Here is a 143,793-nt window from a genome sequence, read left to right as displayed (position 1 = left end):
TAAGAACCTAAAAGGTTCATTGAGTCCAGCTCCTGGATCCAAACAGGACCACCCAAAAATCAGACCGTGTGTCTGAGAGCATTGTCCAAACACTTTAACTCCATCAGGCTCGGTGCTGTGACCACTGCCCTGGGGGGCCTGTCCCAGTGCCCGACCACCCTCTGGGTGCAGAACCTTTCCCTAACCGCCAGCCTGACCCTCCCCTGTCCCAGCCCCATGCCGTTCCCTCAGGTCCTGTCGCCGTCCCCAGAGAGCAGAGCTCAGCGCCTGCCCCGCATCTTTCCCTACTCAGAGGAGTCTTTCTTGATGTTATCAAAGATGTTTCAATTGAAACAGCAGAAAAATTCTGCTACTTTTTCAGGATTCAAGTACAATATTCATTATTGCAAGACTACCTCCTTACTACACAAACCAGTAACGTATTTCTTGCAATGCTAATATTTGTGACTCTTCACCCACTTTAAGAACAGTGTGAAAAGATGGCTGGTATCCACCTAACTCATGAAAGTACTGACAAGGTCTCCTGCTGGCACTGTAACTCAAAGTAGTCTTTATGACTACAAATCCTCCATTATAGACTTGGCTGTCCATTCACTTAATTTGGCATAGCTTCCATTTCTTTCACGCTGAGTAGGTAAATTCTTGATACACTTATAATTTGGATAAATGTTCCTTGTTTCAAGGCCAGTTTATATGCAATTCCAAGGCATGAGCTGAGAAATAAGTAATATGATGTGAGCTGTATTCATCTGACATGTTCAAGCAGCGATTGTTTATAGCATATGTGAATCCAAAAGCTCATAGCTCTTACCTCCATGGCAGAATAACTGATGCAGCAGAGATCTTTGCTGGCAAAAGGGAACAGTTTTCACTATGTGCTGTTCACAAGAACAAGAAAAGGAAAACAGAATTTTTTATATAGCTCATACTTGTCCATTATCTATTCTGGTGCTGTATTTAGGAACTTGTTACCCCAGTATGAATATACTGCAAAATAATAGACTTGTAATGGCAACTATGCTTTCTTCCTTGCCAATTCATCAGGCTGTCATGTAAAATAATCGTAACAGTTACACTGTCATAAACAAAACAATGATAAAATAATCTATACAATATTTTTTATTTTTCTTAGCCGCATAAAATCTAATTTATACAGGCTAAAGATTTGACAGTTATCTGAACTGCTTGCTATCCTTTGGTTGACTTAAAGCAATTCAGTGGAAGCAATTTTTAAACTTTTTTAAGCTATTCTTAAATAGCTGCAGGATAATCTAAAAAACAAAACACGACAAAATGCAAAACCAAAAAAGAATACATATCCAGAAACAAAAGAAATCTTTTAAAGGATTTGAAAGTTTCCTGTCCCTTTATAATTTTTGCATATTTGCAGACTATGGTGGTATACCACAACAATAAGCCTCATTCACATGGGTTACCACAATGAAACTACTAGAAATAATCACATGAGGAACAGCTGCAAGAGTGAATTTGTGGATGTGGGGTAAATAAGAAAATTGTAAAACATAGTGCTAAAGTTATTATGAATAATACAGAACTGAAGTCAGACATGTTTCCAAGAAATAAAGTAAACATTTCATAATCAGTCCTGGACTATATACAGCAGGCTTTTGCATTTATAACTGGACACAACACTACATAAAACCAACATCTCCTAATCAAAATGTTTATTCACACGATTATTTAAAACCTTTCAAATGTGACCAGTGAGTGTTATGACAAAACACACATTTCTGAGAAAAGCAGTTAGAATTTGCTTAGCTGTTAAGCACAACGGTCTTGTCAGAGGAGCCCTGCGCGTGAGTCGATGCAGACCAGCTCAAGATGCCTACTGTCTGTCTCTTGTTTTTCCTATGAAACACGACGAATGGAAGTCCATGAGCATTTGTCAACCTTCCTTCGCATAGACAAAGGAAAAATGTAATTTTAGACTTGATTTCCTAGGTTTTCCTGATGTGCTGTTTAGTGTGTATTTATGTTGTTTTAAAAGTATATATACGTTCACAAAAGGAAATGAAGTTTGCATTCAGATCTGTTCTTGCTTGCTACAGTATTTATATCTCAGATTTTATACTTGTCTCTGCCAAAGACTACCAAACAGTCCTTACATTTAACAAATCCAATTTTAATTGCGTCTGCGAACAAAATAAATTCTCAAAAAACGATGAAGTTTTTGTCTGTATGCAAGCTACAGCAGGCAAGCTGCACCTTGCATAGGGTTATCTGTAGCGACTGTAACATCCAAGAGCCTTCCAGAAGCTTACTCAACAATGTGACTAACATGTTTCTTTTCTCATGGAAAAAAAGTGTGTTCGCTGAAATGTTTTGATTTTTTTCTAATAATACATATTCTATCCATTCATCCATTTATTTATTTATTTATTTTAATTTTAGACCAGAAAAATTCAAAGAAATAAGCCTTCACATCCTGTGAGACATAAATGGTATGGGGTGGGGGTGATAATTCCAGGAGGTCCTCCTCCACTTAAAGTCTTTGCTCTTCGTGGAAAAATCTCATCTGTCGGAAGACGGAATAGCCAAGCAGGGTCTTATTTTAGAGAACTTTGTCCTTAGGTTCTCTCCTAAACACAGTCACAGCTGTCTGCTAAACTGATAAATCCTCCAGAAGCTACCATGGCTTATACTCCAAATATAAAAGCAGCTGTAAGGAGATTCGGGGCCACAGATTTACTGACACATTCCAGTGGCTACAGCAGTGACAAATTGTCTGTAAACCGTATGTTTGTTATACAAACAACTGTGTAAATATGTATATCATTTTTGTATTGTACATATAAAATATGTATAAGCAAGCATACAAAGCTTTCTGTGTCATTTTTTGTGATGCAAGTTTTGCTTCCATTTCCCAGTGCAGTTTCTCAATCCTATGATAACAGGGAGTAAAATCCCACTAAATGCAAATGCTCTGGCGTTAAACAAACCTTGCATTTATTTTGCAAAGAACTTTGTAACATGTAGGGCGGTGACAAATAGGTCTTCAGTCCTTATCATCTTTCAGATCTATGTTCAAATAACTGCCAGATAGGATCAAACAAACTGTCCGCTGTCTCTGTTGCTGGCTCAGCCAGCATTCCCGTTGTGTGCTTTCTCACTTTCTCACTTTCTCAGGGTCATCTCCTTGCATCCTAATTTTAAGAAAAGGGGTCATCTGAGTTTATGGAGTACAGATCTGTTTGGGATACCATATGGTTAGCAGTATCATTCCTATAGCCGTTATTTCCCGAGCCTTCTTAAATCATACTTCCATTTCTTTCTTCAGATTTTGCATTATGCTCTAGTTATCTTCATTCATACTTTCTCATTGTCTGGATTATTATTTTAGGGGGAAAAACAGAAAAAGAAAAAAAACAACATGTATTTCTTCCAGTTGAATCCACCCATCATGTTCTTTCCTTCTCTTCCTTTAGTTTGTAAGGTCTGCTTCAACTTTGTTCCTTAGAGCAAACACTGTTTTTATTGTACTTATTACAGACTTTCCTTCTTGGATTATTGACCATGTAATTAGCCAGCCAGAAATTAATATAAAAAACTGTCTGTAACCTCTTTTAAAGATTGGGCATATCCCTAATAAATTTAAAGGAGAGAGTCTGATAACCTGGAAGGATTTAGGGAATGCTGCTCTAAGTAGATAATCCAGCATAAGGTAAAAGAAACAGACCAAAGAACAAATAACTGGAGTTTAGGATCAGGAAGAAAAAGGAAAAAAAAATCACATATATGCCAAAACAATGTATCAAAAAAAAAAAGAAAAGAAACAGTATTTAAGCCAGCCCGCTAAGTGATAGCCAGTTAGGACTAAGCATAAAAGGAATGGTGTAAAGGAAATTCTGACTTCCAGTTAACAATTCTGCTGCAGCAGTTTTGACTTCTTGTAATTGTAACCTAATAGTTTCCTGGAAACTCCTAGCACGGAAACACATTCAGCCTACTGAAAGGCAAGTTTTGCAAGCCAAACATTCTACTTGCTGCTAAAGTGAATTTAAAGTCTGAATTTAGTCCATTTTTTTAAAAGCGTATTGCACTGGGCTTTATAGAGCTACAGTGAAGCGAAGTAAATAGTTATAGTACTTGGAAATGTGAGCTTAAAAAGAAGCAAATTCACCAAACAGTGAAAAATTAGGAATATAATTTTGTTTTAGATGGGGCCTGTGAAAAAGTACTGTGTCACCTTCTCCTTCAAAAATCAGCTATGCCCTGTCCACAAGTGTGTATCAGTTTAGAGTGAGAAGAACAAATAACTCTGATTTAATGAGCAGAGTAAGTGGGTGTCCCAGAAAACCGAGACTGTGCCTTTTCACTCCAAAGCACATTTTGTTCCACCAGCCAGGGGACCTGCCGAAACGTAGCAGTCAGCTCCCTGAAGACTGCTGGTGCTGCCCTGTAACAGCGGGCGTCATACCCACCAGCTGCCCCTGGAAGCTGCAGTGCTAGCATGCCACTTCCAGCCTCCGTAGCCACTGCATGCCCCTTCAACACGGTAAGACAGCAGTACAGTCAGAGACCATTTCGGCTTTGGCAGTAGCTGGGTGGTGTATGTTAGATGACACATCCAGTATTTTGTTTACACTGAGTCCTGGAGATGTACCTCTGCAGTCTTGGGAAGCCACACATTTCCAGTAACCTTGGGTGTTGTGTGTGACTCCCACAGGTACCCCAAGGTGTACCCCAACTAAGTTGTACCCCCAGGGCCAAGGGGCAGCAACAGGAGCAACAAGAGGGCAGATTGCTTAGTCTACTTCAGCCTTAGCATGAGGTGATTGCTTCCTGGAGGGGTCTCTTTGTGACCATCAGCACTAAAGGAAGCACAGTGCAGCTAGTAGACACAGATGTCTATTTTTTAGATACCCAGCTTTCCTCCCTGCCTTTGTCCTGTGTCTCTCTCAAGTTGCAGACTGAGGGAGGGTAAAAGTACAACGCTGGAACTTCAGCAAGGATACTGATGGGATATGTTTGCACCTCACAATCAAAATTAATCTTAGACATCTTCAAAAGCAAGGTGGCTTATAATCTTTCTATGAGTTTTCAACAGTTGTGTCTCCACAATGCAAAAGAATCTGTGTGTCATTTTGCAGTTTCCTTAGCTATTGCCAAAAGGTTGACGTTTAGTTGGTCGTGGAGGTGAAGCTGTCCTCTTATCACAGAATAGTTCTGCTAGCCAGTATAGCCACGTCAGTGAGATCACTGCAACGTATGCACTCTGTGATCTTTGCAAGACAGAGGACTCTGACTTGAACTTCCCTCAATTAGCAATTTCCTTTGGCACCTTGGGATATAGTCACAGACTCATAGATCCAGTAAGGTTGGAAGAGACCTCCAAGATCATCTGGTCCAACCATCTCCCTACCACCAATGTCACCCACTAACCCATGTCCCCAAGCACCACGTCCAACCTCTCCTTGAACACCCCCAGGGACGGTGACGCCACCACCTCCCTGGACAACCCGTCCCAATGCCTGACTGCTCTTTCTGAGAAGAAATGTCTCCTCATTTCCAACCTGAACCTCCCCTGGCACAACTTGAGGCCATTCCCTCTAGTCCTATCACTAGTTACCTGTGAGAAGAGGCCGACCCCCAGCTCCCCACACCTTCCTTTCAGGTAGGTGCAGAGAGCAATAAGGTCTCCCCTGAGCCTCCTCTTCTCCAGACCAAACAACCCCAGTTCCCTCAGCCGCTCCTCACAGGACTTGTGTTCCAGGCCCTTCACCAGCTTCATTTGCCTTCTCTGGACAAGTTCCAGGGCCTCAATGTCCTTCTTGTAGTGAGGCTGAAGTTCAGGCCAAAGATGAACAAAGTACTCGAGGTGTGCTCACCAGAGTACTCACCAGAGCCCACCAGAGCAGAATACAAGGGGACGATCACCTCCCTGCTCCTGCTGGCTACACTGTTCCTGATACAAGCCAGGATGCCGTTGGCCTTCTTGACCACCTGGGCACACTGCCAGCTCATGTTCAGGCGAGCATTGATTAACATCCCCAGATCCTTTTCCTCAGCACAGCTTTCCAGCCACTCTGCCCCAAGCCTGTAGCGCTGCATGGGGTTGTTGTGGCCAAAGTGCAGGACCCAGCACTTAGCCATGTTGAACCTCATCCCATTGGCCTCTGCCCATCGACCCATCCTGTCCAGGTCTCCCTGCAGGGCCTTCCTACCATCCGGCAGATCAACACTTCCCCCCAGCTTGGTGTCATCTGCAAACTTACTGAGGGTGCACTCAATTTCCTCATCCAAGTCATCAATAAAAATATTAAAGAGAATGGAGCCACAACACTGACCCCTGGAGAACACCACTGGTAACCGGTCACCAGCTGGACTTCACTCCGTTCACCACCACTCTCTGGGCCCAGCCGTCCAGCCAGTTTTTAACCCTGAAAACAGCGTACCTGTCCAAGCCATGGGCTGCCAGCTTCTCTGGGAGAATACTGTGGGAGAATGTGTCAAAGACCTTGCTGAAGTCTAGGTAGGCTACGTCAACAGCCTTTCCCTCATCCACCAGGCAGGTCACCCGGTCATAGAAGGAGAGGAGGTTGGTCAGGCAGGACTTGCCTTTCATGAACCCATGCTGACTGGGCCTGATGCCCCAGTGGTCCCGCATACACTGCATTCAAGATGACCTGTTCCATGACTTTTCCTCGCACTGAGGTCAGGCTGACAGGCCCGTAGTTCCCTGATGTCTTTCATTACACTTTTAATTCAGAAATGCAGAATAAGATAGACCTTTTTCTGTTGTACCTAGAAGTACACATGAACAAACCACTGTCTCCATGCAGTCTTTGTTTGGGATTCCTTAGATCAGCTGTCTGTATTTCATCTACATTTAAAAAAAAAAAAAAGGAAGGAAAATTACCTATGATAGTATTTAGTATTTGCATTAATAGAATTCTTGGGATTTTTAACAGATTTTGCACAATTTAGTAATATTAGGCCCTGAAGTATATTGCACATTTAAATTATTCAACTTTTAAAATGAAACTTAGGTGTTTATGCAATACAGCTAAAGATGGCTGCAGATTAGCTCTCAATGGAATTGTAATAAAATTACTTAGCCCTATTTCTAACTAGCTCTGGTTCTAGTAAATACATCAAAGACTTAGCAGAACTTAAGCTTAAAGTGGGGGACATAATGTAAGAAACTAACCCCCTACAAGTTATTACATGAAAAAATAAAACATCATACAATATTCAAATTAATCTAGGAAATTCAGTGATTTGATTGCTATTAAAGTCTACCTTAAAAGTGTTGTCAGTTCTTGTATGTTGTCAGGAAGTACCTTGCTCCCTGAAAGGTCCTTTTGAAATAAAAATATTTGTTGGAAAATATGGTAATAATTCTAAAAAGATATACAGTTAAGGTATTGGAATTGCTAGCAGAATCAGAGTTGACTTAATAATAATTATATCTGCAAATATAAAATGAACTGTTCAAGTAGTATTTTACCTTTAGATGATGTGCTGTAGGTATCAGTCACCTAGAAACACACAATAGGCAAAAATATGATTTTTTGACTTGTTCTGGATTTTGTAAATGTGTTTTGTAAAAGAAGCTGTTTTCCACGGAAAGATTGGTTTAACTACAGTGGATGCTGACACAGAATTCGAGAGAACACCTGCTGTGATGAGAATAACTAGTGCTAGTATAGGAAAACTGTTTAAGTGTAAGCTAAGTCATGTAAAAATTCCGGTTAAGTACATGCTTAATTGTGTGAGCATAATTTCTTTCAAGCTGAGTCTTTGCTTATCCCTTTAAATCTAGTTTAAATGTTGTTTTTTTAACCTTGCCCTTCTCAGTAACATTCTTCCTTTTAAAGTGTGCATCACCCATAATATACTTTCCAGTTCTCATTGATTCAGCGGCTGTTAGGGCTGCCATAGAATGTCAGGGTTGCCATAACTGTGGCAGTTCAATTACTTTATTTTCTGCCTACCATTTCCTGTTCTCATTAAAGCTGAGTACGCAGCTTTGAGAAGGAGCTTTTGCAGCAGACTCTACGTGGTACTCAGAGGTATGAATGAAATAGCTGACAATGGCAATAGTCCCTGTGAAAGCTTTGCATTGATGCTTGAAAGACTGCAGTGGTTTCCTATTTGTCACTGTTTGTATATCAAAGTGTTGCAATTGGATCTTTAAAGTACTATGTGGTCTGGATCGTATCTATTTACAATGCCACTTCCGTCCCAGTGACAGCTGAGATAATCACATCTGCTTTGGTTTGCAGCTCAGACACCATTAGGTGACTAAAATAGTAAAAAGAGAAGGAAAAAAAAAGCCAGAAAGCCCACCTCCAGGCTCGTGTCAGGTCCTTGACTCTGTCAGCAGTCGATCCAACAGAGTCCAAGGACACGTCACAGAAATGAAAATAACCGTGTTTTAAATTCTTTGCTATCGTACTTGAGAGAGGATGAGTTTAGCCAGGGCTTCGTGGGACAAGTTGTTTTGTTTCAGGTAACAGCAGGACAGAACCTGGGACAGACCACGTCCATGTCCAGGAAAAATGTGGTCAGGAAAAAAAGTTTTGTTTTTCTCACAATAGCTCTGGCACTTTGAAAAACTCTCCATGCAGATTCCATTACTGGGGTGCACACGAGCTCACTGGCGTTGTCAGCTGAGGCTCTCACTCCCACCCTGAACATACGAGTACATAGAGCAGGCTGAATCATCACCTAGCTTCCTCTAGAGTGAAGGATCCCATACCTGCAGGAACATATGGCACGAGGAAAGAAACGAGGACTGTCAGCTTGTGTGGGTGTCGCTTCTCAAAACGTTACCATTACTTTTTCCTCCGTTAAGAAACATTTTCAGAAATGTCCTGTTCCTAGTGGTAACGCACGATTTGTCTGATGGCTTATAGCTGAGCAACAGATAGCCTATGTAATGCCTGCAAGATGTTCCCAAAACGCTGCCTTCTGACATGAAAGGCTTTGCTGAGGAGTAATGCCTGATAAGTGGGTGGGTTATCATGGATAACCTCCAAAAGTTTCCCCTTCTCTTCTTATCGGAATAGTACTGGCATATCCTTGGATGATTTTCCTTCTGTCTCTGCTGAAGACCAAAGTGAAGAGCTTTTATTTGAAGTCTTCCTTTTCTGGGATGAACTGAAGTTTGGGAAAGTAAGACAAAATGTGGGAGGGATACATATTTCATGGAACTTCATGACAGCTGGAAATGGGGATAAGCAGGACTGACTGTCTCCATGAAATACTGTGTACTCAAAACCTACCATGAGAACCTGAATCTTCTTTATCCTCCAAGGGGGTGTGAAGGTTACCAGAAAGGCGTTGAACTTAAGAGCTGACTTCTCTAGTAACATACCCCAAAAAGAAAAATCCAAAACTAGGCAAAGGAAACATGTTGCATAGGTCTGGGCTGAGTGGCATCTGTTTTATGTTCACAGCCCCCCATGATACTTTCCAAAAGATAAACCTTGACTTCCACTGAAAACTGAAAGTTCCAAAACGGGATGAAAAACTCATAATTTTCACCCCTGTGAATATACTGTCAGCCAAGCTTTATACTCAAGGATGTCACAAAGATTTTGGAGGCTCGAGGCAGTGCAGTGAGGGCTTCTGCTCTCCCTTGTTGCAAATGTAGATAGTTTACACAACATACATTGGGATCGAGTCTAGTCAATGAGTGCTGTGGGATGGAGAGCCATCCTGTGTGACCACAGTCATCTAGCTGCGGTGACTGTATGGACTGGGGTGAATGTAGTGTTGGAGGTATGGCTTGCATACAGTTTATACTTTTAGGTGCAGAGGTTGCTTACTGACAGTCCTCAAAATTAGCCAGCTGCCATGGAAATATCAGGGAAATCTACATCTTCCGTAGAACAGTGCCAGAGGTCCTCTAAAGCATACCGTGGCCTCAGCCCTGGCTGATCGGTCTCAAGCTGAGGTTGCTGTTTCTGTAGCCTCACAGTCCTTTAAAAAGGCACCTTTCTGATGGCTGGTTTTTCTGCATTCCCCTCTCTAGAGGTAATCCCGTAGCGTTTCTATTTTTGGATTCAGTCCCTAGATGCCAGTCCTCTCACCCACCCCCAGCTTTGCGGATGTGTTAACTCGCCGCGGCCGTCTGCAGCTGGTAGTGTTAAATATTTCTCTCTAGGAATCTGTGACCAGTCCTACTGGAGTGACCGAACACTTCCCTTCAGCTTGCTAGACTGACAGTTCACCTAGAGGTAGGGTGAACGGCAAAAATCAGAAGACACGCTCCTGCCTAAAAACGTTTCAGTTTTCTGCTCTCATTGCACAGACAGGGACTTTGGATGCCCTACAACCCTCGCCTGGTCCTGCCTCGTTCTCTGCCACATGACTTTCCTTAAGGAAGTTCACCTCCTTTGCTGGCAACCAGCCAAGCCAGAGTGAGAACAGATTTTCCCTTGCCGACCTTTTATTGCTGTAGATTTTCCTGAGCGTGTACCGGTGTCATTGCCTGTGGCATCACATTGTCATGCACACCTGAGAGCAGGCGCTTCATCTGTTTTCAGAACAATGCTTCATTCTTTCCTTCGTTGTTTCCCTGGGTCATTCATTCCCCCGTTGTGCTGGAGCCATTCTCTTACAAAGAATTCCTCTGAGCTGGTGGGGCTGTTGTCATTCCCTCTGAGCCTGCTGTGCACAACCTGCTACTGCTGGCAAACCCTGCCGGAGTGATGTAATCCTTTTCAGATCTTACACCACCATTCAGATGCCAGACATTGTGTCGGCTCATGTTGTTTGTTGCACTGTGTATAGCTCCTTAATTTTTTTTTTTTTTGAGGATTTGAAATTTGATCCACGCTTGTCTTTCTGCTTCTGGTCTTTTCTACTGGAGAGCTCTGAAATCTCTGCGTTGGCCTCTGAGCAAGACTATTGTCCTTCCTAATTAAGTTCCAGCTAGGCTAGGTAACTTCTTTTGTTTCACAAATTCTGGTTGTTTTCTTAACATTTAAACCAAGTCTTCCAGCTTTCCAACTCTAAATCTTATGTTCTGGATCCAAACAGTCTTGGCTCTTTCAAGTCGATTGCTAAAAACCATAAGATTGGCTACTCAGCCCCACATCAGTCAACCTTCTCCAGCATTTCACTCTCTTCATCTATCTTCTAATGAAAATTTCATTCTTATATGTTTCAATTTACTTTTACATTTTCACATTTTGTAAAACTCTTCCATAATTCATCTGCCTGGTTTCATGAAACAATATCAAAGGTATTAAATGCTTCGGCTCTGTGCCAGAAGCAAAACTATGACCTGGCTGTTTTCCATTTTGCTGTAGTTGTAGTATTGTTCTAGTCATTATGTTCCAAGTACCCAGGCAAAATGAATTTTGTAACTAGCAAAATATCTTTCATTGGCTTGTCTTTTTTAGTGGAACCTCTCTGATTTCTTTTCACAGTCAAATGTCAAGAACTTCTCTCTGTTTCCAGGGATTTTTAGCATTAGTGGAGCAAAATACTTCTTCACTGTCCTGCTCAGCCATTTCCTTAGTTTCTTTTCATGTTTCTCGGTTTCTGTTCATGACAGTGTTTGTTTGCTCAGCAGTGACTCAGAACAGAAAAGTATGAAAGAGGTCAACCTATTTCAGGTCCTCATCCTTGAAAGGGTGCAGTTATCCACCCCAACAGGAAATTCAAGACTTCTGTGTGAATGGATGCTACGGAGGTATAGAGGTTATAAAAGACACAGAGCCTTGGGCTAGCATGCATGTGAGGTGGCTTGACCTAAATTAATTAAATTAATTTAGTGGAGGTAAGACTCTTCTTTGAACTAAATGTACTGAAAAGAGAAAGGATTTACACGCTGTCCTAAGAGCAACCTGGAAAGGGTTTGCACCTCTTTCTGTACCCTAAAAGTCAGTGCATCGGTGGCCATAGCCTGGAAGGATCTCATGCATGAATCCTCTCACCAGACCCATGCTAACCTGTGACAGGTTAGAAAGGTGATTTGTTCAGACTCGAGGTGGGTAAATAGCTTCGGATGTATAGCTTATATGTTATCAAATGAGACAACATCAACCAGTCAGTTGTCGTGTTAACACCTGGGAAAAAAACAGATGTTCCAGCTGTGCTTGTAACACACCTCACACACAGGAGGTCTGAGCACTGAGGAATGCTGGGGAGATTTACTGGAATCGTCCTCTGCCATCTAAGTGGATCTGGGTGAAGCAAAGCTCGATAAAGCTGATGATGTGTGCTTTTCAGGATTTTACATCTACCCTCTGACTGCACGGTTTCAGTGATGACTCAGCCTCCTGTTTACTTCCTCTTGGATTTCCCCATCTTTCAGTTTTTTTTTTCTCTGTATATAGCAGGAATGAAATGTTACAAGCAGGAATTGAGATCCTTTTAGAAACATTGCTTTTGAGTAAAATTCTGAATTAACATGGATTTATAGCATCAGATTAATTGGTTATTAATTGTTGATATATATATATTTTGAGATTTTTTTTTTGTCTTGAGAATTGACACTGATTCTCTTATTCCTAGCTGGAAGATACACAAAATCCTGATTCTATACTATCAGCAGCCCTTTGGCAGCACTCTCTTCAGGGTCGTGCATCTTACTGTGATAATTCCCTTCTTGCAATCTGTTTTGTAATCCATTACTCTAAAGAAACAAAAATCAGATTCCTTTAACTTTCAAAGAGCAATCATGAGTCCTCACCTGTGCCACTCACTTATGAACAGAATATGGAAAACGCTATACCAAAATTTTAGTTTCAGACTCGGTCTCTTTTCTCAGGTGACAAGTGATAAGACGTCAGGAAACAGCCTCAAGTTGCACCAGGGGAGGATTAGGTTGGATATTAGCATGAATTTCTTCACGGAGAGAGTGGTTAGGCATTGGAACAGGCTGCCTGGGGGGATGGTGGAGTTCCCATCCCTGGAGGTATTTAAGAGACATGTGGATGCAGCATTAAGGGACATGGTTTAGTGGTGGGACTCCAGAGGTCAGGTTGATGGTTGGACTCGATGTTCTTGAAGGTCTTTTCCAACCTAGATGATTCTGTGATTCTGTGATTCTATACCTGTTCCATGTAACATTCCTAAGTACCTAAATCACACTTCAAGTGTTTCAGGTAACTTGTCAATTCCATTAATAAATCCTTACGTGACTCTCATTGAGTGAAGAAGAGGTAGGGTAATTTGCCTGCAGTAACACAACTCATTGGTGGAATGAGGATTACAACACAGGGTTTCCTGCCTCCCAGATCCGTTCTGGTTCTTCCAGATCAGGCCTCCTCCTGCCACCTAAGCAGGTAATTACATATATATCAGTCACACCTTTTATAATTTTCTTATCTTTATTTATAAGCTGTGATTCTACTACTTAACTCTGCTGTACTTCATGCATTAATTAGCTTTGCTTTACAAATAAAATCTGAGAAATTTTTCATTTACATGTTCACGAAGTCCACTCCAAGAAAGGTGTTAACCAACCCTTTCACAAGGCTAGACCAAAAAAAAAAAAAAACAAAAAACCTCAGTTATAATATAATTAAAGGAGTGTAGCTCTTTGCAGACCAAAAATGGCAAAGCATTTGATCGCCCACAACTATGAGGTCAAATTAGTCACAAGAAAATTATAGCTGCATATATTGTTTGTGTTCAGGCAAGAGAACTGCATGCTTAAACAAAATGAACTTCAGCACGTTTAACATAAACTCTCACAATTTGTAAATGAGATGCCTCTGCATAAGGTGTTGAGAGGAAGCTGTATCTGTGCCCAGTTGTGGAGGAAGAAGAAGCCAGATCCTCAACTGCAAAAACTTTATTTTGGTTCAAGGGAATGAATGGATGAAGTTAGATTGACTTAATCCATCTAAAGATCTGCATTAAATATTATTATAACTGTGAAACTTATAAGACTTTCAACTTTGAAAGTTATTTTGACAGGAAGAAAGAGAATGGCTGTATCAAAGGCAGTCTTCCTTACACATGGAGGAAACTGTTGGACAATTTTATTAGTTTTGTTCTACTATTTCATTTCTGTGTCGTTGGACAATTCTACCCTCCATGCTAGTCATGCAATATTTTATTATTTGGGTTTGATTTTTTTTTTGTTTAAAAATGCCTCATCCTTTTGACATTTTATCGAACCTGAAATTGCACAAGTTTCTGAAGAGATGTTGCCTCTGTCTCTGTTGGAAAAAGGGCAAACAGCAATAGGGATGTCAGCTGTGTGCACCAAGACAATGGCTAGTTAATATTCCTCAGATTATCTAGAGATATGCACATGAAGTCTGAACACGGAGTTTCTGTATGGTTTCAACTACTGTGAAAGTGTACAGGCACAATACATTTTTCAAATTAATCACTTTCTCATCTGCTGCCTCTGACCTCTTCTGATCTCCACAAAGAACAGCTGTGTTTTAAGATCACCAGGAGGCCTGTGCAAAAAGTTCAAGAAAACACAATAGGAGCGCTGCTCTATCGTTTGCGCTGCTGGTCTGGACCATTGGGCAGAGTGTATTACTAAATAAGAATAGCAACGCTGTATAATTGTTTTATTGGTACGGGTGGTTGCATAGGTGAAGTAGGGCAGAGGGTGGCCCTGCATAACACGGCTAATTCCATTTCTGAAAACATGTGAGTCAGCCTCCCCAGATAATAGGACTGGCTTATGGACATTCCTGAAGTACCTTTTATGATTTTTGGTGTTTTCTTTCTGAATCTCTGTGGCAAACTTGCATCACACTTCTCACATCTTCTTCGCAGTGTCATGGCCTCAAAACCTTTCCTTGGGAAAAAATCAAAGCAGAGAGTCTCAGGAATTCTCAGGATTTCAGTCCTTAGGTTTAAAAGGAGACCTCAAAAGATATTTAGTCTCATAACAAAATTACAGGATACTGCAGTACATCTAGGCTAATATTTCATCTTGCAGCCTCTCCAGTGCTGAGGCAGAATAAGCAAAGGCGGGTGCTGAAACAAACCCTGCTGCCAGCCTGTTTGCACATGTACTGCAGACACGTAATTCCATGCTCCAGGGCTCTAAGTCATGGTGAGCAAAATACATGTGTGTGTATACATATATATACTTATATTGTAAATTTGAATCTGAATTGGAGTTCACATGAATGTGAAAGGCGAATCAAACCTTTACATTTGCATAATTTCAGAGTGCTTGTCTACACAAAGTTGAAATTGAAAAGAAAAGAAACCGAGTCAGCACATAACCTGGTCATGTGGTTTACAGGCAAGGGAAAATTCTGGTAGTCATCTGAACTGTTGACCCGATGCACAGAAATAGCCCGTTCTGAGCTCTGCCTTCACAGGTCAGGTGCTATTTGGGTCTGCACGTGAATGGGATGAAGTAGATGAGCCTCATGGCATCTCAGGGAGGGGCACAGAGCTGATGCTCCCTAAGGGCATACTGGAGAGAAAGCGCTTTAGCCCCCTTAGTCACCTGGAGAGGTTCCCAGCTAGAGAGAGAGAATTTGATTCTCATTTGTACTCTTTTTACTGCCATTGCCTGTAAAGCTTGTTCTGAACATGTTCTTGGGATCCAAGCAGAGATACCCGGATGCCCTTTGGTTTCTTTTGGTCACTTGTGGCTGGCTAGCATCCGTGTCTTCAGGCTCCTCAGCTTGCTTTCTTTACATAATTCCTGTAAATACCAATTCTGCTAGGTAGCATCTTTCCTGGCAAGTCTCCTTGTTAGTCTTCCATTCCCCTTCATGCAGGGCATTTTTTCCTGGTGGGGTTTGTGTACTCCTTCGCTTCAAGGAAGGAACTCTTTAAAACAGTGGCCACTCTGGATCCCCTCTCTTCCGCCCCTTCTCCATCCCCTTTTTTATAATCTGGGAGAATACCAAACCCCCAGTTAATGCAACACCTCAAAATTTTTCCTAAAACAGACATTGCAAGCCAGAGAGAATCTTGATTCAGTCAGTCTTGAGTTCAGTGCTTCTGCATCCCTGTGTAAATCCTTCTCTTTTTATGAGTGGCCTATTGAGATTATAATTCCTCTGAGACTGGTCATCCACTGTTTCCAGCATCCATTCTAATTAGGATAGACGTTAAATGTCTGAAAGAACTATACATTGCTGGCTGATGAAAATGAATTATGAAAAAATTCACCAAACATGTTTTCACAAAGGAAAAGCCTGAACTAGGCAGTGGTAGAGAGCTGCTGTTTACCAAATGATAGCGTGGACACTTGCTGATGTTTTGTGTGCAAAAATTATTCCGTGTTAGATTATGCTAAACCTCCAGGCAGCTTTTCTTGCAAAATAGGAAAGTCCATTCAGAGGGCAGGTGTAAAACTGTTATTAAACTCTAATTGTGCCTCATTCCTATTGCACAAGAGTTTCTCCACAGAGCTGAGCCTTAGGAAAGGCCACTTGACATGGAAAGAGGATGGATGAGGCATTTGCCCCTGGCACTTCTGTCACACAGCATACGAGGCCACACCTCCATGTACAGCCTTTTGAACCCACATCATTTAATTAGGCTCCTCTCTTGCCATAAAGCAGTGTGACTGATTGAAAGACTAAATATCTGTGCAAAGAAATTGTGGCAGATCCATAGCAGCAGGCAGGTCCCTCATGCCTGGGAAGCAGGAATATGCAGAATGAATCAATTGAATCATGAGCACTGTCATAGCAAGGAAGAGACAAAATAATCCCTGCTGGGTCAGTAAACAGTTTGGTTGTGAAAGCAGTTCATCTGTCAGCAAGTATTCCTGGGCATAGAAATGATTTAACAGATAAACTGCCTTGTATTTTGGTCATACCATGAATAAAAAGACATCTAAGTGCTCATTTGTACACTGTGATTTAAGGGAAAAGGGTCAGTTGTCAATAAACCTTTGCAGGAGACAAGAACAGCTGTTGTTGAATCATCCCCTCAAACAGGTCAAAATCTAGAGTCCCTTTCAAACATACTTATTTTTTTTTGCTTGATTAAATTGTTATTTGTAAATATATTAAAATGTCCTTAAATGCTAGTGTCCATGAAAAAGTCAGACAGGATGCTGATAGAGGGGCCATAATTGCTGCCAAGGCAATGTTAGTACCTGGGTTTTGGTAACATTGTCAGTTGGTTTCTCACACACGCTGATTTTCCTGCTGGGTTTGAAAGGATACTGCACTTCCACCTTTATCTCTGTCCACCACGAAAAGCCTTCTGGTTTTCCCACACTCTAATTAAATTCTTGAAGGTCTTCATTCAGCAGCGAGTAATCTGCTATCCATTTGGATCTCAGTTCTCTTCTTAAAGGTCTAAAACACTCTTATCTTGAACCCAGGCCAATGCCTTATTAATTATGCCTGTGGCTGAGAAGATCATCTTGGTTGTTACTATATCAGCAAGACGAAATGAAGAAATACAATATGTGATGAAAGACACTGCTTTATAATTTTCCATCTTGGTAAGGAGTTTCTCAGGCCTCACCCTAAATTCTTACTCTAGGTGGTTACACGATTTCTTTTGAATCAAATGATCCACTTATCGATTTTCTTCCTGGAGCTTCTTTCAGAGAAGGCAGAAGAGAGGTTGCATCCTATGCGTATTTAGAAAGCATTAGCCTTTATTTGCAAAGAACTTTGCTACTTCTTTCACATTGCTATTAGCAATCGCCAAAACACTGATGAGTCATCAACTTCCAGTTCAAAGCCTACACAAATGAGCTTTGAATTATATTAGAATTTGTTCTAGCTGCACAATTAGATCTCTTCCCATTTTCTGCTTGTATCAGGTAGGGGCTCATTCCATTAGGCTGAAGCTGCTGATGTGCCTTTTCTGCACGTGTCATTACTTCTGATTACTACGGAACAGCCGTTTGATGATCAGTCCAGATGTCCATTAAGCACTTGCTACAACGCAAGCACCAATACTAGAAAAATTAATTTCCTAAAACTCTTTTTTCTTTTTGCCAGAGCAGTGCCGTGACCTCCAAACACCTCCTTGGTTTAGCTCACAGATTGTGAGTCATCAACCATGGCTTGGGAGGGTTGCAGTGATGTACGTGCACACACACAATGTTTATTGACAAACACTCCCCAATAAAAGCTACTTATCTGCATATAATTGGAGCACGTGGGCACGTGGAGTTTGGGCACGTGATGCCCACACACACACGCACAAACTTGGCAGGTCCTGTAACGCCGGGATTTTCAGACGTGCATCTTCATAACCTTTGTGGAGCACAAGGGTACTTGTGATACAGGACAGCCTAGCTAGGTAATACAGATCAGAAGAAACTTGCTTGAACTTACAGAAGAAGGGTCTAAGGATACAACATATAAGGCGGCTGGAATTCTTCAGGATAACTCACCAACTCTTCTTTCACTATTTGTTTTTACCTCATTTCCTCTTTTTTTTTTTTTTAAGTCATCATTCCGCTGTGCACACACCACCTGGGTTCGATCCCACTGGTGTTATCATTTTTGTCAACCACCTTTGCCGTGTCTCGTCCCCGGAGCTTTTTATGGGCTCTTCTTCCGTCAGTAGCACATTTAAGACCTGACAAGTTGTGTAACTCCAACTGTGCCTCTGTTTTTCCCCTCATCTCTTGCTCCACCCCGTGCTAATTCCTCGCATTCCACTCAGCCTTCTCTTATGACCACTCCCTTCTCTCTCTTTTTTTTCCTCTCGATTTAATATCTTCTTCCGTGCCATTACCATACGCGCATAACAAACACAGCCTCCCACTTCATGTTAACTATGCATCCTCCCGCTCCTGTTTCAAAACAAACCCAAAATGCTGCACAGCCCATCTGTGCCGTGAATCATCCCAACTATAACAAGCACTTTCCATCTGCCTCAGCTCAGCCTTGCACTAGCTGCAGTTTTAAAGTTCAAAGTGCACCATTCATCTCCAAACTCCACTGAAACCAACGGGACCCTTTCTGTTGAATTCAGAGGGCTTTGACTCAGGCTATAAAATGTACCAGACGCGTTGGCTTTTGCTGCATTTTTTTCCCCATTTTAAAGAGTAATTTACTGACACATCCTAAATGTTGCATAAAATGCAGGTTCTTGAGTATTAAGCCCCAAATTCCCATGGGATTTGCTCCAAATTGGTGCTTTTCCTGGACATACTGTTCATCTTTCCATGTTGTGACTCCTAGAGGTGAAAGCAGTTTACCTACAAGTAAGCACATTTTCTGGGTTTTGTATGACATCGAAGTACAGCCTAGGAAGCAAAGGCTTACTTTTTGCACACAAATCTACACGTTGTCAGCAAGAGCACTGATGCTGAGTTCAGCCCACAAGCTGCTCTTCCCGCATACACAAACACACAGGTGCTCACTCACACTGACTGGATAATAGGTTCAAATCATGTTATTGAGCCCCCACCCACGCAATTGTGGAAGGACTAAGCTGCGCTGAAGTTTGGAATCAAAGACATAGGAAAAGGACTGAAAGCACTTTCTTCTCAGTATGCTCTCACATATAAAATTAACCAAGTAAGTGTCTTGTATGGCATTCTTGAATTAAACCAGTCTTTGTACCAATACTTTCTTTTTGTCACCTATATGACATGATTTGTAAATGTATACTAACTGGTATATATAGTCATGGACCAAACATGTTCTTGCTGAAGAAATGCTGCAGCAAATGCCTGCTGTGTATCTACAAATATTGACTTTGCAGTTTTATTTTTCTTCTACTTGAGAAGCTTGCTATTTAAGTTTACAGCAGGGACTAAACAAGACAATAAACCTGAGTGTTAATATGAGCTGATTTTGTATCCGATCATGACTTCTTAGCTTGATTATGGTGCAAAAAATGCATTATTGCAAGCGGTCGTGCAGCTGTCGGATCAGCGTCCCAGCAGGTGAGCCCTCGCTCAGGCTCTGTCCCGCTCCCCAGAGCTGCCGTCCCCTCTGCTGCGAGAGCCACAACAGATGTGTGTCATCGTAGTGAAGATGAATGTTGGGTTTTGTGCTCCCTTTCAGGCGAGGCTTTCTAATTCCTCCTCCCCCTATCAATTTCCGACTGCCGTCTTTCCATTTGGTGCTGACGAGCGAGCATCTCTGAGTCACTCCTCTGGGCCCAGCCGGGAGCCGAGACGTGAAATCAAGGCTCTTCGGGCAAGGCTGCAGGCAGCTCACAAACACGTCTGGGAAGCTTCATTACCCAGACGTTTGGGGTTTTACTTCCAAAATTATGACGGCTTGAAATTTCAGCACTTGTTTCTCCGGTTTAACATCCCGCTGAATTCTTTCCTGGTGGCTTAGTGTAAAACCGCCTTTACTTTTGCGTGTGTGCACGCCTGGTAACTGGAAAATAGCATCATCTCCCCCTCGTGGTGTGGGGAGAGGCCTCGGTTGGAAGAGAAAAAGCCCAAAATGGCAGCGTGCTGGTTGCAGGCCAAGGAAATCACCGTCACGCCAGGAAAGATTGCTTGGCCCCGGCTGGTGATGTCTGCTGCAAGCGGCCTCACGAACGGAGCTCTCGGTGGTGACACCCCAGCTCGGTCTGGCTCTTGCGTTCAATTGCTCCTATATTTGGGGTTATAGCAGAGGTAATCCTGTGTCAGACATCTCACTAGCACGATGGCGTTAGTAGCAGGAAACAGAAAACACCCCACGTTGGAATAAGTATATAACATAGCAGCAAGAATAATTGTAATAAACCATATTTCTTGTGTTTCTAATAACTTTGCTGAATTTAAATTGGATTTATCAGTACACTGATTTTTCTTACAACAGTTCATCTTTCAAGAAGAACAGTTTATTTTTTTTTCTGACTATTATTATTATTATTTTTCTGATTGATTGCAATTTAAAGGCTCTAGCTGGGCAAAATTTTATACTTTTATACAATACAATTTTTTTTGCATCACACTTGTCCATTATTAACATTTTTAGAGAAAAAAGAAACTTGTGAATGTCTGTTTCCTGGAGGCATACTGACTTCTACTGTAAGTATCATGCAAGTACATTTCTGGGGTGAACATTCTTTAACTTTGTACGAGCTCTTCTAAGGGATCATTGTATTTCAGTAAAATTACATGAACACAAACTTCCTTTGCTATAGGTAATTACAGTTGTGAGAAAAAAAGAATGTACTATTTCTTCATGTGCCAGCTGGAATAAATACAGACAAAGTAATGATACTGGGGAGAAGAACTTCTTAAGGCTTTATCATTCCTTTGAATCCATTAGTAGAGTTATGCTACCAGCCTGATAACATCATGATGTGGGTGGCCACGTCTTCCCTTAAACACAGATTTGCCTCTGAGTGTAAACATGGGAGTTTAATAACCTTTACACCGTGGGGAGATACACAGAATGTGATAAGTGCATATGGATGTGGAGCAAGAGGAGGGTGTCTGGGAAATATTGATGGGTATCAGGGAGGAAAAAAGATCCATTAAATAGCCTTTTTTTTTTTTTAATCTAGTTTTCCTAACATTCAGTTTCAACACAGCCACACCAGCAGGCAGCAACGTAAGTTGTTTTATGCATATTAAAGGCTTCTATTTTTTGCTATCACTGAGAGTTAGTTGTCTTGGGTAATTTAGCATGTACTCCAGATCACAAAGGTAATATTTGACATAAATTCAATCTGATAAAGATGACTAGTGCATGATCTCTAGTGTGCATGAAAGGGTACAGACATGCAAAGTATGTTGCTATACATAATATTATTTATGCTATAGAGTGCTATACATGATAATTTGCTCTTCTAATAAATTCCTTAATTGGGTCTCCTATGCACTACACTTAAATCTCATCATTTCATTGATGCTTACTGATCTTTTCCAGTTTTCCTTGTGGTAAATTAATGCCCTTCAGCTGAATGAGCTAAAATCCAGTGACAGCTGCTCAGCCAAGGGCAGTCGGAAGAGTGTATTTGTAATACTTGCAAGAATTAAGTCTCACCTAAGTCAAGTAAAACACTAATATGGAATATTAAACAAAAGCTGAGATCAAAGTCAAAAATTAAGAAACACCAGAATCAATTTGCCTATTTTTTTTTCTAAGATGTTTGCATTAGGATCTGGTTCCTTGTTATGCTGCCATATGCTCTTGTGTTTTGCAGGATTGCAGCCTTCTTTGAAATAAGAAGCCTGGTTCCTGTGACAGGGAATGTAAGGATGACATATTTGAGGGAGTGTTTTACTGGTGTTCAAAGACAAAACTCTCTGATCAGATGCTTGGTGCTGCCACTTAACACAGAGATGCCAATACCTGTGTGTGTGAAGTTTCGGTGCTTAGGAATCGCATGACCAACTACTAAACTAAAAGTGATGGTTAAGACTTGGTGTAAAACTGTCAGTGTGTACGTTCAGCCCACAAAGATAAAATGTGAGGAAGAAAGCAAGGTTGCGCCCACAAGTCCAATTAAGCGCTTGTTCTCAAACTATTTTTCTTGTGCTTCCTGCATGCATTGCTGCAGGATGTACTGCACCACTGTTGTTTCATCCACGTTTAGAGGGCATATCATAAATCTAGAAGGGAGCAGATGCAGCACATTCCTGGTCATTTGCTGAGACAAAATAGGGATAATTGGTGGTTAAGGTGGTTAAGGCTGAGCGGGACCTAGCAATGAAGGAGACATGAAAAGGCCCTGGCTGCAGATGGAGGTGAGCAATGCAAGGAGCAGGAAGCTGTGGCTGCTGGCGGCCACCAGCTGGTGACTTGTCTCAGCTCCAGGTAAGCCAGTCGCATAAATGCTCTGTACTGTGACTGCCTCCTATTCTGGGGTTCTGGCTGAAAAACAAGATGTTGATGTTTGAATTGTGTTTGAGTTATTGAAGCAACAGTTACGCATGTATTACTATAACTAGACACTGATATGGAGCTCAGTTTTAACACTGTGTTTGAAGTTTTGTAAATCATCTTACTGAAATAACTAAATCCATAACAAGCGGAAAATATTTGAGTGCTCTTTAAATTTTTCATAATAGTGTGATGCAAAATCAATTGACAAAATCAGAGAAAAAAAATAATATTCTTGCTATTTTTTTCTACTGGATTTCTTTCCTTTACTTTGCACACTCCTCAAGAAATATCTAAAAGTTCCTTCTCTAGCCATTCCCAGTCTCTTCACACTAATTCTAAGCCTACCAACTCTACATGGAAAGAACTCATCGAGGAAATGTTCTGTATCTTCTACCTATTGTAAAACAAACAAACAAACAATAGAACAAACCAACAGTGTAATATGATGAACCCACTACAGTTCAAGAGGACAACAGATCTGCTGCACTACAAAGCACTGTTCACTTCTGAGGGAGAGAAATTTTCTAATCTTGGAAAGGCACAGGACCAATCAGTCTGATTTCAGCCCGGTGAATCTCTCTGCCTTCTGCCCTTCCTCGTCTTCTCATGCAAGCTGCTATCAGCAAGCTGTGCTGCCACACAAGTCTCCCCTACAGGTATGGTGCACAGCTTTCTTCTTTACATTCTTCTGCAGCTGAATACAAGGGTTGGAAACTGTAAGAAGAAGTTACTGAAATCATTAAGGTTAACATTAGTTTACTTCCAGGTATCTGCTAATATTTCCGGTAGTTGTAGTAGCTGCATGTGCTACTATGACTGCCACAGAAAACCGCAGACATCAAGGAGACACGGACCATCACCCATGAACCTACAGAGTCCTGATAGCACTGAGTCAAGGCAGCAAATTCCTCAGTGAGGTGTTACATTTCCATCCTGTTTTGCTCTGCTGCTATCCTTCATTCTTTATGGCAGGGGAGCATCTGACTCTTAGAGATTAATTAGTAATTAAGAGTTGGTTCAAAAACACTGCAAGTTCAGAGAAAAAAGCAAGCTAACCACATTAGAAAACAGTTAGAAATATAAATTCCAGTCTCTTGAGATTTTTTTCTTTGAGTAGGAACATTAAATAAGTTTCTTTTGAACATACCTAATTGACCCCACTAACTAAATGTAATAAACAAATGCAGATATTTAAGCTGACATTTGAGCAGTGTCAAAGCCTTCTAAGCTTGTTCTAAGTAGATTAGCAGATAAGTGCTAGCTTTCCTATTCTGGGATATGTTCCAAGGCAAACATGAAGATGGACGATTTCATTTAACTCCAGAGTGGACAACGCTTTCTGTTTAAATAATGCAAATCATTTTCATAATTCTTATGACAAGCTATCAGCTGGCACTGCTGAGGTTGGGGTAAATAGCTCTCTCCTTTAATGAAGTCTCTGGTTGCCACTGTGTCTGAAGACAAAAACTGCATTTCCTTTACTGTTCAATCAGAATGTGAAAGTGTAATTATTAGCACTGGGTATGTAGTTTTCCCAAAAACACACAGTGGATCTCATCTGATCTAATCTGAGACAAACTGACTTAATAAATCTTCTTTGAAACAGGGATATTAGATGTTAGATCTTTGGATATTTTATAGATTCAGTAATATGTTTGCAGACTTACATAAAATAGTGGCAAATAAATCCAGAGCCAGCTTCCAATATCCCAGCAGTATTGACAAATCTGCATATACATATTTTAGTATGTTGTTTGGAGAAGCTTGCCAGCTACTGCTACTCATTCAGTTTTGTTGTACCTGTCAATGATAACAAGTCCAAAGAGCTGCTTTCAAAATAGCAATTAAGTATTTGCCCAAATGCATCCTTATTCAGCAAAATACATGCTTAACTCTCTTGGATGTTCAATGGTTCTGACTTCCATCTAATACTAGTGCAGAATGTTGCAGAGAAGAATCTCTCTAATATGATTACCTTGTGGGAACATAAATCATGGGAAATCTTCAAAGCTGAGGCTCACAGCTCAGTGTGCTAAATGGGACTTTCAGGCTCCCAGTTCTGCTGAATGCACAAACATCATCCTGGTTCTTCCTGACACTCGCATCTGTGACACAAGCAGAGCAGAGCATCATCACCCTTTAGATGCCTAGTATGATTTACTTCAGTAAACTCTGATTTCTATATGGACTTGAAAATGTCACTGAAATTTAGTGCCCCAATAATTTCAGCCATATTATACCAAATTTGAATGAAATCAGAGGTGGATTTTGGCTCACCCCATCTTAAATGTTGATACCTATGTATGAGCTAGGTTTCTAACATACTGGTACAGCTAGAGGCCATCTGTTCAAGAGTTGCTGGACTCTAGGGAGCAATTCTTCTCATCCCAAAATAAACCTCATCTGAAAAGCTTGCTAGTCTCCACTGAATGTACGGACTACACCTCCATTAGCTCTAATGAGCATTTACACATGGCTCCTGTGTAGACTCTTACATTGTGGACTCTCAAAGTTGGGTGAGCCAGTTCTCCCCTCAGGTGTCATAATTTTCCAAAGGGTAAGGAGTCAGGCGTTCTCAAAGTAATTACAGATTTCAATTTTAAATCATCTTTAGAAAGATGACAGTAATTACATACTATATACCTGGACTAACATGTTTTATATCTGTATAGCTCTACCTGACCTTCCCCACGCCTGCAATGCCTGAGTGCTGGCTGTGCACTCTGACGAGACCAGTGACAAGTAGCTGCCCCTCAAGCCCCATGCAAACAGGGTGGCCTTCTGCTGCGGCCTCGAGGCGTCCCCAGCTGCAGCTTGTGGTCTGGCCTGCACACATGCCTTGTGAATCTGTCTGCTTCTGTGCCGCAGCTTGATTAAAATAATGTATTTGGCCTGGTTTGGTTACCGTACATCCCCCTTTCACAAAATGGAAGATATATAGATAAGGGGGTGAAGCTCTGGGGCTGGCAGCACAGGAAGGACATGGACCTGTTGGAGTGAGTCCAGAGGAGGGCCACGAGGATGCTCAGAGGGCTGGAGCACCTCTCCTACAAAGACAGGCTGAGGGATTTGGGGTTGTTCAGCCTGGAGAAGAAAAGGCTCTGTGGAGACCTTATAGAGGCCTCCCAGTACCTAAAGGGGGCTACAGGAAAGCTGGGGAGGGACTCTTTGTCAGGGAGTGTAGTAATAGGACAAGGGTGGTTGGCTTTAAACCGGAAAAGGGTAGGTTTAGAATAGATATAAGGAGGAAATTCTTTACACTTCTTTTAATTGGGCCCAAGAAGGACACTGAGGCACTGGAGCCTGTCCAGAGAAGGGCTACGAAGCTGGTGAAGGGCCTGGAGCACAAGTCCTGTGAGGAGCGGCTGAGGGAACTGGGGTTGTTTGGTCTGGAGAAGAGGAGGCTCAGGGGAGACCTCATTGCTCTCTGCAACTACCTGAAAGGAAGGTGTGGGGAGCTGGGGGTCAGCCTCTTCTCGCAGGTAACTAGTGATAGGACTAGAGGGAATGGCCTCAAGTTGCGCCAGGGGAGGTTCAGGTTGGAAATGAGGAGACATTTCTTCTCAGAAAGAGCAGTCAGGCACTGGGACGGGTTGCCCAGGGAGGTGGTGGCGTCACCGTCCCTCGGGGTGTTCAAGGAGAGGTTGGACGTGGTGCTTGGGGACATGGTTCAGTGGGTGACATTGGTGGTAGGGGGATGGTTGGACCAGGTGGTCTTGAAGGTCTCCTCCAACCTTAATGGTTCCGTGATTCTACTCTGAGGGCGGTGAGGCCCTGGCACAGGCTGCCCAGAGAAGCTGTGGATGCCCCATCCCTGGAGGTGTTCAAGGCCAGGCTGGATGGGGCTTTGGGCAGCCTGGTCTGGTGGGAGGTGTCCCTGCCCATGGCAGGGGGGTGGAGCTGGGTGGTCCTTAATGTCTCCTCCACCCCAGACCGTTCTGCACACCATGCCCGTGTAACAAACTAGATCAATCGCCGTCCCAGCTTCCTGTGGCCATGAGGGGCACACCCAAGCCATCTCAGTGCCCGCCTCCCGGCCGTGCAAACACCCCAGATGCCCACACACGACAGCTCCCCCGCCTCACCAGGGGACGCCTTCCCCCACCACCCCGCCTCCTCCTCCTCCTCTCCCTCCCGGCGGTCCCGACAGGGGGCGCCGGCCGCTCGCTGTCGGCGGCGTTTGTCCCCTCGCGGCCGCCTTAGCCGCGCGTCCCGGGGCCGGCCGCGGCTCCGCGGGCTCTGCCCGGCCTGCGGGGTGCCGCCGGGGCCGGGCCGGGCCGGGCCGGGCCGCCGCCATGTTCTCCAGCACCGGCTCCAACGGGCTCTGTGAGTACCGGCACGGGGGGGGCGGCGGCGCTGGCGCTGGCTCCCCGCGGAGGGACGGGGCCGGGCTGGGGCCGTGCTGCCGGGCGGGACCCCGGCGCCCCCCGGTGGCACCGGGGAAGGGGCTCGGAGGGCGCCGGGTTTTGCACATGGGTCCGGTAACGCCCCGGCTGGTTCTCAGCTTCTGATTTATTCCGATTTATTTTTCTCCCCGGTGGCAGGTACCGTGGGTACAGCCTTTTGGTGGCATGAGGCCGTGTGTCGTTCTGCGAGAAAGAGTGTGCGGGGAAAAGTATCCCTGGCTGGCTGGATGCGTGGAAAGTCGCAGTCAGTATTTAAAGATTTTTCCAGGATAGGAACATCGGAAGGATGAGTGGAAAATTGCGGTCGTAAGAAAACATCTGTGCTAGGAGAAAAGCCCGGAGGAGGTGCCATGCTGCTCGTACAAAGTAAATGGTTCACCCTCTTCTTTTTTCCCTACGGGGAAACCGGTACAGTGTACGCTCTTAATGAACTTTAAGCCAGTCAGCTCGCCTATTGACTGACTTAAAGTAATTTTGACAATAACTTGCTGGTATAGCTATACCGACAAACTCCGGTAGAGGCGTGGATTTAGGTAACAGTGACATATGCTCACCTGGTGCACAGCGGTGACGGTTCAAGACGTCCCTGTGCCCTCGGATTCTTGTTTCCGCCTTCCCAGCGCAAGTGTGTGGCTGGGAGCTGTGTCGGGATGGGTGATGAAGGTGGGTGCAAGCCCCGCTGCCTAACGTGGCACCAGGGGAGCACACGTGCGTGCGTCCTCTTCTGCCAGCTGGGTCTCGAGAGCAGTGACCTCGTGCAGAAGGGCACTGACGAACGTTTGCTGGGGCAGTGAGTAGGTGAACGAGCCTGTGTCAGAGACCCTGGATAAAATAACCAGACGCCTGAATTGACAGCGATAAGAATAATGGTGCCGGGTCAGACTGAAGGCTCCCGCAGCCCACTGTGCCACCTCTGACAGGCTTTTTAACACCTACAAAGCTTGGTTCAAGCCATATAATAATGCAGTGTAGTAAAACTTAGTAATACAAAGCTTTTTTTATAGCCATGTGTATCTTAGGTCATTTTCAAAAGTGACCTACTTGTTGATTGTATTTCTGGCAGAGTAGGGGTTTTAGCATCCTCTGACATATATGCGGAGGTAAAAATACCAGAGGTGACTATTCTTTTTGTCACCATTGTCTTGTTTTCACTCCTTCCTGCAGAGTTCCCATCTTTAGCAGTATCAAAACAAACAACAAATGACCCCAGAGCTCTACTAGGTTTTGGAAATGCAATTCCTAGTGAGCTTCTGTTGCAAAGTGTTCTAACAAGGGTGCCAGAAACAGTTTTCTAGAAGCAAGTCTGTAGTGGTTTGGCCCAATCACCTTTATAAAAAATATCACTGATTTTAAAACTTCTTATTGGAATGCAACTACTTATTTAACTCATTTGAAGTCTCTTGGTTCTTTTACATTTTTATGGTTAATTAATTCTTGAAATTGCATTTAATCCTCTCCTGAAAGAGATAGGAGAGTAACCAGTAAGTCTTAGCGACAGCAATTGCAGCTCGTTTTAAACCTTTTACTCCATCTGGTAATAATGATCTGAGGAAGGTTAATAAAATCTTGGACTAGGATGTTGTTATCCATGCTCTTTGAATTCTTTGTTTATTATTTCTTTTGCTAATTTTAGAATAAACCAAAACGAAGGGTGACTACAGCAGGTTGTGGAAACAGTGCAAAGGTTAATTTAATAGTCTGTGTTGTCATTAGAGGTCTAAATGAGAGAAATAACTCAAGAATCCTGACATTGTATTCAGTGCGCTGCATAGATCGAATTCATGATCAGTGTCCCTTGAAGCTTTTCTCCTTTTGGCTGATGCTCCATTAGACCCTTTTCTCTTTCTTGCATCCTGTCTTCCGGTGTTTCTAGGCTGCCTGTCTCATCTCTTGATGTTTGGATGAAAACAAAACTTTTCAACAATAGGGAGAGTCTGATGTGATTAAGGTATTTTGAAGCTGCTTGCTAAGAAAGAGTTTAAACTGGCCTTAGTTTTCGCTCTCGTTGTGTAGAATGATTTGATTAGAGCATCAAGTTTTGGGTGAGGAGGCATTTTTTACCATCCATTATTCCTCTTGCTGTAGAAATCAGTGGACCTTGGGTTCTTCTTACAGTTCATTCTGTCTTTTGTTACGTCCCAGGCATGGTAACTTGGGTGCTTAAGAGAAGGTAGCTTATAAATCAAATAAAAAGTTTATATGCTTGTTAGAATGAATTTATTGTTTAATATTCCAAAAGTAATATGACAAAATGTGGCAGAAGAGATGACTGAACTTTGGTAGACTGATGCTACTGAGCAGTGCACTGGTGTACGGATTGTAGGAAACATGAGGAAGACAGCGTAGCTTCCTTTTATCACAGTTTAACATTTCTGGAGGAAAATCTTTGGCTGCATGCATGGACAAGACCTTGAGTGCTAGTGAGTAAATAAAAAAACTCGAGTATTTTGATTTCATCAGTAAAAGGAATTCAGTTTTGTATCTGCATGTGCAGACTACTGAGCAGCTGCATTTCCAAATTTCTAGACCAATACTGCCAGGCTCGTTTAATCTGAATGCATTTTGGATTTTTTATCATAAGGTGGCCTGGACAGACCACTATTGACTTAACAGAGCACATTTAGTTCACCTAAGCTTTTCTGAAGTCCACGTACATGCTATAGATGTCCTGGTTATTTTGTTCCTCATTCAGGGTAAGGCAGTTGTTGCATTATTTAGAGTCTGTTGTTAAAGCTGTCCTAAAAAACATATCTAGATCTAGCCATGGATAGAGAAAATAGTTCTTTCAGTTACATGGATCTCCTCATGGTTGGTGGCCAAATTTTATTTCTGCTGAAGTACCGCTGCTGTGCTGAGTAAGCAATATTTTGCAGACTATTTCTGTATGACTTGCCTTGAGGTAACTGAGGATGGTCTCTGTACTACGGGTGCTGGCAGATGCTACGCTATGGTCAGTGGCAGTGCAGAAAAGTTCCTTTCACATCCTGGCTCCAGAGTTCAGGGAGGTGAACGATGTTGTCAGCATCCAAAGAACATTCAGAACTTGTAAGTACTTCATCACAGATTCGGATTCAGTTTCAAGCTTGACCACTTGTGATGAAATTAGGCTTTCTCGTAATAACGCTTCAGCAACTGGAGCTGTGTAGTGAAGTCCTTGACCCCGTCCGTGTGCTTTTTAAGAAAATGTCTCGTGATTTTGAGCAGTGTGGTTGAGCTCTTTTTAAAGTGTCTCTCTAGTATTTTATATCCTAGTTCAGTGCCCTTTAAAGTCACGTGTGTAGATAGAGGGGTTCTTGAAAAACGGCACAAAAGAGACCTTCCAGCAAGCAGCTGGTCCAGCCCTGGACGCAGGCGAGCCAGTTCAGACAAGTAGGTCCTTTGCTGGGGCTGATTTGCCGAATTCCTAACAGGCAGTATCGGGTACAGCAGATGACTGCGCTGGGAGCCGATAACACCTACACACACAATTTTGGTTGAGGAGTTGTAAAAATAGACATAACTGGTGCGTGCTACAGCTACGAGGGATGGAAATTGGGAAACTATGGAGAGCACCACTTAAAGGGACAAGGACTGTTTGCCCTCATTAGGGGAAACTGTTCTGGCTATCTGAAATATTGAAGGAACCGGCATGCCCTGGGAAGACAAATAACGCAACGTATGCTTTTACCTCCCTGTGAACCTCGTGGTGCAATGCTGACAGTTTGCTGAGTATCCCCAAGGCATGAACGCAATGTCATGCTCCTCTGCTTGCGTAACCTGCGGGATTGAAGTGTGTTGTGTGCAGGCATTAGGGAAATAATGCAGGGACATCAGTTGGTGCTCTGTGGTATGGCTGAAGGAAGAATGTATCGCAGAATCACAGAATCACCTAGGTCGGAAGAGACCTCCCAGGTCACCCAGTCCAACCTCTGACCTAACACTAACAAGTCCTCCACTAAACCGTATCACTAAGCTCTACATCTAAACGTCTTTTAAAGACCTCCAGGGATGGTGACTCAGCCACTTCCCTGGGCAGCCTACGTATTGAATGTATCAGGCTTGCATGCATAACAGTATTAGGCGGTACAATACTGTCTGGGAAAGCAGATGAGCTTGTAGATCAGCCTGCTACAGCGCGACGTGGTTCGAAACGCTAGCTCGAGTCCTGGGAACGGTGCAGCCACACGAGTTCAATGAGCCAGTCGCTGCACGCCGCAAAAATGTGGCTGTTCTACTTCTGGTGCACAGCTAGCTCGTGTCAAGCTCGCTTGGGGATCTCTGCAGTGTTGTGGTGTAGCCATACCTGACATTTCCGACAACATATACTAATAGTAGTATGGTAATATGCTCTGTGGGTGGGAGGAAGAGGAGGCTGCTCAACTAGATGAATGTTTTGGTTAACTTCAACCTGTTTCACTTTCTATTTTTTTCAAACGTTCCTTTTAAAAACCACAGTTTTCTTTTTTTCTTCTTTTTTTTTTCTTTTCTTAGCTGTTGTAGTTTGTGACCTAGGATACAGCCAGCAGCTACTTAAGCAGCAGATGTGTAGGTAACTGGTTTGATTACAGTCTTACCTGCATCTTGTCATAACAGATTTGTCATAATAGATTTCAACATGATCACAGTTGGTTTCTTTACTGACTTTCTTCCTGCCTAGTATGTTTCCTCTGCAAGACTGAAATCTTTTGGTTTTGGGGACCTTTAAGCCTTGGCCAGGAGTGTAGGGTAGATTTCTCTTGTTCTGTTAAGTGTATGTACTAACGGGACTCACCCCACAACCTCTGCATTAAGTTTATAAGCTTTGGATGAGAAGTCATCCCTGCAGTGACACTCTTACTGCTGTGTTCACTTGCAGGCATCAGGAAGATTGGCCACCAGAGTACGCTGTGAAGTGGCAGCCTGAACACAGCATCCCCTTCCTGTGTCTGTGCTCTGCGTCTCGACCAGGCGCAAGAGTTGCTGTCCTGACCCAGAAAAGCGTTTCATTCCGTCATGTAATACTTCCAGGCAGCAGTAACTTCAGTATTTTTGCAGGGTCCTCTGGTATTGCATTCTTTTTTCCCAAAGGATGAGGTACTGGAAAAATACTTAAACTGGATCAACCAAACTCTGAGAAACCATCACGTGGTGAAGTTCCATCCTTACAGCTGGTGTGCAGCCTTATGGCATCTCCCACATTCCTCAAACAGTATTACATGCGTTAGTGTCTCTTCTTGTCCTCCCTCCATAGCGTGCTCTGATTTGCCCTCAGCTACTGTTCAGGACTCGGTGTGTGGTTACAGTGAAGACAGGCTTTACTCCTCTGATCTGGTAAGATTGCTCCACTCTCACGAAAGCACATGGTGTCTAGGAAGGACTGAGAAAACTTGTTTTCAGATATGAGTAGTTGATGGTGGGTTTCATCAGCCATTACAATAAAGGATAAGCAAGGTTTCCATGCATTCAAAAGGAAGTGTTTATGCTGCTAATGGTATTTCTGTTTTGATGTGCTAGCAAACTTGCATCTGAAGGGAAAAAAAAAAAAACAAACAGGCAAGAGTCCTTGAAAACTCCAACCATTTTGAAGTGTCTCTTCAGGCAAGTGAACCCCCTGCAGCTTCTTGGCCAGATCTTGGAATACAATAGGTGAATATCTGCACGACAGCTGAATGAAGGAAAAACAACAGAATACAGAACCATAGAAACACAGAATGGTTTGGGTTGGAAGGGACCTTAAAGACCACCCAGTTCCAGCCCCGTGCCATGGGCAGGGACACCTCCCACCAGACCAGGCTGCCCAAAGCCCCATCCAGCCTGGCCTTGAGCACCTCCAGGGATGGGGCATCCACAGCTTCTCTGGGCAGCCTGTGCCAGTGCCCAAATTCTCTCAGTTCATTTGATTTGGGGAGTATTGTGCATTCAGGCGTTCATCAGTTATTGATTAAAGGCTGTCAGATCTCATGTATCAGCATTGAAAGATAGTTCGTGCACATTTCATGCCATTATTTTAGCCCCTAGTAGTTTATTTGTCTGTGTGAAAGCGGTGTGGCTGCTGCTACATGGCATGTTTCTTCTGCAGCCCTGAGGTATGTTCACTAGGGATCCCCAGGAAAATGTCCTGAGCTAATTTGAGCTTCTGCAGCCACTGCTCATCAGCTGGTGTTGGCAGCAAGGTCCTCTCACAAGTCAACACCTGAGTCTCAGGCCCAGAATAGCAATCCAAGGGGCGAGGTTGTTCCCCGAAAAGCCCTTGTGAAGCAGTAGCCTAGCGTTGCTGCCCCATTTGGTATTCTCCTCTGCTGCTTCTCATCACCTGTGAGTGCTGAGCAGGCAGGGAGCAGGAAGTCATGTCAAAACCTGTAGCTGTTGCTCCTACCACAGCTTGCATATTCTTCTCGTTGATGCAATGGTGGCTTCTGAAGCTGCAACAACGTTTGCAGTTGTGCCATCAGCCACCCCCCTCTGCGTGTGTCGGACGGACACATCGATTCCTTAACTCTGTCCTTTGAAAGTGGAGCTGGCAGTCAAGAAGGTTGTAGGCTGTGGAAGGAGAGAATTTGGGGGCATTGTAGTAAGTGCAGGGGTGGAAGGTGGAGCTGCAGGGGGGGGTTTCTAGGTCCTTCTCTTAGACGAGATCTCAGGATGTATGTTGCAGCAACAGCGCTATGATTGCCTGTTGCTTGGGCAAATCATCGCTTAAGAGGTGCTTTAGGACTGCAAACGTATTCCAAGGTCTTTGAAGATAACACTTGATGCATTTTAACTCTTTGGGGTCAAAATGAGTTTATCCTTTCGTTGTACGTCCTTCCCATGGCATGGAGGCACTGTGTTTTTTTTCTCCTTGTGCGCATTTGTGTTAGTGCCGCCTGTAGGCACTGGTACCCAGGTGGGTGGCAGTGCACGTCTTCATCCTGCATGGTGTTGCAGATCCATCAGACCCGAATTTTGCTTTCTAAACGTTACCTTTACATTCTAGGTAAGGCACTGGACTTGGATGTCGAAATACCTGACTGTAGGAGTGTTGCCCTCTCACTGGTGACCTCACATAGCCCTTAATAAGGATCTGTGTGCTATCGAGTGGTAAAGCAAACCACTGCCTTATACCCTGAAACACCTGGAAACAAAACATTTCAGGAGTTGCATTATTTATCCGAGAGTGTTTACTGTTCTTCATTTTAATGGACAAGAATAAACTTGTCAACCACGATGACATTTTGAGAAGCTTGAGAGTAGAAGTTTCCGTTACTCATGTGATGTTCCCTGTGGGTGACTGTCACATTAATGGCTCAGTTGCTTTTGTGGCTTTTCACTCGGTGACGTGCTTAAAAAATAAATACCTCTCCTCTATAACAAGGTTTAAAGTGTCTGAGCTGGAAGCTAAAAGGAGGATTGTATCAAAAACGGGTGTTTGCGCTTTTGGATTGGGTTCTGTTGGTGGTGTTTGAACACATTCAAATTGGAAATGAATTTGATACGCTAAAGTATTGTAAGTGTGTATTAACTGTAATGTAACAATGATCTAATGATACAGAAATTACAATGAAATCTAAATAAAAACATAAACATTGTATAGAAATATAAAGTGGAGGGAAATCTTGTGATTTGCTTCATGTCTGGTTTATTTTTTGGTAACTTGATCATTAGGTGAAAATTTTGATAGGATTAATGAGTTCTTATAAAAAATTTAAACTCATGAAATAATGTAAATATATTTAATAGTAAAACATCAAGTTTTATCAAACTTTGGTTCAGAAATGTCTGCCACTGTAACTACTCTTACTGTTCTCTTTAGGGGTTGCTTTCAAATACCTGTTGTATCCAGGTTAAAAAGCTGACCTTTTCACATTAAGAAGTATTAACTAAGTTAAATTAATTAACAGAGCATTGGTTTTCAAGCGAATGTGTTGTGTGTACAGTAACTTTCACAGCTGGAGGTAGCTCCAGCTTGTTTCCCCCCAAGTGTTCTGCAGTACTCTGATGGCTTCACACTTTTTTTAAGCATTAAACTAAATCAGGTGAATGAATAATTGGAAAAAAAAAAGACATCTAAAGACTATAGAGCTTATTTTTGAGAGCAAGAAAATGCAAAGAAAGAGGCTAAATTGAAGGATGGATAATTTTCCTGCATTACAAAAAATAACCAGGCTTGCCGCCCCCCCAATACGACTTTGAGAGAATATCTAATCCTGAAAGTAGAGCCTATGGTTAGCAGAGTAACATCAGCCCGAGTTGTTCCAAGTCTCTGCCCAATCTCTATAAAAGGACAGTAAGTCAAATACATTAATTGTTTAAATGGAGTAAGGAAGGTGAGTCTGTAAATAATAAGCCCAGATGTATGGCTGGGTCTGAAAGAGTGGTTATAAATACAGGTAGATTCTAGAGCACACATGGGAAGAGATGTTTTCTTCACGTGGTGAGTATCAGAAGACTGAAGACTTCGAGGTGGTGTGAGCTGCTAACGGCATCTGTGGCAGTTCCTGAGGTCATCAGTTAGTACTTGGATGAGGATCACGCTTAAATTACATAGTAACAACCCTATTTTTGATGGCAGCAGGATTGTGCCATGATTAAAATCTTGGCTTTGGTGCCCGTTAGGATCTTCCTTGCTAGCAGTTCACTCTTCCGACATGCAACAGATCTGAATCATTTATGATAGTTTATCTGGATACATGCTAAGTGTTTGCTGTCTTACACTTCTAATGCAGTTTTGTTCTTCCTGAGCTCCTGCTTGTAAGTAATCATATTATTCCTTTTGTTATCTAAGGGTAATGACAGCAGAGCTACGTGTTTCGTGATCATACCCTGCAAAAAAGCAGCTGCCCAAAAATCAGTAGGTTCTGTGCTGTAGCTGGGATGTTGGGGAAGGAAGGAAACGTGATTCAAGTTGCACGTATGAAAAAGGCAAAAGTCATAGAAGAAATAGTATTTCAGAGTTTTTGGATTGGCTTGAATTACCGGGGAAGACTGTTCTGTTGCAGCAGCTACACCAACAGCTGAGGATGAACTGCTGGGTGTACTTGTGGTGGATATTCCACTTGACAGATTTTAGGAAACGAGCATTGCAGGTGTCGTGTTGTCTGCATGCGTTCTTCTGAGTGTTCAAAGTCATGCTGTTAAAGGGAAAGAAATCGATTTCACAAATGTCCCGATTTTATTAATTTCTTTACTAATAATTATAGTGATTGAATGGAAGGAAGATGAATGTCACGTAAATTAACTTAAAAATGTTTTGTTGAATGGTGGATCCAATAGAAAGTAAATTTACTCAGGACATCTATTCAGGTTGTTCCTTATTCATAGGCTCTAGAGTAAAAGTGAATCCCTGATACCAAGGAAACAAAGGTATTTGTTTAAACTAGTTTTACATGCGCGTTTTGCTAGCAAAAAAGGAGATAGTTTTATTTCCTGAAACATTATTAAGCTCTAGGAGGGCTGCATAGGAGGACATCAACTCCATAGGTACAGAGAGATTTAGTTTAATTGTAGCCAGACAATGAATTTCATAAGAGAATGTTGAAGACAAAATGCCCGATCAATATTTAACTGTCATTAATGTCTCTGAAGACTTCCTTGGGTTCACGTTTTTCCTATTTATTTACAACGGAAATTGATCAGATAAACAATGAAGCGATGCACTACTGTTTTCCAATCACTTGTCTGAACATGTCACTTTTTAAATGCAAGAGATTTTTCTCTAAAATGGCTCCTTTTTGTTTGTTTTCTGTCTTTAAGATAAAGCACCCTTGTCAAAGAGCCTGTTATTAGTCCCAAGTGCCATCTCGATTCTGTTGACTCTGCTCTTCCAACATTATCAGAAGTTCTTTGCATACAACCTACAAGCTATAAAAGAGGATTTTCAGGTAAGGGTCAGTTAATTTTGTGTGGAAAGAGACTGCAAAATACTCTCTTCCGTGCCATTTTTCCCAGTCTCTTTCTCCTCTGGTTCTTTACCTTTGTTTACTGTTGTAAACCAGCTCGCTCTTAGCTTTTATAATGTCACCCCAGTAGGCCACTGTGTCTAACAGGCCATTACCTACTTTTGGTTGAAGTGAGAAAAGCTGATCTGAAACTATCAACATGGCCTTTCACTTCTCTCTTTTGTCTGGGAAATGCTTGTTTTTCTGTCATCTCTCCTTCCAGCCACTGCCAGTTGGGAAGCTTGCTGTGAATGAAGTGTGACTTAGCCTCTGTAATAATATAAGGATTTAGGTATGAATGTCAATATCTTCTTGTGCTTAGTTTTTAAGGCTATTGTATTTAGCTACTCCGGATAATATACTGTGTATGTTAACATCAGAGGCCATAACTTTCACACTGTAACTTCTGCTATAGTAAGGTATGGGAAACTAAAATTTTCCTGTTGAAGGAAGGGAACTGCTGCTTCTCATTTGGGAATCCCAAGTCAGAGAATCTGTCACGCTCCAAAGCAACCTGCTGATTTGGTTAACTGTCTTATTAGATGTTTGTAGCTTATTCCCAGTTCAAACTGGGAAACCTTATCTTTTAGGTATTACACCTTGCAAGACTTTGTTCTGAGCTTAATTAAGGAATCCTTGATACCTTAATTGGAATCCTCAATTGCTATTATGTCAGTTGTAGTTTTCAAAATAATGCATATAGAAGTGACTAGATAAAGGTTTTTTTTTTCTATTTTGTATATGGCATGCTATTGCTCAACAGGGAAGTCAGCTTCTGTAGTTATCTTTTCCCAAATGTTTTACAATCAGATAAAAAAATGTACTTAATGTCTTTGAGAATGTTGACTGTAGCCTATAAGCCTTAAGAAAATACAAGATTTATCTAGTGATTCTCCAAGTTATTGCACTCTGTCATCATTCTTGTCAGTAACAAGAGCTGTATTGTAATGATGTAGACGACAACTCTGTAAATTAATGTCTGCCTTTTAAAACTGTTACAGCCAAATGTTTGGGGAGAGGGAGGAGAAAGGCTGAGAAACTATTCACATTTTAAAAGGAAATTTTGTGGTTTGGAGTTTGTTTTTTGAAGTTTGTCTTTAGAAGAGTCTTTCCATTTATCTGAGCTGCTGAAAAACGTTAGTAGCTGTGTCTTATTCAAAGAAACCATCTTTATTGTGTCTTAAAGGGTAAACTTTTGTGAGTATCTATAGAAGCTATAATATTTTTATTGTGATGCTTTGGGGAATTTATACTGTGTAGTTTTTTCTTTCCTGAAATAACTATTTCATTTATTGTCATAGTAAGCTATTTTATATGTAATTGTGTAATGTGTAGTTGTGTCTAATATGTGTATCTCCGAGATCAGGGAGAAAATACTGCTAAACTCCTACCTGACGCTAATATTCAAGTAAGAAAGTTTGGTTTCGAATACATTCATCCACAGGTATGAGTTTAATGGAACGGGATTTTTGCAGTGGCCAGACAGGCATTCAGAGTACCACATATTAACACTTGTTAAAGCTGGTGCAGAGCATAGGAAGTAAAGCGTGCAGTTTGAGAGCGCTTTTGATTTGGAAGGCAAAGCATGTACTGTTGAAAACTAGAAGATCTTTATCTCCATAACGGAGACCCTCCAGAGCAGCGAAGAGGCTGTGTGTAAAATGGAGTTACATTAGAGCAATGTATTTTTTAGGCTAGCTGAAGTAAAGAGCAATTAGACTTAGAAGCCTTACGGTCTACGAGAGGGCAGTTCAGTTAGTGTATCACGAAATGCTGAGCTGGAGGGATACAGCCCTGCCAGTTTGGTGTTTAGGAGAGCTGCTACTCAGACTACTGGCTAGGTTTTAATGCTGGCCATCTTGACATGGGACAACTAGAACTGTGAGGTCCCACCTCTTTCTTCTTGTTCAGTCCTTTGATATAGCAGGGAGATTAGAAACAGAAGTATTTATTGGTTGAGGCTTAAAGACCTTGAGTGGAGAATGCCTAGCAGGCTGTGACTTAGGAACGGGAGTTAGGAGAGCCAAACCTGAGCTGGAAACCAGCAAGAAAGATGAAGCTTAACAAAGATGGTTTCAGTACGCACATCTGCAGCAAAAGGAAGGCCTGAGGAGACTTTTGGCCCAGTCCTCCTTGTAGCACAAGGTTGAGGTATTCAAAGAGATACTCAAGCTGAAGTATTTAATAGTTTCTACCTGTATGTTTTGCCCTCGGGCCTCCAAGGCCTCTAAGCCTCCTAGCAGAGTCTGTGGGAGTGAAGTGGTATCCATCATAGAGAAAAAGAGAGTTAGGGGTCACTTACCCAACCTGTATACTTACAAGTTAATCGGACCAGATGGGATGTCTCTGAGGGTGCCAGAGGAGCTGGAACTGTAATTGCAAGACCTTTTTCTAGCATCTGGGAAAGTTCATGGCAATTGGTGGAGGTACCTGATGACCGGAGAAAGGCAAACAAACACCCGTCTTCAGGAAGGAGTGTCCGGGTAACGTCAGGCCATTTGGCCTTACCTTGGTCCCTGGGAAGGTTGAGGAGCAAATCTTTTTAGAAGCCATTTCTGTACGCATGCAGGACACAAAGGTGACTGGGAGCAACCAGCATGTATTTACCAAAGACTGCAGTGTATCGGAGGAGATGAGAAAGAGGTTGACCAGATCTTTTCCTAGACCTATAGCTTGAAGAGCCAGAACACCCACCTGTTCCAAAGGAGGATCAGATAACCTGTGCTTATCTGATTAACTGGGTCTGATCTGGTTGGGGAATGGAGACACCCACAATGACAAAAACTGAAAGCTTGTAATGTCTCATACCAGGAGGATGGCCGCTCCTAATTTGCTCCACCTGCGGGTTTACAACTAGAGATGAGAGTCAGTGCCCCTGTAGGAAGTGAAGGGCTGAGAGGTCCATCTGGTGAAGCACACAAGCTGCCAGAGCCTCATCATGCAACAGCACCAGGAGGAAGTGGCAAGTGAAAGTATCAGAAGATTGTTGCCAGGAACAGAGGCCCCCATCTGCTGTCCTTAGTTGTGGAGGGAGGCGTGCTGCTTGCCAGGGGCTCAGATGTGGGACATTGTGAAAAGACTGTTGAGGCTTGTCAGGCTTTCAGACTACTATCCTCTGCTGCTCTTCTACATGGGCATCAATGACACTCAGCATGACTATATGGCTCTGAGGATGATGGTCAAGGACGTGGAGGTCAGTGTGCTGTTTTCCTTGATCCAGCTGATGAGGAGGAGGATCTCGAGGTGGAGAGAACAGATGCTGTGGGTCCACAATTGATTGTACAGCTGGTGTCTGCAAAAGGGGTTTGGGTTTTGTGCCCATGGCACTGTCTCTGAGGATTGTGGATTACTTGGAAGAGGTGGGATTCACCTGACCAATTCCAAGCCTCTGAGACCAGTGTGAAAGTCTAGAGCAAAAAAGACTAAAACTCAGCGGAGGAGGATCAGGCTAGGGAACATTTAAACTAATTGCACATATGCAAGTCCATGGGACCTGGTGGTGTAGTACATCCACAAGTTTTGGAGGAGTTGGCTCGTGTCATTGTAAGGCTACTCTGGATTATCTCTGAAAGGTCATTGTGATCAGGGAAGGTTCCTGAAGGCTGAAAGAAAGCAGGTGTTAATGCCTGTCTTCAGGAAAGGCAAGAAAAGAAATTTGGGAAACTACAGACCAGTCATCCTCACCAAGTTCCCTGGGAAGGTAATGAAGCAAATCCTCTTAGAAATCATTTTCAGGCACATAAAGAACAAGAAAGTGACTGGGGGTAGTCAGCACAGATTTACGAAGTGGAAAACTCATCTGATGGCTCTCTTGGTGAATGAGAGGATGCTGTTTGTCTTGACTTTTGTAAGGCTTTTGACAGTCTACCATAACATCCTCAGACAAACTCATGAAGTACAGATTAAGTAAGAGAGCAGTGAAGTGGGCTGAAACCTGACTGAACTGCTGGGCTCACAGGATTGTGATCAGTGGCCTGAAGTCCAGCCGGAGGTCAGTCACTAGTAGCGTACACCAGGGGTCAATATTGGAGACACTACCGTTTAGTGTCTTCGTTCACAGCCTGTGGGATGATGTAAAACCTGGATGAGTGTTTGGTGTACTAGGTGGTTCTGGTGCCTTTCAGAGGATCCGCAGGCTGGAGGAAAGGGTCAGTGGATCCACATGAAGTTCAGCAAAGGCAAATGCGAAGTCCTGCCCCTGGAGAGGAATAACCACGTGCACCTGCACAAGCTGCAGGCTGACCAGCTGGAAAGCAGTTTTACAGAAAAGTCCCTGAGAGTCTCAGCGGAGACCAAGATGAACATGAGACAGCAAATGCAGCACTGTGGCTAGAAGGGCTGCCAGCATCATGGGCTGTGTTAGGAAAGCCATCACAAGGAGGTCAAGTGGAGCCGTCCTTCCCTTCTGCTCAGCCCTGGTGAGACCATATCTGGAGTGCTGTCCTTTGTTTTGGGCTTGTGAGTACGAGGTAGAACTGGGTATTGTACTGGGAAGAGTCTAGTGGAAGGCCAATAATACAGTCGGGGGCTACAGCACTTGACTTACAGGGAGGTCATTTCCCACCTCTGCTGTTCCGTGTTTCTATGAAATAATGCCTGACCAAATTACTGCTTTTTTCCATGAGGTAACTGGTGCTGTGAACAGGGAGAAGTTGATGGATTTTCCATACCTAGACTTTAGTAAGACTTTTAACCCTGTCTTCCATTTTGTCTTTAAATCCACGTTGCTGAGGTACATACTGAATAACTAGATGACCAGGTGGGTGAAAAACTGTCTGGAACTCTAGATGGTATTGTGGTCATCGGTTCAAAGTCCACCCAGCAGGTAGGGATTAGGGGAGGGCCCCTCAAGGTTCACTACTGGAATCGGTACTGTTTAGTGTCTTCATATACCACCTGGCTAATGGGATGGAGAGCACTCTCAGCAAGTTAGTGGGTGACCCCAGTTGTGGGGAGTGAATCCTTCACAGGATTGCAGGGAAGTGACCGTTCCCTGCTAGCTGACAGAGTACTCCAGGTGTGGTCTCACGAGTGCCCAGTTCTGGGATCCTCAGTATAAGAAACATGAACGCACTGGAGCGTGTCCACCTAGACAGAGTGTTGGAGTATGTGACATAGAAGGAGAGACAGAGAGAACGGGGTGTGCCCAGCCTTGAGAGAAGGCGGCAAAGAGGAGACACCTTATTGCTATCTTACAAGTACTTCAACAGGTTGCCAAGAGAGGTTGTGGAACCTCAGTCTTTGAAGATGTTCAGGACTTGACTGGATGTGGCCTCAAGCAAGCTGATCTAATTAGACCTACTGAGAGAGCAGTACACTGGATTAGATGGTCTTTGGAGGTCACTTCAAAATTTTTTTCTATAATTCTACAATTTACTAGGGTTGTTTTATTTGTACATGTGAACTAGGGACAATTTGAGTTGATTTAAATTGTATATTTGTTTTAGCAGGTAGACGTCTTCCTTGAAAACATTCTATTTTTAAACAGACTTTCTGAACTCTGTAACATTCTAGTCCCTTATTTTCCTCCTTAAATGCTGTACCACATTTCTGTTATTTGACTTCAATATTATATTCACTCTGAGCACAAACTTTTTAAAGAATTTTGTGAGGAAAGAGAGATTTAACATGACAATCTTTAACCTTCTAGATTTGGAGACTTGTATGTGGGAGAGCAATATGTCTTGATCTGAAAGACACATTCTGCAGCAGTCTGCTCATTTACAACTTTAGAATTTTTGAAAGAAGATACGGCAGCAGAAAATTTTCAGTAAGTTCCAGTTTTGTTTTGTTTTTTAACAGAAATTGTTTTCTGCACTGTTCAGAATCTTGTTGTATTGGATTAATATTGCAATTTTTATTAGTAATATTCCATATGGAAATATATGCAAAAAGGTTTTAAAGTGAATTGGGTTTCCTTAAGTCAAAATTTATATTTGTAACATGTTAAGATCAGTGGTTCATTCTAAGTAAAGTTTGCATCTGTATCAGTTGAAAGTTATCAGACCCATAGAATTTGATTTTGGAACCAAACTTTTTTATTCTTCAGTGCCTAAACATATAGATCTGGAAATACGCTTTGCTAAAGATTATGTTTGTATTGATAGAACTAGTATAGTGCTTTTCTTATTTATTAAGAGATATATTAAATTCTTATTTTTAAATTGTTGATTTAATTAAATTCAAACTTTTTCTTTCCAGTCCTTTTTACTGGGTGCTTGGATGCTCTCAGCTTTGTTTGATCTTCTCCTGGTAGAAATTACTCAGTATGTATTTGGCATCACCATCAGCAGCTTGCCTTCTGGTTTGTAAGTAACTCCTAATGAGCTGGTAATTTTAGGCATGGTTTTAAGGGAATATTTGATGCACATTTTAATTAAAAAACTTTCTTCGTGTAACCTAAATGTAGTCCTCTTTTCAACTACAGTTTAAATGTTTGTGGTATAACTACTACATTTTCCAGCATTCGTTTTGTAGTTGTGATCTGGGGTTAACTTGTTCAAAATACCTGATGATGTATCCATTCTGTTAGGCCCAGATCTACAGTCAGCATGATTGGAAAGTGGCTTACAATGCACAAATTATTGCCATAGTTATTTTTGTTTTGTTCAGGAAACCTGAAAACTGAAGTCAGTTTGGTGCTGATTTCTTTCTTAAATAAAAAAAATAACTCTAATTCGTATCTTTATGTTAAGTTTTAACTGCATGTACAATTATATGCATTTCATATGTGTCTTTCAAAAACTTGAGTGCTAGAGCACATGATTTCATTTACTGTTTGCATCTGAAGTTCTTAAAGCTTTAAGGTATTTAGCGGTTGAGTTTTGTGTAACCTATATTTGACATTTCTGCAGTTAATAATAGGAGCTGTATGTGCTATGGTAGAACTGTAGAGTTTGCAGAGCCTTTGTGGTTAAGTTTCTGACAGGCAAGATGAGCCTGCCTCATAAGACTTGAGTTCCCATGTGTTGCAAACTCTGAGGTAGTAATAAAAGCTCATGGGACAAGATTTTTAATACCAAACACTATACTAGATTTTCTGATCTTTACTTTTTCAGTGTGACTCTTGACAGTAGCTAAAGGCTGATTTAATGAGGAAGAAAAAACATATGTTTGGTATTAGAAAAATACATTTCTTGTAGTATGTGAGTATTCAGAAGGAGTCTAAAGCTTGAGTAGTACTGCAGTTATTCACTGTATTTGCTACTTCGATGGTTTTTAGCTGGGATGTAAGCTGCTAGTATGTCTAGACAAATTCAATATTTTCATCTGTGTAAAAAGATACTTTGTGCAAGAGCAGAGTGTAATAAATGTGCACATCACACCCGCAGGGAACTAATGAACAGTTCAACTACCGTACTTTTTGATGGTGCTTTTACCTGTGACTGCCAGAGCTGCTGTCGGTTACCAGAAATCTGTGTCAAAGAAAATTTTAGGTGAAAGAAATATAAATGTTTCCTACGTGTTCATTCTCTTTTAATCATACTGACGTATTGATCTTGACAGAATAAAGCTGATTTTAGGAGTGTGGGATATGCAATAGTTCTGTCATTTTTTGGCTGTGCAAATATAACAATTAATTTGGGATACATTGTATCACAGTTTTTCAGTGTTGTCTGTGTTTCATTACATTAATAGTCACTTTCTGTTGTGTGGCAATATTCACAATTTTTTGGGATGACAAAAGTGGTGGACAGTTTCACACAGCTACTAGGTTTTAATTCATTTCAGATTTACAGAAGCTGTTGAGCAAATATGAAGAGGTGCCATTATAATTCTGCTTCTCTCATAGTTACAGTGCCACAAACATCTGTTATTTCTGGCTGTAGAACATTTTTCAGTGTAGCCAAAATGCTAGAATTTGGAAAAAGAATCACTTGTATACATTACAAAATTCCCCCAGTTTTTCTCTTCTTATATCATTTCGCTGTTCACGTTACTGAGTGACCTTACACTTGCAGTTCGAAAACTCTTCCTGCGCACGCTTCGAAGGTAATTGCGATAAAGGATTACACTGATGACTCTAGCCTGGAACTGTTTAGAAACAATATAGTACAGTATAACGTCCAAGCATGTACTGAGATTCATGAGGAAGGTGGTGAAGGCTGCCCAGGGATTGTAAGTTGTATCTTCATTCTGCAACATCATGAAGGCGAAGCAAACGTGGAAGGGTACAAAGCAGATGAGTACTTGAGCAATCAGAGTAACTATGATTCGTATGGATCTCTCCTTGGCCTTAGGCTTCAGTTTGGAAGTCTTGCCACGGATAAAATTGTAAATAATGACGAGGTAGCACCCCATCATGATAACCAAGGGAATCAAAAAGAAAAATATCAATCGAGAAAAGTTCAACATATTTATTTCCCTTAAATGGATGATATCAAGCATTTTCAGGCAGGTGGTAGAATTCGAGGCTTTGTCTGGATCAGAATGTAGAAACAGCAGTGGGGAAGTTGTTGCAAGGGTCATTATCCAGATTCCAGTGCAAGCCAGCAGAGCTTTTTTTGTATTTTTCAGTTCCTTGACGTGCTTGGGCTGGACAATAGCCATAAATCTGTCTACGCTTATAAAAGCAAGCAACCACAGAGCAATGGCTGGATAAAATACAGTCAAAGCGCTGATGAACCGACAGAATGCATCTCCAAAAGGCCATGTTTCTTTCCCATGGTAGACTATCCGAAAAGGCAAGGAAAATATAAAAATTATGTCAAGCAGTGCCACGTTGATCATATATACAGTTATAGTTGTTCTCTTCTTGGTAGTGCAGCTGAAAACCCATAGTGCAGTGGCATTCACTAACAATCCCACTGCGAATATAAAGCTGTAGAAGACCAGTGATGCAATCCTGTATTCTTCAGGGTGGTGATTTCCAGGCATCATGTTGTAATTGAATTTAGGAATAGTTGTTGCACCCCATAAGAACCCTGAAAATAGATGAAGTAGGAAAAATTATTCTCAGACAAGTAAAAACTGTCTTTAAAAACAAATGAGGATTTTCGTAGGATGGGGTTTAATAATGAGTACAGATCCATACCATGCCATGAAGAAAGTTTGTGTACTGTCAGGTTTGTGAGGAATAGTATGGATAAGCTAGTTTTAATTAAATATGTTGAATTACTTCAGAGGAATGAGAAAGTCAGGATTGCCCAACTATTTTGAATGTGCTTCAGTAGCTGATAATTAGATAGAAACAGCTGTAATTGAAGTAAGAGAGCTATTTTCTAAAGAGAATATTTTTTCAAGTTGTCACTGTTGAAAAAGTAATGACTAGTTATGAGAAGAAGTAAGTGATCATGGCATGTAGTGACATTTGGATATGCAAAATGAAATATTTACTTTGCATTTTATTTGTGTAGGAACTACTTAGATCCCAAAAGAATAGGTGCATGCTGTTGCTCATGAAAGCCATTAAAAAGCTATCTCAATAGCTCTGTAGGTTCGAATAAAGGATTTAATCCCAGGGCTTCAGAGTGAATCATCTGACATATGAAAGAGATGAATAGGTTTATAGTCTTCCTATTTAAAACAAAATAAAAAGATGGGAAGCAGCACAGTCTCCAACCAGAGCCTGTGCGAACAGCACTTTTGGGGAAAAGTTGTTTGCTGACCTAGCTATTAGCCAGCTGCCCCAGAGCGCAGCAGCGTTGCTTCCTTCAGCTAGGAGTTTGAAATCTGAAATTTCATTATGCAAGCTCAACTTCTGAGGGCAGAAGGAGATTGTCCCCTGGTTTACTCTCGAGCTATTTGAGGATGCCAGAACGTACTTGGTGGTTGCATGGGTGCTGTTGTTAACCCACCCTTCCTCCATTTTCCTGTCTCTCGGTTTTATCACCATTCTGTGAATTTGCATGGGAGGGTTTGTCCTGTTTGACCCTTTAACCAACCCTGCGGCGACTTTTTGAAGAGGAGAAGGAAAGAGTGAGTTTGTTGTTTGTCCGATCTTCCTACCTGTGACAAACAGCTACGTAACTCCTACAGCAGCACGTAGGCACCAAAACTTCATCAAGAGAAGAATGATGCATGGTTCCTGTGTGCTTTACCCCCCAGAGTGGAGAATTCATTAAAACAGAAGCTCATTTTTACAGCTCCAGTATTCTACGCTTTCACTGTAATGCCTACCAGGTGCTTTATACAGTGGTATAGGAACTTCTACAGTGGTTTGAACCAGAGCCTGCTTGGGGTAGGTTGCATATGCTTGAAAGAAAATTTTTGTAGCACATGCTTGTAGCACTGTTGAAATATTATCTGTCATACCATCCCACTTTTATTGCTGTTACATAAAATTGTCCACATATTGCTAGGAAAAATCCCACGCATTTTAAGAGTTTGGCATCGTTGGAAATGCTTGAGAAATCTTATTTCAAAACAGCATGGCCCCAACTATTTCAGCAAGGCTTTGTGATGGCATGTAGTATACTTTTGGTAATGTTTAATGTGAAAAAAAATCTTAAATATGCCTAGTTAAAGTCCTCATAAACTTAAAAACAACAACAACAGCAAATCCTCAGAATCCTCTTTTTCTCCTTGTGATTTCTCTTGCTAATAGTTGCTTATGACATTGTGCATTACTACCTATATCAAGATCCTGACTTAGGAGGTAAACTAAGTACTGATGTACAGGATAGGCAGAAGAATTTACTTTTTATAGATGAATGTTAATAAGTAACATGGGTTTGGGTTTTGGTTTTGGTTTTGCTCTTCTCCCCTTTGGACTTGCAGTGACTGTAGTCATTTCTAGTCAGGTCCTGTTCCTGAAATAACCTGCAGGTTGATGTTGATGGGAAGAGGGGAAGCTGAATCTGACTCAAGCTTGTAACAGGAAAACCTGTGGCTTATTTGCAGGTTATTTCAAGGTTGTGCCAGTTTTGAGATATATCAAAGAATGGACATATTGTAACAGCAAGATTTTTTAATTTTATTCAATTCTTGAAGTTAGTGTTTCCAAACATTGTGGGTTTAAGTGCATATCAGCATTGTCAATATGTTTTTATGCAAAATTTACTTTTTAAGAATATAAAAATAAACACGTAGGTAAGAAACAATGACGTTTGAAAAAAAAAAAAGGTGTATACTTAGCTATCTGCATTTATATACAAATGCAACTAGTTGGGTTTGGGTTTTGTTTTTTTCCTCCGTTAGTACTTGTTTGCATGGATTGCAGGTTGATGTCTCACAGATCAGCCCAAGTAGATCTTCAGGTGCCTCTGGTTGGAAAGTTCTGCTCTAGATGTTGTATTTCATAATGGGAACACTTACTTCTATTGATAAAAGCACTTGCTGAAGTCCCTGGAATCGCTGGTTTCCAGGTGTCTGTCTGTGGTAGTTTTGAATGATTGACCTGACATCTGTCTGTACGGTTTGTCAACCTGTTCTAATTTTTTAATTATGGCTGAGGTCCTTAATGACTAACACGAATTGTAAAGCCCGTATGGGTGCTATGTACAAGAACACAAACTTTCAGGACAAAATCAGAATTAATTCTTTTCCTCTAGATTTTTACTACGAGTTAGGGAACAGTGATTCTGTTTAAAGGATCGTCTGTGTACCTCTTTGTCCAAACCTCCCAACCCCTTTTATTTTCTCTGTCTATCCCTTACACTTTCTCGCATTTCCATGAGGAGGACGTGGCCTTCAGTGAATCACAGAGAGGCCAAGCAACAAGATTATAGTTTAATAAATGATTATTTTTAGTTTAATGAAAACAAATATTTATTTACTGATAATATACTTATTAATGCTTTTAGTTATTAAATATTTTTAATCTATTGTAAAAATCCTGAACAACAGTGTTTATAGGACTGTTTCTGCAAATGCATTCATTTTGCTTTAAATGTTATTTATAGAATGCTGCTGATAATTCAGAGGTGTTAAGTGCATTAACAACTTACATTTCTATTCATTAGTCCTAGAATTTATGCCTGTGTTCAGCCTCTGAAGAAAAGTCTATCTTAGCACCATACAGAAACATCCGAGTTACTTTACTGGTATAATATAATGGTTTGTTACTTACCTTTTGTGCACTACAAAGTTTCTTCAGAGATGCTCGTTTCATAGCCCCGAATCTGTAGAAGGTTTAGACTTCCTCTTCTGTGCTCAGCTTCACTATGCTAAAATAGCTCTTTGCAGGCAGGAAGCAGTGACGCAGTCTAGCCAGTTGTGAGCTTTTTTATTGGTCATACATTAATGTTGCTTGTGAATATTTCATATACATACATATGAACTTGCAGTATTTGTGAACTAATAGTTCTGGTACCTTTTATAGTATTTCCAGTGTAGTCAGATTAGACATTTGTACTACATACCCTTTTAAAATATTTTTTAATTATTTGTGGTTAATGAAAGCATTTTTGGGTTGATGCTTACACACAAAGGCAACTGCAAGAATATACATCTTGGTAATGTAAAAATTTCTAATACGCACAACGTTAAAGTATTCTCTGCAGGCTGCAGTCCGCTTTGTGGAAATCCCCATTTTATTTATATTGCCTTGAACAGCAGTCAGCCTGAAAGTGACAGTAACTCCCTACTTCTGAAATGAGAAGTTTGATTCACTTGAATACATAGCTTGGTTTATATCTGTACTGACCGTGTTTTACCAACATAACAGCAGTGTTTCTATATTTTATTTGCTCTCTGAAATAAGAACATGCCTATTAAACAGCTTTGCATAAAAATGCCATATTAAGAGGTTTTTTAGTTGTTATTAAAATAGAATAAGATCAATAAACTATGTCACTGCAATAGACATTTGTGATGGGATGGGAATATTCACAATGGCGAATAGCTAAGGAGGACTGATTTCCTATGTTTTCTCTCTGTCCACTCAAAAAAAGACCCAACCTTTTAAACAACCATTCAGAGAAGGAGATATTCCAGGCTTTTTGTAGAGTGCTCAGTAGCAGCAAGTCTCTGTTAGTCTTTAGGACATTGAAGCACGCTATACTGAGCTTGTTACCTCTGGTTGCCTCCATTTTCCCCCACAGATGAAGTGAAAAGAGGTGTGTGTTGAGAAAGGGGGCAGTAATGTTTCAGTTTCCCCCTGACATGCAGTCAAGAATTTTCTAGGATGTGCACGTGGTGCCAGAAGTAACCAAGTCCAGCAGCTCAGATGTAGCCAGAATCAGGCTTGTTTGTGGGGGCATCCTCTTCACTGACTGTAAAGTGATGTAGGCAGATGATCCTCACCTAGTGCTAAAAGTAACTTTTGTGAAAAATACCTTCTGTCTTGGAGTCATGTAACTTATCTCTGTTGGATGGGCTTGTGGTAGTGCACTGATATTTGCACAGATCATTGTGACAGCTGAACTAGCCACAGGGTGGGATTTGGTATAGTTTTCGCTGTGTAGATTAGTGATATCTTTAAACATTGGACTTTGCTTTTCAGGTGAACTGATACTTTACTTTTCACATGAACTCTGGTGAGGCCGCACCTCGAGTGCTGTGCTCAGTTTTGGGCCCCTCACTACAAGAAGGACATCGAGACCCTGGAGCATGTCCAGAGAAGGGCTACGAAGCTGGTGAAGGGCCTGGAGCACAAGTCCTGTGAGGAGCAGCTGAGGGAACTGGGGTTGTTTAGTCTGGAGAAGAGGAGGCTCAGGGGAGACCTCATTGCTCTCTGCAACTACCTGAAAGGAAGGTGTGGGGAGCTGGGGGTCGGCTTCTTCTCACAGGTAACTAGTGATAGGACTAGAGGGAATGGCCTCAAGTTGCGCCAGGGGAGGTTCAGGTTGGAAATGAGGAGACATTTCTTCTCAGAAAGAGCAGTCAGGCACTGGGACGGGTTGCCCAGGGAGGTGGTGGCGTCACCATCCCTGGGGGTGTTCAAGGAAAGGTTGGACGTGGTGCTTGGGGACATGGTTTGGTGGGTGACACTGGTGGTAGGGGGATGGTTGGACCAGATGAGCTTGGAGGTCTTTTCCAACCCTTACGATTTTATGATTCTATACCAAACTTTATTGTTGTGTTCATTTCAAAGACCTCTCAACGAGCACCTGGCTGGGCAATCCTGCCCAGTCCATCCTATAGAAATATAAATAATTCAGTATTGCTTGATATTTTAGGATTAAGGAGTATCTTAAAAAGCTATATTTGACAGAGAACATCTGAAGGTCTAAACAGTGTTGAAAACTGTTAAGTGGCTTTATCATTAGCATAACGACTGTGGAGCATGCTCCAGAAGGATGAGTCACTCATACTGTTTTCAAGATTAGTGAAAGTTCATTGAAATTCAGTGACACAGATATTTTTAAAAGGTTTAAAAAAGAGTGTGTAGCTTCTGAAAGAAAATAACTAGGCTTTTAAACTCTTGCAGACAAGAGCATTTTATTTTTTGATAACTAATCTGCAGAACTCCTAACGTCCCTTCAACCTGAGCTGCACCAGGAATGTACCTGAACAAGCAAATGGAGAGACAGCAGCCCCCAGAGCTAAAGAGGGAGTACCAAGTTAATTCCGGGTTTGGATCAAACTAGCCAGATGTTGAGGCTGGGATTGGAAAAACTGTATGTAGTAAAGTCCCTCTTGGCTTGCTCTTTTCTTGGGGGAGGGTTGAAAGGAGGACATTTTACAGCTGTGTCTAATTTCATCTGAAGAGCGTTGCCTGACTTCTGACTTCTTAGCTCCCTGCAGTGGAGGCAGTGCCTTGTGAAGGCACCTGGATGTAACATGGCAGTTTCCACAGGTGACTACCAATAGCCACACTGAGTTTACTAGCACTTCAGCCACCCGGATGATAGGCCATAGCGTGTGAACTACAGCCTGAGCTTTCACTCAGGCTTTTCACAGCCTGAGTACTGACAGCCTTGAGGTCCTTCCCATTGGGCAGGGAAGGGCAGCTCTGCTGGGCACGGTTTGCTCGCGGCACCAGCAAGTGCGTGCTGGTCCTCGCCTAGGTGCTCCGGGTGGCTGCAGCTGCAGGGGGGTAAACACTGGGACAGGAACACATGACTGAAAAGTTGCACTGACGGTGGTTTGAGGGAGGTAGCTGGCCCCTCTGCTGCATTATGTTCCCCTGGTGCCTTGGTGTCTGTTGTAGGAAGCACCTGCTGCTGTTTTTGTTTTCTGCTCATTCTGTTCTGTTTTGTCAGCTAGAGATGAGTGTCTTGCACCGGTTTCCCTCAGCAGGGTGAGTACTTCCACTGCTCCGGTTTTTACTGAAGTAAATGCTCAGTTCCATCCAGGGTTGTTGGGTTTGGTTTTTTTTGTTGTTGTTGTTTTGTTTTGTTTTGTTCTGAAGTTCAGGGAGAAAAGCCAAGCCAACGTATTTCATGTCTGAGGATAAGGCAGGGTGCACGTGTGGTCTGCTACCCTGACTTCACTAACAGGTAGTAAGCTGTAAAAGAAATCAACTTCATCACTTGCAATGATGTGAAAGTGCAACGCTGAAGGCATTGTCTTTATGCTGTTGCTTTTACAAGAGTGATGTAGTGCTTGTTTTTCTTTCTTGGTGCTTTACTCGTGGTATAGCAGAGTGTGTGTTGCCTGTCCATTTACCACGTAATGTAAGCTTTATCTGTCTGATACAGAAAAGTTCTGTACCTGAAGGGGCAGAAAAAATCCTCTCTTTTTCAGCCTGGTGTAAAGAGCAGGCTTAAGCTTCTGTTCACCTTTTCCTTCTGAACTTTGCACCCTTTGGACCCATTGAAAAGAAAGAACTGAAGCTTCTTGCACAGCCAGTGGTACAGGAAGGAGCTCTCTCCCATGTGCCAGTTTGTTCATTTACCAGCTTGATGTTGTGGGTGAGCTCACAAATGCAATTTTGGGTTACTGTTCTCTACCTTGATGAAGTTGTGCCTCGCTTTTAATTCCTGTATTGTCTTGTACCATGGTTGTACCAAAGGAATAGGCTACTGGTTAAAAGTTGTAGTGGCTCTAAATGCATATATTTGTTGGAAGTGTTTCAGATTTGCCATATGCATGTGACTTTGAGGCTGGTTCGTGGCGTAGCTATCCCTCCTCATTCATTCAGCAACTTGTGAGTGAGTATAAATGCTGTGTGCAGCATTGCTGATGGGGATGGGCAGCTGAAACAGAGCGGCTGAACAGGGCTGCAGCCTGGTTAGCTCTACCTGACATAATCTGGTTACTGTTGCATATTGCTTTTTCATCTGTATTTAGTTGGAGTTCCTGATTTTTTCCTTTAAAAAATCTATAAATTGTCTCTCCATATTTCTCCTAAGGTTTTTGATTTTTTTTTTCTTTTCCTTTTTTCATAGAGCCAGGACACATCCCCTGTCTCTAAATACCCTAAAATTACACAGTGCATCAGACCTGCAGTTCCTCCATTCAGCAATGTCAACCTCTGAAAGAAGCAGTGCTTCCAAAATGTATTGAAATGAAAGTTTGCGTCTCTTAGATGTCTGATGGTAGAGTAGTAGACCAGACTAGTAGTAGACTAGCAGTTTGTTACACAGCAGCAATCTTACCAGGTATGTAGTCACATATTACCTCATGGCAAATACCAAAGCAGCTCCAAGCTTGTTGATGAATTCATATTGCTGTTGGCAAATTTCTTAAAATGTTGTCTTGTGTTCTGCTTTCCACTAATGTTCTGTTCCAATGGTAAGCAGCTTTTTTTTTCTTTCCAAATTTTACAGATTTCTCATGACAAATATTTCGTAGTTATTTAAAATCTGCCTGAATATTCAGCTTTTCAGAAAATCTGTATGTATTGTCAGGAGCTCTGCAGTAAGTTAGTTCTTCCTGTTCAGAACTGTCTATAAGACCATTTTCAAATATTCTTTCTGGATTAAGTATATGGGGTGTGATATTTTTACTCTTAAACTGCCCTTAAAAGTCTCAGATGCGTAGAAATACTGTGTTGAAACTTGATATGCCTCCCAGGCATAGAGTTAATGCTTCAAGAGAAATTTCTTTGTGGAGAGCTGCTTGTGCTCAGACTTTTTATGGAGGCTGGTGCAGAAGTAGGGAAAATCGTTTTGACTCCTCCGGAGTTCAGGAGCTCAGACAGCCTCTGCTCAGTTACTACCCTGAGTATGTATAATTGTAAATTAAATAATTTAAAAGTGCTACATATGGTTTAGCATGTCAGTGAAGCATTTAATCCAGGGTACCAGAAGTCAGAGTGAGCTGCACGAGTTACTGAATTAGGGTGAGCACTGTCCTTTAAATTCAAGGGCACCTTGCTCCGTAAGGCATTCCCGTCCACGGTGCCCAGCCCTGGCAGGTAGCTTGCTTTCATGAAGTGACAGTCTGCTGTCACTTCTGTCTTCCTCTGTCAGTGCCACCTGTCTCTGGCACAGATTAATGAGCACAGTAACGCATTGAGGTTTTGGAGCTTGGTGTGCTGCTGTGGGTGGGTTGGAGCTGACGTGAGAGGAGGTGTTCAAGAGGGTGAAGGGGCTGGTGCTGATAGTCCAGACAGGGCAAAACAGCTCAATTCCTGCCACATAGCAGTGGGGCTCCACGAAGCAGGTTTGTGCAGCGTTGTTCTTGGAGGGAAATGGAGGAAAAGGTGAGTGTGAACATGCTCAGAACAGGACCTGGACACTGGGACAGATCCAATTGATGCTGGGAGCTGGCAAAGGAAGACAGCAGAGCTGGCTGCTAGCAGATGATTTCCAAGAAGTCGCTGACTTTGCACCTGACTTGCAGACCTGCCGTTCCGTCATATCATTTTGTTCGTGTGTTAATACTGTGTGAAAAATACCAGTGGAGGTGTGCTACACAAATACACGGTGAAGGCTGATTACCAGCGTGCCATTATTTTCTGCTCTTTTAAATGCATTTATCTTTAGGCTTGGATAACATCTGTCATATCCCAAGTATGTACAGAGCCAGGTCCTGTCAGAGGACTCTGTAATTTCTTACTAACTACCGTTCAACTGCAAATCTCTCTCACAGGAAGGTGCTGGAACTCCTGAGATTTATCCCAACAAGAAGCCTAGCAGAATAAGGCTGGACATGGGTTTGAAATTCAATAATGTAAGCATTCAGTTAATTGTTAAAGATGACATTAAGACAGGAAGAGCCAGTAAAGCTAAGCCTGGACTTGTGTAGCTGTTATTTTCTGAATCCTTCCATCCTATATGTCCAAATCATACTGGGTGTGATGCATTTTATTTTTGTCCTAGAACATCTGGTAAATTGTTAAGTAGGAGATCCTGAGTTGTGTCCAGTTCTGAGTACGAGAGAGACCTAGACATACTGGGAAGAGTCCAACGGAGGGCTACCAAGGGGATGAAGGGACTGGAGCATCTTCCTATGAGGAGAGGCTGAGAGAGCTGGGACTGCTCAGCCTGGAGAAGAGGAGGCTCAGGGGGGATCTCGTCAATGTCTGTAAATACCTGAAGGGAGGGTGAAATGAGGATGGAGCCAGGCTCTTTTCAGGGGTGCCCAGTGCCAGGACCAGAGGCACTGGGCACCAACTGGCACCCAGGAGGCTCCCTCTGAGCACCAGGCAGCACTTCTGTGCTGTGCGGGTGTCAGAGCACTGGCACAGGTTGTCCTGAGAGGCTGTGGGGTCTCCTCCTTGGAGATCTTCAAAAGCTGCGTGGACATGGGACTGGGCAGCCTGCGCTGGGTGGCCCTGCTGGAGCAGGGTTGGACCAGATGGCCTCCACAGGTGCCTTCCAGCCTCAACTATTCTTAGATTCTAGGTTTGTTTTCATTTGCCTGTAATTAAGCTCTGTACTGTGTGTGGTGTTGCACTGCAGCAGGAACAGGAGTGCAAGGTTCTTTTGGACGAGGTGCACTAGAGGAAGGAAGGGCAGTAAAGGCAGAGGGGTGGGGGACAACTCTGTATGCCTTCTTTCTACTTTGACAGCGTGTGTAGGTAACCATAAGAAATATAGCAGCTGCCCATAGCTCACAGTGCTCATTACTGTCTAGATGATGTAGTTCATTTCCAAGATGAAAGGGTTTAAAGCATCATGATTACTGTGTGAGCACTTGGCACGGTACCTTCTGGTAGTGATGTCAAATCTGGCTTTTCTTTACTGCCAGGGAGTTCATGACCTGATTCTTATATTGCCTGGTGCTGAGATCTCTGGCATTTGGCAATGGGGTTTAGCCTCCTGTAAGAAATAGTTATGTGAAATGCATTTTGACCGATATGGTGAAGTTTAATTACTGCATCAATGCTGCCATCTATGGATCTTCGGCTAGTGTAGCAACAGATCTTTAGAACAGCAGAAAACAGGTATAACTAAGTAATTCCTTTATAATTCCTTTATACGCCTCCAGTACTTAGCCAATTGTACAGGAAAACCAGTTATGAAGATTGAAAACCATTTTGACCCTCCCATGGAAGGGAGTTACTTTGTGGTATATAAGCTTAGATCATTCCTGTAGCTGTGGAACTGCAAATTCTGGTATTGTTCAAAGAGTTACATTTTGCATCCTGCAACAGGTCTCCTTGCATTTCTTTTTTTTGGACAATAAAATACAATTCTGAGAATGAATTGGTGAATATGTCCTTACTGGGCATTGTCTGAATTTATTGTGGAAAAGTGGAGAATCAGAAGACACCTAGTGGAGGAAGAAGAAATTGAAACATATCTGTCATTCTTCTGGAGCTACTATATAACATAAGGATAAATATTTAAAAATGAAACAACCTTGTGCTTTTAAAGCCAGCAACTCCCTGGGTTTATTTTATTTTGTTTGTCTGGTATGTCTCTATCAAAATTGGATGCAATAGCAACAACTTTCTTACTGCAGCACTTTTGTTTTTCTGGAAGAGTGGGTGTTTTTGTTCTAAAAGTTTAAATTATTTTGTGAAAATGAATGATACCTTCTTTCTTGCTGGTGGGAGTAGAAGGCCTCCTTTTTAGCTTAACAGAGACCCTTGAAGGTTATTTATAGAGTGCCTGGGGATGGTCAGCTCTAAGAAAATCATCTCTTCTCTCTGTCCTTACTGGAATGGATTTTGTTTGTTTGTTTTTTGTTTTTTTTTTTTTTTTTTGTTTGTTTTTGTTGGTTTGGTTTTAGGGGGGTTGGTCTTCTTTTTATTTTTTATTTATTTATTTATTTATTTTACCCCTTCCTCTTCCAGGAAGTAGCAGCACCTTGTTTGTTCCTCATGTTCAACCCCAGAAAAGGAAGACAGGAAAGTGGAAGTCCCCTTGGAATTCAGAAGGAAATCCTGCAGCTAATTGTAGATGTCTGTGCCAAACAATTCTGAACAAATGATGATTTTGGCTATTGTTTGTGACATGGCTTACTAATGGTAGTGCCCCATGTTACTTGATCTGAAGGAAAACAGAGTCTTGAAGTAGTCATTACATCCTAAAAATATCAGTTGTATGATATTCATAGAAGTTCTGCTATGAGCATGGATTGATTGCTGAAACTTTTTTTTTTTAGGGATCTGGTATCCTATAATAAAGCAGGTAGAATATCCCTCACCGTCACAGAATGAACTGCCATCTTTCTAATGAGGGTCTATGAATCTTCTTCCCTCTCCTCAGATCTGTAGGGTAATCGTTTTTTGTTTGGGGTAGGGGGCAAAAAGGAAGGAAGAAGGACGGACAAATACACAAATGTAGTTGGAGTTGTTATTCATATGAGGAGATACTGTGTCTGTTGGGTGTTTTTGTAAAATAGAGTATATCATTTTTGTCTTAGGACAGACAGGGTGATTGAGTAACTTCACAAAGGAGGCCTTGCAGTTACAGATAGTTTAAAGAAAATCTTAATGGTTTGCTAAAGAAATGGACAAAAGTTGATTCACTAAGTTCAGTGATTTTCTGAGAAGGCACAATTACACGATTGAGTCTTTAAAAACCAATAGGCATGAGACAAGACAATGTACATAGATATAGTTAGAAAACTACTGTGTTTGCTTCACTAAAGTATTAAGAAATTAGAATGTGTTTTTTTTTTCAGAGTTAAAGGACTTTGCAGACTATGTATAAATAACAGTTTTTGGTGTGACTTCGTTTTAAAATTTCCTCTTTGCTTTTGTTTTATGCTTACTGAATATACCCATTTTGTTTAGTCATCACTTTGCTTCAGTCACCTTGGTCTGTAGTTGGAAAAAAAAAAGGTTGTTTGGTGGTCTTAATGGGGAAGTATTTTTGCAAAGAAATCACTTCTTTGCTGCAGCTTTTCTATTTTGTTTCTGTTTTGTCATGAACAAGCTAAACAGTTTCCTGCCTTGGGCCTTGGAATATCTATAGAGTTGTTGTTGGGGAAAAAAAGAAAAGATGAGCTAAAGCCAGGGATCAAAACAAGGTGTGACAGATGTCCTATCATCCTCCACCAAATAAAGTGTGGGAAACAAGTATTTTCAAGTATTGTGAAGCAAGCCAAACTTTGTGAATAAGATGAACATTAAAAACTCTTTTTGCTAGTCCTTAGCCTTTGAAGGTGTTACGATGTCCATTACAATGTACTGAATATAATGTAGTAAGTTATGTGATGTGCTGGGTGTATGGGATCAGGTATCAGGAGCTGGTAGGGAAGGACGAAGTTCTCATTTGCCTGTGGTGCCTTACCTTTCCCTCCCAAGCTCACCCAGCTGTCAAGCTTATCCCTGCAAATAGTTTTGGGAGGCTGATGCAACCCCTAGGCCTCTCTCTGCTGTTCCTTTACAGCAGAAAAAGAAGGGAGCTTTGTACAAGTAGGACTTGCATACTTTTAAAAAAAGAAAAGCGAAGAAATCACTGCAGATGAAACTAAGAGAAGTCATTACTCTTTGAATTCAGGTACTTAACATAGGGTTCTGGATTACTATTGATTAAAATGCATTTCCTCTAAGACAAAAGTCTGCAGGATGAAATCATAGAATCACTGAATATCCTGAGTTGGAAGGAACCCACAAGGATCATCGAGTGCAACTCCTGTGTCAACGTGGGACCACCTAAAATAAAACCATATGTCCAAAACAACATATGGTCCAAAAGTATGTCATAAATGTATACATTAGATACAGAGATAAAAGCCGATCCCCATTATAAGTTGGACTGTTCCCCGTGTAAGGTTGCACTTCTAAGGTTATATGCTTCTCAAGGGCCTCTTGAAGTAGCTGTCTATCGTAAACGAAGAAAAGTTGTCCACTCTTCTTGGTTCAGTAGAGTGGCTCATGAAGGTCATCTTACCAAAATAAACATCAAGGTCTTCATCAACTTCTAGACTGGGCTCTGTTCTTTAGATTCATAATTCATTTTCATTCTACACAGAACGTATCCCAAATTCCTGTATCAATTGTCAGAAAATCTTGATGTTTCTTGTATATTTCCTCAGTTTGATATTTCATCTAAACTACTGTATTTCACAGCACCACAGGATGACTGAGGTTGGCAGGGACCTCTGGAGGCCATCTGGTCCAAGCCCTGCTCCAGCAGGGCCAACAGAGCAGGCTGCCCAGGGCCATGTCCAGGCGGCTTTTGAAGGCCTCCAAGGAGGAGACCCCACAGCCTCTCAGGGCAACCTGTGCCAGGGCTCCTCACCCGCACAGCACAGAAGTGCTGCCTGGTGCTCAGAGGGAGCCTCCTGGGTGCCAGTTGGTGCCCAGTGCCTCTGGTCCTGGCACTGGGCACCCCTGAAAAGAGCCTGGCTCCATCCTCACTTCACCCTCCCTTCAGGTATTTACAGACATTGACGAGATCCCCCCTGAGCCTCCTCTTCTCCAGGCTGAGCAGTCCCAGCTCTCTCAGCCTCTCCTCATAGGAGAGCTGCTCCTGGTCTCTTGATCAATTTGGTTGGACTCTTCCCAGTATGTCTAGATCTCTCTTGTACTGGGGTGCCCAGAGCTGGACAGACGGTCATAGTGAGCAGCAGACCATGAGAAGACAAGGTGTCTAGGAGTAAGCACCAGACACGAGTCTCAGTGTCCTCTGTGGAGTCATTAAGGAATGTTTCCATGCCAGAAATAAAAACTGGAGTTTTATTTGCACCTTAGTGTACATAAAAGTCCTGAGACAGTAGCTGCAGGCCTGAGGCAATAGGTGCTCTGCTCTCTTGTGCTGGGAAGTCCATGTTCCTTCTGCAAGTAACTTCTTTGGGCTGTGGCTAAGAGAGGTGAGCGTTTGCACTAATCCCAGTGAATGTTCATGTAAATATTCATTCAAAGGAAAGGAAGGACTACTTGCTAATGTCTCTGTGCGTACTTCCATCCATCTTCTCATCTGTTTCACAACCCCTTGTTTGTGCTGGAAGTGTGAGATGGGTAAATGGGAAAGACAAGATGTGCCTCACTCCTTCCACGCTATGTTCAACCAGCAACAGGAAAAGACAGTCACCTTGCTTTTTTAAGCTTTTTAGCTTAAAAAGGAATCCACTTTGCTGGTATTCTTAAGCTAAAAATCTTTGTCCTTAAGAGCTTAAGTTATGTGCTTCCAGACTATGAATGATTTATCACATCCCCCCCAAAATCTTGGGTCTGCAATCTGTACCAACAAACTCCATCAAAGTGATTTCTGGTCAGTACAGTAGTAATAGTGAAAAGAAATTGGAGTCAGGGGACAGGATCAGAAAATGAGACCTAGCATATTTACAGTCTTGTGAGAACTGTGAAGACCTTAATACATGGGGCAGAAGGGACAGAGTAATGGTTTAAAAAAATATAGTTATAAATGCAAAGTGATATGTTATCAGTGTAAGGGAACTTGAGCCACCCAGACTCTGAACTGAGGGCTATGACTTGCGTTTGGCTAACGGAAAAAGCTGTGTTAGTTCAAAACGCAAATACCATTTCCCTATCTGTATTCTCCACCCCTCTACCAGAGCCTTCTAAAGGAATGGGCAAGAAAACACTTGTGGCTTTGCTTCACCTGCTGAAGGTGCAGTTTTAATGCACGGGTGAGCTGCTTCACGTGTACGCCGCTGCTTACGGAGCAAGCCCTTAGCCTCAGCCTATACTCTCCTATCTACCACTTGCAGCACAAGTCATCTGACTTCCTACAGGCAGTGGTTATAGGGAGATAAAATAATGTTAAAAGAAAAACTCAGAAAAAAGTGTATTTCTAAATTTTTGTAGGGATCGTTTTGCACAGGCTGAAGTTTCTGAGCCTTTCCCTTTCTGGGTGGATGAATGCCAGCACCAGGGCATGGAAAGCAATGGGAACGTGTAGCTGGAAAGCAGAAGAGGGACTTCTCCCTCCATGACTCTGTACCACAAGGTTCAAGGGTGACTGCTAGGATGCTTGTGGTTAAAGCATGGGTTCCTGTAGAGGCAGTAACCTTTGCCAGAGGAGGGTGGCAGAACACTATAACCTATCCAACAGGCTTCTATGTCACTACAAGCCCTGTATTTAATAAGTGTGAGAAGAGACCAAAAAGCCATTATCAGCCAAAATCTCTGCCCTATACAAAGCTGTGCCATCTGAGATGTTAGACCTATCTCTGTGCTGCAGCTGGGAATGTGAGGTCCTGTCTGATATGCTCTTCTCAGATTGATGCATGTGGATGCACACAAAATACACAGTTCTATAACATCACTTAAGAGAAAGGAAGCCATATGAGGTAGTTTGACAAAAAGTATTGCAAATTGTTGAATGTATCTGGTATTAAGGTGGTAACACTTCTGAAAGGGCTTCCCTGAGATGAGCTGCCCCTTCAAATTCATAGAATCATCTAGGTCAGAAAAGACCTTCAAGATCATCCCTACCTATGGCAGGGGGGTTGGAGTTAGATGATCTTTAAGGTCCCTTCCAACCCGAGCCATTCTATCATCATCAGGTCCTACCGTCAACCTGACCTACAGAGTCCCACCACTAAACCATGTCCCTCAGTGCCACGTCCATGCGTCTCTTAAATACCTCCAGGGATGGGGACTCCACCCCTTCCCTGGGCAGCCTTTTCCAATGCCTAACCAGCCTTTTTGAAAAGAAGTTCTTCCAAATATCCAATCTAACCCTTCCCTGGCACAACTTGAGGCTGGTTCCTCGTGTCCTATCACTTCTCACCTAAGAAAGGTGACCGACAGTCTTCTCAGTGCAGCCTCCTTTCAGGTGGTTTTAGAGAGCCATGAGGTCTCCCCTCGGCCTCCTCTTCTCCAGACTAAGCAGCCCCAGTTCTCTCGGTCACTTACCACAAGCCCTGTTCTCTAGTCCCCTCACCAGCTCGTCTCTCTTCTCTGCTCATGCTTGAGCAGCTCGCTGCCTTCCTGTAGTGAGGGGCCCAAACCTGAACACAGCGCTCGAGGTCTGGCCTCACCAGTGCTGCTTACAAGGGGACGATCACTTCCCTAGTCCTGCTGGCCACCCTGTTTCTGATGCAGGCAACGCTTTCCCTGATGCGGGCAGATAGATGCAAGAGTGACGTTTGTAACTGCAAGCTGACACAGAAGTGAATGTCACCACTTCCACGCTTAGTTTCGTGTTACTTTTCTCAGTGGAAGGTGCCAACCATGCCGTTGTTAGAGCTCTGTGACGTAAGTGTAATTGTTCAGATTGGAAATGCGTTGTTTTTAAGGGAAGAGAAACTGGCCTGCCCCGCCGCAGGATTAATCTCCGCAGTCAGTATTCTGTAAGCAGCTTATGGAGTAAACGTTACGTGGGGCTTGGCCAGCTGGCTTAAGCATTGCCTGCTCTCTTAACCCTTTCTAAAGATAAACGAGTTGTAATTGGATTTGTGTACTGGGTGGTTTCAAAGAGGAGCCGATATCTGTGACAAAGGACCCGTGCACCAGGCATGTTGCTGAGAGACGGCTTGCATCTCTGAAAGATTTATTACTCGTCTGTCACAGTCGGGGTGGCAGATTAGAGAGGAATGTGTTTTGGTGTGGCAATTCCCTTTATTCTTACGATGTGTGAGGAAACAGAAATGGTAATACGGTTTGATTTGTGTTTCTTTTTTTTGCTTTGTGTGGGAAGGCTGCTGCTGCAGAGGGTTTCTTTGTACCAACACTTCGAACTTTTTAAAGTGAGATTGAGAGAAGAGGAAAGATAAATTGATGATTATTATCTGTTATATAAAACTTTGTGAAGTAAAAACAGGCAATATTTCAGTCTGCGATTATATACTTTTTAAACACTAAATTAATTTAAAAATTCCATCAGAAATTGTTTTTCCATGTAGCCAGTTTCTCTAGAAGGGAGGTAGATATTAAGAGTGGAAAACTTGTTCTTTTCAATAGGATTTTGAGCACTCAGTTGATAATCCTCACTCATGCCTGTTGCAAAATATTTAAAAAGTTAAAATTGAAGCCAACTGGGGAGAGCAAATGTTGATGTCGCCCACAGTATTTCATTTACTCAGTACTGTTACCAAAGGCCAGGTGTTGTGGGGAAGCACAGATGAGAATATTCAAAAAGTAAGATCTATATTTTTATATTAAGGGATATTTTTATTACACCAGTTTGTTTTCGACAGATAAATTTATTAGCTTCTGAGGCATCTGTGGCTTTGTTAACACTGGTATTTAAGCTTTTATGTATTGAGCACAGGAGTCACTAAAAACGTTTAGCCATTTTTCCCAAGTTCGTGTAGTGTTAAGTGGTTGCTATATTTTTTGTGTATGTTGACCATCCTTATCACCCTAAAAAACGGGAGTATTTTTTTTAAATTCATATTTTATTTTATTTTTTTGTTTTCTTACAAGCACTGCTTCCTTCGAGTTTCTCTCAGAGGTAGCACTGCTTGAATCTCTGTTACAAATTTTTGTGTAGCTCAGAATCACAGAACCATTAGGGTTGGAAAAGCCCTCCAAGCTCATCTGGTCCAACCATCCGCCTACCACCAATGTCACCCACTGAACCATGTCCCCAAGCACCACGTCCAACCTTTCCTTAAACACCCCCAGGGACGGTGACTCCACCACCTCCCTGGACAACCCGTCCCAGTGCCTGACTGCTCTTTCTGAGAAGAAATGTCTCCTCATTTCCAGCCTGAACCTCCCTTGTCCACTCTGATTCTACTCACAACAAAAATTTACTCATTTAAATTTTTAACCTTGTCCCTTTGGTCTCTCTGATTTGAAAGAATACCTTTTCTGTTTAGAGAGAAGGATTTGCAACTCAGCTCTTGTCCTACTGGTGTTGCGGTTAGAAAAGCAATAAATGCAATACAGGGTGTTTTTGCACTGAGGAGAGGCTGGTTCTTTCTGGGTCCTTATAAGAAAGGCACAAACACTTAAAAGGCAGGTAACGATTTACTCCTAGCCCAGAAAAGCTGTTAGCGAGTTGTGAAACCTTTTGTCTCTTCTGATGCTGGGAACCTTGAGCTGATAGAGCCTGAGGCTGACCTCTGGTCAGGGCACAGCACGTGGCGCAGATCCTGTCTGTGGTGAGGTTCACCAGCTCTGAGCTCACAGGTATTTCCACAGGGTCTTTCTCACGGCACAGATTCGTCTGTCACTGACGACGGTGAAGCCTTGAGCGAGGACTTCGCTTGTCACATTCCCTTGGACAAAATGCTCAGTTATTCTTGTCTCATTGATAAAGCTATGGTCCTAGAGCAAATTGTGTATGGTATTTCATGTGTTACTATACACTTATGATTATAAATATTATGCACTTGCGATTAAATATGCATCGACTACACATACATTGACTAAATATGCATTCAGTACACATACATTGATTAATTACACTATTGATCAGATACACCTAGATTAAGTAGCCTCTGTGTGAGGCAGACACTGGATTGGTGGTTGTGTGGTTCACTAATTTTTTATAAAAACAGTCATCCACTGCTGGATACTGCAATAGGTAAACAAGTCATTATTGGTAAGGATACTTCTGCAGTTTGATTCAAGATGCTGCTCATTTTCTGGTACCTTACAGATCAGAGAAGCGTTGCTGTTCTAAGCGAAGGTCACTTAAGACCTTAACTTTTACTTTTTGGGTGCTCTGCAATTTTTGGTGCATCTTGCTGATACATCCTGGTATTTCTCCTCACCCCCTCCTTGCAACTGCTGTCATCATCCTCTGCGTGAGATAGTCCTGTTCTGAGTAGTTGGATTAGATGGAGCGTAAATCATAGTTCTTATTTACGTAGACCTTTTTTTTTTTTTTTTAGATACTAACAAAGTTGGATAAAACTGTGAAGAGAGAGTAGCAAAAACTTCTTCCACCAAGCGTGTCTGTGGCCATTGAGGCACACTTGTTTCCTGTTTTTGTTTGTAACTAGAAAGTGACACCTTGTGAAAGAGCATTACAAACAGATTTCTGAGAAGTAATTTTAGAGTTCGAGTCCATCATTTTGCCCTGCTTATCATACCTATTTTGACAGAGGATATAAATTAGCTAGTAAAAGTTGCTCTGTCTTGGAAGACTGATTAAAATTTTAAATATAAATTCCTCTCCTCTCCTCTTTCTTTTTTTTTCCTTTTTTTTTCTTTTTTTTCTTTTTTTTTTTCTTTTTTTCTTTTCAAGTTGTGAAGCCCTTGTCTTAGGCTATATGGTGAAGAGGCTTCATCTGTATTTAAAATCAAAACAATTTGGGTCAGAAGAGACCTTAAAGACTATCCAGTCCCAACCCCCTGCCATGGGCAGGGACACCTCCCACCAGACCAGGTTGCCCAAAGCCCCATCCAGCCTGGCCTTGAGCACCTCCAGGGATGGGGCATCCACAGCTTCTCTGGGTACCCTGTGCCAGTGCAAAATACATGATGGTACTAACTCTTTATTGATACCTGTTCCAAAAATACTAGAATCATTAGTCATTCAATTTCAGTAGCAATTTCCAAGCAGCAGCACAAGAAGCACTGCAAAGGAATACATGATGGTGGTGGTGCTTGGCTGCCTCAGTAGAGATGCTGAGCTGCACGGTAAGTGCCTCCTCCTCATCAGCAACCGCTTTACTAGGAATGCAGGGCTGTAGCCAGGGGAATCAGTTTCTCCAAATTCAGCTTACACATGCAGCAGAAGACCGGAGGCAGCATATAGAGGCCTTTTATCGAGGCAGTAAAATCAGTCTGGACACCAGGAGACATTTCCCTGACCTTAGGCTTTCCATCTGTGGTTGTCTGTGTGGTGGTCTGTCTAGCAGCGGAGGTTTGCCTAGCTGTGGGCAGCCCTCCTGGCGCTCCTTTGTAGCAGAGACTGCTCATGGCCAAGGGCATGGTGAGGGTACTAGCTGAATGGCTGCAACGGTGCAGCAGAAAAGCAAGGCAGGAGGGTGAAGAGATGGCCTGGCTGTGCCCAGAATTGAAAGCTGCCCATTTTGCAGCCATTCCTGGCATTTGTGGTCACAAGTTCAGCTTGCCAGTGGCAGTATCGAAACTTCCGCTCTAGCTTGTGGGTTAAGGAGGAGTTAAAGATGAAAGATCCTTCATTTAATGAAATTAATGCTAACATCATCAGTTATACCAGAAACTCAGATGGCATGTTGTTTGTTTTTTTTTCTCCATAGAACTGAGATACTTTCTTCTAGGCCGTGTTTTTGTTAGTGACATACAATGTATTGTGTTCTTACGGATCTCTTGCTAGATATCCTGTCTGATAATTCACGTTGTTTGTTCTCTAGAACAAAGCCAAGAGGAGAGATAATGAGATGTCAGGTATCAGAGATACAGAAGCATAGTCATTTAGGTTGGGAAAGACCCTTAATATCTTCAAGTCCACCATCCACCTAACTACCAAGGCCACCACTTAACCGTGTCCCTAAGCACCATCTCCTTAGTGTGTAAACATAACAACAGAGAAGTACTTCAAAAAAGCGTATATATTTATAAGAACAAAGAGCAGAGGCTTATAAAAATGATTATAGATGGAAAGGCAGAAAGCAAGCTTTCTGTTTGTTTTACCAGAAAACACTGCTAAAACAAATGTTATCACTTCAGGCTTTAACTGGATTTACAACTTAGAGCTCTTGTGAAGTTAAAGTGATAGTTTCTTAATACAGCAGGAAAAAAAAATAATAAAAAAATGGCAACATCCTGTAGATTATCTAGATTATTATGAACCTGAAACTTTGCCCTGTATCCCTCTTTTAGCATAACTAACACTACTATGTATTTCTCTTATTAGCTAGCCCGGACACATTTAAACTAGCTGGTTTGTGCTCAGCTGAGTGAAGGAATAAGATTTTGATGAGCATTTTGGTTATTTCAAATAGCTTCCACTGTACTTTTTTTTTTTTTCAGGACAAAAAAGAACCAACAGAACTTGTCCTACAGTTGCCTCTGCAGTCTGATGAATTGCCAGGAGTTTTCATTTCAATGTCTTTCTGTTAAAAATGCCTCATGCGTGCAGTTGGCAAGTCTGCCTCCTCTCTTCCTGTCCAACTGGACACTGTGATCTATGTTATTGTTACATCTAGACAGAATTACTGTAGCTTTCCATAGTTAGAAATTGCAGTATGAAGGTTTCATCAGGTTCTTAACTGCTTAGTAGCAGCAGCTGCTGCTAAAACATTATCTGGCTGATTTGTAGGCTGGCAAGTTAAGAACAATCAATTTTCAGCATCTCTATATTTAAAGTAGGCTGCATCAGAGTGCCTTCTGCTTACTAACCACAACTTCCCTCGAAAGTTACATGCCACAGGAAGGATGAAACTGCTACGTCTAGCTTATTAGAGTGAGGAACATAATTCTCCCTGTGCATGCTATAAGAGTATGTATATTTTTCTGGAGAGGATAGGATAACCACAAATGTTGTTGCCTTCAGAACAGGTGCAAAGCTTGCTTTTTTAGTTTAGCCCTTTCCACAACATCTGTCACAACTGAGGAAAAGAAAAGAGGAAGAGGAGAAACTCTTATTTTTGCACTGAGAAAAAAATGAATGTAGCTTTTGGGAAAGAAATCTAGGCCATGTCTTGACCTTTCTGTATTACAGAAGAAAGCCAGAAACAGCATAAAAGCGTAGAGTACAATACTAGACAAATTTTTAGGTTATATTGTTTGTTAATTTTACCACAAAGGCAGTGAGTTTCATGCTGCTTTCTTCCATGACTTAATCAAAGTTTTGACCAAATTTACTACAGTCATAGAAGGATGCAAATTGGAGTTTCAGGAGATAGTCTTGTCCAACCTTGGGAGTAGAAATTTAAGTCAGGACTGCGTCCAGTCAGGTGTTGAATATCTGTTAAAGACAGAAATTGCACAGCCTTTCTGTGCAACCTTTCATGACCAACGTCATGGTGAAGAAATGCTTCTTACTGTTTAATGGTTCCTTGCTGCAACTTGTGCCCATTGATGTGTGTCTCCATCTTTGCTGTACCCTCATTAGGCAGCTGAAGATGCCTACTGGGCATCTGCTCTCAGTCTTCCCTCTCCACACAGACCAAACTTGGCTCTCTCATCCTCTTCTCAAGTATCACACGCTGCAGCCCCCAATGGTTTTTGGTGGCCCTCTGCTGGACTTGTTCCAGCATGTCAGTGTCCTTCTACAGAGGAGCCTAAAATTGGACGCTGGACTCCAAGTATGGTCTCATGAGTACTGCATAGAGGGGAAGGGTCACTTCCCTTGACATTCTTTCTAACACAATCCAGTACATGTTTGGCCAGCAGGTCACTCTACTGGCTCCTCTTGAACTTAGTGTCCGCTAAGACCCCAGACCTTTTCTGCCAAGCTGCTCTCTATCCGGTCAGTGCCCAGCCTGCACTGTAGCCTGGTGTTAGTCCCTCTCAGATGCAGGACTATGCATTTGACTTTGCTGATCTACATGAGATTGCTTTGAGCCTATTTTTATGGCCACTCGAGGTCTTATTTTTCTTTATTTAATGCATTTGAGCAAAGTGATCCAAATTTGGCAGTCATGAGGTAGGATCCGAGTACTGAAACTCACCTGCGTGCTACTGTGTTAAGTAAAGTAGGTCAGCGCGCTGTCGATCTCCCCGTGTGTAGAGATACCCTGTTCTCTTCTGCCACCCAGCTCTGACACAGCTGAATTTGCCTTCTTCCTGTGTGCTTGCCTTCTTTCCTTCTCTCTGTAATTTGGATGACATGACCAACAGCTTTGGGCTGCCAGTTCATAGGAGAAGAGATTAGATGACTTGAAGGAAGGGGATTTGATGCACGTCTGTGAAATCATGTGCGATGTGGACAGGGTAAATCAGGAGGCAATGTGTTCAATTATTTCCAGCACAGCAAGCAGGGGACTTCAAATGAAACTAGCAGGTGTCGCAAACGAAAGGAAATGGCTCTAGACACCATGTAGAGTTAAATTGTGGAGCTTCTTGCTGCAAGGTGCTGCAGACATTAATGTTTTATTTGAGTTGAAAACAGGACCAGACAGACTGAGGGAAGAAAACTGGATTGTGGATTGTTGCATGCAAAGATAAGGCATCTACTTCAGGAAGTCCAAAGTCAGACCTTGCAGGAAGCCAAGACAGTATTTGGGGTGTTGGGGGGGTAAGGGTTTGGGTGCGGGGAGGAGAAAGAGGAACTGTGAGCATTTACTACACAAACAGCAATTCCTTGGTTTTTCTTTAGAGAACGGTTGCGTCTTGACTATGTTCATTTTGCAGCACAGCCTTAGCCTGCAGGCTACTGCTTCACCAAGATGATACCAAGAATCAGGTGATTTGGCGTCCATTCACCTCGTGTGTATCGAAACAGCATAGAAATAGACTGCTAAGACACAAACTGTTGAGCTTTGTCTTGAGTTCTTCTGCTCTGTACCACATGCATGGAGGTTGACGAGAGAGGCAGTGGTGCCTGGAGCAATACCTGTTCTCTTCTTCTGGGACTGCAAGCCACAGGAGATTGTGTTCTTTATCTCCAGACTTTCAGTTAGGCTTCTATATCCTCTAGCCCAAGGTGGCTGGGAGAACCTGAGTATTTGCAGAAGTAGTAGCTTTGCCTTCTTAGCTAAAGAAAAGGTAATTTAACAAACTTAATGTTCTTGTGCTGAAAGTGCATGTCTGCTTCATGATTTTTCATGTGATGAACCTTCACTTGGTCATGTATGCTTCTTCAGTGTGCAACAGTAGATGTCTGGACAGCTTTCTTTTTCAGGCTTAGACAGAGGCAGTTAAGATGTACCCTTCGACCCCCACCATCATTCGTCGTTTTTATTTCTGTGTCTGTCACATTCTCTACCAAATAAAATGTGAGAGAGGTTTCAGCAGTGGAGATACCTCAGGCCCGCCTCCCAGCTATCTCCCCTTAAGGGCAGGATGTTGGTGGCACCCATACAGATGAAATTTCCAACCCTTTTCAAAAATTCAGGGCCACTTTTTGTTACCTGTGTCCCAGACTTCTCTTACAGTAGGAGAAACACTTGGACCCTCTGCAGTTTGGTACAGGCTCAGCTACACTCCTGTAAGTCCTTCCCACTCCAAACAACAAAAACCCTTCATGACAGTAGGCATTGAGCTAAGCGTGCATGCCTTCCCACTTGGGTGCCGTAGTCTGAGGGAGCCGGGCAATATTTTCAAAAGATTGCCAAGAGTTTTACTGTATGACTTCCTGTAGTAATCTACTGCACTTCCTCAGTTTGTCGTCTTGCTGGGGAGACGGTCAAATCTCTCTCATCCACAACAGTCCATGACTTCTGTTACTTGCCTGTAGTTAAACAATCCAGTGCTGAGAGTGCTACCTCCCAGCCCTTGAAACCCTTCTGTTGTTCTGGACCCACCTCCTGAGAATCTGCTTTTGGCTCAGAGATCTGCTAGATTTGGAGGCCAATCCCGAGGACCTGAAGGGAGAAAGACTTCACAGCTACTGCATTTAACTTTAAAATGGGTCTTGAGACTTTTCCTTTAGAATTAAAAAGTTGAGTAATCTCTAAAACAAAACTAAACCACGTTTCTTACTTCTACTTCACAGTCATGAATACCTTTTGTTCACTGTGGGTAACGACTATTAAAAGTTTAAGGTTTTGCCTATTAATTCTTAGCGTTAGTAATGTTTGCAGAGGCCTTAGGCTTGACAGTAGAGCACCTCTAATTTGGCAGTGGGCTCTTAGAAATACCTTTTCTTTTTTTTCTTTTTTTTTTTTTTTCATAGATATATCTGATAGCTTGTAGGGTCCTGATTTCTTCAGGCTTTAAGGTAAGTATGTACATAAATGGTCCCCACTCAATGCCTGAAACTTACACAGGCTCTACAGCAGCCAGGGGTCTTTTCTCTCAGGACCACTTCCATGCTCCCATTAACCTTATTGCATCTGTGTAAGTTGGTCATTGTCTACCGGTGAAAAGTCTCCTGCTCTGCACTGTGCAGATGGCAGCGTGCACCTCTTCTGCCAGACTCAGGGTGAGGGTTTTGCAGGTTTAGCTCCATTTTATTCACAAACCAGATGTTAATTCTGGGCAGGTGATAGTGAGTGACTAGTTTTGAATCGCTTTTTCACTCCCCCCCCCCCATCTATTAAACTCTGTCTCAGTTCATGACTCTTTTTGCTTGAGGCAGTTTTTCCCCAGATTCATAACCAAATCCATGAGTTGGTGGAAGTGGTGTTCAGAAGGAGTGTGAACATGGAGGATAATTTCAGCTGTGTCCCTGCTTGGTTAGTGAGCACGTGAACTAGCCCTCTGGACACCGAGTATGGATTATGTATTAATGTCCTGGAGCAGAACTTCCAGGTAGACCTATGCGATAGACTGATACTAGCCAGCAGCTCAACACCCACGCTTCCGCTTGCTCACTCCTTCCTCCCCAGCTGGATGGTGAAGAGACTAGGAAGAGTAAAAGCGAGAAAACTCATGGGTGGAGATGAAGACAGTTTAATGGGTGAGAAAAAAAAAAGTGCAATGCAAAAGCAGTTGCTCACCACCTCCTCCAAGCAGACTGATATCCAGCCAGTCTCTGAGCAATGGACACCTCTGAGCAATGGACACCCTACCCCTTCCTTCCCCTGCTTTTTCAGTTTAATCACTACACGTAGATTTTTGCAGACCATACTATTACCGTGTTGTATATCAACAAACTGCATAATGTGAGATCGTCCCAGTCCTACAAGGAAGCAGTACCCATTTGAAGATAACTGTGTCTCTTCTGTCAGCTTTCTAGGAGCTTTGAATACACCAACAGAAAGGCTTGGCTTGGCTTTGGTGGGTTTGGTTTCACAACCTGACGAATCTCTGTGTTTGGAAACCCAGAATGCTCCTCTGCTTTCTGTTAGGACTGCTGATCTTCACCTGAATCTAAAATGTTTTCCCTTCACTGCCTGGATTTCAGATGTCCCAGGAAATCATATCTTTCCAGTAAGAAACAGCAAAGAGGACTCTACCTGGTCTAACTTAGTGAAGAGGCTTGTAAAATGGTGATTTCTTTGAAGTTGTTTTCCCCATCATGAACTCTTCTATTTACCCTTGGTTATCTACTGGAAATAAAGAAATGTGGCCTTTCACATAGTCTCATCAGAGTCTTCTTAGCAGCAGCCCTAGCCATACACTCCTCAGTCTTGAATTGAAAGGTATTCTATCATTGTTCTATCATGTTCTATCATGAACAGTTTTTAAGATCCTGACTGGACTTCACCCTCCAAATAATGAGTACTCATAATGAGTAAGCCACATGAACCTACTTGTCAGCTGCTTGCTTTATCTGTGAAAAGGGTGAGCGAGATCCAGATCTGTACGGCCCAGCCTGTCACACGGAAAAGGTCATCAAAAGTTTTTACCAATGATGGATTCTGATTTTCCCTTGCAAAGCTCATGCTGCTTCAGCCACGTGTTGCATGGCATGGCATGCCCTTGTCTTGTCAGACCTACAGAATCAGGTCTTTCCACCCTCTTCATGGGAAGTACAAAGATCCAAGGGATGCTCAGTCTTTTAACAATGTCTTGCACTTAGATATCTGACTCATTAATAAAGAACTTTAATTTACTTTAAGACGTTGTTCCATGAGACCTCAAACAAGGGACTTAGAAGTAGCTTGAAGTACCTACTCAGAGAGGAGCAGCGGCAGACAGTATTTCTTGGGTATCTACGTGGTCACACTTACTGAATGTTGCATGCTTACCAAAAAGATGTTACCTTTGGAAGAGCTGCCTGGCAATCCTCATTAAATTTCTGAGGGTCCTGCTCCAGGAATTTACCGGTGTGAATGTCTTCAGTTTTAATGACTAATATTCTTTCAAAGGAGAAAGCCAGGAAACTTAATCCTTATTTTAACAGATTCTGTTTATGTGTTTTGCCTACTGCTTCCTCAGCATATGTTATATACTCAGTGTTAGAGAGGAGAAGAGATACCAGATACGTCTTTACCCCCTTTATTCTTGCGTGTGTGGCATGCAGTAGGAGAGGGACTTGAGGTGTGCCACCGTGGGTAACTCCTGTCGTAAAAATATTCAAAACAAACAGTGCTGGGGGAAGAATGCCTGCAGAACGAATGGAAAAAGGCATCTTGAACAAAACTGGTTTGGGAAGAGCTCTAGGTTTCCAGTATTACTGGCCTCCCCTGTTCCCATGCAGCAGGTTGTTACCACCTCTCTGGTGATGGCTACCAGCCCCACAGCACAACTGGGAGAAGAGCTAAGACAGATGCTCTCTAAGCTATTTTTAAGCAGTGTCCCAGGCCAGCTGAAACCACCACCACTACTTTTGGCAGTTTCAGATAAGCACGCATAAAAGAGTCTCCTCACTGATAGGAGTTTGCACAAGCTGCGAGCGCTGGCAAGCAGCGAGGGGAAGCAGTGGCATCAGCTGCCACAGCTATAAATCGTCACTGTCTTTGTCTTTAGGACTCTGGTCAGGAAGCTGAGCTTATCATAGCTTTTAAAGATCTTTATTTTATTGTTTTGTTCAGTATCTGAGAAATAATAGAATAAGGAGAAAAAAGCTTTTTTTTTCAAACTGGGAGCTAACTGGACCAAAACACTTCAGCAAAAGCAGTAGTTTGATTTGAAGTTAGCTGTTTGTTTTCAAAATCACATCAACGTTCTCAAAGTCTAGACGTGAAAATAACAGAATGACTAACATAAGAAAACAGGGACAGGGAAACTCAAGTTAAGATTTTCAGCATAGACCTTCACTTCATTTCCACCTAAAAGTGAATAAATACTTGCATTATGGGGTGGTGTGATATATGTATTTCAGTTATATTTTACATACAAAAATTAAAAAAATAACTTCTTGCCTTTAAAGTTTTATAATCACAGATGAAATGTAGACCAAAAGTAAAACAAAAACAAAAACAAAAACACAACAAAACAAAACATTAATAAACTAAAAAGAGCTTGTAATGGTGTGGTGTTAATAATACATACATTTTATTTCTACAACTTCTAGGCAGTCATGAGTGGTCTTCCTGTGGTTTTATCAGGTTATCATTTATTTACTCCTATAGCAACAAATTCTTAAATAATATTTTCAAATAGTTTATTAAAAAAGCCAACAAGAACAGAACTGCTATAGCATACAGAATTAAGCAGAACTTATGTTGAAAACAAATTTTCTTACTCCACTTTCCTGTGGCTGCATAGTGTCTTTTGTAACTAGAAACTCAATTTTGACAATGTAAGTGGTATGAAATACAGGGTCTTTTGCACTTTCTCTCCCATTATAATGTAATTATTAATAACATTTCCATACTGCTGTTCAGATTCGACCCTTCCATGTTTGCAGGTAGGTGGAGGTCAACACCTAAGGAAGGAAGGAATTTCAGAGATGACAAATGTAACATACTTTGATGACTTTCCAGTACAATCTCAATGCTGGAGAGATACAGCTGCAATAAATATCATTTATTCTGACATCTGGCATAGCTTTTACCAGTAATTATCGGGCATTTTTTATTTTTCCTTTTTCATCACATGGTGCAATTACCAAGTTGTGTTGGTATATTAATAAGACAGAAGACAAAAGAAAAGACGTGTGGGCCAGGAATAAAGCAGGGAAGGAAACTGTCACATTACGGAAGGGCATGACAGCAGGAACCCAAAACCTGCATCCTGGATGTATATTGGTAGTCAGCCAATTCCAGTAGGACGTGTTTAACTCATTTGGTCTTTTCTTTGGCACCATTTCAGTGTGCCCAAATGGATTCCGGACGTGCTCTGTGAAGGCATGGTGGGAAAGCTCATCCCTTCCCAGCCATTCCTGCTGTTACCATTTATTGATCTCAGGTTAACAGTTTGTCTTGTGTCCGTGTCTGTCTTCAGCAGAAGTTTTGAAGAACCGTGTATCAATGTTCTTTTAACCGAAACACTGTAGTTTTCATATTTTAGTCTCTAGCATCAACTTCTTTCTTGTGTGTTTATAAATAATTAATATACAACTTTGAAACTCTGTAATACACACCGGAAAGGAAAGTTTTCCTTCAGGAAAAGGGTTTGAGAGATAATGCACCTTGAAAAGATGAGTGATTTAACATATGGGAGATATCTAATATTGGGAAGAACCAAAGAGTTCATTAACTTTTCATCTATTATATTTGACAATAGTATCTCTGTGAATTTTCCATTAAGGCATACATGCTCCAAGTACTACAAAATACAGTTTTACCTCCAAAGGACTATGAACTAAGCACTAGAGATAGTCAAACTGTACAGAAGTTGTCCGTTTTATCTACAAGTTTGATTCCTTTGCTTGTGTGACTGAGATAACAAAACCATTGCTCTAATTGGAGCTCAGCTAGGAGTCTTGCAATTTCCAGATGTGCTAGTTGTAGTCACTCTAAATTGTAAGCTATTTTTGGTTTGATCCTTTCTCAGACATACAGTTAAACTGACTCAAGTCTTTGCTTGATTTAATAGCATCCAGGAGTACGTATGTGCAGTATGGAATTTGGACATTCACAATGGTGTGCGTTTCCTGGAAAAAGTAATGAGATCAGTCAAGAGGACGTAGCTAGGAAATTGTAGCTTTGAGTTTTCCTGCTGTCCTATGATCATTCTTTTTCAGTCTAACACCATTCCTTGATTTCCTGACAGTCTGAGAAACGGAGTATTCTTTAAGCTGCTGTACAGGGAACACAGAGATTTTTATGTGAACCCAGGATTTTTAAGCCTGCTTCACTGCAGTGTACTACAGACTTTATTTTTCAGGTAACTTCCCATTGGCAGATTTTGCAAGTACCATCATTTGTGTTTCTCCCACATCCCGTGAGCTTTCTTCATGGTGTGACCTGACAGCGCTTGAAATTGATACGCTCACTTGTCGTCTGAGTATTTTCAATACAGTTCTTTTGTATCCTTTGCATGCAAAGAAATAGATGAAAGGGTCTAGGCAGCAATTAAAATTCATCAGAAACACAGTATAATGGAGTGACTTCTGGAAAATTTGCTCTTCGCTGCACAAGGGTGGGTTCTGAAGCTTCTTAATCATGTGTTGTATGATTGCAACATGATAAGGGGTAAAGCAGATGACGAACACTATAATTACAAATATGATGGTGTTGATGGCTTTTTTGTTTATCCCTGATTTTTCAGTCAGTGGATTTTCCTTGGCTGTTTGAAAAAGCTTGCAGCTAATTTGAGAGTAACAAAATAGTATAATTCCAAGGGGAATAAGGTATCCTACTAAACAGGCAGCAAGAAGTATAAATGGTAGATGGGCTATTTTTTCAAAGTTTGGGTATTCCATACATGTAGTCCTTTCATTTTCTTCATGTGTCATGGGTTGTATAAGTAACGGGAAAGTCTGACTGAATACAAGAAACCAGATAAACACACAAATACCCTTGGCGTATTTAATCCTTCTGATCTTGTATCGGAAGGGATGGACGACAGCAAAAAACCTGTCAATGCTCAGAAACGTCATGAAGTTTACACCTGCATAAGTGTTGATGTAAAACAAGAGAGCAGTTATTCGACATAATGCTTCTCCAAAAGGCCAGTGGAAACCCAGGGCGTAGTAGGCTATCCTTGTAGGCAAGGCGATACAAAACAATAGGTCTGAGAAGACGAGATTTGTTGAATAGAGAGTGGTAGAATTGATCTTCTTTCTGTTCTTGAAAATGACTGTGAGGGCGATTGTGTTTCCAAGCACTCCGAAAATTAAGATGAGGCTGTAGAAGACCGACAGGAGTATCCTTGCTGTATCTTTATGTTCATATAAGTCACAGGTAGAACCGTTTGTCTGAGAAGTTGTGGAAGTGTCCATTTCTGCAACCGCTGTTTCTGCAGGAAGCTCAGTAGACCTAACATGAAAAAACAAAAGGGGACATTTTGTAATATGTGTAGATAAACTTCTTCTGCAAAACAACGGTCAACCTACATTGCAAAAAGCAAGATTGTAAAAAACTGAAATGAAACTTCATTGTGGTGAAAGACTTTCAAGCCTCTTTCCAAAAACAAACAAACAAACAGATGGCTCTATCTGGCTTTTCTATTTCCATCTCAATGCCTTCTCTCCTGAAAAAAATGAGACAACGGGCAAAGTAATAAACCAGGGATGCCATATACTTAGAAAGTGAAGCTTACAGGCAGATGGGCAGGAGGTGGGCGGCTGTTCATAGCAATCCGAGAGGAAAAGGGTGTCTGAAGATACCACATGATAAATGAGCATATGAAGTCCCCAAGGGTCAGTCAAGCAGACAAAATCTTTGAAATGTATTGCTGATAATTTTTAGGTAGTTTTTATTTCTAAGGATTCACTTTGTGATGGTTTAACTTGTTTGGAGAAAATATTTTTTTTTCAGCATTCCTGCTTACCATACTGACATAATAATTCAGCCTGTTTAATGCTATTGCAAAGAATTGGCTTTTGCAGTCTAATTCAAATATTGTTTATATATATAAATTGATAAGACTACTACTTCAGTCTCTTATTAATCATGCTGCAAAAGAGAGAAATCGCAGCAAAAGTATTTCACGTGTTATGATTTAGTGCATTTTGGAAATTGTTTAACCTGAATGGTCAAAAATGACATGGAAGAAATGCAAAGTGGCAGTGGTTTGGGGGACTTAAAATAAAAAAATGAGTTAGCAGAATTTTAGAAATGGAAAGGACCCTGTCCTGCTGATGTTGCTTCCAGTGCAGAATATTTTCAGTCGTGTTGTTACACCTAACAGTTTCACACCCTAGGCATAAATGGCAGAAAGGATGGGGCATCTAATGGTACTCCTTAAGCAGCTGTTCTGCAAAATAGTCCCTAAAGTCTGAAGAATTTAGCTAACAAATCACAGAGAGAACTCTCTATTATAGATTAGTACCATCCTTAAAGTATCTGTCATTTTTATGGTTTTCCTTCTTAGCTGTTCCTCATTGAAACTGTTCCTTAAGTATTTGATCACCGTGAGTTCGTAAAGAAAAGGCATTTTGCATTGGGTTTACATGGCAAGGTTTTGGTAGCAGGGGGCTGCAGGAGTGGCCTGTGTGAGAAGAATTCAGAAGCTGCCCCTTGTCAGATCAGACCAGTTTCAGCCAGCTCCAAAGGGACCCGGCACTGCCCAGAGCTGAGCCAATAAGCGATGTTGTTTGCACCTCTGTGAGAGCAGATTTAAGAAAGGAAAAAAAAAAAAAAAAGTGCTGCACAACAGCAGTTGGGAGAGCAAGGAGTGAGACGCAGCCCTGCAGCCCCGCAGGTCAGTGCAGCAGGAGGGCAGGAGGTGCTCCAGGCAGGCAGCAGCAGTTCCCCTGCGGCCTGTGGAGAGGCCCCTGGTGGAGCAGGCTGTCCCCCTGCAGCCCACGGGTCCCACACGGAGCAGATCTCCACGCTGCAGCCCGTGGAGGAGCCCCCGGTGGAGCAGGTGGATGTGGCCTGGAGGAGGCTGCGGCCCATGGAGAGCCCCCGCAGGAGCAGGCCCCGGGCCGGAGCTGCAGCCCGTGGAGAGGAGCCCACGCAGGAGCAGGGGTCTGGGGGGAGCTGCCGCCCGTGGGGGACCCGTGCTGGAGCAGTTTGCTCCTGGGGGATGGACCCCGTGGTACGGAGCCGTGTGGGAGCAGTGCTTGAAGAGCTGCTGCCTGTGGGCAGCCCCCGCAGGCTCAGTTCGGGAAGGACGGCATCCCGTGGGGGGGACCCCGCGTGGAGCAGGGGCAGAGAGGGACTGTGAAGGAGTGGTGGGGATAAAGCATTAGGAACTGACCGCATCCCCCATTGCCTGTTCCCCTGCGCCACTTGGGGGGAGGAGGAAGGAGAGGGTGGATGGTGAGGAAGGTGTTTGTAGTTTTGCTTTGTTGTTTCTCACCTGTCTGGCTGGTTAGTAATAGGTCATAAATTACATTAATCTCCCTATGCTGAGTGTGTTTTGTCCATGACGATAATTGTTGAGTGATCTCTCTGTTCTTATCTCTCCCGTTGAGCCCTGTTCATCGTCTTTTCTCCTCCTTTCCCTTTGAGGAGGGGGAGTTGGAGAGCGGTTGTGGTAGATAGAGCTCAGCTGCCCAGCTGAGTAAAACCACCACGTGTTTCCCACTCTTTTGACTGTGAAGAGCGGTTGTATCTTTCAGTTCTTGCTGGAGAGACTGCATGTGAAAAGAAGTGAGATGATTTTATTCCCTGCGCTCTCCAGAAAACCTGTAGGAAAATTTCCAATGGCCAACCAGGCACATTGCAGTCACAGACTGTGTATGTGTTCATACACTCTTGAAAGAAGGTGATCACCAGGAGAATATTCTTGTGAAAGTCTTTCAACATCACTGCTGCAAGCACCATCACTTCGTAATTATACAGTGCTCTATTTATGCAGTTACATATATTAAAAAAAAAAAAGAACAGAAGAAATTATTCTTATGTACAGTCTGGGATGCTCTCAGCAATCACTCTAATTGGTCCTTTTCAAAATCTTCAGGCCGCTTGTGTCTTTATGACTGTGATGTGTCTATATTTCTGCAGATATTAAATATTAGTGCTAGTTTTGGTATCAGACATCTTTGCCATCTGGATGACTCATACAAACTGTCAGCCTGTGTATCTGCACTTATATGGATTAAAGTAGCAGTCAAAACAAGATTGCTTCTGCTTTAATGCAGAATATCTGGAGATAAAAGCTGTTGTAAACTGATTTTTACATCCATCTGATATCTTTAATTAAAGCATCTAGGTTATTTCCGAGGATCTGCCTTTCAATGCACAATATTTGCAAACAACTGCAACCTGCTGTACCTTAAAGAAGTCTTTATAGAAAATACTTTCCATTTTACATGTTTTAAACTATACCTTTTATAAAGTATTAATTATCTTTTAGTTAACTTGTGGAGGCATTGAAAGGTTAGTATCTTCTTTCATGTTTTGATGAGGTTGTCCTATTTATTTCAGGTTGTTCACAATTAATTTACCTGCAACACGTATTATAATCCAGTTTGATCAGACTTCTGCCTAGGTTAGCAGGGGTATGTAAGGTTCCTTGTAAACACTAAACCTGCAGATAATGGATGATGGATCTCAAATTCCTGATTTTTACCTAACTGTAGACTCCATATATGAAGATACATGAGTAAGTTATATTACATGTGATTAAGGAAGAAATTTAGCATCCGAATACTATATCAAGTCTATACACTAGCTATCAAGTCAATATCAAGTCTTGTACAGGCTGTAGGAAAGACAGGTGAGTGATTTCCGACTGATAAATGTACAGTGTTGTGATTCTTAAAGATACCAGGGAAGCACGTAGCATGTGTCAAGATGTGAAGACTGCATTCGGGGTTGGAAGTTAAATCTGATCTGGGAGCACTGTGGCTTGAATACAGGAATTGAATTGGTAAAAATCAGCTCTGTAGCCGTTGCACAGATTTAAGAATGTCTGGAATGTCTAAGAATGTGTCTTCCGTATAGAAGCACGTAGCATGGTTCATTTTACTTAAGTGTAACAGGCTGCTTTTTGCAGAAAATGTGGGGTTTTGTAGGCATCTGGATAAGAGTTGGTGAGGTATTTTGGTTTGTTCTCTCTCTTATTTGTATGTTTCTGACTTCAGACTCGCAGCATGAGATCTATCTTCTACCCATGTCTTCCTTGAAATTTAGGTAAAATCATTTCTTAAACATATGCAAAGAAAAATTATCTAAGATTTATGATAAACAGTTCCATAGCAGTGACTACCTACAGTATATTCATGGCATAATTTTATTTTCTGTTCACTGTAATGTGATAGTTTTTGTTCATAAATAATATGTAAGGTTGTCACATACATTCATTTGTCTATCAATGTTCATAAAATGTAGAATATCTACTATTTGAACACATTTACGTATGACTTAGGAAAATATCTATAATTTCACTGACTTTTTTTCTGACATCAGTAGAATTTCATAAAATGTCATCTACTTTGTGCTGTAAAATAGAATCTTCTACTTTATCGTAATACAGTCATCTAGAAATTGTTGTTACTCAAAATAGGATGTTCACCCTCGTGTAAAAACATAGCTATATTGAAAAGGAGTCCAGCCAGGAGAGAGCGTGTGTCTATCCATGGTGCTAGCATGGACATACGTCGGGAGTGGCTAATTTGAGCAGCTCTTTCCCTTTTCCCATCCTTCCCCACTCTATCACAAGGCAAGCACAGGTGCGTTCCTGGTTCCTAAAGAAGTTCTCTAGTTGCACGGTGGAACAAACTGGCCACAAACAGATGAGAAGAAAGCCAGAGAACCGCAGCTCGTGCACTTCCAGGTCAGCGTGCACGTCGTTGCTCCTTGGAAGAGGGTGTCAGCAGGCTCATCGTCTTGCCGTGGGAGTCAGCCCCGGGCAGGGATTCCCTTTGATCCTCTGCTATCCCCAAAATATTTTGCCTGCTAACATAGGGCAGACGTTTTACAATACTCTAGATTAGTATTAGTGTTCAGTTTGTATATAGCTATGTGTGGGCATTTTCAAGCAGTCACTGTGATGTCTAGCTGCTACGTTTCCTGAATATATTTCGTATTTTTAAAAAAACAGTTGAGATGCTCTATCTGTCTTGGGTCTCAAACAGACGATAAAGTTGCTGCCATATCACAATTTAATGTACATCAGCTGAGCTATGGTAACTTCTTTGTACTTCTGAGCTCCTGTTGTTGTTGGATGAACTCCGTTTCACCTCAGCAGGCGTTTCAGCTTTTCTTGTCAATCTTGAACCAGGCTGCTTTTAAAATAGTAATTTCTTCCTGAAAGGGCATCTAGACTATTGAGTAAAACAAGATAGTTTTCGAGCCCTATTCCTTGTGTCAGGTTGCTATTTATTTCTTGGCAGCAAGCCTTAGTGATCGGTCTACTATACATACACAGCATATGCCATACTCCACAGAACGTATCTGAAAAAACAACAGCAGCCCTAATTTGTGTGCCCTAGAACCTTATGAGGACATGGCCGTGCACCGTCACGAATGCAGACACACCGCTGAAACTAACCTTGGGAGTCACTACCAGAGCGTTTGCTCTTCTCTGTTGACGGATTAAATACCCCTCTCCAGTGGCCTATGGGGCTTATTAATGATATTATTTTGAAGTATGTATTTGGAGGGAAAAAAATAAATTGTTAATTTACTTTACCGATTTAGTAATTTTAGAAAACATTGCCACAGTTTTCTGGCAGAGGTATGTAAGAAATTTTAAGGCATGAAGTTTTTAAAATTCCTGTCTTGAGTATTGTAAAGAAGGTTATTTAGGTTTTTACTTTTTTCTGAGTTTGCAGACATGCAGTCCTCGATGACACTGATAAAGTTCTAGTGCAGAGAGACCACTTACTCATTTAATGAGGCCTCCCATGTAATCAAGGTTACGTATTTTAGTTGTTTGTGTATGGATTCCACTGTCTTGATTCACAGCATATTTTCCACAAGGGTATTTGGTCTTGACTTGGAGAACTTGAGAGGGAGAATTAGCCCTTTGTATTGGAGTATTGTTTAGTCAACCTCCCTGTCAAAAATGTGGGTGTCTGTTATTTTTCTCCAAAATCAATTTGCAGATGCTGTTTTTGTTGAGCCTTTCTTCTTAGAATAAAGACTGCTTTAGCAAATAGTCCGTCTGCCCACAGAGGTGTTTATGCGGTCTTGTTGTTTTGGCAATTCAAGGTGAGCATCTCAGATGTCTCACCGTAAGGCAAAATAATCTGTGACTTCTGCTCTAACTCCAGTTCAGTCCGCTACGGGAGATGGGATTCCAGGTGCTGGCATGCTTGAAGGTGTCCTCACCACCGTGTCCCTGTTTTTTCTGCTCTGTGGGTTAGGAATCAGACGGAGGTGGATAGCATTGCACTGGGAGCTTGTGATGTTAGCTCACTGTGATCCCGGAGTGCTTCCCCAAATCACTGTGTCCTAGGGTATCTCCAGTCTGTGGGCATGGCCACGGTTCTCTGCTTCTTCCTGGGAGGACCTTACGCCTGGGAGAGTCTAAAGTTAATATTATGCCCAGCTTACAACCAGTGTGGCTTGTGCCTTATTGTTCTGTCTCTTGCCATTTTGAAGTTTTAGCATTGTATTTGCTTTTTGATCGTTGATGAAATACGTTGACATACACCCACTCAGTAATGTTTTTTTTTTCTTTAACCAATTACTTGATGAGGTTTGTTAGCTAGCTGGCTTTTAATCTGTTCTCTGTGGTTGCCTGATGTTTTACAGCCATAATATCTACTCAGAAAAAAATCACAGTACCAGGTCAAGCTGCTTATAAAATCTAAAATGTGTTAAATCTGTGCAGGTGCCTTTGTCAGCCAGTTTTGTAATCTCATCAAAGAAGGAAATTTAGTTCTTTTAGGAATTTGGTTTTCTGTGAAAACGTTTGACTGGCATTAGTTATTTGTTTTACATCTGTAGCACAGTACACAAGAGCCCAGCTCAGGGTAGACTTCCCACTGTGAAGGGTATTGGATGAATGGAAATGGTGGCTCCAGTTTGGAAGTATGTAATCCAAAGCCCGGGTTCTCTGAGCTGTGTCTGTATGATGGCCTTTACACGTAGGATACCGGTGTTGCATGTATTCAACTATTAAAGTGCATAAACCTAAGCTATGAGCCAGCAATTGTAGCGTTACAAACTTAGATTATGTGGTTTAAATAATAAATTTAAATTGTAAATTTGTGTATGAATATCTGAGGGGAGGGTGTCAAGAGGATGGAGCCGGTCTCTTTTCAGTGGTGCCCAGCGACAGGACGAGAGGCAACGGGCACAAACTGAAGCACAGGAAGTTCATTCTGGTTATGAGAGGGCGCTTCTTTACTGTGAGGGTGACAGAGCACTGGCACAGGTTGCCCAGAGAGGTTGTGGAGTCTCCTTCTCTGGAGATATTCAAAACCTTCCTCGATGCCATACTGCGCAATGTGCTCTAGGTGATCCTGCTCGGCAGGGGGGGAGGACTAGATAATCATCACAGGTCGCTGCCAACCTCGGCCTTTTGCACTTCTGTGATTCTGTGAAATTATGTGCAAGCAGTGATACAAAGCTGTCTCTCTGTAAACTAAATGAGTTTTCCTCCTGTTATCATCTCCTACTTTCGGTATAGGAACACCATCTGTTTTTTGTTTGTTTTTGTTTGTTTTTAGCAGGAGAGAGAATATATAAAATACTTCAACTGCATATTGTAATCTAATGTGTGATTCGTCTGTCTCTCTCTTTGTAATTTTTTCTCTTTTTTTGTGATGAGTCCCTGGTTCATCTGTCCAGCAGCTAATTTAAGAGGGATACCAATTAAATTCTCGGGAAGGCATGGCAAGTCGTTAGAAAGCTCTGTCCTGGCTCGGTACATAGTAGGATTTAGTCACTTTGAGATGGATGAACATTGTTGCTTTAACAAAGTGCAATGGGGAATAACACTGTTTAGGTATGCATAAAGAGTACAAATGAGAGTAGTCCTCTATAGGTCTAAGCTGTTAAGTCTTAGAGAATTTATAAACAGTGGAAGATGGGAACTATGCAATGCTGTGGTAGTATAGGTTTAATGTTTTCCTTAATCTCTAAAATTATTTTTCTTTTGACCAGTAATATTTACTGGCTGAAATTCTAATTTAACATACACGTGGTCTTGGCTGCAGTGTAAGTTTTATGTATTTGAGAAAAGCGTTTGTTTCAACTAAGTTATGTTCATTAAGTGTGCCTGCTAAGTTGCATATTAGAGTGCTTTGTTATTATGTAAAGGTTCATATACCTAAGAAAGCTGCACATATCTAGACATGTATTACCAGCTTGGGAACTACACGTGGTTAATAAAAGCTGAGGCAAGAGACAGGCGTGTCCTAAAGCTTCCTGTTTCTTTCTAATGCTGTAACCCTCACGTTCTTTTAGTGCATTATGTTAATTTACAGTTTTCAGAGCTGTTGAGTTTTGTGTCCAAAATTGCAACGAGTAAGCCTGATGACTGAATCCACAGGTCACTACCCATGGCTAATTTTGGTGAGATAGTTTCCAGTCTAGTGCTTTTACTCTTCCGTAGTATAAACCCAAATTTGAGAATCCAAATCGTGCATCGCACGAATTAAATTCTCTTAATGATGGCTATGAAGAATTAAAATATTCTTTAAACGTTTCTAACAGAATTTGCAGATGCAGACTGTATGGGATCTTTATGGTTCAGCTTTCATCTACTGCTCTTTTACAAAGATGCATGACAATTGCATTTGGTGTCCTAAAATAATAAAAGTTGCGGTAAAGTAAGTGAAATGGAAGTAAAGTTGAGTTGAAATGCTGCATAATTAGTTAAAGGAAAAGTGGAAGACGTGTATGTGTCTAGCTCTTATCTGTTGGATCTGTTTTTCCCAATGTGATCCCTACTATGGAAGTGTGAGAATTATCCAACCTAAATCATGTTTTCCAAAGATGCATGCTAATGTGAAGAGCCATGCTCATGATGAGAAGATTAACCTCCCTTCAGTTTACTTGCTTAAGTCTATTTAATGTAAAAAAGAGAGAGCCTAAAAAATAGCAAATAAGCAAAAGAAAAACCTTATCCACAACTACATTCCTGCAAGTAGACGGAAAGAAAGGTCAAAAAAGATACAAATAAGGAATTTGTATCATAGTAACTAGAAAAAGTGCACACCTTGTATTTTTTTTTCTGGCCAGATCATATGGAACCTGTGCAGGTACGGTCTTTAATTAATTTTAGAGATTAAAACTTCATGACTTTAGTTTAAATTTGTTATTCGTGTACATACTCCTCAATCTCTGAACACAAAGAGATAAGATTTGAGCTGTTAAAGACTAATTGCCTGGTAAGCTTTCAGTCCCCTTGTCTCTATTCAGGAGGAGCCATGGAAATGTTAGGCAGACCTCTTATATTCTGTGCCTAAGGACATGCATGGCACCTCTTTGTTTTATTGTAAATGATAGTTGAGTTGCTGCCTGTTGAACAGTCTGTCTTGTTTTGCCAGTATTACATAAAAAATATATCCCATTTAATAGGAAGGTGTATAAAAATTGTATCGCTTGTAATACTTCTTTAGCTTTGTGGCATGAAGATCAGTAATAGGGAGATATATAGTTGGTGATTGCAATTCAGGAAAAGAATGCTTTCTAAAAACTTTGAAAGAAATGTGTCAGGTGAGAGAGGAATCAGCTCATAAAATTTAGGATTTCTAAAATATTCTGCTTCACTATTCAGACATGAGAAGAGTGACTGAGGAGCTCTTGAGCAGAGAATAAAGACAAGTAGCGCGTATGAATGAGCAAGCTGTGCATTCACTGCCATAGTACAGATTTGTTTTAAGGCTTTCTCCTAGTATTAAAGTATTTTGCAAGGTTCAGTGAATGACTTAAGAACTGCAGTGTTTCGCTTAATACTTGAACAGTAGTTACTTTCCATTAGTATCATTTAAACTACTTTTACTGAAAAAGCTAAGATAATGCAATATCAAACATTTATTTCTGATTATCAAAATTATTAGAAATGTTATTTTAAGAAATCAGTGATATAAGAAAACATTTGAAATAACTTGTTGATGTTGTGGATCATCTGGCATTTTAATAAGAAATAAGAAATAACAAGTAGCATATTAATATGGCAATGTAAAATGTTACAGAATTTATTCTACAAGCCTTGTCTCTCCTACTACATGAACATATTCATAATAATGCAATAAAGAAATTATCTTTCTGGAATTGTTTGCTGTTCAGTGAAGAAAAAAAAAAGTCATTTCTTGTCTGTACTTACATATCCGTAGCTTCTTAGATCCTCTGAGCAGCTAAGGGCATTAGCAGGATGGCTTGACTGTGAAAGTTTACCCTTGCACATTGTTTTCAAGACTGATTACGTGAGTCTCTTTTGTGGGAGGGGTAGATTTTTTTTCATGTGCTTAAAAAAAACCTTGTTTGTATGCTGGTCTTGATTTGCTGCCTACAGTTTTATGGGATGTGAAAGCATCTATTTTTAATTCTTTTGCAATTAGTCTGTTCAAAGAGAGTAATTCGAAATGCCTCCCCCCCACCACAAGCTACGCGTTACCGACTTTCATAGAAGGGACTTTACCCAGAGGTTTTCTTGACGAATTGTTGACCAACCGAAAAATCCTGAGTGAAAAACGTGGCTTATATTACATCTGCATTAAAAAAAAAAAAAAAAGGAAAATCAGTAACCCACAACACCAAAATTTAGTTTGGAGCTAAGAGTAGTATGATGGGTACATGCTTTAAAATCGCTTCTTACTGATCAGATCTGACACAGCACAAGAAAACCTCAGGCTTGGGGCATGCTGATACGCTGTGTAAAAACAGACGTCTCAACAGCCCGTGTACATTCCCAGCAGTGTTTTAGAATCGTAATGATGAGGCTTTACAGAAATGCCCTTTGAAAAATCGTGAGGGAGTTGAGGAGCCTGGCTGATTCTAGAGATTAGTGAGGATGTGTAACTTGGTAAGCTTATTGCATTTTGAGCAAGGATACAAACTGTAGTAATACACACACAAGGTATACACATTAAAGTAAATAGCTTTTAGAACACACGTCGGATTGTGCTAAAATGATGTCGGTAAGTATAGGTGGGAATAGGAAAGGAATGGGATGTCAAGAACCTGTAGGCACCTGGAATAACCTTGTTTCTGGGTAAGGACCCTTGATCTGACAGCGAAACCGTGTGTTTGCTGAAAAGGTTATGGAGATCAGAGATAGATGGAAAACCCTGCCATTTGCTGTTAGAGGCGGTGGCTGAGTGTTACGTGGGATTTTCCCCACAAATTCATACTGATCGTTCATGACTGCGAAAGGCAGTTTATCTTTCAAGTGGCCTCATTTAAGTGGCCCGATTCTCAAAAATGAGCAAGTAGGCACGACGATGCCGGTCTTGGCGGGTCCAACGCGTGCGGAGGTGGGATGCTTCTTGGGAGAGCTCGGGCGGTGTTCACAGGGCGAGCTTCTGGTGACACTGCCACGCAGGATGTGTGCAGGGACAGGACCTTGCCTGACGTGTCTGCCTCGTCAGAAAGCCTGAAGTAAATGCAGATTTTGTGACACAGTTCAACTTCACTAAACGTATCTCGTCTCACAGGAAATGTCCTTGCTGTAGCAGAATGAAACAGAGCCCTGCTAGTTACTTCTGTGCTTACTTGGAGCTTTTAGGTGGCACCACACCACGATTTTCAGTGCTAAGCTCCCACTGCAGGCACGGCGTGGTTCTCCTCAGATGGCAAGGAGCTGAAGTGCCTGATGTAGAATTTCCTGCTCTTCATTTTTTATGTGCATTTATCCTCCAACACCACATTAAGAAGGTATTTGTGAGAACTTACTGGACTTATTGTAGATTTTTTTCTCTGTAGTTGTCAAATTATTTTAAAATTATTTAGCTTCATCAGAGAATAAAATCTCTTTAAATGAAGTAATGAGACTTAACTACTTTTTAAACGGAAATTACAGAGGGAACTTGCTTCATATGTACACAGAGTCATACTGCAGTGTGGTTGCCTGTCCAGCAGCAAAAATATGTGGTCGAAATGAGAAATTTCTAGATACAAAGGCAGGTAGTAGTCTTTGCTCAGGGGCTGACATTAATACCACAACTTCATATTAAAGGAAATGATCATTTCAAAATAGCTGTAGCATTATGAAAATAATACCAAAATGCATTTCCTGCTCTGATCTGATAAAATATTACTTTTCTTTGATTAATATACATTACTGGATTGTACCCTTGGAGCTACGCTTGTACATTAGCCACCAATCCAGCCCAGCCTCACAGGATGTTAATTGCTTGATCTGAATGATACAGATTGCATTCCTCTCCACCGTTTATCTTTCTAGCTATTTGGTTTTTGTCTTACACTGCTGCTGTTTCTCCAACATCTGCCTGCCCCAGAATTTGAAGATTTGAACCCAAAAAGGTGGCATGTGTCAAAAAGTGTGATTTGTTTGTGTTTACCTTTGGGATGCAGAATTCTACTGTTTTGCTTTTGGCATGCAAGGAGCGTAACATGTAAATTAGTAAACTAATATGTTACTTTCAGAGATGGTTACATCAAAGCAGTGCAGTTAATATTTTGACTACTGTATTATGATGCCAATGATAATTTATTTTTCTGTCTGCTTGCTTAGTCCCTACTCTATTTGAGCAGTTCGTAAAAGCAACTGAATTTAGCTTTACAGTTCTGTATGTACAGAGCTACTACGCCAGGTAAGAAGTGACTTCTGAAATTATGCAGGGTTTTTATGGATCAACCAGAAAATGAATTCAGCCAGTTCAGTTTCTTATCTTCTGTGCAAAACTGCGCTTCCTTCCAAAACTCTTTTTTTTTTTTCTTTTTTTTTTTTCTCTGGGACAGAACTCAGGTATCTTGAACTAATGAGTAGCTGAACCCAGCCCTTTTGTGGACAAATGTTATTTTTCAAGTGACTTGAGTTTGAGGAACAGCAAGTGATGACTCCTCAGTGAGTCACGGTCTTACTGTCTGCTCTCCAGAGGCCAAATAAAATGTGTTAGGTTAAACTGGAGAAATGAGATGTAGTTAAGCACCCAAGCCAGATGAACTTGTGACACTAAAATTTTCGATATATGTTCAACTGTTCTTCTTCAGCAAAATGCCCATCTGAACCCCTTCAATGTATTCTTATGCCTCCACATGCCTTCTGCCTCCCTCCAAGTTCTGTCCCAGACTTAGTCCAATGTGAGATTCACTGGCAGACCCCGCCTTTTAGAAAGATGCAGGCTCCTCTTTCTTGCTGAACTCAGGCTGTGGGTAATGCTGTCAGTCAAAAAAAGCAGAGCTACCTGGTAAGCTGTCACCATCAATCACTTGAACCACCTCCTGCAGACAGCGGATGCAGAGCAGCAGTTGTCAGTGGGTAAGCACAGGTACCGAGCTCTGTAACACCTAGTTGACATTATTAAGGACAATAGTTGTTGCTGTGATGTTATTCTTGATTAGGGTACAGGGTTTGGTGAGCCATGCCTATACCTATCAGCAGTATCCCCCCAAAATGGTTGGTTTGGGCCTTCACAGGAATGGCAGCGTGCTAACCGTGTATTAAAGAAAGGACGAGGATCATGACAATTTTTTTTTCTTTATCCTTATAGTGCTGTAGCCTGTATAAGTCTTTGGTAGTCTGCAAAAATTGCTTTGCACAAGGGCTGTCTATTGAGAATACCTTACTGAAGAAGTTTTAAGTTGTGTATTGTAGCAGGCTGGTAGTATAGAAGTGATCACGTACTCTAGGTCAGCCAGCAGATAGCTGAACGGGGCAACAGAGAACAGTTTTGTGAAAGAATAACAGATATCTTAAGCTTTGCAAAACAAAGGTTGAGAGGCGATATGATTAACTGATCTTTGTAGAAGGAGCTAAAGAACAATGTTAGCATCTTGTTAGTGGTAAACAAATTGCAAGCAAAACTGGAAGAAAGATTCTAGCCTGCAGAAAAGGAAAGTTCTGGATTATCTTGCTGATGGGAAGGGAGGGAAAAGAAAGTGACACTGGTTTAAAATGGAACTGAGCAGTTTATGGAATAAATCGTTAGATAGTCTTGGCATTAAAAACTAAAGCTTTTTGTAGGAGCAGTAGACGTCTGACTTTTATCTTCACAAAGGGACTGCAAAGTGATCTGTTGGTCGTATATTTTAGTGAACCCAAAGTTGCAGTGATTCTGCTGAGATGTCCATGGAGAGGAGGAAACTTTCTTTTCTCCTCAAGATGCACAGCTTCACTAAGGGTTGTGACTTGGTTGTCTTGTTAGTTTTTTTTTTTTAATCTTTTTTTTTTTTTCTGTATTTCTGTGAAATATTGGCAATTAAATACAGGAATATTGGGTAACGTACCCTACTGTTTCTGCTGGTGTGAAGAAGCTTCAGGCACTGGGGTGTCCTGCTCATGTCTAGCAGAAAGGTTGGATGCAGTAGATGGTTGCTTGTAGTCCTGGGCTCCATCAGTTAGAGGATCGCAGCTGTCAAGGGCTGTCATATTTCAGGGAGTTACCTGCTTTTAAGGAATATTTTTTGAGACTGCTTAACATTTTCGGAATAAAGGCTGCCACCTTACGCATAATTTGGCAGTATCTGGACAGCCTGTAGAAATGCAGGGTGCTGAATAAACTTGGTAACTTGAGTTACTGATAAAGCACACTTTGTATTATGTGCGGCTGCTTTTATAACTGAAATTTTCAGTCCCACAAAAATATGTGGTTGTGAATTTGTCGGGCTGATGTTTTTACAAAGAGCTTAAATGATGTGAAGCAAAGAAAAAGACAGTACCGCAGTTAGTAAATGTAGTGAGTCATTCTGAATAAAATAACAGGTTATTTCTGCAAATTTTAATCCCACAGAACTTCCATTGACAGCAGCAGATATTTTTGCAGAAGTAACATTTAAGTTAGCTACCCGTCTTTTCGTGTGTTTCAGAACCATTGTTTCCTATGCTTTGTGCACACAAAACATTTACTAACTTGAAATGTTTTATATTAATCTGCGTTTAATAATCACCCCTTTAAACTCTGAAAAGCCTGTTTCTCTCATGAGAAATGCTAGCCCTCGATTCTTTGTTCTACGCCAGTAGTTTGTACAGAGGCTTATACAGTTGTTTTTTCTCTCAGTGGTACTGTTTCTTCAATTTTTTTTTTCCTCCTTGCAAAACCAGTCTCATTACTTCATAGGATGTAGCGTTCTCTTCTGTTTTGCTGTGATTTTTTCACCTCGAATGTTGAAATCTAACACGCTATTCAAAATGAGAACATAATCGTCCTAGGGCCTGCTATTACAGTAGGCCTTTGAGATGGACATGGTGTCTATATAAAGCGTTCAAACTCCAGAATTTAATCTTTTGGGTTTCAGAGTTCTTTGTTTTGTTCGAAAATGTTATTTTCTAACCAACATGACTAAAATTAACTTCCTAAACATGAGGCAGGCATAAACTGAGTTTAGTCAGCATATGTGTCTGTGTCCCTTCTTTGCACGTGAACGTCTCAAGTTTCTAGCAGAAGCCAGTCACGGCACTTGGCAGGATATTTACCATGTTGTTCCTGATGTTCCTGTCAGTGTGAGGAACAAAGGGCTGAGGCATGAGGAGAAAGGCAAAGAGAGGAGGAAAAGGGAGAAGTGAAGAGAAAGAGAGAAGTGAAGTAGTCCTTCAATAAAACTAGATGCCGAATCTGACCGTGTCTTACCAAACAATTAACTTAATGAAAAGAGCTAAGTACCAGTCCTTTGATTTACAGCGCATGTGAGGTGGGTCAACCATGGCTGGTCACCAGGTGCCCACCGTGCTGCTCTCTCTCTCTCCCCAGTTCCTCAGCAGGACAGTGGGGAAAATAAAATGAAAAATGTTGCGGATTGAGATGAGGACGGAGAGATTGCTCACCATTTACCATCACCGGTGAAGCAGAATCAGCTTGGGAAAGATTAAATTATTACCAATTAAAATTATTCTAGGATAGTGAGAAATAAAAGCAAAACTAAAAGTACCGTCCTCTCAATCGCTTTCTTCCCAGTCTCAACATCACTCCCGACTCTCCTACCTCCTCCCCCTGAGCAGCACAGGGGAACAGGCAATGGGGGATGCGGTCAGTCTACAGCACTTCGTCTCCTACACTCCTTCATGGTCACTCCCTGCCCCTGCTCCACATGGGGTCCCTCCCACGGGATGCCGTCCTTCCCGAAATGAGCCTGCGGGGGCTGCCCACAGGCAGCAGCTCTTCAAGAACCGCTCCCACACGGCTCCGTACCACGGGGTCCATCCCCCAGGAGCAAACTGCTCCAGCACGGGTCCCCCACAGGCCCAGCTCCCCCCAGACCCCTGCTCCTGCGTGGGCTCCTCTCCACGGGCTGCAGCTCCGGCCCGGGGCCTGCTCCTGCGGGGGCTCTCCATGGGCCGCAGCCTCCTCCAGGCCACATCCACCTGCTCCACCGGGGGCTCCTCCACGGGCTGCAGCGTGGAGATCTGCTCCGTGTGGGACCCGTGGGCTGCAGGGGGACAGCCTGCTCCACCAGGGGCCTCTCCACAGGCCGCAGGGGAACTGCTGCTGCCTGCCTGGAGCACCTCCTGCCCTCCTGCTGCACTGACCTGCGGGGCTGCAGGGCTGTTTCCCTCACATTTCTTCATTCCTCTGACTCACAGCTGCTGCAAGGTGTTTTTTAGCCTTTTAAAAATGTATTATCACAGGGGTGCAACCATTGACACTCATTGGCTCGGCTTTCCAGCAAAAGATCTGTTGTGGAGCTGACTAGAACTGGCGCTTTTCGTCATGGGGGCAACTCTTGATCTCTTTTCACAAAAGCCATCGCTGCAGCCCCTATGCTACCAAAATCTTGCCATGTAAACCAAATATATCATGAATGGATGTTTGTGTCTGTCCAGTCAAATGCAGGAATAGAAATCTGTCTAGTGTTCAAGAGTTTCAGGAACAAGGCTTTGGTTATTCACAGAATAATGGGGTTGTTTAGGCTTGACTGCACCTGTGGGAGCCATTTAGTTCAACTCCATGTTCAAAGCATGTCTAACTAGAACAGGTTACAAAGGGCTGTGTCCAGTTGAGTCTTGTATATCTCTGTGGTTGGAGATTCTAGCTCTGGGCAACCTGGTACAGTACTGGACAATCATTTTCCTCAGCTGGACTTACTCCAGTATATCAATGCCTTTCTTGTAGTGAGGAGCCCAAAAGTGGACACAGTGATTCAGGTTCAGGCTCAGAAGTACTGAACTTATTATCTTGGCCTGGTGACTACATGCTTGCTAATACAGCCCGAGGCCATCCCTGCAAGGGGGGAACCGCTGACTAATAAGGATTCTCCAGCTTCTTTTCTGCAAATCTGTTTTCTAGCCGTTTTATACTGTTGCAGAGGGTTATTCCAACCCTGGTGGAAGACTTCACAGTTGTTTCTCTTGAACTCCATAAGGTTCCTGTCAGCCTGTTTCTCCAACCTGTCAACCTCACAACAGAGAGCAATCAGATTGATCAGACATGGATTGCCCTTGGTAAATCAATACTGGCTTAGCAGTCACCTTGCCCTTCATATGCCTGGAATTGGCTTCTAAGAGATTTGTTCTTTAACTTTCCAAGGGACTGAGGTGAGGCTCATAGCTGCCTGAATTATCTTCTTGCCCTCCTTGAAGAGGGCGGGGGCATTTGCATTTTTCTAGTTATCAGGAACCCACCCTGACCACCGTATCGTTTCAATGATAATGAGAACAACCTAACAGCAACATTGGACATCTCTCTCTGTACCCTGTGGGATACCTGAATGGGTATTTGTCTAATACCTGTTTATAGTAGATATGAACTCTTTCTAAAAAGATAAAATGTTATGTCTTTGTCTGTGATGTCTACTGACTTACAGTTTTAGGAACAAAATCTACTACTACATTTCCTCAAGCTCCTCTAGATTTTCAGGTTCTGAGCAGTGCCAGACACTGGACTTGGAATCAGATCCCTACCCCGATCTGGGATGGTGCCTTCTGTGTTTTCTGTTGACGTTAATGGTGAATATTAACACTGAGGGCACCTTTTAACATTCTGTAACCTCTTTGTAAAACACACGTATGGTCATGGGAAGTTCCTTTTTGTAATTTCCCAACCTATGATTGAGTGCACTCTTGCATGCAAAATCTCTGTGTCTGAGTCACTATTTATCACAGGAGGAATAAAACCTGAAAAGCGTGCCACAGTTTTGGTACTCCCTCAAGTCACTTGGTAAGGATAGAAAGAATCACATTCTGTAGACAGAAATCATTTATAATAACTTTTCCAAGAGGGGGAAAAGATCAGTCTTTTTTCTTTGTTTTCCTTCTCTCTTCGCTTATAAACCTTGGTTTGCTTCAGTGAATATGGTTTACAGTGGAAGCAAGTCTGACAAAGAATTATTTTTGTGTGTGGCAGTCGCTTAGCTGTGCCTATCTACTCCTACAACTTAAATAATTTCAGTTTATTTTAAGAATGTGCTGTGTGTTATACAGGTGTTTTCTGTTTATGTAGAGGAGATCGTATGTGAAATTGAACATTTTTCAGTAATTCCTGAGTTGTTCTCTCTACATTTATGTGCACCTGACCCTGTCTGAAGCAGATGATACTGAAATGTTTTTATGTCCTTCAACTAAGCAACATTTAAGCCCTCAGAGAGGGAGGTTTTCAACAAGCTGAACTTCAAATATAACAGTCAACATGATAATGAAGCGTTCTTAAGCCACTGTTCATTAAGAGTAAAAATATGTGAACTGTGTACTTAATCATCAGGTTTTCTTCATAGCTGTGGGTGTTGTATTTGGCAGTTATTCAGGAAATGAGAATTTTAATATTCAGACCACCATTTCACATAGCATTACTCCTACCAGTAGCTCCTTTAGAAGGGAAAGGTATTTTTAAGCGAACGCTTCGAGTTACTTAGGTCCTGGTTTATGCTGTGTGCAGAAATCGTATTGAGAATGATAAAATCCCTTTCTCTTAAAGGCCTGTGGAAACTGTAACTCTTGAAACTTTCGATAAGCTGGTAAGTGGTGTAAAATTGTCCTTTGGAACATCCCACTTCTGTCAGAAGAAGAAGAGAGGGGCCAGCTGGGGGGGGCGTGCGCTTCGCAGACATCCTCACCCCAGCCGTGGGCCGGAGCTCGATGCCTGGGAGCTACCTGTGGCTGTGGTCCCTGCCACGCACTGGCGAGTTGCACCAGGTGCAAAAATTATCATTTTGACATTGCCACGGTTGCTCAAGTGGCAGGGGAGCGGGGGGAACTCGACTCGACGTGATCTTTTCTTCCAGGAGTGGCTTAGTAGCTAGGCAGAGCAGTTCACCGGCAAATCTGTGCCAACAGCACTTTGGGCTGGAGAGGGGTCGAAGGACAGCAGAGGGCTAAGCTCTTGTGGAGGTGGGGAGCGGGTCTCTTCATAGTCTGAAGTCAGTGGTGATAATGGCTTACGTACAGATGTGGCTGTCCCCTCACTGGAATCTGAAAGCATCTTCCAAAGCATCTTCCTTTGCTGTCTGTCTGAAGTGGCCTTTTTTTTCTCCCCATCTCCACCCTAGAAAATGTTTTCTTCCAGAATCACTCCAAAGCCATGCCTTTGGAGTTGGTTCTAGTGGGGTCTCTCCTGGTGTTTTCAATCTATGGTTTAGCTTCCTGGAAGCGTAAGCATTTTATCATAAAGAACACAGGCTTTGTGTGGGGGTATATGGATGAAATGTACTGGGTTATGTCCGTAAGTTCAGTCTAGATATCTGGTCATTGTAGAAGATGCTTGAGTCTTAAATTCGGTGAAACTGCTTCCAAATAGGGTTTAGAAACTTAGTAGGCATCTTGTGCTGTGATTAAGGTGAACACTCTAAAAAAGTTACTTGTTTGTATGGTCACGGGAGTCACTGTCAAAATGGAAGTTAAATAGAACTGTTAATATTCCCATCTTAAATACTACAGTCTAATCCTGTCTTAAGCCTGGGTGAATAATAGGAGCTTAGCTTCATAAGTGAAGTTATTTCCATGACCTCTGGGGAGACGTATAATCTTTCTATCTGGATAAAAGATGTTTTGTTCTGGTGTGGAAGAGTTCTTTTTGTGGGCTGTATTTTATAGAAACAGTTGGCTGGTAGAGTAAATATGTTGCCTTCTTTGCTGCCTCCGGTCCTAAACACTTGGAAATAAGATACTTTTTGTCACCTGTTTCTTCTTAGCAGGGATATTCGCCAAAGAAGAGTAGTTGAATATTTGCTAGTGAATCTATTATCCTGAACACCAGAAGTCATCAAATCATTGATTTGCTAGGAAGACCTGTTTTTTTGCAAGGCAATACTATGTTTTGACTACATAGACAGGATTAATAACCTTTTATTGTTATATACCATTATTACTAGTATCATTCTTACTAACCATCTGTATCTTTCTTTTTGCAGCTTGGGTCCCGTGTTTGCTCTGTTTGTACCGTTTTATTGCTCCATTCCAAGAGTGCAGGTGACACAAGTACTAGGACACTTTTCTATCACAAACAAGACATTGGTCTATATACTAGGTTTACAGGTATGGTATGTACTTGCTTGATCATCTTTGAGTGATTTAATAATGTAGCAGTTAGTGTTTTTGTATGATTTTGGTGCTTCCACATGTATGATTCCACCTATGTTTAGCTAGTGACTTCCCCATGAACTAAAATATTGAAAAATGTGTTTCTAGTATGCCTTTCTACACACTGAAGAGTTGAGCATGTTATATTTTCTTCTATTGTCTTCTTTCCTGAATGTCATGCATAGGACAATATAAAATAAAAACGCTGTAAATCTGGGGGGGGGGCGCTTAAAAAAATGAGCCAAGACCTTTTGCAAATACACATGTATCTTTTACCTTTCTAATTTGCTTGTATTCTTGTTTTTGTTTATTTTCCACTTGCCTGTTAGAGCTCAAACAAAGCTAGAATGCAGTATTTTTCTATGGTAAGACAGTCAGTAAATAACCAAGGATTTGGCTGAATTACATTTTTATATAAATTTGTTAATTTCTATCCATGTGACAGATTATTTAAAATAATGTGATGTAGAGCACAGCACTCTCAAGTAGTATTATGTTAAATGTGAATGGAAAAAGAGAGGTAACTGATACAGAAAGAGGAGTTTTCTTTTTTTAAGAAAAAACACAACAGCCTAGAAATGACAGGAGATGTGTGAACTTATGAGAAATTGTACTCATTTTTATATATTCCAGAGACTCAAATATAGCTCTAAAACTAGCAGTGGAAAACACCCTAATTTTGTGATGTGGTACAGAGTATTTTAGAATGAATGGTCAGTTTCAGAACAGTGGCTTCTGCTCCTCTTGAACATTTCATTCGTTCGTGTTGCTATTCAGCATTTGGACTCCTTTGATTTCTGCTCCAGCACTCTTTCTTCCTGATCCTTCAGCAATCCCGTTTCCTCTCTCCCCAAATCATCGATACCATTATTATTCTAGTCCTAGTGACACCAGTGATACTGTCTGAGCTCTTTTCCTTTGTGCCCCTTGCCTCTTGCTTTCATACATACAAGATCAGATACAGATCACCGCTGTTAATAATCACTGCATCTCACGGGGTCTTTCCCTCCTGCGTACAGAACAGTCGCTGCCGTCACACAGAGGCTGAGAGTAACTCATTTGCCTTTCCCTCATTTGTAAACTCTACCCTTACCTCAAGTCAGTCTTTCCAAAGTCAGAGCCTAGAGAGAAGGTGTTTTCATCATTCAGGCTGCATCTCACAGAGCTATTTTAGTAACCAGTATCAGCCTAATTTTTAGCCCGTCTTCCCAGCTAACGATAACCTTCTCCAGGTGATGAGTCACCTACAGTTTACTAGAAAAGATGGGCAACCCTGTTGGTGTATCTAGATTTTTTTTTTAAATTCACTCCAACTGATTTCTTTGATTTCATGTCTGCAAATATGCCACTCGGTGAGAACTTCATTTCTTTCATTTTGATGCTCACGCTTAGTCTCTCTGTGGCTACATGTCTAAGAGCTTCACTTGCACTGCCCCACTTGGAACTCTTCTCCCGCTGCTGCTGAGTCATTTCCTTTGCTTCTGTCTGTCTTTCAGACTTGTTTTTCTGTGGAGCCTATAACTGACATCCTGTTATACTTAGTATGCTATATGAAAATAAAATGTATTGTTCTGTAGAAGAAGCAAAAATGTTGGATCCCCGTGGTTTTTTCCACTTCTGCTACTTCTGGAATGTATATTTGTTAATGTTAAACTGAATTTTCACAGAAATACATTTGTGGCTTTTCCTACTGTCATGATAAGTATATAGCCTATACAATGTTGCAACATATTAGCTCAGACAACAACAGCCATGTAAAATTGAAATTTTACATTGCTACTCTTACCTTCCAGCTCTTAACCTCTGGTTCCTACATCTGGATTTTAGCCTTAAGTGGATTGGTAAGTCTTACTGTTTTAAAAATTGTGTTGCTTAAAACACTTTGTTACATATACAATCAGTGCAGTATGTTTGGACTCAAAAAGAGCTGAAATTACTGAGTAATATTTTTCATTGTAACAGTAAGTAGAAAGTTTTTGTCTTTTAACTTCGGAATGTGTAAAGCCTTGACTAGCTGGTGATAAACTGACATATAGAAAAAGAGCTGGGTAATATTTACAGGTTCCCAACGTTATATGACCCCTAAAATTAAATTTACTGCCATGGACATAGCTTTGAAGCTACAACTATAAATGAAGCTGTTGTGGAAATGGTAAAAAAAATACCAATTGCAATACCGTTTGCTTTTATTACATACTCTATTTACCCAGTTGTTTATCCTGTTCTAGCAAGCCTCAAGCTTTTATTCCAGAAAGCAGCTTTTAACTTTTTGCTGAGAGGATTTCATGTTTTGCTGTTCTCCTAGGACACGTGTAGTATAGCTGTTTCACACCGTGATAGAGGCAGTAAAGTTTTGAAATCACTTTCTTCATATCATTTAAATAAAGTCGGTGTGGTCTGTCTTCTTTCTTGCTGACGCTGTTCTCAGCGCTAGGGTATGTAGTGCTAAAAAAGATTGTACTACCTCTCCCAGATTGTTAGATACAGATAAACTTCTTTTAAAATTTTGCAGACTTAGAAATGAAGAGCTTGAACAGTGATTTATTGGCTGAAAATACTGTCTGCTTTTCAAACAGTGAAAGTGCCACGTCTTCCAAACTAGCTCATCATTATATTGAGGCTATCTCATGAAAAACTTAAATTCTGTCCTTGCTATTAGAATCTGCAAATTTGAATTTAGGTAAACTTGGAGTGAAATGCCTGTGGATACATTACATATTGCTGCTATAATTCAGTGCGTTGGTCTCTTACCATTTCCACTGGATGTTCCAAATATACTGTGAGCTAGCAGGAAAACTAACACAAGTGACAGAGCAGTAAACAGTGAAGTCTGCTCAGCAGTTCGGTCTTACCATAAATATAGATGAAAACAGAGTATTTAACAAACCAGGATTTCTTTCCTGGAGACCATCCCAAGCCTCTGAACCTAACTAAGGATCTGTGACTTCCTCCAAACGCTCTAGCCTTCCTGTTGCTCTTCTGGCTCTTTTAATAGCCCTTCCTTTTGAACAGGTGTTCATCAGGGAGGGAAGGAGAGGAAAGGAAATGAAAGGAAAAGGAAAGGAAAGGCATTTTAACCCCCCCTTTTTCCTGGTGGTAGGAACTATATGTTTACTTAGTTATACAGACTTTGAAAAAAATGCTCAAGTATTATTTTTCATGTCAGTTCTTATTTTAATTCCCTTTTAATGTACAGTTTTATTCAGGTGTATAATGCAGCTTCCTTCTTCTTCATAAATGATAGGTTTTTAATTGCAGGTTGACAGTGTGTTTTACATAGGTATAAGTCCATGGGAATAAACTGAGCTTTCCATGTGTCACAGGAAAGCTTAAAAAAGATATTTAATGTTTCGTATTGCTTCAGTCAGGATGAATTAAGTCATCATCAGACTTTTTTCAGTCTCTTTTTTTTTCTGCAACAAACAGATATCTACATTCTGCCATTCTTGTAATGCATGCTACAATTTGTAAAATAGTTCATAGAATCATAGAATCATTTAGGTTGGAAAAGACGTTCAAGATCGTCGAGTCCAATATGAATTTCAGCCATTTTTGCACAGCATATCTATCACGCTTCTGTGAATAGGAAGTCTCATTTTCTCCTCTGTTAGAAATGATAATTTGGTGTCTTTTGAGAAAAGGGATAAAGGAGTAAAGTTTCACAGTACATTAAGTAGTCTGAAGAAAAACATGAAAATTTTTAGGGCAACCTTTTAACGCTACAGGTATAGATACTTGATAACATATGTGTGTGTACAATTACAGAATTGCATGGGTTGTCAAATCAATATTAAGTCATTCCAACAAACTACATACTTTTTTAATTGTTACTGCTGTTTTCATTGTCTAACATGCTATATCTTTGTTGAATCAAATTTTCATGTTTTTGTAGAACAGATTTAGCAAATATATGATTACCAAGTCAGCTAGCTGTGATACGTAGTCACTAGTTCACTGCCTATTATATGCTTCACTGTATTTTTAGATCTAGAGATCACTTAGACACTCATATGACTGTACACAGTGCTGTTCTGCAATTTAGCTTTTGCTGCACTTCTGCTTATCTGGAGTATTAAAATGGACGGTGCCTGAACAATTTCTGTATTGTTTTCAGTTTCCCACTTTCTCTTCAGGATGTTCCCATTGTAGGTGTATTGAAATTGTCACATTGCATATTTCAACACACAACGAACACTCTTAGACTAAATGAGACCTGACTTTTCAGTTACAGGACGGGGCACTGGAGAGGAATTTCTGTATTCATCCTTGTTCATGCTTTTAGACTTCTGTGTGAATCTCAGGGTATAAAGGAACTCCATGAGTTCATGTTTTCAGTGGTTTTGAGGGATTCATCACGTACAAAAATGTTTCAGTGTGCGTATGTGTTTGCACATATGTATGACTATATGGGTAGGCACTGATGTAATCTGTCTGGAGATAGGGAATTTTAAACGTCATGTGTTCTCTTACCAGAATACAAAAGTTGTGGTGTGTCTGTCTGTGCCATAAGATCTATCTTTGTAGGTCACCAACTTTGACTCAATATAGGAATACACTCCTAAATGCAACTTTTAACCCTCCAGATGATGCTGGAGTACCTGTGGGCCAAGTAGTTTCAGTTGCTAGTATGTTGTTTAAAACATACTGCATAAATACATGGTCTTTATTTGTGAGAGAGAGATGGAGAGGGAGAGAGAGGTTTAGAAATATACTGTAAATATTCACAGATCTGATGTAATAAGTCATCTGTAATGTTAGTCTTCTTATTGTTTATGAGACTAATTTATTTTTTTGTGATTTGTTTTACCTGGAATATAACATACTTGGCACATACAATCCAGATTTATTTCTTATGATAGATCTTTTCAATGCCATGAAATTAGGAAGCTTCAGATTAGAGGTGCAGATGTGTCACAAAAGTCAGATGGAGCCTACTTCCATTTGACTTGAAGCCAGAAATTTTCAATAATTGTTTACAGAAGTGTTTCCTTGTAATGCATATCACTCAATTTAGTAAAGCCCAGAAACAGTTTCCCTACTAATTTTTTTTCTTTAAAACAGTCAGAACACCTTAACAAACAGTATCCACTTGAATGTTTTGTTGGAAACATACACGTCAAGCCATCTTTTCTCCCTCTTTTCTCCTTTAAAAAAAAGCTCTTGGGTTCTTATCTTAGACTTCTCATTGGAGTACTCTTTCAGGAGTGAAGTTTGAGGAACATGTCAAGGCTCACTGAATTATAGCCTACAGTATACCTGCTTCAAGAAGGAAATTCAGGCTGATACCATCTTATGAGGTATGACCACTGGGACATGTAGTTCCCTACAGCCACTCATATAACATTGTCACCGTACAGATCACGTGCCAAGGTTTCTGCTAACTGTGTTGGTACGTCTGTATTTCATACGGAAAAATATCTTTCAGGCCATTTCTGTAATTGTAGTCTTGTTGCCTCTTTCTTCTTATCTACAGTCATTTGTTTATTTGTTTGTAAGGTGATGTGCACTGCATAAAGTTCAAAATTTGGAATACCCCCAGGTCTTCTGGGAGCTGCTTTGAATTTATCTAGAGTTCAGCTCAAAGCTTCGGAAATTTAAGTAGTGTTAACCTTACAAATTCTGAAGTTTCTGAAAAAAATCTTTGCAGATTTTACTAAGCCAGATAGAACAGCTTTCTGAATTGTTTCTGTACCACCCTCTCATTTACTTTTCCCAGGTTGTATGAAAAGATTTTTCATACTTTAGATATAGGAAAACTGTAGAGAATCAATATTTCAGATATTGCTGAACGCTTAGTTTTAACTTTAGTTCTCATTATTGGATGTTGTAGTCGTTAGTTTTGAATTTGCTAACTTGGTTTTACATAGACTACAGATATCCGTTGTTAAATGCTCAGGAGTGCACTTCGGATCGTTTTCAATTTGGGTTGTTACGAACTTTATTCATCCTTTCTGTTTGTTAGTTGTTCAGCTTGGATGTTTTTCTATAGTGAATTCCTGTCAATGATAGATCGGCCTTTATAGGATAAGATGTGATTGGACTGGGCAAAATTTTAAACTGGACTTTAATTTTTTTAGTCCTTGCCTTAAAAGTAATATTATGCAATTAATATCTGATCAGACCTAAGAATCATTGATTTTCTTCTTCCTTCTCCTCCTCTACTTCCACATTTTAAGTGATTTTGAACAAGCCTCACTGAACTGTTCGTTGTTTTAAAAAATGTTTTGAAGGGATTTCAGAAAGATCTCTATTGCCCCTCAGTGTATTATTCACACTTAAGACATCATCCTTCCTACATACTTAAAATTAGTATTAAATATAAGCCAGATTTCTTGAACAGTATCTTTGAAGAGTCTGATAATGTAGTGAGCAGTTACCTCCAAAATTCACATCTTGCCATATAACCTTCTTCATCCTCCAGTTAAGTATTTCCCGTTTAGTCTTGCATAGATCTATAATCAGTGTGAAAGTATGTCAAAGTATGGTCTTCCTTGAATTCCTTGTAACTACATGATTATAAATGGTGATTAAGATAAACCTGCTTCAACAGTCTTGGGAATCTGGAGAGGTCCCAGTTGACTGCAGGCTGGCAAACGTTTGTACCAGTTTTCAAGAAGGGTAAGAAAAAAGACCCTGGTAATTACAGGCCTGTCAGTCTCACTGCAGTGCCTGGTAAAGTCATGGAGAAGATTACTGTGGGAGTTAGTGAAAAACACTTGAAAGACAACACAGTCATTGGTCATAGCTGACGTGGGTTCACGAGGGGAAAGTCATAGAATCATAGAGTCATTTGGGTTGAAAAAGACCCCTAAGATTGTCGAGTCCAACCTTTAACCTAGCCCTGCCAAGTCTATGTCTAGACCATGTCTCCAAGCACCACATCTACACATCTTTTGAATACCTCCAGGGATATTGACTCAGCTACTTCCCTGGGCATCCTGTTCCAAGTCCTTTTTAAGGAACTTAATTTCCTTTTATGACAAGGTTACTCATCTGTTGACCAAGGAAGGCAGTTTATACAGTCTTTTTGGATTTCAGCAAAGCTTTTGATACTGTTTCTCACAGTATCCTTCTGGACAATGTCCAGCATACAGCTAGGCAAATACATAGTGTGATGGGTGAAAAATTTGAGCCTGAACAAACAGACACAAAGGATTAGAGTAAATGGGGTTACATCAGGGTGGCAGCCACTTACTAGTGGGATTCTGTAGGGCTCCATTTTAGGGCCAGTTCTCTTTAATGTTTTCGTTAATGATCAGGATGCAGGATTCTATATACTAAGTTTGCAAACAACACTAAATTAGGAGGAGCTGTTGAGTCCCTCAAGGGCAGAGAGGTCTTGCAGAGAGGTCTTGAGAAATCGGAGAGCTGGGCATCACCAACTGAATGGAGTTAACAAGAGCAAGTGCCAGATTCCACATCTGGAATGGGACAAGCCTGGGTATACGTACAGACTGCAGGACAAGAGGCCAGAGAGCAGCCCCATGGAAAGGGATCTGGGGGTCCTGGTCAAGAGCAAGTTGAGTATGAGCTAGCACTGTGCCCTGGCAGTCATGAAGGCCGACCACATCCTGGGGTGCATCAAGCACGGCGTTGCTAGCTGGCTGAGGGAAGTGATTGCCAATGCTCTGCGCTGGTGTGGCCTCACTTCAAGTACCGTGTGCAGTTTTGCGCACCACAATATAAGAAAGACATAAAACTATTAGAGAACATCCAAAGGAGGGCCAGCAAAGATGGTGAAGGGTCTAGAGGGCAAGATGTATGAGGAGGGGCTGAGGTCCCTTGGGTTGTTCAGCCCCGAGCAGAGCAGGCCGAGGGGAGGCCTCATGGCGGCCTGCAGCTCCCTCACGAGGGGAGCGGAGGGGCAGGCGCTGAGCTCTGCTCTCTGGGGACAGCGACAGGACCCGAGGGAACGGCATGGAGCTGGGACAGGGGAGGGTCAGGCTGGGGGTTAGGGAAAGGTTCTGCACCCAGAGGGTGGTCGGGCACTGGGACAGGCTCCCCAGGGAAGTGGTTGATGGCACCAAGCCTGACAGAGTTCAAGAAACATTTGGAAAACTCTCTCAGATACGTGGTCTGATATTTGGGTGATCCTGTGTGGAGCCAGGAGTCGGACCGCATGATCCGTGTGGGTCCCTTCCAACTCAGTATATTCTATGATTCTGTGATACTTCTATCTAATAACATGCCTTGTAGTAGTGCTTTGGTAAGACAAAAGAGTCAGTCTAATAGGATTGAGTTTGGATAATTGTAAAAAATATGAAAGCCGTGCACTAATTGTTTTTGTGCTGTTGATTTATATTCAAACAGTATTTGAATTTAAGTTCAGGGTAGATAAAAGTTAACTATTTATAATAAATGAAATCACAGCTTTAATTCATTCTTCTAAGTTTTGAATTACGAAAGGCTATGGTGAGGGCAAAACGTATTAGAAGTATGAAATGTGAAGCAATGTTAAGAAATAGATAAATGATCCATTACTGTTTTGAATATTGATATCGTGTAAAATAAAATATAATATATTCATAGTAACAGTAATAGTACTTGAAAAAGACTTTTATTGCTATTGCTGTTTTCATTACGAGTTTGTTTTCATCCAAATACCTGGCAATAGACTACTTAATAGTGCATTTCTGTTTTGAAAAATTGACATAAAAGGGGGGTGTCCTTCAGAGAGACTTTTAAGGACACCCCCTTTTGTGTCAATTTTCCAAATTATAGATAGTTTCATAAGTATATTGTAACCTTCTTGTTGATTAAAAAACAAGTTTTTTATCTTCAAGTTTTTGTCTACATTGATAAAATCCCAAGTCTTCTCTTCTCCAAGACAAACTGGCCCAGCAATCTCAGCCTCTCCACATGTGAATGATGCTCCAGTTCCCTAATCATCGTCCTGATTTGCACTGGACTTCCTCCAGCCAGTCCATATCTTTCTTGTACTGAGGAGTGCAGAACTGGGCACAGTATTCCAGATACAGCCTTACCAGAGCTGGGAAGAGAGAGGAAGGATCACTTCCTTTGACCTGCCGGCAATTCAGTTCAGGAAGCTCAGCACGTAGGTTGTGAAGTCCATAACCTGAAATAAGAAATGGAAAAGCAGTAGAGTAACAGAGATTAGGAAATGAGGAAGAAATATTGTCTTTTTGTCTGTCCTAAGTTTAAGACCGGTACAAATATCCTTATCTAAGCTAGGAGATGTGCTGAATCCCACACAAAACTATCTTGAGTTGTCTGCATGTGAGCAGTGGTCAGTCAGCGTTCAGTTGAGTGACTGTAGGTGGCTGGCCTTGAGATGCATGTCTCCACATTCTGTTCACTGTGTTGACTTACCCCCTTTGTCATGGGAGCTTAGACACCTTGCTCATATCTGGACAGCTGCATTTAAAGACCTAGCTGAAAACATTTACTCCTATGTCAGTTTAAGCATCTGAGAAGAAAAATAATTGATTCATCTGGCATACAAGGGATCTTCTTGTGGAAGTGGGGTCATATTTATTTGTGGAAGAGTGGGATGCAGATATTTCCAGTTCTGGAAGAAAGGAGAAAATCGTGAAATAGGAGGGGAGAAGGTAATGATATCTGATAAGATGCTGTGTCTTTTATACCCGTGACTTCTGAGATCCCGTAGAAAAATGTATTTTAGCTTTTGGTTTGTATTTCACTTTGAAGTTTTCAATTTCTCTCTCAGATCTGAAGAAGAGTTAGTGTGTCCAAAATCTGGTCTGATTTTGCCAGCTGGTTCAATAAGAGTCATATTGCTTCTACCAACCTTTCTTAGCCTGTCCATTTGCATCGTTATGACTACAATGCTGCAGTTAGATTAGGATGAGATGTGTCCTAGAAGCATCTACTTCTTCACTGATTAGAGAGGGAATCTGTGAGAGTAATTCAGCTGTGTGTACTTTGAAGACTTCTGCCATAAAATGAGTCACATCTCAGCGATGCCTATTTCTCTTTGTTGACTATGAAACCAACTTTAAACTACTAGCTCATATGTAGGCTTTTAAACTGTAGATGTCTACATTGAGGCAGATAAATCCAATCATGATCTTTTAGGTAAAGAGGTTTGGTTAACACTATGATGACTGTTGTCTGTAGAACTCTACCAGTGACCCAGTGCAGCCTACCCATAGGTCACAAATGCAAGTGCATGATAGATATACTGTGCTGAAATGGCATTACATCTGTGCCTGCACATACACAAAGAATGATTGAGATCTCATCATGATTACACTTGGTCAATGGAGATAGCCTGGATGGACACTGAAGAAAAAAAAAAGGTCAAGGTCTTCAGAAAATATATAAGCCCCAAGTCAACTGGGAAGGAAATGGAAGAAAAATAGTATATTATTAGAGTTTTTTTCTGTCAAGCTAACTGTCACAAAGGGTTGTTTATACTCTTAATGACTATTTCCCCAGAGAAACCTCAAACAAAATAATCCACTATATTACAATTATATTGCAGGTTATAACTGCAAGTTGAAAATACACGTGCCGTGGTTTTATTGTTGGGTGGTTTTCACACGATCTGTCTTGGTTTGGTAAATGATGTGTTTCTCTGACAATGGTAAATACACAATCTCGACACAGACTTTAATTCCTTGTTTTATTCTAGTTGGATAGAATTAGGAATGTCCTAAGGATAAAGCAGATAAAATAGATGTAAAAACGTCACTTCACCTTGAGAATAGTTATTTGCCTTTTATTTGTTACCTGAAAAAATATTTTTTAAAAAAATCTTGAATACGTAGGATGAATTTATTTAAATTATTCAGACCAAAGTAATTTAGCATTTGCTGACATTTAATTCTGTCAAGTTCTCACTATTAGGCAAAATAATTTTCAGCATAACTTTTGACATTGGTTTCTTTGTTTGATTTTCTTTTTTAGTGTTAATCAAATAAAAGATTTAAAATATCTCAGTCAGTAGTGGAGCATATGTCTCTTTGTCATGTAAAATATTGGAGAGCTTCTGTATCTGGTCTACCTGAAAAAAAAGAGAAACCACGGCTACTTCCTTTTTCTTAAAAGTGTACAACTTTGGAGTGACATGAGGGAAGGGGAGGGGAAGTTGGCTTTTCTTACAGGGGTGGGAAGAGGTTAGGGAATTTCGTGTGAAGGACCAGTAGTAAGACATGATGTTAAGAAAATGAAAAAATATAAGCACTTTTTTTTTCTGCAATGCACCAGACATATTCCAACTTGTCCATTTCCTCTGCTTAGATTTTGCTTGATACGATATGGTGAATGAGATTGTAGGTTATGACGGTATGACTACCAGAAAACAATTTAGATGCATTTCATGTTGCCAGCCAAAAATTATCCATTTTAACAATGTGAAGTTAACTGCAGTATCTTTCCTTGGTGAGTTTTTAGAGCCTAAAACACTCCGAATCTCATCTATTTGTGGGAAGTAGCCCTTTCACCTCATTTCCAGTTTTCGAGTTAGTATATAATGAGATCTTCTTATCTTCACTGAATAAACAAAGTTGGCTTATCTAGACCTTAAACACTAGAAATTCACTACATCCGTGACCAAAAAAATGGCGTAAAAAGTGTACTTCGTCAAAACTTTTTTTTCTTAAATGACACACAACAAGTTCTGCATGTGAACCCGCTAAAGAGGAAGTTCTTTGGAAATATTTGACATTAAGATGGGTATATGACACTAAACCAGACTGAATCATAAGACATTTTAACTATAAAAGTCTCCTCTTTAGGTTTATTGGAAATATGCAAATAGATAGCTCTTCCTCACTAGATGAAACTTCTTGAAAATTTGTTAACACTGAGCACAGAGTTTAAAGTTTCTCATACTTCTGTCTAATATCTTTACAATTGGAATAGTAAATCCAGGGAGAGAGGAAGGGAGCAACGCTGAAATCACAGCAAATCTGAAGGTAAAAAGGCAGATTTAGACTGCGTGCACATAGTGCTTTTCACAGCGGAGTCCGTCCTTCTGTTTATACTTACGAAGAATTGCAGTCTCACGTGATTGCTCTGCAGAAGTATTAGCTCACAGTCAGTTTCTTGGCAGCTATTTGTAGAAGATATACAGATAAACAGATTAGTCTTGTTCCTTCACCAGGTGCTTTTTATCTCAGATTTTACCCTGAACATTATATTGTCAGACTTCTTGACTTTCTACTCCGTGAGCACAGAAGTTCACGTTTGGGTTATGCAATGAGTTTCTGTCTAAGGCAGTTCAAGGAGGGGCCAAGAGGTTAGCGTGCTGCTGGGGAGCAGCAAAGGGAGAGAAGACAGCCCTCTGCAGCAGGTGCATTGGCTGGAGACCAGCCATAGTGCTCCAGTGAGCTCAGTAAAGCTGGGAAGGGAGGGGTGTGTGGCTTGCAGGCTTAGTGCTGCAGTTTGACCTTTCTCCATTTCAGGGGTGTCCCTAAACTTTAGCCTTATAAAGCCTTTTCTTCTGATTAAATGCTCTTGAATGACTAATGACTATCTGTCTCTACTTAGAGAAATACAAGAATGCTTTTACTGGTACAACTGCTAGCTGCTGTTTGCAGTACATTTCCCCTTCTGAGACAAACAAGTCCCAAAGTACTGGCACTGCTGCTGCTATCCTATTTGCTGTTTGAGTTTGATACGAGAATAATTCTGTTTGTGGTTAACGTGTTCAGACACGTGTCAAGATTTGTCATACGTTCAGGGAGATACAGATTTTCCTATCAGCACTTGCTTTGTTTTGTTCTTGTGACTTTCTGAACTCTTTGAAGATTTACTGTGCCCTGAAAACATCAGACCTTAGCAAAGGACTGTAAGTGATAAGAGTGGGCAGAGATCAGTAGCTGGGAGGGACATCTGGCAGAGGTGAGAGAAAGCTGGTGTGAAGTTGGACAAAGTACTTTGCGTGGCAGCTCTCTTTCTCTCCCCTGCCTTTCCCAGAAGGTTATACCTGTGCAACCAGGAATGCAAAACTGCTGGAACCAAAGCGGGAGCCTGGCTCTGTAGCCTAATGATACTGAGCTAGAGGAAGGAAGGTCTTTTGGAGGTTGTGGTGCTGCTTGTGCATTTTGCATCTAAGAAATCATGAGATTAAATTATACACAATATTTGCAGCCAGGTTCAGTAATTCTTACTCCCCAAAAAGTGACGTTCCTGGTAGCCGTACAATCTAGGTTTTCTCAAGTGAGGAGCCTGTATGTGCTAACTCTCTTGGGACGAGGTGGTTAGCTTCTGAGGCACCGATTTGCTGGGTAGGTACATAAAGTACTACATGCCAAGAGTAGATAAATCACAGAAATGATACAATACTGCTCCACTTACTTATTCTTTGGTGAGTATACTTCTGTCTCAGTTTCCAGTTGACATGCACAAGATTTGGTCATGGGCTTACAGTCCTCTGGAACATTTTCACTAGAGCTGAGGAAAGAAATTCTGAGGTCATCAAGAAGCTTATGTTCCAGTGCCCTGTCATTCCTGAAGTCCTGTCAGGACATTTCTTCAAATACAGAATATTTTTGTTAAAGGCAACCTTCACTTAGATGCCAGAGATGGTGGCCTTCCTCTTATCCCATCCCATTTACCTCCTTCTACACAAGAAGTTAAGGGGTTAAGGATAGCCTATGCTTGTTCTTTCTCATTTTAGAGCTGTAGCCTGGTTTTGGTGCTATGTACAACCCCAAGACCAGTCATAAAAGATGATAGAATAAAAAGAAAGCGAGTGTTTCCCAAAGCAGAACTCTAATGTATTGCTCTAAAAGTTACCATCTCAGTGGATAATTAACAATAAACTTGTAAATAATCTGAAAAATAACCCCCTTTCAGAGAATATTACCTTTTCCTAAACCATCTCCATTTGTTTACACAGCAATGAAATGCTTCTGTATGTTTATACAAATATCAGTGAGATAAAAGTACATATCCTCAAAAAAAATAAATAACCCAGATTTAGAGGTTCTACATTGCTTTTCAAGTAACTGCATTAATTGGGTCTGCCTCATTTATGTATTTTGGGGGGTTCATATCTCTTCCTGTTCATTTCACTCTGCTGTCGTAGCATAATTTTTGTGGCATAGCAGCCGATAAATAGTCACAAATAGTGAAACGTAGCATAAAGCAGAAAGACAGTTTGCACAAGAAGTTTGGCCTTTATGCTGTACCACTTTGAGCTCAGGAGCTTCATGATGGGATTAAAAATGGTGCTTGAGTGATGACTGTAGATCATCCTGGGGCACATGGATTTCTCTTGCTCCTTCTGAATCTGGAATGAAATCAAGTCCCAAGGCGTGCATCAGTATGAACACAGGGAATGTGGTTTTTTTTTCTTACAGGCAGGAGAAGAGCACCACAAAGACTGTCTTTCTTCAATGTCATTTTCTAATTAACTGGTTTTTTTTTCTCCTAGCAGTTAGGTTGGAATATGTCTTGTATACTCTTAGATTTAACTTAAATTCAGCTGTTTTGCTTTTGTCTTTGTTAGAAGGTGAGACTTGAGGGTGGAAGCCTCAGGGGGGATGGTTTTTGCTGAGGAACGTTTGCAATGCTTCAGCATCCTCAAGGGAACCTTAATCTAGTCAGGTCAGCATGTGGCATATCCTGACCAGTGCCTTTACTAGAAATCAAAATTTTATTTGAATTTCTTAACCTGGTTGAGAAATGGTCGCTTAGTTATGGTTCCAATTCTGAAACAAACAAAAAACCCCAAACAACTTTCTGAGTCACAGGCAATGCAGTGCACAGATTTTAAAAGGTAATACTCTGTAGTGGTGAGGAAGTTGGAGGTAAAGAAATCCCCTGTTCTTGATTCTTGACTGAGGGCTCTGGGTGAAAACAATAAAATGTTCTTTAAAAAATAGAAAGACCATCTGCGATCTCTGCAGCTAAATTCAAAGTAAACTTGCTGTATTTAAAGGCTTTATTTTTCATTTTTGCTTTTAGATTTCTGGGATTTGCTACAATAGCAGTATATTAAAAGTTCATCGAATACTTTGTGTACCCAGCTGGGTAGCAAAGCTATTTTCCTGGACTCTTGAACCAATCTTCTCATCTGCGGAACCAACGAATGAGGTTCGAGTGGGAATGGGAGCAACAGTTGACATCCAGAGGCAGCAGAGAATGGAGCTACTGGATCGTCAGATCATGATGTCTCAGGTTGCCCAAATGAGGCGGCAAAGGCAGCAGCAGGTATTGACATACATACACTCTGTAAGGATTATCTTAAGTTAACATAATGGGAAACATTCATTTTTGAATGTTCTTATATTTTATATATTTATATATTTATATATTTATATATTTATATATTTATATATTTATATATTATGTTCTTATATTTTTGATTCCTTTTTGATATATTCTTCTCAATTGGTCTTTCATACACTGTCGTACTGCTAATGGTCATTTAAGTGTTTACATAGTTTTGTATGTTAAAACTGCTTCACAAGATGTTAGCAAATGTCAGACAGTCCTGTAAGGATATCAGTACCGCTGGCATTCTGTGATGCTGAAATGAAAAATGATGCTGAATGGTAAAGTGCTTGCTTCTCCGTGGTCTTTAGGAAGAGCCATTGTTGAAAGTTAGGAAATCATAACACTCCTGACTGTTCTGAGTGTTTGTATTGTTGGCATCCTGTTCAGAGGGATTGAAAATTGTCTACATAACTTCTTTAACTGCAAGTGTACTTGGAATAAAGCCTGCTTCTGTAAGAAAGTTCAGAAATTCAATTCTCTAACTATCTTACAGAGGTCAACCACAGGGACTTTCTCTTCGCTGCAGTTAATGCTCTTGTTTTGTTTCCTTACTTAATAGAAAAGCAGAGCCTTTTTATTTTCTGTTTTAGTCAAGGCAACAAATGCAGATGTTCACGTACTTTGTGTTGTAGGGCAGCAAAACAGCGCTGAGAGTGGCTCAGTTCACTTTTTCCTATACCTTAGAAGTTTACAGTACTACTCTTAGCAAACCTAGCAGACAGCATGGGCCTTGCATTGCTCCATGTGAGCATACATTGCTCCTAATTTTGTTACGGCCTAACAGTTTGAGGTCTTAATTGAATTTCCTCTGCCCGAAATGCAGCTCTGTACTGATACAAAAGTCCTCATTATGTTTGTGGTAATGCAGTGCCAGTAGATACAGCCATGTTATGATTAGTACTGACGGAATAGAGGCGTGACGGCATAAAGCTTTATCTTTGGCCAACAACTGGAGTATGAATCTTTGTTTCCAGTCCCTGGAATTCTGTTTTCTATAATTTCTTAACACGTAAATCTGGTCAAATTGTTCCTCGGGTGGAAAGATTCTAATCTACTTCTCTCTGTTCACACTAGAAAATTAATCAGTTTTAACAGAAGAACTGAGCTAGAAATTATTCAATTCTTGAATATCGCTGTTGTATTAGAAAACACACTGAAAGTGTCTGTTGGGCCACAAGCTGCTGTGATGATGGCGGCTAAGTTTCTTCAAATAAGAAGAGGAAGAAATTACCAGTTGTTAAAGACAGTCTTTGTAATACAATTTAATTGCAAAAAAGTAGTAGATAAGATCAGAATGGTAAATGTTTTTTGAGTTGATAACATTTTCTTCTCATCGTCTCCTTTCCTTGGGTCATGAACAGCAAAGGTAGCAAAATGTCTTTTCATACTTGACTTCAGAGTTTTTTAAAAAGGTGGATGGATTTAAATAAAATAAATGATTTTTTTTGAACAGCAGTGACTTGCTTCAACTTAACAATCTGCTGAAACTCTTTCAAGTTACCTTCATGATTGCCCTTTAACTTTAGCATAGCGTTCAGTTTTCCAATAGTGCTAGACAGTGAAACTAGTGAGCAGAAAGTGATGGATTCAATGTGTGAACACTTCAGAAAGTTTCTTCAGAAAAAATGTGTTAAGAAAGCTTTTACCAGGCTCATGACTCATAGAATTTACTGGATATCAACTAAATCATTAGAAGTGTCATTCACAACTGTTGAGATGTAGGGGTAAAAAATGAAAAACGGGTTAACTTCAATCTCAAAATAATATTTAAAAAATCGAAAACGGTTGAAAACTTGAGAATAATTTTCCAGATAGTTGTACTTGTGTGCTTTTTTTTGGCTTTAGAGGCTTGGACAGGTATAATTTGAAGGCAGAGGAGTTGAACAGATCACAGTACAGATGGGATTTAAAGGATAATTTTACCCATGGGAGTGAGGCTGGTAAAGAGTGCAGATCAGTTTCTTTGGGAGTTAAATAATGAAAACTGTAACATATACTGGTCAGGTTATCAAATGCAGCTTTGGATTATATTTTAGGACAATGTTGTGCATATTTTGGCATCTCAATATACTGTCCATAGGTAATATGGCATAGGTGAGCTAAATTAACATTTTCTCTCTTGCTTTCTGTTTTGTTTGGCAAAAGAAAGGGACTTAAACTTTCCACTGCACACCATCATGCAACTGTTTTGTCTGCCTGCCATTTGGGAAGGCACTCTGCACATTCTTCCCTTTCCTTTACTTTTTCAATTTATTGGTTTGAGAAGAAATAAATCAGTTTCCCTGAGTATCAATAGCATGTGGAAGAACACAAGAACGTGATGTGTGGTTTTAGCAGTGCTCCATTGACCTGCAGAATGGGGCAAACTCTCTTCTGGTCTTAAAGAGGGCGCTTTCTTAGACGCTTTTTGTACTAAGCTTACTCTTCAAGTCTTTAGAAGAAGTTCTGGAGAACGTGAGCCTGACAAGTCAAGACAAAAAGAGGAAAAGCTTAAAAAAAAAGGCAGAGAAAACAATGGAAAAAAAAACTTTCTCATAAGTTGTTTTTACTGAAGCTCTAAGATATTAAAATGTAAATAATTCTTTTTCTTCTACTGTTCTCTGAGCTCTTTTATCCAAGCCAGAATTTACTTTGGATGTTTTCTACCGGGGGAAAAAAAAAAAAAACAAACACAAATTCTTAGAGCTCAAATTCTTTGGGCTTTACCTTCCCTAGTCTTTCTCTTGCAGAAAAGTACTGGTCTGGAGGAGTCTGAAGCAGAGATGTGTGTGTGACTGCTGGGCTGCCAGGCACTCTTAACTTTGAGGAGCAGGTTGAGTGAGTTGCAGAACTTAAACATAAACCACTGGCTTCATTACTTGATGTCCCTCATTTTGTTTAGCCCAGAAACGTGCAGCGGTACTGTGTCTGAATGTGTTGTTAGAAACTGAAAATTTATCTTACGTTGCTAGTTTCTCAGGGGAGTGTGGTTACACGATGACTGATTTTTCTCTTGCTTTCTGGTTGCTATGGATACAGTCCTTAACCAGATGGGCTTGAGCATATTGAAAACTTTCTGTTCTTTTTTTCTTTCCACGGATAATCCTGAGAAATGATGAATGTGTCACAAATGGAGAATTACTGAACATTACCTCCATCCACCTTTTGAGGCAGTGAAATAAAATGCGTGCCATGTGTATTGATAACCTCAAAAAATACCAGCTTGCTCTTTTGTTACTCCTTTTTAAGCTTTAGTTTCTTAATTCTTTCTTTCCCACTCATTTTTATCAGTTCTCTTTTCACATTTAAATAATTTATCCTCTTGTTTTCCTTTTTTTCCTGTAAACCTGATATCTTTCTTTCCTTCCTATCATTTTCACATTTTCATTTCCCTCTATGTCATGTTCCTCCCAAATTTTCATCTCTTCCCCTTTATCTCCATCGTTTCCCATACTTTGTGTTTGCCCCTTTGCAACACTCTTCTTTGCTGTGGAGGAAGTTCTCGCCCATCATGTCGTGCCCATCGGTCATCATTTGCGATGCATCTTGAAGGGGTAGATGCCGCTCGCCTTTCCCTCGCTCAGGACAGGATGTAGTCAAAGTCTTTGGCACTATTTTATCCTTCCAATGCTGTAATAAGCATTTGAACTATAATGTAATAAACAGCAGGTATTAGGTGTTTACGTAGTTTTGTATGTTAGATCTGCTTCACAAGATCTAAGCAAATGTCAGACAATCCTGTAATTCTCCCGACTTTTCTATTTCTTAATGTGTTTCATTTCCCAGCATTTTTCTGAAGTTTTTCTTTCTGTAACCCAGATGAAAGGCCTGGTGGGAAAGGGGAAGAAATTGCTGCATCTGTGCACCAGTGTGCTAGCAGGGAGTCAGCTTGACTTTCACTTCCCACTGAGAAACTCGGAGGGAGGCTGGCAGATAACCAGGCTGCAAATAGATGAGGGAGGAGTCCGTGCCTAGGTGTTACTGGCAGCACTGTTGGTGCTAAAGACAGGTGTATGGGATGCAAAGTGCTCAGCACCTTCTGCTGGCAATTAAGTGCCACTTCTTTGAGTGCTTACCCCTGTGCCCGTTCTGTGTGTGGGGAGGGTGGGAGGAATGAACCCTAGTCCCTTCACCTTGAAAAAATGCTTTCTGTATCCATAGGACATTTGTTCCTTCGTTCATGCTGAGCATGTTAAACACACAGTGTTGCCTGCTTCTTGGTTTCTCTTAACTTTCTTGGCTCAAAAAAAGAGCTTCCCCAGGGTGCTCCAGGCTGTGTGATAAGCCTACAGCCATATGTGAAAATCTTTTCTGCCCCTTCCTCCACTTTTAAGCTTTTTTTGTTCTTTTTCCTCCTTTTTGTTTCTCAGTTCCAACTGCTGCTACTTTCCAGTGAGACCAGAGAGCCCTTTGATTCATATCACATGGCATCTCTATGTGAGATTCTTCTGCTCGCAAAGACCAGACTTCTTCTGTAACAATGTGGCTTCCCCTAATTGTTCGTTCTCTAGATGTCTTCCTCCTGGGATGCTGGAGAGATGATCTGTGGGGAGATGCATTGAGTGTCTTTATTGTTACGGGGCGTCTCATATCCTGAGAAACGTGCGACTTTCTTATTTTGTGAACTAAGGACTGTGAGGCTGTATTGCTGAATTACCTTTTGGTTATTTTAAGTGGTAAACTTCCATCCTTGGAAAACAGAATTTGATGGAGCAAAGACTCCTAGGACAAGAATTGCTCCTAAGGATGTTGTCCTTATTCAGAATGTTCAAAACAATCCCTCAGTAAATATGCTCACAGACAGTCCATTTCTGCCTTCTCAGAGAAATGTAAGAACCAGATCTGACTCTATTCTTTAGTTTTCACGCTGGTGCTGAGAGATACCATTTTGGTGAAGTCTTCTCAAATAACTTCAGAAGTTTGAGTACCAAAATGTTTCAAGAGACCTCTTGAGACATTCTGTGACCTTTGCACACTGCCAGGTAAGTCCCTGTAAATTCTCACTCTCACAGCCGAAACTTTGGATGGAAAGAGCTTGCTCATACTGGCCCACAGATGTATGTATCACTCTCAGGAAAGAATCTGCCAGACCAGTTCACCTGAATAAATGGGTGAGATTTTCAGCCCAGTGGTATGCAAAGTCTTTTTCTCTAATTAGGTTTTCATTCCAACTAATGTATGTTACCTATGACTACTCTGGGATTTTGTGACATAATTCAATAGAAACTGTCTTTTACAATGTTGTCATAAACTTAAAAGACAACTATAGGTAGGGTACCCATACGATAAAAATGTTACTTGAGTTCAGATCCCAGAGATATGTGCCTACAGAGTTGACATCATGTTTTAAATAATTTTCTTAACTAGTAGGTGATTTATGGGTTTATTCCAGCCCATGAATGAAGCTTATATGCTGCAGCAATAACCATTGTGGCTAAATTTAACTGAGCATTTAACTCATTACTTAGTAACACTGTTGCAGCAGTTGATACACCACTACTATTTGGGTATTTCTAAATATCCTTTTTTTTATTTATGGGTAACTTGTTTGTGGATTCTAGATGTGAGATCATTAAAAATGTTGAATTTCCCGGGTGCTTATCCAGGTAACGAGTTTATGACTATTTCTTCTACAGACCCACTTTATTTTTCTGTCTTTTTCATGGAAATCAGCAACTACAGTTCTACTAGAATAAGCTGAATATGCATCATTAACAATCAGTTGTCACAGTCACAAGGCTAACTGTCTGTGACTCCTAGTCCTCAGTAGCACCCCTGCTCACACACTGAACTATCATTTTTTTTCTTGGACTGGAATTGTACAATTCTCTTTCTCTCTGACTGGTCATTTGAGCTGTAGCCTTTAGATACTGGCTAAATTTGTTATAATATTTGTAATCAGTTTCCCTACAGAAGCAATGGTTGGACAACTTCCTAAAGAAAAGTAATGGCTTATTTCAAAGGAAGTAATTTTTGAGGAATAGATTACGTTTCCTCTCCTATGTGTTGTTCTATACTCGTACTCTTGACAATTTATTTGAGACAGTCCCCCTTAAAAAAGCTCCTGGCATTCAGATCTCCCCAAGGATTTCAAGAGCATTTAATTCTTCACTGTCTGATCTATGCCTGTTCACTGAAGTCAAGTTTCTTTTAAGCCATTACTGTCCTTTCATCTGTATCTTCAAACATGGGCCATAAGGCGTCCAGTTTTGAGGCTGAGATTCTAAAGCTTTTTCTGTTATCCTTCCTCTGCACTGAGAGAGTCTTGTTTGGAAACCATTTCTTCTTCCTAGCGTCATTTTTCATATCATGTAATAGACAAGAAGCATGTCATTCAGCTAGTACGTGACCCTTATCTGTGTTCAGGTTTTCTGATTGGAACTCTGATAGCAGCTTGTAGAAACTGTAGGCCCGTGTTACCGACTGTTTGTTGAAGCCTAAGAGGCACAGTGTGCGTAGGTTTTGCCAAGCAGTATTGCCAGTGTGCCACCTTGAATGTTGATGTTGGGATGTCAACAAGTGGAAGCCCTTCCTATTTGCAGCCTAAGACAGAACCTCAGTCTTTGCTCCCCAAAAAGGGATGATAATCTTTTTTTTTTTTTTTTTTTTCCCCTGCATAATCACAGACTGGCCCATTATGTACTCTAGTATTTGTTTATGCTAAGTATATTGGAGAATTTGGTTTTGAGTTTTCTTTGTGCCCAGTGTTTGTTAGCTCAGCTTCTCAAATCAAAACAATTTTGAAACTCTGATTTCTCACTTTTGTTTTGACCTCTACTTATTCATGTTTGAAAAGGCTTGTGCACAGGAAGTGTATGAGAGATTATCTATCTAATCATCATGCTTCACATGTCACCAGTTAGCATTCAGACAGCCTTATAGGAAGGATTAGAACTGTTTCTGCTTTGTCTGAAGTGTCTAAAATGGAGTAACAGGTTGTTTCCTTATGTCCAGACTTGGTATTCGTACTGGTGGACCTACCTTCAGCATTTGTTTGGCACACTGGACCCCCACACCCTGGTGATCTCACTCAGCAAGTATTGAATGCTCAACATAAGAGCAGCTCCAAATCATCCCATCCCTGTAAAATTTGGGTGGTGATTATGACTGACACGGTGTAGCCGTGACCAGTTTGTATGAAGAGCAGCTGACACGAGCAAGCAAGAGTGAAGCCAGAAAGTCTGCAAATGGAAGTGCTTTGAAAAGGTGGCTGAAGCCTTGTCTCTCCTGCCTAGAAAATAAAAGATCTAAATTCCCATTTATTACTGCAGACGAAGTCTGAGAATCCAGCTCAACACTTCCCTGATGTTGGATGAACGAGTAACATCAGTTCTCAAAAACGCCAGCTTTCAGTCTGTGGTGGATACGAAATATCTTTCTTTCTTCTTGCCACGGTGATCCATCGCTTTGCAGCTGACCTGCTGCATCACAGCAGTACTGAAAAGTGAATGCTACGGTGATGCACAGTTTGGTGCAGAATAGGTATTTAACCTCACTGTAACGGGCTGAACGCAGAGCAGTCTTGCCCCTTTCAGTGTTCTGAGCTAACCGGCGGGTTTGGGAGCACCTCCGTAGCTTCTCACTTACTGCCAGCCAGTTGTGTGTCTGAGTCATATCACGGCACCCCTTCTTGTTGTGTAGGGCAAGCAGTCTACAAGGCCAAGTGCCTGTGCGTGCTTGAGCACACTAGGAAGCGTTCAAAACTCTCTACACCTCCCTTGAACGCAGCAGCAGAAGCAGCCATTCCCACCTTGCCTCCCAAGGTGCGGATGTGCCTGCCACTTGGTGTTTCTGGCTTCTGCTACTACGACTTCAGCACATCATGCCTGTGCTGAAGTCCCTGCCATTGTTTCTCAGGCAGCTTCAGGGGCCAGATTAAGGTGTTCCTCCTAGATTTCAAAGGAAGTAGCTGATCGGGCTTCAGAAAAGCCCACATGTGGATTTGTGAACTTCTGTGACACACGAGCTCCTCTGGGAGAATGCAGACATCAAAGTTCAGGATGCAGCAAATAAGAGTTGGAGACAGAGCCTCTTGGCTTAAGAGACTTGTCTGCAGCATAAATTTCCAGAGAAAAGTGAAATATGTTTAGAAACTGCTGGACTACTTTCCTCGGTGAAAAACTCATCCCATCGTTATGGGTGATGCTCACAACACTAACATGGTTACACTTCCACCGCCTTTCTAAAAGGGAAGTTATTAAAGCTTTAAAAAAAAAGAAGTTACAGATGAAATAATCCTCCAGAAGAGTGTTGACCTCAGAAAAAGAGATGGGCTAGACAAAGCCCACTGGAAATGTCACCTTTGCCACCAATCTTTCTTACACAACGTTCAGATACTGAGGCAGCAGATCTCAGCGTGTCATTCACAACCACACTTTTTCTTTCTTTATTTTATTGGTACGCATACATTGGAGTCAATAATTGTAACAGAAAGTACATTTGAAAAGCAAATGAGAGTTTTTTGTTTTCAATACATTATATATTTTTTTAATGAAATTTTGTATGTAAGAAGACAACATTTATACCAAGTACCAAGTAATGGAGTAATGGCGCCTATGCAGAGTAGCAAACTCTAAAAATGTTACTTTAAAAGATGAAATGCAAAGCAGTTTCCTTTTTTTTTTTTTTTTTCTTTCGCTGTGGTTGTTGTGTTAAGAAAAGGTGAACAGGACAGATATCAGGAGGTGTTTCCTGTTTGTGCAAACAGATGGCGAGTTGGCATTAACCATATACATGAGATAACATTATCAAAATATCTTAACCACATGCATCACTTTCAAGAGGACTTTTATAAAGCATTTTCTTTCAATTCTGGTGAAATAATTCTAATTGGAATAGACGCATGTGGTAGCTACTTCAGTGGATGCTTGTTAGTTGTCCATAATACGTTTTTATTTGTCAAGTTTTGGCTAAGAAGTATTTTACAGAGTATGCCATGGCAGGTATGTATATGGGAAACGGGGAGAGCTGCCTTTTCTAAGAGAGTAAGGAGATCGTGTGAAAAAAATGGTGCAACTCGGATTTCAGCACGCTGTACAATCAAAGACATTTGCTAGTTCTTAGACTGGTATGAATATATCTTCCTTTACAAGGAAAGGAGTATCCTCCTTTCTTGTAAACAGCATTGTCCTAGGCACCACTAAAAAAAAATCAAGGATGTGACCTAACAAGGCATAACGTCAGTACGTAAAGCACTGGCAGCTATCCAAGAATAATTCATCAGTATGGTATTTCCTTACAATATTTTCGGGGGGGGAGAGCTGCCATTTTTGCATTCCCTTAATCTAATCCTTTCCTAAATCTCATTCTTTGGTCGTCTGAAGCTAATGACTGATTTGTCATTTTCCTGTAACAGAAGTTCCAACATCATCAGTGTTTTCCTCATCTCCTTCTAGTAGGGATTTATCAAGAGATCGATAAAATTGTCTCTTTGGTACGTTTGTCTCCAGTCAGACAGTAACAAAGAATTTGCCATCAACCAATTCACTCGTTCTTCGTACTGCTAACATCAAAAGAAGCTGCAATTTTCTTCAGTTAAAAAATACAACCTTAGGAGGAAGGGTGCAGGAAAGGCTTATAGGATTGTCCTTAAGTGTGGCCAACAACCTTCTCTTCAGCTCATTAACGGAGCAGTCTTTTTGTCAAGAGTTTTCCGTGATGACGCAAGGAAGATTTTGTTGCAGGCAGAAATAAGGGCCCAGTCACCAACTTGTACAAAATATTTGTATGAATGATGGTTCGTAGAGTGATTTTTTCAGTGGTTGTCTCTCTCTAGTAGAGAAGCAGAAGTCAGGACTTCTGAAATGCCGTTTCTGATTAATGTCGCGAAACTGAATTTGATGATTGACAGTGAGACTAGAAATTCTTCATAGCATCACTGCAGGGACTGCGGCATATGCAAGCTGATGGGAACCTTCTGCCTCTTGATGGCAGTAAGCTTGGTGCTGTTTTAACGCCGGGAGAAGAGAAGAGGCCTCCTCGAGCCTCTCATCCTGCAGAACAAATGACACAAAGGAAAAATTAAATATGCAAAAAATATATATATATCCTTCTGCTATAGTGAATCTTACAGCATTGACAAAATTGGACATAGAAGATTCGGACTAAGAAGGCAGACCAGAACAAGAAACCTTACCTTTGTGTGGGTAGCGTGCTGAGTGGTTCCTGTCCGCCTGGAGCACTGCATGGGGGAAGGAGCTGGTGCATCATCACATCCTGACCCCCAGTGCACCGACAGGCTCCCCAGGGGGTTGCATCTGCCTGTGCTGAGGGCCAGCTCTGACACGGTACAGCTCTTACCCTTGGAGCAGACTTGTGAGAAAGAGCTGTGGTTAGAAGCGTCTGTGAGAAGCCTTGTTGGGGCCTCGCCCGCCTCGACTGGGAGTTGCTTTCGAAGTCAGGTCCTTCCCCTTGGTCTTTGCTGAGCTTCTGCATGGATACACCTGTGCCAAGCCATGCATCTCCCCGCCGGGTCCTGACCCCACTGATCTGACTTTTAGGCTGGATTTTAGACCTGCCTCATCGCTGCAGGTTTGCCTGGCGGGCCTGACTTCTGGCTGACCGTGGCTGCTGTCCCTGGGCCTGCTCTGCTCTTCTTGCTTGGCTGCTCTGCTTGCACGTTGTCACCTGGGCTAAATACTAAACACCCAACTATTTAGTATTCAACTTAATTCTTTTCATAGTAAACAGACAAACCAGAATCACGGAACTGCCTGGCTTTCATTAAATGGATTAGACTGACAGACACTTGTCACAGAGCCCAGGAAAGGAGCTTACATCCTGGGTCCTTGATCACCCTCGCTGCTTAATTATTAGCTCCTTTTCCTGCCTCAGTGGGGGACCGCTCCAGATAGCTCTCTTACCTGAGACAGGGTGCCTGTTGGGGCTGAGGAAGTACGTGTGAGGTCATCTGCGCAGTGTGGTACTGATGCCAGGATTCACGGCTGATGTAGCTTTAGAGGCTTTTTTCAAGTCTAGTGTAAAGTGCATACATGTTTGCTGATCTCCAGTAGGGACTCTCAGGTGTTTTAGAAGCATTGCTTAAATAAATTCATCAGATTGGTTATCTTCATGTGAAATCTTCCTGACGTTTCTCAGAATAAGTGTCTTAGCGTGGTCAAAAACTCCAGAATTTATCATAAAATTGTGAAGGGGAGGTCTGAAGAATAATTTCTGTAAGGCAAGGTAGAGTATTGGTCTGGAAATCTCTGCACATTTTTAACTGGAATTTGAGAGTTCTAGTTAATTTAAAACATTTTTTTGATGCTCGCTTTGGGTCAAATTAAAAATCACAGATCTTACACAGATCTTACTGTATTTCTGTTGTGATAGTTAAGGTTATCTGAAAATCATCATGCACTCTGGAAATCCATAGCCTTGATCTCTACTTTCTACGGATCTGAGACAGTAGCAGTGCTTCCTAATGTTTTCTCAGCTTTACTCTTGGCCGTGGTGCCAACTCCTGCTGCAGTTCCCTGAATCTCTGCTCTTTTACGTTGTACAAGCCCATCATGTATTTAGAGGTAAGCCTATGAGGGGAAACAATTTCCCTGCAGTTAAGGATCAAGAATCTTAATGCACGTGGCTTAGGTGCACTCTGGGAATACACAGTTGCGAAGTAGACCATCCAGAGTAAGTTGGAATTAATCCTGAACATCAGTGGTCACAAAGCATTAAGATTTTCAGCCTTCAGTACTTGTATTTTGGATATTCTTGGGTCGTTAATATAGGTAAGAGCTGGTGTTTGTCACAATTTCTGAAGGTATTTGAAATATTCCGAGGACAAATGGAAAGGATGTTTTCACAGCCATGTCGACCTGTCTGTCTAGTCTGTTTGTTATCTCCGGGAGAGGGTTAGCAGGCTTGGCGTGGAACTGTTCTTAATGCGTCAGTCCATATCTGCAGTTTATCAAGTTTTCCATTATAAACCTTCAAAACTAAGTAGCTACCTTATTAGGGAATCTGGGTTTTGTACTGCAGGTAGTGCATTTTGTGCACACTAATTTAAAATGTAAGTTTAGGATAAAGAGGCAGACAGGTCTCTTTGTTACATGTCAGCAGCTCGGGACAGGGCGGACGCAAAACCCAACTGGAACAGGCAGCCCAGTGGTGAAGCTGAGAGCACAGCTGGAAAGGCACATTTATTTCAGTCTTCAGATATACCAGCATACTGATAAATTAATGCATTTACTGTAGATTTTACATTTCATATGCATTATTCTCTGTGAATTCTGGTGCTACAAAAAATGTGCCATGGTCCTGCTGGCATTTTTCAATTCAGCAATTTTGTTCGAATCACCCTTGGACGCATTATTTTCTCCCCCTCTGGTCTTTCAAAAGAAGAAACACAGGCAAAGCAGCCTAAGTTCATTGTTCTTGCTTAACTGTAGAACTTAGTAGGCTTCCAGAAATTCAAAATTAATGAATTAAAACTCAACAGAATTCTGAGCTAGGGGAAATTATAGATGGGGAAGTACAGGACATGTGATTTTCCAATACCACGGAGAAGTAGTGCATCAGTGTCAGTATTAGGTCTGAGATCCCTCTCTGGGTTTAAACTACAAAATAATTCTCCTTTTTACTGTGGCTGTTCGGCTAACGCAAGGCGTGAAATCCTTCAAGATAAAACCTCGTGACTTTTAAGCAAATGTGTTACACGTTATACAAAGTAGAAATGTAGATGGGTAATCATTTTTTTAATCTCCAAATCACTAATAGTGGAAACTATGGATTGAAGGCTGGTTATGACTCCTAGGTATCGCACATCTTCACAGGGAAAAAAGTGCTGTAACATAAGGGACTGGAACATTTTACAAGCGAGTGGGTCAAATCTAACGAGTCCCCAGATGCTTTTTCAAGTGTGCTATTGCACTGCCCCCTGTGGTGTCTGGGCTGGCTGGGTCTCCTTGGGAGAGAACGGAAGAAAGCAAAGGAAAGGGCAGGAACCCTAAATATGATTTTTTTTTTTGTCTGGGATCAGGTTTTGCTGCTGCTGCTGATGATGATCTGATCGAGCAGAGAGCATTTAATGCTCTAGGAGTACATAAAGGCAGGAAGAGCCCTCGCTGAGAGAAGAAAAGAAAAAAAACTCTTTTTAAGAGGAAGGTCTTCTGAGAAACGACAGTACAGAACTAAAATAGAGCAACTAGAGGAAGGAAGTCCATGTCCTATATATACAGAAAGGGAGGGGGATCTTCTCCATAGTAACAGAGGGAGCCGGTGAGGAGGGAAAGGACAACACCAGCTGCATCGTAGAGAACAGAGAGAGATGGGGTTTGCTGCTCTTCCCCACTCGCAGGTTCTGGTGTGACAGGAAATGCCTTCAAAGATGTTTGTTTAAGCTCACAGAATGAAGATGGGATATTCCTGGACATTGATAAAGCTTGTACTTCGTGTTCTAAACATCTGACCGTTACAGGGCTTTAAGCTTGGCTGCTAAAAGAAAGTTTCGGTTCTGTGATTTACGCCCTACTTACGTTACTGCTGTGCATTTATGTTATTACCGTGTAGTTACAAAATGTTTTGGCACGGGAATACGGCCAAATTCTGCAGTGGTGTTTGATACACTGAAGTTAGGGAAGACTGAGAGTCTCTAACAGTAGTATTGATGTCACAGAAGTGATCGCTGGCATGGAAAGTCGATCACAGGTAGCCTGCGAGTTGGGCTTGTGATCAGCAGCATGTGATCTGAGTTTCCTGATGTGGTTTTGTGGATGCGATGAAATGCATTTTTGCTTTCCCCCTACTTCTTTCTTTCACTCCTTTCCCCATGCAAAGCACTCGCAGGACCCTCTGTTGCGTCTCTTGCCAGGCAAATCCCTCTTGGCAAAGAGAGAAGGGTCTTTGGCCTCAGAAACCCATTGCTGAAGTAAACCAAATTGTTCACGATGGATGTGAAACATGAATTATTAGCAAGAAATCAGACAATCCTTTCCTCCTTTTATTAGCACTCTTCCTGAGTTTACAGTGACTACTTCCAGTAGCTAGTAAAGCAGTAACCAGCCCAGTGTTGACTTCACAAAAGACTACAGCAGCCCTTGTTGTTTGAAATAAGCATTTTATGCAAATGTTTGCCTTTTGAATTACATGAGGCATTACGATCTTTTTGTTTAAAAGTATCTAGTTCTTTGCAAAGAGACTGACGGCAGTGTCTGGTTTCAGGGTGGGATGATTAACTGGAATAGACTGTTTCCTCCTTTACGTCATAGACAGAATGCGAATTATCAAGATCATCGTCCATCTGATCAAGACACACCTCCACCTACCGAGGTTTCTGAAGAGCAGGTAAATTTTTTGTATTATTATTATTTTATTAAAAAGCAGTCAGGGATCACCTCTGATTTTTTATTGTCTGTTGACACAATTTCTTAATCACTGTCTACAGCAGCACAAACTAGAATATAACAGTCGCAATACAGGGACTTGTCACCTTTCAAACTAGAGTTGCAAATCAACTTTGGAATTTCTGCTTTTATGTGCAACTTTCCATCTTTTATATCTAAAGATTAGACAGTTTCACTAGTGGGGACTATTTAAATCTGATAAAATACATGTTCCAAAAAAAAAGGAAGAATGAACGACAAATAGATTTCGCCATTTTCCCTGTAGGCATACAGCTTTTCCTTCACTGAGGTCTCCGGCTTAATTTTCCAATTCAATCATGTAGCTGTTTGGAAATAGAAAAGGTTATGCCACCTGTGGACTGCAGCACACGCTTGGTGTAAAACTTTGATGTTTCCGTACACGATATGGTTGACAGATTTCACGTACTCTGTTCTGTGTGTGTTCTGCCTAGTGTAGATTTAGACTTTTGTCAATAGGTTTGGTTTGGTTTGGTGTGTGGTTTGGATTGGCTTGGTTTTGTTTTCTCAGAAGAGAGGATGATTTACTAGGAAATTGAAGAACTGAATATTAGACTTGTTTCTCTGTTCAGGATTTATTGTGTGTGATCAAGTTCTCCAGTTTTTAGCCCGTCTGCGGTTAACAACATTGGCCTTTTTATAGTCTAACATCTCTGCTGTTCTTGAACAAGAATAGGTTTCAAGAGTGAGTTTTTCTTTCCCTTTTTCCCATTTTAAGGAGATCAACACTTGCTAGTGCCATGCTGTTATTTCTAGTTAATTTAGAATGACATTGTTCCAAAGAGAAATTGTTACAATGATCCAATTCTAGTTTTGATTCAATGTTAGATTATGTTCAAAGTTAACTTCATTGGTGACTACATCAGAAGAGGAGGGGAAAAAAAAAAAAAGAACCAGCCAACACAAAAAAAAAAAAAGGAAAGAAAAAAAAACCACCAAAGAACACCTTCTGAGACCAGCCAAAACTTAGTTTTGGCCAGCATGAAAGCCAGTGCCAGGAATCAAGTGGACCAAAAAATTTTCCTGCTGATTTTTTTTTTTGATTGACAAATTCTGTATATATAAAATGTTATTGTTGGGCTTGAACTCATGACGTAGTTATTAGTCTAACATGTGCTGGCTTCTGACCCAAAAACTGTCCCAGGCTCAGATTTATGAAAGCACTTCAATATACACTTGCATTTTCTAATGCATCAAAGTTAGAGAGATCACCTGGCTGCTGTCATTCGAAATGCTGTGCCCTGCAAGGCAAAAAGAAATCCAGGCACCTTTGATTTCTCGGGACTGCTCTAATAACACCCTAAATTGGGTGGCAAAAGTGCAAGGTTTGTGTCTGTTCCTCAGATTCAAATTTGCAAGCGTTAGCAACACTTTTGGTACAAAAAATCTCTGCTTGTCTTGTGGGTTTTTTAGTACCTTAAATTACCGTTACCAGTATACAGCTCAGCTTCCTGGAGCTGGATTCAGTTCCTGTGATTAAAATATACTCAGACAAAAACAGCTTTTTGTTGTTAAAATTTATTCCTCGTCGTGCTCGCTGGATATTTCTGTAAATGGGAACATTGCAACTCCATCCACCACTTATTGAAAGTTAAAGTTAGAATTCATGGCCACTACCATTTCTTTTTTCTTTCTGAAATGTATTTCTGTGGTTAGCTTTTATTTCCATCGCTTGGCCTCTTTCTCATAAAGACCATTGCCTTAGGTGAAAAATCTGAAACAGGACACGTTAGAAAGGTAGCGGTTCTGAAATCCAGTTTGATATTGCAGAGGAGTCGAAAGTAACAGCTTGTTTCTCTCGCTACAAGAAGGTGAGAAACTGATGCTGGGTGGTAAAGGGGAGAAGGGGGAAATGCACAAAACGGGCACCATGTTTGATATTCTGACAGCCAAGGTAACAGTTTACAAACATTTCCTAGCAACTATTTCTCAACAAGCCACCAAAGCAGAAGAGATTAAAAATACTGAATGTTCTGGGGTGTGTCTTAGGGGAAGGGAAGGTTACCTTCAGCTGCACCTTTCCTCTAAATGTCATTTGAAGTGCTGGGTGCACGTCGCTGGTGTGCCCCAGGAAGGCTCCTCCCGAGACACGAAGGGCCTCGGCCGCGCTCCCTCCGTGCAAGCCCGCCCATGGAGGAGCAGCTCACAGCCCGCAGCTTCCACTTTCGGGAGCTGTGGTGTCTGCTCGCAGGCCAGCGCGATAACAGGGCAGGAGGGAGAATGCTTCGTGCTGCCAGCGGCCGTGGTTAGTTCTGCACGCTGCACCCCCGGCCTTTTTTTCCCCTCTGTGGGTGATTAAATATAAAAGTGAATTAGTTACATTGTGACTTTCAGTTATACCTAATGGAGAATTGTAGATTTTTAATGCAATTTAAACTGAAATATAACCCTAGATTAAATTTGATTATATGCACATTTTTTTCACATATTAATAATTCACATATAATAAAATTCACATATAATAAAATCTGTTACAACACTATGAGAAAATGTTAGGTGTCCGTTCATGGTATTGTAGAGAAGGATGATCAACTGGTTACTGATTACCCAAATCACTCTCTTAATATGCCCATTTCCAGGTAATACTTCCATCAGATGTCAATGACTTGCACTGTTTTGAAAATATTTAGAATCCTTCCATGAATTTTACCAAACCAATTTAAGTATTGCATTGCCTCTGCTTTAGGGGTAGCTTTCAGGTTTATTGTAAAAACCACCTGAGTGAATGTGTTGTTGGTTTTTATGTGCTGTTTTTTATGACCTTTGGAGAAGTAGGTTTTTCTTCAAGGAAAGTACAGCAAAGTATGTACAGACAGGTTTTTCCATCTGCTGGAAAATTCCACATTTTGGTCAGTGCTGGGTTCTCGAGGGCCCGTTCACCTCCAGAGCAGTGAGCCCTGAGATCAGATTGCAGTTGTCATGTATGGTACCAAAATGCAAAATACAAGAAATGCCAGCCAGGCAACAAAGCTTCCTTTCCATTTCACTCCTCTCTCAAAACTAGACCAGCTAGGAAAATACATTTTCAGCAAAAGGTAGTTTTTTAATAAACTATCATAAAGCAGTCGTCTCTTTCTCTGACAATACCTTCAAGCATGCTGTCCCAGATGTGTCTTTGTGGTGTTGCAGATCTGTGCTTGCTCATTCTTTAGGAATGTAAGCCTTTGAACAGACTGATTAGTGGAAAAAAGTGATCCCTGACACTGTTACATAGCTAATGCACACGCAGTGTGAACAAAACTCTGTTTTTTCAGTAGTTTTATTTTATTTCTTTTACAGGTCGCACGACTTATGGAAATGGGATTTTCCAGGGGAGATGCTCTGGAAGCTTTGAGGGCTTCAAATAATGACTTAAATGTAGCCACTAATTTTCTACTGCAGCACTGATGGTTTTCTGTGTGAAGGAACTCTACTTGTTGGGTTTGTACGTGTCTGAAAGAGGATCAAAGCCACCTGGTGGACAGACTCACGAAGGTCGTCTCTGCAAGCAGTGTCAGGAAGGAGAAACTGGCTCTGCGTGACTGGTGGTTGAAAGCAGTGTTAATGAATGATGTGAACTGTTCCCAAGCCTTCAAATCAATTGGTGGTTTCTGTTCTGGTTATCCTTTTCAAAATAACTTTAGTTTCTACTTATTACTGGATACCACCTAAATTTATTTTTAAAATGGAGTAGGTGTTTTTTTCTTGTAAATCATTGTTAGACATGTTGTCAGACTTAATGACTAGGAAAAGAAGCTCCAGCAGCCACCACAACTAGATTTACTACCTGTCAAGAAAAATTGTATTTTCTTCATTTACTGGTCTAATTTCTCTAGCTTACATGTTATTTTACAGTACTTGTTTTTTGACTGCAGTAATAAGATGTTTGAAGATCACTTCATTTTGAATTCAGTAAAGGGTTATGGGACTATTTGTCATTCTTCAGAAAGTTCTATTAATGCCTGTAATATTTTATTTCCTGAACTCCTTTTTGAATAAAAGTTGTCATTCAGCACATAATGCACAGATAGGATATGAGAACATTCATGTGCATACTGCAAGCTATGGTAAGTGACCACCGTAAATTTAAATTTTACAAACTGAGTAAATTGCTGTTCGGACACAGGGCATGAGGACACTCACTGGAAGCAATAAAAGTGAATTGAATGGTACGATAAGGTCAGAACTGAAATGATTTGAATGACTTCTACGTATAATTCAGACAAACTTCTGTAACGATGGATGTGTGCTCAGTCTCCTCTGTGCCGGTTTCATTTTTTTGAGCTGGCTACATGCTATCTTAAAGGGAAAATATAAAAAGCTATCTTTTCTATATAGTTCTAGTTTTCTACTTTCAAAGACGTGGGCGACCCTGCATTTGCTGAATCCTCACTCTCTCGAGCAACTTACTGTTGATCTCAGATGAGAATACTAATCTTAAGAGTGATTCAGAGCAACACGAGAGTTGACAGGACATTATGCCAAAGTAGTACAATACTGATTTTGAAGTTTAAATTCATAATTAAACGTACTTGACTCTCAGACGTGCTTTTTCTGAGCAGCTTAGGAGTTTTAGGAGGTGGGCTGGAGAGAGGTGAACACCTCCATAAAACGAGGCGGGAGTGGTACTGGATTCTAAACTGCAACTCCGTGAAACCCATCTATCTGTGCATCTCAAGCATTCAATATGTGTCGGAGTATATGTACTTTTGTTTGTATATTGTGTGTACGTATGTCTATTTGTGTATGCACAGGCACATTTAACACACGCATGTGTTTAGAAAAAAGATATAGGTCATCAGAAGCATACGAAAGCCCATAGCAGTTGAAATGGGAATGAGGTGAAAGAATAGAGGACAGAGAAGAGCGTTCAGAAAATCCAAATTAACATGTGTGCGCCAAAGTACAGGTCTCTGCAGTCTTACTTGGCCTGGAAAATATAACGGGAAACTACAGGACAAGATTTATAGAGAGGGAGATACCTTTCTTATTTTCGTAATTGACTGATAAAACTGGAAAAAGTCCTTCAGGCATCCAAGTGCTTATACAGAAATGACATCAAAGTTATTCATCTTTACATACATGACATTCTTCTGTAATTACGTCAAAGTCATTTACATATGTTTCAGTATTTTCCAGTGGGGGAATTAAGAAGTTTTTTGGAGTTACTGTGTGTTTTCCAGGGCTTTAATCAACCTGCCTCAGGGCTGGGCTTGCAGCTGTGATCACATTTTTTAGGCAGGGTTTGTCTTTTAAGTGAAAAATTTTGTTTTTGTGAAGCTGAGTGGCACTTTTTGTGTGTAGCGTAGGCATGTCTCTCTACCCAGATATCTAGAAAGTGGATACCTTAGAAAGGTCAAATGTAAGAATACCTTCTAAGAAACCTACAATAATTTGTATAGGGAAATCCATTAAATATTTTAAAACGAATACATGTTTTAATTTTGAAACATACAGATTCTTCCTCCACAAGTATTTTTTGTAAGTAGCAATAAAGGCCTCAGAAGTGAAATTTTGTCTGTAGGAAATTCAGGTCCATCTAGCCCCCAGGATAAGTTAAACAGGACACGTGCCCTTTCAGACATTGCATTTCTTCCTTGGAACTTTAAAATATGTAAAGAGGCACCCAGGACATGGTGGTGGATATTCTCCAAGTGTAAAGCCTTTCCTACCCTTACCTGTGCAGAGGGTATCCACATGTCACGGTTGTGTGGAAAGCCCCTTTTTGCTGAGCAATTCACAAAACATGGTCAAACATGAGGAGTAAAATTCAGGTCTCGGTGACGTTGGTTGAAAACTCCCCTCAATATCTGTGAGAACAGATCTTGCTCAAAATACTTCCAGGGTTGTGATTTCCAAGGAGAAAAAAAAATAGAAGTGGTAAAAGGAGGGGTCTCTGATGCAGTTGAGCAGAGTTCCTGTTTCATACAAGAATGTAGAAAAAGCTTCGTGCATTAGAGCTGGAGATGAACTCGATTTCCACTTGATTGTGAAACTTTCGTGGACCATTTCTGTGAGCGTGAGGAGCGTGCTCCTTCCAGCTTACACAGTGCTGTGCCCAGCACAACTTTAAACGTCTCATTCCTTTTTTATGTGTGACGCAAACGTATGTATAGGCAGCGAGAGAATGCAAAACACTTTTCTATGGAGAGAATTTTAAGTCCATAGGAAATTCGGACTGGTTTTATTAAAGCCAAGATGTGGTGTTTTGAAGTAACAGCAGCTGTTTTTCTGCTTTCTCTGACAGGCTAGGAATGTTATCTTTTGAGACAACATCGGAATAATTTACTGGGGACTTTCCTAGATGGTTGTGATACTTTGAAATACACCCACAGAGAGCTTTGTATTTGTGGAAATCTGCCTGATAAGCTGCCAGGTTCTCAAGCCTTAACTTTTTGCTGAGATGCAGAATGATTGGGCTCTGCACCTAACTAACACATTTTCCTGTCCCAAAACGCGTGTTAAAGGTCACATACTACTTACATCGTGAGCGAGTGGACCGTCGGGGTTGGTCCGTGTACCTCCCCGTCCTATCGATAGCACCTGCCCTTGCCCTTGTGAACGCGTGCTGAAGAGGTCTCGTTACTTTTGTCTGAAACTAAAAACCAAGGAAGCAAAATATACAGCAGGGTACTGGACATAGGGCAAAAATTTTGGCTCTTCTGCATATGAGTTTATGCATATATACGTGTGGGTGGGTGTATGTGTGTATATGTATATATACAGAGAGTGAGAGAGAACGTTTATTTATCACTTTGACTAATTTAACTGGAGCTAAGCGTTTGTTCAAGAAAATTAAAGGTCTGTGTGCAAGGTTTCCCAGCTCGTTCAACACGTACATTTGGAGTATGTATGCAGTTGCAAGGGCATCCAGATTTGAAAGCACTCAGGACCACAACTGGGCTGTTGTAGGGGAACTGCATCTGTTTGAAGGTAAATAAATGCACAGTATTCATTGGAACTACTTCTTGCTTCGATACATGAGTGTGTTTAATTTCTCGTATGTGTTCTTCCAGAAGAAAAAACCTAAATGAGGTTAGCTTTCTTTAACTGGGCAGCCACAGAAATAAGCACTTTGTATGAATGAGCATAAATACTATTTTACTAGGAGGGTCACATGAACACGCAAACGCTGTATGTGTTTGTATGCACACGTAGATGCCTATTTTATTGTACATGTAAATGTGCTTATTCAAAGCATACTGTGTTTGGTTTAACTTTCAGGAGGATTACATTCCTCCCGTACCACAAAAGGGTGCTTTGGCCGTAGGAAGTACACGCAACTTTTCACTGAAATTCAAAGAGGTTCCGCGCTACCAAGAGCTTCCAGTGCAAGTGCAGGACACGAAGCAGGCGGTGGCGACCTGGAGAAGGGGTGCAGCTGGTGGCAGTCTCCACAAGGTGGCCGTCCAGCCACTGGCGTTCGCAAAGGAGACTTTCCAAGAGGAAACTGGAAGTTAGCCAGGCTTGCGCATGTTTGCAGGAGGCTGTAGCCAAGCCTGAATGGCAGCGTTGGAGAAAGCAGGAATATATCTGCTTCAAAAGTGGGTGAAGAATTCGGGGATCGTGGCTGAACTGAAAGCAGGATTTGGCCTTCTTTAACAGAGATAAGTAGAGACCGTAAATGGCATCTAAGATCAGCAAAGAGGTGGAGCTGAGAGGAAGGAGAGAGCTCAGATAACATGAGCAGATTGACAATGAGTTTAGAAGCACAGAAAACGGAGTGCACAGGGGAGGAAGAAGAGACCTGCTGAGACAAGGGGCGGAGGGACGTCACAGCACGCCGAGGTCGGTTCGGAAAGAATCCACAGAGATTCTGCATGAAAAATGCAAATACACGATACTGCGGCTAATCCCGTACCGAAAACCCACTCCTGTTTCTTTTCAGGGATGTCTGATAGGGGAGACCTTCCACTTTATTTGTTCACTTTTGCATGAGGTGCTGCAGATAACCAGGAAAGAAAACTGCAGTCGATCCCAGATGCTCGGTGGTGAAGCAAACCCTGGTGTCACCACAGCAGGCGACGAGGCAGATGGTGGTGGCTTACAAAGCATGGCTGGTCCTGCCGACCCCAGTCCCGATGGCCCCAGTCCGTGCGTGGCACCTCGCCAGGGCCCTGCAGGGAGACCTGCACCAGGAAGGGCACGGCTGCAGCACGCTGCCCTCCTGCCGAAACAGAAGGGAGAGAGGTGGGTGGAGAGCTCGTGCCGACTGGCAGCGTGGAGCTGGGAACCACCACTAAGGGAAAAGGCGGCTCTCCACCTGGTAAATCCCCATCAGGAGGTACAGCTTTGCAGGCAGGCCTTCCCTACGTGCTTTCTGCACGCCGTTTAATTGCCTGAGCTAATCGCCCTTTTGCAGAAATCGGGAGAAGGCTGAAATGTGCTGCCTTAGAGGATTTTGACTCACAAGGGGTTTTGAACTGCAAGGGTCACAGCGCGGGTTTGCTAAGGGAATTTCATTTTGCATCACGTAGGTCTGTAATCTGCACGCTGTACGCAGATACGCTAGTGCCGTGCGACCGCAAAAAAAATAAGTGTGCTCACTGCCTCGGGATAAAACCAGCAATTTTCCCATCTCTCTTCAGGTCAAAAGTCGGCAGCCTAGGCTGGATCGAGACGGCGCAAAAGTAACTCTCTGCTTGGAAAACCATCGGTGACGCTGATGAAGGCTGCACAGCTGCCTCAGCCTTCACAACCACCGTATTTATTATATTAAGCAGACTCTTGCATGGCTTGAGAAGAGCAGTGGCAGCTCCAGGTGACTTCAAAATATTAATACAGAAATATTAATCTTGCCAGCCCCGGATAAGGTCTCGGCTCTCCCTCTTTTGGCGAGCCCCAGCGTTGCAGAGGATGCGCTGCCGGGGCGCGGCCACGGTGTCCCCGTCCCTGCAGAGACAACAGCTCCTTGTCTGCCAGCTGCGGTCGCCGCTCCCCAGATGTTATCTCGCCCCTGCATGGGTGTCTGCTCGCGTTCCTCTGCAGGAATCCCACATCTGATGGCAGCAGCGCAGCGGTGATTTCAGATGCGTTTGCACCGAGGAGAATGTCAGGAAGGGAGCAACAGCAGCGGCGGTGCAGTTACCGATAGGAGCTGATAAGAGGAGGGATGAGAAATGTTCTCATCGAGGTCGCTCACAAGGCGGAGCGAGCCGCAGGAAGCATGCACGGCTCCAGGGGCCAGCTGCCGTGCAATTGCATGATTGAAGCGAGCATTTTGCGAGTAGTTCGGCTCAGGCGATGAATGAAGTGTAGAGAATGTACGTTGCGCCCGTTTCTCTTCAATGAACGTATGGTTTTAGTGAAATGCCCCATTTTCACACTCCTACACCAGCAGCTGGGGAACATGCATGGGCGGGCGAGCTGGTTCAGGCGACACGGGATCCCTAAAACAACTCTCCTTTTGGCAGGCTGCTCTGGCCTGCTCTGCACAAGCCCTTCCCTCCCCGTCCTTGTGTGTCCTGCTGTCCCCAGGTGGGTGTCCTCAAAAGTCCGTCCAGAGGAGCGAGGCCACTGCGCTCGCACAGCACCACTCCTCGGTGACAGGGGACGATGTTAGGGGGTGACAGCCACCAGCTGCAGACGGGGAGGTTCAAGCACCACGAGTGTTTCCATCCGGAGGGGGTGCGGCACAAGAACCCATCCCCTTGGTGCGGGAGCCTCCTCCTTGGAGGAGCTTGGTCCAAGCTGGACCAAGCCGTGGCCACTGACCTCGTGCTAGTGGTGGTCCTGCTTCACGCGGGCTGTTGGACTGGTGACCCTTGCCCGGCTCCTTTACAGTGTTCAGACCATTGATATTCCTAAACTATTGCATGCCGGCTCTTCCTTGTCCATTGTGGCATGCCGTACAGGACACAGGCTCCCTTCAGGCCAGCACTGCAGTTCCGCCTGCTTTGAGTGGGGCCCAGGCAACCTGGAAGGTCCCGCTGGAGACACTTTCCAACCGCAGTTACTTTATGCGTCCCTCTCAGCCAGCCTGCGGGGTGCTGCAGGTACCCGCACCGGGGGTAAAGCCATCATCATCCGAAAGCTGATTCATGTGCACTTGAACAGTAAAGGGCTGCACATGACTCTGTCATTGACCTTCTAGCAACAAAGAAACATTATTACCTTCAGGAACGATTTAGATTATTCAAAAGTGCCAGTTCATGAAAGTTAAGCAAAATAAAGCCGGTTTTCCTCCTTTTCAAGCCTACGCGCGCATCTCCGTCCCTTCCAGCCTCCGGCACAAGGCAGGCGCCCCAGGCACCGTGATGTCCTGCACACGCAGGCTTCACCTGTGCCAGGCCTCGCAGCCCAGCCACTTCAGAGAGGATCCGAGGAGCTCCTGGCTCGTGACGACTTCTCCCCGCCGCAGGGGTGTCGACGGGAGCCAGACTCCCTGGGCCTCCTCCGCTCGCTCTGGAGATGGTCACACACGAGCCGCCAGCAGCACTAGGACAAGCCTGGGTGCTGGCTCGCACCCCAGGCCCTGGGTTCAAGAGAAGGCCCCGTGAGGCCACCTCCAGGCCCCTTTCCCCCGCTCACATCAGGTAGCGGGGAGGACGGGGGTGAAGGTTTCCTGGAGAGCGCTGCGAGGGACCCTGCACCTCCTCCCCGGGGCCGTGGAGGGGAGCAGACCCCTGCTGGCTCGCTGCCTGCCCCATGCAACGTGCGGGCCGGGGGACAGCAGCGAGCCCCTCAGGGCTTCTTCCTGGAGCACATCCACCACAAAGGGACGCAGAAAAGCAGGGACGGGCACATTACCCGCAGCCACCGGCCCCGCAGTGGGTGCGGGACACGTGTGGGAGGGTGGCTCTGGGAAACCCCCAGGGCCTCCACCAGCCCTTGTGGGCGCTGCATGCTCTGGGGCTGAGGTGAGGACGGGCCCTTCTACTCCAGGAGAGCGGCTCCAGGTAGTGTTGGTGGCCCCGTGCCCCACAGAGCAGAAGTATGGCCGGTGGGGCTCTGCCAGAGCGGGTCCTGCTGTGGGGCATGGTCCCTACGCTGCGGGCCGGAGAGAAAAGGAGGGGTCGTGCCACTAGACGGAGCTGGAGCCCTGGGGCTGGCTGTTGCTGTTGCTCTCGGAGGGGGTCTTGACAGTGGAGGAGGTGGCCATGGAGCCGCTGTTCCTGAAGATGCGGAGCAGCCTCCGCTTGTAGCCCCGGAAGGCGAAGAAGTAGATGATGGGGTCAATGCAGCAGTTGAGGTTCATGAAGGCCACGGTGACTTGCAGGGACATCTTGAAGGCTTGCTGCTCGCGGCAGGACGGCTGGTAGAGGATCTTCCTGACCATGAACTGGACGATGTTGAGATGGTAGGGGCTGAAGCAGAGCAGGACAGCCAGCAGCACCACCAGGATGACGGTGAAGGCCCGGCGGTGGTGCCCGTTCTTCACCGTCAGCGGGTTCTCCTTGGCGGTCTGGCAGAGCTTGAGGTTGATCCGCACGTAGCACACCAAGATGATGCCCACGGGCAGGAAGAAGCCGAGCACGCAGGCCACCAGCAGCAGGTAGGGCAGCTTGGGGATCTCCTCGAAGTTGAAGTACTCCATGCACGTCAGCTTCTCCCCCATCCTCCGCGTCATGGGCCGCAGGAGCAGCGGCGCCGTCTGCAGGAACACCAAGAACCAGATGAGGACGCAGATGGCCCTGGCACGGCTCATCCTCCGGATCCTGCCGGGGTGCCTGGTGCGCACCACGGCGATGTAGCGGTCCACGCTCACGCAGGTCATGAAGTAGATGCCCACGTAGGTGTTCATGTAGAAAATGAAGGCGGTGGCCCGGCAGAACCAGTCCCCAAAGGGCCAGTTAAACTCCAGGACGTAGTAGGCGATCCTGCCCGGCAGCGCCAGTGTGAAGAGGGCATCGGACAGGGCCAGGTTGACCAGGTAGAGGTCGGTGGAGTTGAGCTTCTTCTTCCTGCGCTGGAAGGTGATGCAGAGGGCCAGGATGTTCCCGCAGGCGCCAAACACCAGCAGGGCGGTGTAGAAGAGGGAGAAGGTGACTTTGGCCGAGAAGTGGTGGTTGTGCACGTTGCAGCCGCTCTGGTTGACGGAGGTGAGGTTGGCAGGGGGGAACGCAGCCTCCACAGCAGCCATTTCCAGCCAGTTCCTCTCCCCTGGGATGAGAAGAGAGGTGAAACCCGCAGCCCGGTGACAGCGGGACCGGCACCCCCAGGGCTGGCTCTTACCAGGAAGCCAAGGGCCTGTCCCCTCCCGCTCCCTGCCGCCCCCCCGGCAGCGCTCAGCCCCAGTCATTTGGAAAAACGCATCTCTGGTGATTTCGGTGCGAGCGGCGAAACAAAGGCTGTGACTCATTGTCTTCTTTCTGGTTCTTGTCACCAGCTCCTCTTATTTTTATTTTATTTTTTTTTTTTTTTTTTGCACATCCAAGCAATACCAGAAAGGATGTGGAGGGAGGGGGGAGGAGAGGGGGAGATATAATTGCGTGTCACACAAACAAGGTCCCAAACTCATCTCGTGGCAGTGGTATAATTTATTCATCACTGCGGGGGTAATGGGGACATTCAATGAAAAAATGCCCAGACAGAGGCGGGGCTGGGGCAGGAGGGGGTCTGGAGGGCAGAAACAAAAATAAAAAAAAAATAAAGACAGGAAAAATCCCAGCTTTCCCTGTGCTGGTGATGCCTCCTGCCCCTTCAAAGAGGGGAGTGGGACGCATCCCACTACCAAATCTGTGTGCTCTGCTCCTCGATGTGCTTTGGGACGTGGGTTCTGTGCCTGCCCTGTCCCATCCAGCACCCTCCACCCATCCCATCATCCCATCCACCTCCATCCTATCCCTCCCCATCCCGTCCATCCCATCCTGTCCATCCCCATCCCATCCATCCCATCCTGTCCATCCCCGTCCTGTCCATCCCCATCCTGTCCATCTGTCCATCCCTATCCATCCTGGCCAGCCGCCCCTCACCGCACGCTCTGGCTGTGGGTTTGTGTCCCGCTGCTGTTCCCCGCTCTGCGGTCCCGCAGCCCCCGGCAGCTCAGGTGCACACGGACGCACCGACACAGGCGCTCTGACAGACGCACGGACACACACCCACCTCGCGGTTGCCTTCCTTTTCCTCCTCCTCTTCTCCTTTCTCCTCCTCCTCCTCCTCCTCCTCTTCTTCCTCCTCTTCCTCCCGCCCCAGCGCAGGACCCTCCAGCGCCGTGCTCCCGGCTGTGTGTCTGAGTGCCTCTCAGTATTGGCTCACGTTATAAAAGCACCGGGAGGTTTGGGCTTTTTTTTTTTTTTTTCTCTCTTAGGTTTAGTAAAAACGTGTGTTCTCGCTGGGCTTTTTTTTTTTTTTCTTTCTCTTTTCTCGGTGTGTGAGAGGCATTTGTCAGCCGTGGGGTTGTTCTCAGTAGTGGCAGCGCCGGGGAAGACAAATGACTGTACCTGCGCAGCAATCGCTCCTGACATCTCAGCCGACTTTGGGTTTTACTCTGAAAATTTCTACGAGAATGCAAAATGCACTAGATTAAAGACAACAGCTCCGACCCTGTTTCACGCATCGCCCTGGGGCTCAGCCCCCTGCCAGGGCAGCCTGATGGGGTTGCTTCACTTTTTTCCCAAAAGTCCAGGAAAACACTTGGTGCAGCTTATCACACCCACACAGAGCCCACGTGTGCCATTAACTCTCCGTCCGAGGAGGGATGGAGAGCCCGGTGGGCGCTGCTCCGTGAGGTGCAGACCATTCTCCGTGGAGTCGGACAGTTTGCCCTCCTTGGAAGCCCATCTTCACGTGTAGGCTGCCGGGAGCTGCTGGGGGCAGCCAGCCCGCCCCGCGGCAGGGCTGAGTACTTTCCTCGAGCTTTTGGCACTTCCCAAAACGTTCGCAGAAGCGCGGCCTGCCCCACAGCTGGCAGGACGGCCTTCCCCACGGCCTCTGTTTCCTGGAGGCCGCGGGGGGCTTTCAGATCCCAGGAGGATTTCAGACTCTGCTCGGTGGTTGGGGTTTTTTTCTTTTTGGTGGTGATGATCTCGCTTGTTTTCTTTTATTTTATTTTTTTTTTCTCCTTCCAAAAACTCCCAGTAAGCTAGGAAATTCCCAGCAGGGGACCTTTAGGGCAGTACTGGAAAACACTGAGGCTAAGAAATGTCAAGGTTAAGATTACAGTTAAGCTAAACTTAAATTTCCCTTTATGCTAGTAAAGCTCAACCAATTCTTTAATTGCATAATATTTATAATCGTTTTCAGCATAGTGGCATTAAACTCAGCACTAATCTGTGTACTCATGTGCAGTGAGTCATTTGTACAGAAATTACACAGTGAATGATATTGGCATGAACTTCTACAACTTTAAGACTAATAATGAAAATTTGCTCACAATCATCTGTTCATGGAGACACTTCTATTGCTCAGGGGTTTATATTGCCTGAGGGGAGAGGTCTGCTGATGGGACAATAGCTGCTGAGTAAATTACAGAAAATATTCCTTCGTGATGGGGATTTTCTACGTGCACAGCTGTCAATAGTTAAGCCACCCAAACTTGTGCAGGGCTCAGATGTTCTTGAGCTGCTCCATCACGATGGTGCCCGGAGGACATGACATTGCACGGGGTAATCCCTGCGGAAGGCCTGATCCTGAGCACACACCTGAGAGTGGGTTCAGGACCGTCCTTCACCTCACACTTTGCCAAAATGAGGTGAAGGCTCAGGCACCCACAGCTCACAGCCGGGTGGTGGTCACTTCAGCACGGAGGGTGGGCGAGGGGTTGCCTTATCCCAGAGGTTCCCAGCCTTCCTCCCTCCCTGGCGCTTGTGGCAGGAGGGTTTCACAGGGAAAACCCAAAAGCCTCACCCCCAGGTCTTTTTGTGTCCCGTCCCATCACCATGGGCACGGGAAAGCACCACAGTGCCAGGGAGGGCCACGTAGAGGGGCTCTGGGGGTCTCAACCCTGAGTAGAGGCCAAGGTGCCTCTGTGGGGCTGGGGAGACCAGAGGAGGGATGAGCCCCGTGAGGCAGCGCCAGCCTCAGCGGGAGGCGAAGGAGCCCACAGGTCCGGGTGTCAGCCGCACCTGGGAACAGCTTGGAAATAAGGAGGGAGGGAAGCAAAGCGCTCTCTGCCCGATTTAATTTTATTTTTATTTTTGCAAGGCAGAAGAAAGGAAGTGGGTTCTTCTTCTGTGCAAAACACGCTCCTGCCTTGCGTGCAGCAGGTGCTGCGCTACGGGCGTGCAACCCAGCTCCACCCGTTGCACAGCCCCGCCACGCCGCAGCCACGGCTCCTTTCGGGCCAGGACCCTCCCTGGGTTCAGGTCTTCTGCTGCTGCACCCATGTTGGCACCAGGCCGCCTCTCCTCAGGGTGCTCCTGCTCCGTCCTGGTCACGTCCTTTCTGCTGCGGCCTGTGTTTTTCACAGCACCTTAAGAGAAACTGCTCCCCCACCCCTCTTCTTTACTCCATGCTCTTCCAGCCCATTTCTGTCCCCACCCAAAAACAAAGACCTACGAACCCTCCCCACCCTTTCCTGCGAAGCCCTGGATGTCGCTCCCTGCCACCAGCTGGCCCAGGTATTTCCAGGACTCCCTGCAGCCCCCTTTGGTTTCTGGAGGCCTTTTCTCGCAGGCTTTGCCTTGCCCAGCAGAAGACCCCACCCGTGGCTCCTCTGGGGCTGGTCCTTCAGGCCAGCGTCGTGCCTGCCACTGTCCTTCAGCCCCTAGGAGCCGGTCTGCTCCTTCCCCTCAAATTTGGCTCTGTCAGTCGGTGACTTCTTACACCAGAGCCACCGTGCTGGCCTACGAAGAGGCACCATTATCTGGACAGGCCGCGTCCTGGTGCCCTGCTGCCACAGGCCCTGCAATGGTCGCCTTTCCCTCCCGTCCTGCAGGCCGATGCGTCTCGCTCCCCCAGGCCCACGGTCCACAGGATCAATGGGGAAAGCTTGCAAAGGGTCTCCAGGAGCCTTGAACGTGCTGGCACCAGGCTTGCTCCAAGCAAGGTCTCCAGACCCAAATCTGGGCTGCTGCCCAAGCCCCAGTGGGGTGCCTCAGGTCCAGAGGTGATCTGGAGCCGGGCACCGTGACGCGGAGGAGGCAGCATCCCCTCTGCGCCAGGGGCGGCAGGAAGCTTCTGCGCTTTCTTTCCATTGCCTCATTGCCTCTCCTGGCTTCCTCCCCCCTTTGGCTTCAGCTGCTGTTTCTGTCTTCAGGTGCAAAACATTTTCAGGAAGCTTCGGGTTCAGATGCAAAATCTCCGATCCAGGTGCTTTCGGTTTCAACACGACAGGCAGGGATTTTCCACAGCTCGGTCCTCTGATGTTCACCTGGTGGGGGAGCAGAACCAAAATTAGGAGGACAACTGGGTTCAGTGCCGGCTTGCCTTGCCCATTGATAGCAGCAGCTATGGGGGGGGGGTGGGGGATGATGTCTGGGAGGCTTCAACTCAAGGTGATGGAAACTGCAGAAAGAGCAAAACCTGTGCTGAGATTCTTGCCAGTTGGTGACCAAAATCTCAAGAAAGTAATTACCGGGGTTTTGGAGCACTTGAAACTTAATCTGGCCCTAAATCTGCATCGGGAAAAACATTGAGTAATGATACGGTTGAACTGTGTTTCTGAGTGAAATGCCCTGGTTTGGTCTGGAGGTGATGTCTCAGAAGACAGGGGCTTGCTCTGACCTTGGCTGCGAAGATCCACACAGCTCTGAGGACCTCATGGTCAGGACCAAGGGGCAAGCATGGATCTCGGTGGGCTGCAGGGACTGCGGGGCTTCCAGGTGGCAATGGTCCGGGCCACCCAGCTGCAGGGGGATGCTGCAGGAGCTGGGGCAGTGCCTGGCCATGCAGGGCTGGGCACCCTGGCAGGAGAAATACCAGGGAAATTCGCGTTACGAGGCAACTTCCTCTGCTGAGTGCGAACATCACCGGTGCCCCGCCACGCTGCTGCCGAGAAGCTCCATTTTGATTCTGCAGGAATGAGATGAAAGTTGTCTGAGTATCTGATCTCTGTGGTTAAAAACAATGTTTAAACACTTGTTAAAAAAAAAAAAAAAAAAGGCAATCAGAAGGCAGGTTTGGAGAACAGAGGTCCTATTTTTATCTGTTTTTTCTTACCGTGGGGCTGCGCACGCTGCGTACGCCCGCAGGCTTGTAACGTGCAGCCGCGGCCCGGGCAGGAGCAGCGGGTGTGCAAGAGGTGCTGAGCTGAGTGTTTGTGGCATCAGAGGTGCCAAAAAGGCATCTCGATTCAGCCCGGGTCACCGCGAGCTTGCGCTACAGTTTATTCCGACGGGACGCCTCGTTCTGTAACTCGTGTGGTACAGCCCTCTC

General features: G+C 42.4%; 4 protein-coding genes and 1 long non-coding RNA gene across 10 annotated transcripts; 1 reads left to right on the top strand and 4 right to left on the bottom strand.

Moving 5' to 3' along the window:
• Window positions 1–26,818: 26,818 nt before the first annotated feature.
• UBAC2 (UBA domain containing 2) lies at window positions 26,819–130,558 on the top strand. Of its 5 annotated transcripts, none has more exons than XM_080575938.1 (10): window positions 26,819–27,014; window positions 36,785–36,912; window positions 42,620–42,739; window positions 43,171–43,277; window positions 44,301–44,405; window positions 96,841–96,964; window positions 98,803–98,850; window positions 111,908–112,153; window positions 126,359–126,481; window positions 129,838–130,558. In XM_080575938.1, exons 1-10 carry the CDS (start codon window positions 26,984–26,986, stop codon window positions 129,943–129,945), a joined length of 1,140 nt encoding a protein of 379 aa, XP_080432064.1. In that variant the 5' UTR covers window positions 26,819–26,983; the 3' UTR covers window positions 129,946–130,558. The 5 variants fall into 5 exon arrangements, with proteins under 5 accessions (XP_080432064.1, XP_080432067.1, XP_080432066.1 ...); XM_080575939.1 differs by lacking the exon at window positions 26,819–27,014 and adding an exon at window positions 27,230–27,460; XM_080575941.1 differs by lacking the exon at window positions 44,301–44,405.
• Window positions 44,412–53,173, bottom strand: GPR18 (G protein-coupled receptor 18). The gene is made up of 2 exons (XM_080575947.1): window positions 48,980–53,173; window positions 44,412–45,893 (listed from the first exon to the last, which is right to left on the bottom strand). Exon 2 carries the CDS (start codon window positions 45,847–45,849, stop codon window positions 44,884–44,886), a length of 966 nt encoding a protein of 321 aa, XP_080432073.1. The 5' UTR covers window positions 45,850–45,893; window positions 48,980–53,173; the 3' UTR covers window positions 44,412–44,883.
• On the bottom strand, window positions 73,959–92,608 carry LOC308187713 (G-protein coupled receptor 183-like). The gene is given in 3 exon segments (XM_080575937.1): window positions 73,959–76,848; window positions 86,708–86,721; window positions 86,725–92,608. Coding segments are annotated over 3 exon segments (1,143 nt in total). The 5' UTR covers window positions 86,749–92,608; the 3' UTR covers window positions 73,959–75,743.
• On the bottom strand, window positions 118,685–122,462 carry LOC308187728. The gene is made up of 2 exons (XR_013944885.1): window positions 122,334–122,462; window positions 118,685–122,190 (listed from the first exon to the last, which is right to left on the bottom strand). It is a non-coding gene; the product is annotated as an uncharacterized lncRNA (long non-coding RNA).
• Window positions 130,559–133,210: 2,652 nt separating the features above from the next.
• LOC308187712 (G-protein coupled receptor 183-like) lies at window positions 133,211–140,873 on the bottom strand. Of its 2 annotated transcripts, none has more exons than XM_080575935.1 (2): window positions 139,452–140,873; window positions 133,211–138,639 (listed from the first exon to the last, which is right to left on the bottom strand). In XM_080575935.1, exon 2 carries the CDS (start codon window positions 138,617–138,619, stop codon window positions 137,561–137,563), a length of 1,059 nt encoding a protein of 352 aa, XP_080432061.1. In that variant the 5' UTR covers window positions 138,620–138,639; window positions 139,452–140,873; the 3' UTR covers window positions 133,211–137,560. The 2 variants fall into 2 exon arrangements, with proteins under 2 accessions (XP_080432061.1, XP_080432062.1); XM_080575936.1 differs by having other exon boundaries at window positions 139,582–140,873.
• Window positions 140,874–143,793: the final 2,920 nt, after the last annotated feature.

The sequence above is a fragment of the Anser brachyrhynchus genome (assembly GCF_964034855.1).
Source record: "Anser brachyrhynchus genome assembly, chromosome: 1".
Lineage (NCBI taxonomy): Eukaryota > Metazoa > Chordata > Aves > Anseriformes > Anatidae > Anser > Anser brachyrhynchus.
Note: the sequence above shows the minus strand (reverse complement) of the source record. Positions and strands in the feature narration are given on the sequence as shown.

Bases quoted from the DNA above. Each gene is read 5' to 3' on its own strand.
- UBAC2 (XM_080575938.1), top strand. From the start codon at position 26,984: ATGTTCTCCAGCACCGGCTCCAACGGGCTCT. The intron at 96,965-98,802 runs GTATGGTATGTA...CTTACCTTCCAG, and splicing joins TCTATATACTAGGTTTACAG to CTCTTAACCTCTGGTTCCTA. The intron at 112,154-126,358 runs GTATTGACATAC...GTCTGGTTTCAG, and splicing joins GGCGGCAAAGGCAGCAGCAG to GGTGGGATGATTAACTGGAA.
- GPR18 (XM_080575947.1), bottom strand. From the start codon at position 45,849: ATGATGCCTGGAAATCACCACCCTGAAGAATACAGGATTGCATCACTG.
- LOC308187712 (XM_080575935.1), bottom strand. From the start codon at position 138,619: ATGGCTGCTGTGGAGGCTGCGTTCCCCCCTGCCAACCTCACCTCCGTC.